Source organism: Pseudophryne corroboree, chromosome 7 (assembly GCF_028390025.1).
Source record: "Pseudophryne corroboree isolate aPseCor3 chromosome 7, aPseCor3.hap2, whole genome shotgun sequence".
Taxonomy (NCBI): domain Eukaryota; kingdom Metazoa; phylum Chordata; class Amphibia; order Anura; family Myobatrachidae; genus Pseudophryne; species Pseudophryne corroboree.
Genome location: NC_086450.1, coordinates 395,328,279 through 395,472,457, shown reverse-complemented (window position 1 = coordinate 395,472,457; position 144,179 = coordinate 395,328,279). Strand labels below are relative to the sequence as shown.

Sequence of the window (144,179 nt, the reverse complement as noted above, 5' to 3'; positions counted from 1 at the left end):
GATTTACTAATTTTGGGGAGCATTAGGAGTACTCAGTAGTGTACAGTGCAGAGTTTTGCTGATAGTGACCAGTGACCACCACTTTTATTTATAATCCGTTCTCTGCCTGAAAAAAGCGATACACAGCACACAGTGACTCAGTCACATACCATATCTGTGTGCACTGCTCAGGCTCAGGCCAGTGTGCTGCATCATCTATATATATTATATATCTGTCTGACTGCTCAGCTCACACAGCTTATAATTGTGGGGGAGACTGGGGAGCACTACTGCAGTGCCAGTTATAGGTTATAGCAGGAGCCAGGAGTACATAATATTATATTAAAATTAAACAGTGCACACTTTTGCTGCAGGAGTGCCACTGCCAGTGTGACTAGTGACCAGTGACCTGACCACCAGTATATAATATTAGTAGTATACTATCTCTTTATCAACCAGTCTATATTAGCAGCAGACACAGTACAGTGCGGTAGTTCACGGCTGTGGCTACCTCTGTGTCGGCACTCGGCAGCCCGTCCATAATTGTATATACCAGTGACCTAACCGTGGTTTTTTTTTCTTTCTTTATACATACATACTAGTTACGAGTATACTATCTCTTTATCAACCAGTCTATATATTAGCAGCAGACACAGTACAGTGCGGTAGTTCACGGCTGTGGCTACCTCTGTGTCGGCACTCGGCAGCCCGTCCATAATTGTATATACCACCTAACCGTGGTTTTTTTTTCTTTCTTTATACATACATACTAGTTACGAGTATACTATCTCTTTATCAACCAGTCTATATATTAGCAGCAGACACAGTACAGTGCGGTAGTTCACGGCTGTGGCTACCTCTGTGTCGGCACTCGGCAGCCCGTCCATAATTGTATATACCACCTAACCGTGGTTTTTTTTTCTTTCTTTATACATACATACTAGTTACGAGTATACTATCTCTTTATCAACCAGTCTATATATTAGCAGCAGACACAGTACAGTGCGGTAGTTCACGGCTGTGGCTACCTCTGTGTCGGCACTCGGCAGCCCGTTCATAATTGTATATACCACCTAACCGTGTTTTTTTTTTCTTTCTTTATACATACATACTAGTTACGAGTATACTATCTCTTTATCAACCAGTCTATATATTAGCAGCAGACACAGTACAGTGCGGTAGTTCACGGCTGTGGCTACCTCTGTGTCGGCACTCGGCAGCCCGTCCATAATTGTATATACCACCTAACCGTGGTTTTTTTTTCTTTCTTTATACATACATACTAGTTACGAGTATACTATCTCTTTATCAACCAGTCTATATATTAGCAGCAGACACAGTACAGTGCGGTAGTTCACGGCTGTGGCTACCTCTGTGTCGGCACTCGGCAGCCCGTCCATAATTGTATACTAGTATCCAATCCATCCATCTCCATTGTTTACCTGAGGTGCCTTTTAGTTGTGCCTATTAAAATATGGAGAACAAAAATGCCACTCCTAGATGGGCCCGGTGTTTGTGTCGGCCACTAGGGTCGCTAATCTTACTCACACAGCTACCTCATTGCGCCTCTTTTTTTCTTTGCGTCATGTGCTGTTTGGGGAGGGTTTTTTGGAAGGGACATCCTGCGTGACACTGCAGTGCCACTCCTAGATGGGCCCGGTGTCTGTGTCGGCCACTAGGGTCGCTTATCTTACTCACACAGCGACCTCGGTGCAAATTTTAGGACTAAAAATAATATTGTGAGGTGTGAGGTATTCAGAATAGACTGAAAATGAGTGTAAATTATGGTTTTTGAGGTTAATAATACTTTGGTATCAAAATGACCCCCAAATTCTATGATTTAAGCTGTTTTTTAGTGTTTTTGGAAAAAAACACCCGAATCCAAAACACACCCGAATCCGACAAAAAAAATTTGGTGAGGTTTTGCCAAAACGCGTTCGAACCCAAAACACGGCCGCGGAACCGAACCCAAAACCAAAACACAAAACCCGAAAAATTTCAGGCGCTCATCTCTAGTGCCCATGTCTCCTGCGGAGTTCGTCTATCCCCATGGTCCTTACGGAGTCCCCAGCTTCCTCTAGAACGTTCGAGAAATTTCTAGTTACGCCACTGCCTGATGTACAGTTGTGCGTCTGTGACTATATACTAATACCAGTATCAGCCCTTCCCCAAGGGGCACCAAAATCTATATTCGCTTACTAAAAAAAAATCAAGCTCGGGCCAGCCGTGCTAATCGCTACTGCGCCTCTGTCCATATACACCGTGGGATGCATGCGCTGTACAACCTTTTAGTGACTTAGACGAATGCGCAATTGAAAAACATAAACCACTTGTCCGAATATTGGTATCGTGTGCAACTTTATGTCTGCACACTTGATTTTCCACACCTGTATTTGAGTTGCACATATTTTACAATGAACAATTTTAAATCTAGATTTCAAGATTTGTGTAATTTTAAATAAAATTGATCTGAAAAGGGCGTTCGTTGGGGGTCATTCCGACCCGATCGCTCGCTGCAGTTTATCGCAGTGCAGCGAACGGGTTGGAATTGTGCATGCGCTGGCACCGCAGTGCGCCGGCGCATGCCGGACGACCGAAGGCCGTTGTTTCCCTGTGATCGCCTCTGCCTGATTGACAGGCAGAGACGGTCGCTGGGTGGGAGGGGGTGGCAAGGCGGCGTTTGGCCGCCCTTATGGGGGTGCGGTCCGGCCAATGCAGGTGTGGCCGGACCGTGTGGGGGGCGGGCCGCAGCGGCTGCGTGACGTCACACGCAGCCGCTGCGGGCAGTGGAGTGACGAGTAGCTCCCGGCCAGCACGCTAAAGCTGCGCTGGAAGGGAGCTACTCCTAAAGTGCAAAAGCATCGCCCTATGCTGGGCGTCCCCCCGCATGTCTGAGTGCCTGATCGTAGCTACGATCAACTCGGAACGACCCCCTTTGTGTCTTGTGTGTTTTGTGTTTAGCTTGCATTCTACACTTACACAAGTGCAATACACATATTTAATATGGACGACAGCTGTCAAAATGCAGAGTGTGTCATATTTGCACCAAGACACTTTACAATGCACATATATGCAACTCTAAACCAGGGACAGCGGTCATTGTAGGCATTGTTTAAGTGTGTCGGTTAATTCGCAATAATGTTATTGTAAAAACAAGCCCATGAAATGGAACACTTAAATAGGAATTACCAAATCACACTAAGGGGGTGATTCATTAAGGATCGCTTATGCATATATGCAGAATATGGGGGTCATTCCGAGTTGATCGCTCGCTATCTACATTTAGCAGCCGTGCAAACGCATAGTCGCCGCAAGTATGCAATCGCATGTGCAGCCGAGCGGGCCGAAAACGTTTTTTGCAGTTTCTGAGTAGCTCTGGACTTACTCAGCCCTTGCGATCAGTTCAGTCTTTTTGGTCCCGGAATTGATGTCAGACACCCGCCCAGCAAACACTTGGGCACGCCTGGGTTTTTCCAAACACTCCCAGAAAACGGTCAGTTGAGACCTACAAACGCCCTCTTCCTGTCAATCTCCTTGCGATCGGCTGTGTGAATGGATTCTTCGTTAAATCCATTGCCCAGCAACGAACCGCTTTGTACCTGTACGACGCGGGTGCGCATTGCGGTGCATACGCATGCGCAGTAGTAACTTGTTCGCTGTGCTGCGAAAAACAGCAACGAGCGATCAACTCGGAATGACCCCCCATGTCTTGCAATGGCATTGCAGGGATGCGTACAACTCTGCCTGATTGACAGGCAGAGGCGTTCGCAGGGAGGTACGTAGGCGTGTCGCCCCTGTTTTCTGGGAGTGGCAAGGCCAAGGACTCTATCGCAAGATGCAGGTTCCTTGGCCTCACAAGCAGGCCCGGCGCTACCCGCTCAGCGAAGGGATGCAGTGCAGGGAGGCGCTGGGACGGAGAGGCGCTCCCCCTGCTCTGCATTCCTTCCCTGCTGCGCCGTCCTGTGCCCCCTGCTGCTGCTGTGCCTGTCACTGTATGACAGGCACTGGCTGCGGCACCTGCAGCATGAAAATCCTCCTCCCTCCCCTCCCCTGTGTGACAGGACAGCGCTGTGCACGGTACAGAAGGGGGCGGAGCTAAGCGGGACGGAAGGGGCGGGGCTAAATGGGACAGAAGGGGGCGGAGCTACACGGACCAGGCTGCTGCAGCTGTAGTGTAGGGAGACTGGCTTAGGTAAGTGAAGTGTGAGAGGGAAATGTGTGTGTGTGTGTGTGTGTGTGTGTGTGCGCGTTTATGTGTGCTTTAAGGACGCTACAACTACAGGGGGGGCATTACGTGTAACGACGCTACTAATGGGGGCCATTGCGTGTAACGACGCTACTACTGGGGGGTCATTACGTATAAGGATGCTACTACTGGGGGGGGGGCATTATGCATAAGGATGCTACTCCTACTGGGGGGGCATTATGCATAAGGATGCTACTACTACTGGGGGGCATTATGCATAAGGATGCTACTACTACTGGGGGGCATTATGCATAAGGATGCTACTACTACTGGGGGGCATTATGCATAAGGATGCTACTCCTACTGGGGGGGCATTATGCATAAGGATGCTACTACTACTGGGGGGGCATTATGCATAAGGATGCTACTACTACTGGGGGGCATTATGCATAAGGATGCTACTCCTACTGGGGGTGCATTATGCATAAGGATGCTACTACTACTGGGGGGGCATTATGCATAAGGATGCTACTACTACTGGGGGGCATTATGCATAAGGATGCTACTACTACTGAGGGGCATTATGCATAAGGATGCTACTACTACTGGGGGGGCATTATGCATAAGGATGCTACTACTACTGAGGGGGCATTATGCATAAGGATGCTACTACTACTGGGGGGCATTATGCATAAGGATGCTACTACTACTGGGGGGCATTATGCATAAGGATGCTACTACTACTGAGGGGGCATTATGCATAAGGATGCTACTACTACTGGGGGGCATTATGCATAAGGATGCTACTACTACTGGGGGGGCATTATGCATAAGGATGCTACTACTACTGGGGGGCATTATGCATAAGGATGCTACTACTACTGAGGGGGCATTATGCATAAGGATGCTACTACTACTGGGGGTGCACTATGTATAAGGACGCTACTACTACTGGGGGGGCATTACATATAAGGACGCTACTACTACTGGGGGGCATTATGCATAAGGATGCTACTACTACTGGGGGGCATTATGCATAAGGATGCTACTACTACTGGGGGTGCATTATGTATAAGGATGCTACTACTACTGGGGGTGCATTATGTATAAGGATGCTACTACTACTGGGGGGCATTATGCATAAGAATGCTACTACTACTGGGGGTGCACTATGTATAAGGACGCTACTACTACTGGGGGGCATTACATATAAGGACGCTACTACTACTGGGAGGCATTACGTATAAGATGAATAAGATTGTGCTACATTGTGGCGTAATTTTGAATGGGGGTACTATTGTGTGGCTATGCCCCTTACTTGTGAGACTACACCCCTTTTCCCGGCGCGCGCCAAAGGAATATGGGAGGGCGCAAATTTATAGTTTGCAGGGGGGCGCCGAACACCCTAGCACCGGCCCTGCTCACAAGTCACCCTGCGATGCCACCTCCTCCTGCATTTGCATTGCTAAGGATTGCAATTGCAAAGAGCTTTGTAATTGCAAGTCTTTGTGACTTAGGTGGTCATTCCGAGATGATCGCAGCCAGCAACTTTTTGTTGCTGCTGCGATCAAATAGTCCACGTCTGTGGGGGAGTGTATTTTAGCTTAGCAGGGCTGCGATCGCTTGTGCTGACCTGCTAAGCTAATGAAATCTCAAGCAAAAGAAGACTAGCCCTCGACATACTTACCCTGTGCGACGTTCTCTGCGATGCTGGGGCCGGCTTTGACGTCAGACATCCACCCTCCGTTCTGCTCCACTCCCCGAAGACGGTCTCCAACGGTCCGGATGCGCCCAGGTACGCCTTCTTTCTGTCAATCTTCTTTGCGGTCGGCTCTGCGACCGCTTCCTTCGTAGGACGTGACGTAACGGCAACATCGCGCACGCGCAGTGCGACCGCCGTGCATGCGCATTCCGGACATGTTCACACCGTAGCGACAAACCGCTGCGTGCGAACGGGTTGGAATGACCCCCTTAAAATCACAATAGTGGCAGCAATGCAATAGCTTAAATTAACATACAGTACTATTCATAAAGTAATATACCTGACAAACTAGTAACCTAGTCTCTCTCTTAACGCTTACACTTAGATGTGTATGAGGGGTGTCGGGATTCCGGCGTCAGGATCCCGACAGCCGGCATCTTGACCGCATCCCATGCACAAATGTATAAACTTTTATTTGCAGGACACCAACACAGTATAACTGAGAAATAGAAATAAAATGATACAGGGCATGCAAAGCGACTTATCAGCCCATCAAGACAATAACTGCACAGTGTGTGGCCGAAGCCAAGCACTAATTATCTTTTAGATGGGCAAGAAAAATGCTTCTGCGTGCACAAGTGTGATAATTTGTGCTTGAATATCCTCGCCGTCAGACCAACGTTCTTACAGTGTACGGCAATTTTATATAATTTCCTGTCTGTCTGATGGTCAGTATGAGCTAACAGTATATGGCCGGCATTAGTTGTTTGCTGTCCACAAATGTTTTCTGTCTTCCATTTCCCACAATCCCCACTTCTCTATCCTACTCCTCTCTATATATATATATTTTATGCATTTTAGGGGACATACATTTTTGTACCATTAAGCCAGTGCTCAGTTATGTGCTTAGCTCCTAAAGGGGTGTACAGTGGTGAGATTCAGGGTAACCCCGATTCTCACTATGCGACAGGGGCTAGGTCGGTATCGCAAGCGTATAATGACTGTGCTTGCGATACTGACTATGGGGGTAATTCCGAGTTGATCGTAGCTGTGCTAAATTTAGCACAGCTACGATCTTCTTCCCTGCATGTCAGTCCGGTCCCCCCTCGCAGAAGATGCCTTTGCACTTCAAGAGTAGCTCCCGGCTAGCGCAGCTTTAGCGTGCTGGCCGGGAGCTACTCATCGCTCCCCGGCCCGCAGCGGCTGCGCGTGACGTCACGCAGCCGCTGCGGCCCGCCCCCCGTTCGGTCCGGCAGCGCCTGCATTGGCCAGACCAAACCCACGAAACGGCGGTCAAACGCCGCCGTTCCGCCCACCTCCCGCCCAGCAATCGCCTCTGCCTGTCAATCAGGCAGAGACGATCGCATCCCTGCTATGGCCTTCGGCCGTCTGGCATGCGTCGGCGCACTATGGCGCCGGCGCATGCGTAGCAGGGACCCGTTCGCTCTGCTGCGTTAAAACGCAGCGAGCGAACGGGTCAGAATGACCCCCTATGTGCGATTTTGGCTAAGTGTCAATTTTGACTATCTTTACTACGAGATAGTCAAAGTTGACTTGCCTGCACAGTCTATCTAGGGTAGGGTACCACTGGGGATGGATAGGGTTAAGGCCACATCTTGTTTATTCCATGTTATGTGTCAGTATAAACATAGACCCTTGCGGCCTGGCTCCGTTCACCACGCTTTGGGCAAGGTGCCTCGCACTGCTACCGCTGCACTCGCCGCAGATACTATTCCCAATCGTATTCCATGTGGATAGTAAATCAAGGAAATGTTGGTAAAACATGTGAAAACACAAAAAAGTGAAGACCATTCTCATGTTGACCTTTTGAACCTGTCAGTCTAATGTTGACCACATGGTGTTGACCTATTGACTGTCTGCCTAGACATTGTAGATCTATCATCCGGATACCGTTTATTTTACATCCGCAACATCAAGGGGGATTATTCGGCATTATTTGTAGCTGGCACAGTATCATCTTCTACCTGTCTAATATCTATTGCTGATGTTAAAAATATACTGTATTGTATACAGCCTTCGTTCCCAAACTTTCTTGAATCATGGCGCCCTAGAGTATCACCATTTTTATCACAGCACCCCTAGGCCGATATATTCTTATTAAGAAACTCAGCAAAGATGATTAAATTAAGTAAATTGTGCTAAATTGTCATCCAGTTATCTGGTAGTGGACGGGACTGCGCTACTGTTTGTCCATATATTTTATGATAGGCAAAAGCAGTGCTGCTGGCTGCCAATCACACTGACCATGAATTTGATTTGGTCCTGGACCACCAACCTGTGGCACCCCTGCGAGTTCCCTGCGGCACCCCAGGGTGCCACAGCACCCAGTTGGGAACCACTTGTATATGTGTGTGTATTATGGACACCATGTAACTTTAGTCTAGCAGGCTGCTTTTTTTTCAGGATGGTAAATAGAACATATTCTTCTTGCCGATGCTTTGCATCTAGCTAACACAGTATGGTCCTGGTGACAATTGCCACGCCCATGGGAAACTGTACCTTTTTAAAAGTTAAGCTCCACCCCAGCTCTATTCTAATTGGCTGATATTAAAACCATGTTTTCCAATTCCTGAGGCTACAGTCCCCTGCTTCTCTATATAGAGCTGATTACCCAAAGTGCTTTGTGTGGCTTGTGTGCCGGCTGCTGAACTCTGCCGACTGCTAACAACAAATAGGACTGAGAGCCTGATTCACAAATGAGGCAGGAGGTGTCTAGAGTAAATAAATGCCTTCTGCATGCGTATGTGATCAGCTGAGGGATCTGGTGTGCTGAGTGTATTTGGCGCCATGCAGCATCTGGGAATCAGCATAAGGTTGCACACACTCGTAAGGCTGCCCAGATGCTTGTAAAATTAGCCAATGGGAGTCTGGGGCCGGGTTTAGAAGGAGTGTGTAAAGCCTTATGCTGATTCCTGGGAAAGCGCTTAATCCTGCTTCTGCGCACTGAGCTGGATATTGTAAAAGTACATTTAATTTTGTGCGGCTCTAGTCTCTATGCCTCGATTACAATGTGTTGCCACACAATGACAGGCTGTGATAGAAGAACAGCAGGAAAGTCTGAATCAGGCAATTAATTAAGTAATTATTATAGTGGAATCTGATTGGCACTTAGAAGTTTAAATAAGGACCAAATGTGAACTCCCTTATAAACAGACAACACATAAACGGCCTGACACTGTAACTCGGTGCATGTTTAAAACAATCAATGACTGTGATAACTTAAAGTGTGCAAGAGGAGTTATACATTCGTTGAGGTTCATTATATTTAACTTCAGCACATTAGTGTGAGGTGAAAAGGGTGATGGTCATATATGTAAGGATGATTATATGATATTGATTTTAATCTAATTTATTTTGAATGCATACCTCCCAACATGACCCTTTCCAGTAGGGACACAATGCTGTTTTCCAGGACTTCCCTCTTAATTTATTGTCAAAAGCAGGTGAGGGCAATCCTAAATTAAAAGGAAAGTCCAGGAACAGAGCATTTTGTCCCTCCTGGAAAGGATCATGGGCCTAATGCTGAGTTGATCGCAGCAGCAAATTTGTTAGCAATTGGGCAAATACATGTGCACTGCAGGTGGGGCAGATATAACATGTGCAGAGAGAGTTAGATTTGGGTGGGTTATAGTGTTTCTGTGCAGGGTAAATACTGGCTGCTTTATTTTTACACTGCAGTTTAGATTTCAGTTTGAATAGACCCCACCCAAATCGAACGCTCTCTGCACATGTTATATCTGCCCCCCCTGCAGTGCACATGGTTTTGCCTAATTGCTAACAAACTTGCTGCTGCGATCAACTCAGAATTACCCCCCATGTTGGGAGGTATGTGAATGTGATATTGATTAAATTGAATAGAGGCTGTTTAATCTTAATAATAATAATGTGGTTGATGAATTAATGGTTTATACACCCCCAGTGGTGATATTACTCACACTCGATCTTTATCTGGAGAATGCCTGTCGCTGCTACTATTCCTGTACTTATACCTACTGGCCATTACAGATCACCACAATTCATGCTGCTGCGGGAGGTGTGCTGCTGCAATCTGTATCTATATTATTTATTGATGCTGCTGTATGCCTGTAAGCAGGGAGCTGTGATCTCCTACATTTATCTATCGATCTATTTACAAGTGTTTCAGTAATTTATTGTAGTTTCATGAACTTTCACTAGAAAACATCTGTGGGGTTAGTCAGATATGGAAGCAAAGCAAAAAAACAAGCAGCTGGGCAAAACCATGTGTCATTGCAGGTTGGGCAGATGTAATATGTGCAGAGACAGATTTGAGTGGGGTGTGTTCAAACTGAAATCTAAATTGCAGTGCAAAAATAAAGCTGTCTAACATTTGTGCGCAATAAGCCGGGTTGGATTCAGCGGCTGCGAGGGGCCTGAGGCAGGTCGCGCCCTGGAAGCTCCTGTGTCATGCAACTGGGTGGGACCTGCTATGTTAGATCTAAAAGGGGTATTAGCAGTGCCGTAACTAGACATTTCAGCGATGTGTGCAAGAAACTGCATCGGCGCACCCCCCAAACCCTCCCCACCACCACTCCCCAGGTTGGCCTAGCCTTACAAGACAGAGGTATGCAGTAGAGATGAGCGCCTGAAATTTTTCGGGTTTTGTGTTTTGGTTTTGGGTTCGGATCCGCGGCCGTGTTTTGGGTTCGAACGCGTTTTGGCAAAACCTCACCGAATTTTTTTTGTCGGATTCGGGTGTGTTTTGGATTCGGGTGTTTTTTTTCAAAAAACACTAAAAAACAGCTTAAATCATAGAATTTGGGGGTCATTTTGATCCCAAAGTATTATTAACCTCAAAAACCATAATTTACACTCATTTTCAGTCTATTCTGAATACCTCACACCTCACAATATTATTTTTAGTCCTAAAATTTGCACCGAGGTCGCTGTGTGAGTAAGATAAGCGACCCCAGTGGCCGACACAAACACCGGGCCCATCTAGGAGTGGCACTGCAGTGTCACGCAGGATGTCCCTTCCAAAAAACCCTCCCCAAACAGCACATGACGCAAAGAAAAAAAGAGGCGCAATGAGGTAGCTGTGTGAGTAAGATTAGCGACCCTAGTGGCCGACACAAACACCGGGCCCATCTAGGAGTGGCACTGCAGTGTCACGCAGGATGGCCCTTCCAAAAAACCCTCCCCAAACAGCACATGACGCAAAGAAAAAAAGAGGCGCAATGAGGTAGCTGTGTGAGTAAGATTAGCGACCCTAGTGGCCGACACAAACACCGGGCCCATCTAGGAGTGGCACTGCAGTGTCACGCAGGATGTCCCTTCCAAAAAACCCTCCCCAAACAGCACATGACGCAAAGAAAAAAGAGGCGCAATGAGGTAGCTGTGTGAGTATGATTAGCGACCCTAGTGGCCGACACAAACACCGGGCCCATCTAGGAGTGGCACTGCAGTGTCACGCAGGATGTCCCTTCCAAAAAACCCTCCCCAATCAGCACATGATGCAAAGAAAAAGAAAAGAAAAAAGAGGTGCAAGATGGAATTGTCCTTGGGCCCTCCCACCCACCCTTATGTTGTATAAACAAAACAGGACATGCACACTTTAACCAACCCATCATTTCAGTGACAGGGTCTGCCACACGACTGTGACTGATATGACGGGTTGGTTTGGACCCCCCCAAAAAAAGAAGCAATTAATCTCTCCTTGCACAAACTGGCTCTACAGAGGCAAGATGTCCACCTCATCTTCACCCTCCGATATATCACCGTGTACATCCCCCTCCTCACAGATTATCAATTCGTCCCCACTGGAATCCACCATCTCAGCTCCCTGTGTACTTTGTGGAGGCAATTGCTGCTGGTCAATGTCTCCGCGGAGGAATTGATTATAATTCATTTTAATGAACATCATCTTCTCCACATTTTCTGGATGTAACCTCGTACGCCGATTGCTGACAAGGTGAGCGGCGGCACTAAACACTCTTTCGGAGTACACACTTGTGGGAGGGCAACTTAGGTAGAATAAAGCCAGTTTGTGCAAGGGCCTCCAAATTGCCTCTTTTTCCTGCCAGTATAAGTACGGACTGTGTGACGTGCCTACTTGGATGCGGTCACTCATATAATCCTCCACCATTCTATCAATGTTGAGAGAATCATATGCAGTGACAGTAGACGACATGTCCGTAATCGTTGTCAGGTCCTTCAGTCCGGACCAGATGTCAGCATCAGCAGTCGCTCCAGACTGCCCTGCATCACCGCCAGCGGGTGGGCTCGGAATTCTGAGCCTTTTCCTCGCACCCCCAGTTGCGGGAGAATGTGAAGGAGGAGATGTTGACAGGTCGCGTTCCGCTTGACTTGACAATTTTGTCACCAGCAGGTCTTTCAACCCCAGCAGACCTGTGTCTGCCGGAAAGAGAGATCCAAGGTAGGCTTTAAATCTAGGATCGAGCACGGTGGCCAAAATGTAGTGCTCTGATTTCAACAGATTGACCACCCGTGAATCCTTGTTAAGCGAATTAAGGGCTGCATCCACAAGTCCCACATGCCTAGCGGAATCGCTCCCTTTTAGCTCCTTCTTCAATGCCTCCAGCTTCTTCTGCAAAAGCCTGATGAGGGGAATGACCTGACTCAGGCTGGCAGTGTCTGAACTGACTTCACGTGTGGCAAGTTCAAAGGGCATCAGAACCTTGCACAACGTTGAAATCATTCTCCACTGCACTTGAGACAGGTGCATTCCACCTCCTATATCGTGCTCAATTGTATAGGCTTGAATGGCCTTTTGCTGCTCCTCCAACCTCTGAAGCATATAGAGGGTTGAATTCCACCTCGTTACCACTTCTTGCTTCAGATGATGGCAGGGCAGGTTCAGTAGTTTTTGGTGGTGCTCCAGTCTTCTGTACGTGGTGCCTGTACGCCGAAAGTGTCCCGCAATTTTTCTGGCCACCGACAGCATCTCTTGCACGCCCCTGTCGTTTTTTAAAAAATTCTGCACCACCAAATTCAAGGTATGTGCAAAACATGGGACGTGCTGGAATTTGCCCATATTTAATGCACACACAATATTGCTGGCGTTGTCCGATGCCACAAATCCACAGGAGAGTCCAATTGGGGTAAGCCATTCCGCGATGATCTTCCTCAGTTGCCGTAAGAGGTTTTCAGCTGTGTGCGTATTCTGGAAAGCGGTGATACAAAGCGTAGCCTGCCTAGGAAAGAGTTGGCGTTTGCGAGATGCTGCTACTGGTGCCGCCGCTGCTGTTCTTGCGGCGGGAGTCCATACATCTACCCAGTGGGCTGTCACAGTCATATAGTCCTGACCCTGCCCTGCTCCACTTGTCCACATGTCCGTGGTTAAGTGGACATTGGGTACAACTGCATTTTTTAGGACACTGGTGAGTCTTTTTCTGACGTCCGTGTACATTCTCGGTATCGCCTGCCTAGAGAAGTGGAACCTAGATGGTATTTGGTAACGGGGGCACACTGCCTCAATAAATTGTCTAGTTCCCTGTGAACTAACGGCGGATACCGGACGCACGTCTAACACCAACATAGTTGTCAAGGACTCAGTTATCCGCTTTGCAGTAGGATGACTGCTGTGATATTTCATCATCCTCGCAAAGGACTGTTGAACAGTCAATTGCTTACTGGAAGTAGTACAAGTGGGCTTACGACTTCCCCTCTGGGAAGACCATCGACTCCCAGCGGCAACAACAGCAGCGCCAGCAGCAGTAGGCGTTACACGCAAGGATGCATCGGAGGAATCCCAGGCAGGAGAGGACTCGTCAGAATTGCCAGTGACATGGCCTGCAGGACTATTGGCATTCCTGGGGAAGGAGGAAATTGACACTGAGGGAGTTGGTGGGGTGGTTTGCGTGAGCTTGGTTACAAGAGGAAGGGATTTACTGGTCAGTGGACTGCTTCCGCTGTCACCCAAAGTTTTTGAACTTGTCACTGACTTATTATGAATGCGCTGCAGGTGACGTATAAGGGAGGATGTTCCGAGGTGGTTAACGTCCTTACCCCTACTTATTACAGCTTGACAAAGGGAACACACGGCTTGACACCTGTTGTCCGCATTTCTGGTGAAATACCTCCACACCGAAGAGCTGATTTTTTTGGTATTTTCACCTGGCATGTCAACGGCCATATTCCTCCCACGGACAACAGGTGTCTCCCCGGGTGCCTGACTTAAACAAACCACCTCACCATCAGAATCCTCCTGGTCAATTTCCTCCCCAGCGCCAGCAACACCCATATCCTCCTCATCCTGGTGTACTTCAACACTGACATCTTCAATCTGACTATCAGGAACTGGACTGCGGGTGCTCCTTCCAGCACTTGCAGGGGGCGTGCAAATGGTGGAAGGCGCATGCTCTTCACGTCCAGTGTTGGGAAGGTCAGGCATCGCAACCGACACAATTGGACTCTCCTTGTGGATTTGGGATTTCGAAGAATGCACAGTTCTTTGCTGTGCTGCTTTTGCCAGCTTGAGTCTTTTCATTTTTCTAGCGAGAGGCTGAGTGCTTCCATCCTCATGTGAAGCTGAACCACTAGCCATGAACATAGGCCAGGGCCTCAGCCGTTCCTTGCCACTCCGTGTGGTAAATGGCATATTGGCAAGTTTACGCTTCTCCTCCGACAATTTTATTTTAGGTTTTGGAGTCCTTTTTTTACTGATATTTGGTGTTTTGGATTTGACATGCTCTGTACTATGACATTGGGCATCGGCCTTGGCAGACGACGTTGCTGGCATTTCATCGTCTCGGCCATGACTAGTGGCAGCAGCTTCAGCACGAGGTGGAAGTGGATCTTGATCTTTCCCTAATTTTGGAACCTCAACATTTTTGTTCTCCATATTTTAATAGGCACAACTAAAAGGCACCTCAGGTAAACAATGGAGATGGATGGATTGGATACTAGTATACAATTATGGACGGGCTGCCGAGTGCCGACACAGAGGTAGCCACAGCCGTGAACTACCGCACTGTACTGTGTCTGCTGCTAATATATAGACTGGTTGATAAAGAGATAGTATACTCGTAACTAGTATGTATGTATAAAGAAAGAAAAAAAAAACACGGTTAGGTGGTATATACAATTATGGACGGGCTGCCGAGTGCCGACACAGAGGTAGCCACAGCCGTGAACTACCGCACTGTACTGTGTCTGCTGCTAATATATAGACTGGTTGATAAAGAGATAGTATACTCGTAACTAGTATGTATGTATAAAGAAAGAAAAAAAAACCACGGTTAGGTGGTATATACAATTATGGACGGGCTGCCGAGTGCCGACACAGAGGTAGCCACAGCCGTGAACTACCGCACTGTACTGTGTCTGCTGCTAATATATAGACTGGTTGATAAAGAGATAGTATACTCGTAACTAGTATGTATGTATAAAGAAAGAAAAAAAAAACCACGGTTAGGTGGTATATACAATTATGGACGGGCTGCCGAGTGCCGACACAGAGGTAGCCACAGCCGTGAACTACCGCACTGTACTGTGTCTGCTGCTAATATATAGACTGGTTGATAAAGAGATAGTATACTCGTAACTAGTATGTATGTATAAAGAAAGAAAAAAAAACCACGGTTAGGTGGTATATACAATTATGGACGGGCTGCCGAGTGCCGACACAGAGGTAGCCACAGCCGTGAACTACCGCACTGTACTGTGTCTGCTGCTAATATATAGACTGGTTGATAAAGAGATAGTATACTCGTAACTAGTATGTATGTATAAAGAAAGAAAAAAAAACCACGGTTAGGTGGTATATACAATTATGGACGGGCTGCCGAGTGCCGACACAGAGGTAGCCACAGCCGTGAACTACCGCACTGTACGGTGTCTGCTGCTAATATAGACTGGTTGATAAAGAGATAGTATACTCGTAACTAGTATGTATGTATAAAGAAAGAAAAAAAAACCACGGTTAGGTGGTATATGCAATTATGGACGGGCTGCCGAGTGCCGACACAGAGGTAGCCACAGCCGTGAACTACCGCACTGTACTGTGTCTGCTGCTAATATAGACTGGTTGTTGATAAAGAGATAGTATACTACTAATATTATATATACTGGTGGTCAGGTCACTGGTCACTAGTCACACTGGCAGTGGCACTCCTGCAGCAAAAGTGTGCACTGTTTAATTTTAATATAATATTATGTACTCCTGGCTCCTGCTATAACCTATAACTGGCACTGCAGTAGTGCTCCCCAGTCTCCCCCACAATTATAAGCTGTGTGAGCTGAGCAGTCAGACAGATATATAATATATATAGATGATGCAGCACACTGGCCTGAGCCTGAGCAGTGCACACAGATATGGTATGTGACTGACTGAGTCACTGTGTGTATCGCTTTTTTCAGGCAGAGAACGGATATATTAAATAAACTGCACTGTGTGTCTGGTGGTCACTCACTATATAATATATTATGTACTCCTGGCTCCTGCTATAACCTATAACTGGCACTGCAGTAGTGCTCCCCAGTCTCCCCCACAATTATAAGCTGTGTGAGCTGAGCAGTCAGACAGATATATATAATATTATATATAGATAATAGATGATGCAGCACACTGGCCTGAGCCTGAGCAGTGCACACAGATATGGTATGTGACTGAGTCACTGTGTGCTGTGTATCGCTTTTTTCAGGCAGAGAACGGATTATAAAGTAAACTGCACTGTCCTCACTAGTAAACTCTCTCCACTCAGTCTCTACACTTCTACAGTAACAGTACTCCTCCTAGTCAGCTCCAGTAAATCTCTCTCAGTCTCTTATAATCTAAATGGAGAGGACGCCAGCCACGTCCTCTCCCTATCAATCTCAATGCACGTGTGAAAATGGCGGCGACGCGCGGCTCCTTATATAGAATCCGAGTCTCGCGATAGAATCCGAGCCTCGCGAGAATCCGACAGCGTCATGATGACGTTCGGGCGCGCTCGGGTTAACCGAGCAAGGCGGGAAGATCCGAGTCGCTCGGACCCGTGAAAAAAAACATGAAGTTCTGGCGGGTTCGGATTCAGAGAAACCGAACCCGCTCATCTCTAGTATGCAGTGGAAGGGCATCAGAAAACAAAAAAAAACTACGTTTCTCACCACTCTGCGTTGCTGCTCTTCTGCCACTCCGAATTCCTGAGCAGGCCCGGGATGTATAACACTGCATCGCGCTGATCTTGCCTTGCAGAGGGTCCTTGCAGATCCTATCTGGCAGCTGGCTCGACTCCTCCGGTTCCGACTCCCACCGGAGTGCTCCTGTCGCCCTCTCTACAGGGTCCTCTGTAAGGGGTTCTCCAGGCCGAGTCCTCACTGTTTGGGTTCTTCCGCGAGTCCTGACGGGTCTTGAAGCCGGTGGGGGTTGTCATCTGTGGTGCCTGTACGCCCTTGGTCTCCACTGCCAGGTCTTCTGTGGCCACAAGAAAAAGGGGGACTTCTCCACCATTTTGTTCCCCTGATGCCACGGCTCCTGATCGGCTTGATCCTTCCCGCGGTCTCCTCCTGTATGACATTCTTCTGCGCAGGCACTTCCGAGGACACTCCGGCTCCTGGGTTCTCAGCGCTGCTGCCACTCCAACGTGCCGGTTGTAATCTGGAAAGTGCAGACTCCACTCACTGGCTCCCAAACTCCCACTGCCAGCGGTTCCTTTCTGCTTGGATGGCGGTTGGGGAAGGCAGCTCCATGGATGCTCTGATCCTCTTGAGGTGATCACGACCTTCACACGGTCCTGGCACCACTTTTTCTTCCACCTACGAACTCGGCAGCGCTGTCTTCAGCAAACAGCGCTGCAATACAAATAGGGCTGTCAATCGGGGTCAGTGTGCACAATGCACCTTCAGCTAAAGTGCGCTATGTGAAAAGCACACTTCGCACACACGTAGTTATGGCCCTGGTGTGGTGTAGTCTTAGACACAGTGTGTGTGTGTGGTGTAGCCTTAGACACAGTGTGAGAGTGTACAAATATACGTATAAAATGGAGAGTAACACTTAACCAGCGCTTGTGTATAGACGTTCAAGGTCTGACGTATTTCTTATCTATTCGTCCTCATGGTAAATCATGTAAAGGAAAAAGATGTATATAGCATATCACCCTTTTAATTGACATACATGATAATAAACAAGTAAAAACAAGTAAAACAATTGTAGTGGATAGCACAAATCCTGGAGTGTTAGTAGGTGCAGTGGGTAATTACCAGATGTTCTAGAACTGCGGTTAAACAGTTCTAAATAGGCATAGAGATTTAACTGCAAGGATTCCGGATTTCCCCCAGTGTTCGGTCTTGTCAGCAAACGATGGGTTCACATTAAAATGGAATAGGATACTGAAAACGTGTTCCATATCCTTGATGAATTTGATTATTAATGATAGAAAACAAGAACTTAGCAAACTAGAGGAGGATATAGAAAATTACCGTACCCTGGTTAACCCTTTCAAAGAACTTAAAGAATATCAGGATTTGGAAAAAAGGATAGAAAATAGTTTAAAGAAAAATGAGAAACTCCTGATAGATAAGAAAGTGAGGAAGTTTAATAGGGATAGAAAATGGGAATCCTCAAGCAAACAGAAAGATACTGACGAGGATGAATTAGACCATAGGGAAATAGAGACATGCATTCATTCTCCTGAGAAGTCTCCAGTACAGAATAAGAACAGAAGGATTCTAACCTATCCTGATAACGGAAAAAGAATGTATCAAGGAACAAGACCCTATAGACCCAATGCCCAGAGATATATTAAGAATAGATCAAGACCACCACAATCCAGAAGTAGTCCAGGACCCAGGGAATATAGGGAGGATGAGAGGGAATGGCGCCTTAGGGACCAGAGAATAACCAGATTCAGAACCGATCAGACGATTAGGAATAGGCATGGAAATACACGGTATGACGATAGAAGATGGGAAAGAGATCACTCTCCTAATAAAGGATGGAGAGATAACAGATTTAGACCGTTGGAAGAATGCACTCAATCCCCCTCTTTTTTAGGCAGGGGGAGGAGACAAGGGTATATAAGATGAGTAAGAGAGGAACCCGGGGTGGAAAGAGACAGGGGAAGGGTAGACAGAGTAAAGAGAAAGGCAAGGAGAAATCCATCTAAGCCGGCCCCTCAGCCTAAAGAATCAGGGCAGTCAGAAATGAAGATCTTCAACTTAAGCAACCATATTTTGGCTAAAGAAGAAATTTCCCTCTTGGAGAAGGGTCTTAAGTATGCACCAGCACTTCCCCTCAACAAATTCACCACTTTTGTAGATTTGCACAAATTTATAAGAAAGATTAGTATTAAGAAATTTTTTATCATGAAGGGAGATGAAAATTCTGGTAATTCAGCTACCCTTGACACCCCTTTTAAACCCAAATCAACTTTTAACCCCACTTTTGTACGGGGGAATTTTATTGAAACTTTTTTAAAACTTGTGTCTGACGATATACAAGAAATGGCAACGAAGGTTTCCAAACCAAACCTTACATTTAAAGAATGGGAAGCATTAAAGACCTTGAGGGATAATGATGATCTCGTCATAAAACCGGCAGACAAGGGGGGAGGTGTAGTCATAATGACAAGGGATGATTACGAAAGAGAAGTCTTACGACAACTTGAAGAGGGCCAAACATATAAGAAGCTGAGGTCGGACCCTACAAACAATATAAAGAAAGCACTGTTTAAAATGGTGGAGGATTCCACCACAAAAGGCATCCTCACAGAAAGAGAGCAAAAATTTTTATGCATAGAGGAACCTATTATTACAGTCCTATATATTTTACCCAAGGTTCATAAAGACCCGGTGAAACCTCCGGGCCGCCCTATTGTATCAGGAATAGGCTCCATCACCTCCAATCTTTCGGAGTTTATCGATTTTTATCTACAGCCCTTGGTTTTTAAAAACAGAGCACATTTGAAAGATACTAAAGACTTTCTAAATGTGATTGCAGGAATACAGTGGGAAGAGGGGCTTATGTTAGTAACGGCTGACGTGAGGTCCCTCTACACTATTATAGAACACCATGCAGGCATGGAAGCCTTGACAATAGCCTTAGGAAAAAGCGAACTGGATAAAGGATTACAGGATTTAATTCAGAAGGGTGTTTTATTTATTCTAGAGAATAATTATTTCTCTTTTAACAATTTATTCTATCTGCAAAACATCGGGACGGCGATGGGCACCAGGTTCGCCCCAAGTTATGCCAACTTGTTCATGGGGCAGTGGGAGGAGGATAATATCTGGACCCACTGTCCCTTTGGGGCGAACCTGGTGACCTGGAAAAGATATATAGACGATGTCTTTTTTATTTGGAGAGGGGGAGAGGAACTTTTAGATCATTTTTTTACATATCTGAATACCAACAGTCTGAACATTTCCTTCACATTTGAGAAAAATGAGACTAGGATTAACTTCCTAGATATTACTGTATTCATAGAGAATGGTAAAGTACAAACCATGAATTTTAGGAAACCTACAGACTCTGGTATGTACATAGGAGCCACGAGCTGCCACCATCCGGACTGGCTGGGTTCAATCCCAGAAGGCCAGTTCCGATGGTTAAAACGTAACTGTACAGAGATACAGACGTATGAAACACAAGCAAAAGTTATGGCAGCAAGTTTTACAGCATCAGGATACTCGAAGGAGAAGATTGACAATGTGAAGAGTAAGGTAGCTCTTATTGAAAGGGATCAATTACTCACAACGAAAGAGAAGGTGAAAGGAGGAACGGATTATGACTGGGCATTCGTCACATCTTTTACGAGTCAATATAGGAATGTTGAAAGATCATTAAAAAAACATTGGGAGATATTAAGAAAGGATCCTATTATTGGAGGAGAGATCCCGTCTAAACCAAAATGTATTTTCAAAAAGGCGCCCAATTTAAAAACCAGCCTTGTGAGAAGTGCCCAGCCCCCGAAGAAGGCAATGTGTACAATTAAATCGAAGGTTTTTTTTCGGTGCGGGTTATGTCTGGGATGTCGTGGGGTACCAAACACGAGTAGTAAACTGACAGAATTATCTATTAATGGCCATGAATGCAAAATAGATGATTTTGTAACCTGCAACACTTCCAACGTTGTTTATGCCATCAAATGTATATGCGGTCTATGGTACATTGGCCGCACCTCGAGACCCCTTAAAATCCGTGTTAGCGAGCATTTGAGAAATATCAGAAATGGGCTCACGACCCATGCTTTATCTGAACACTTCAGAGTACAACACCAGAGTAATATCTCTGGTATAAAACAATTCTGCGGTCTCAAACATGTCAAAGGGCACTGGAGACGAAAAGATATTGCGTCCCAGCTAGCCAAGGCTGAAATGAAAGCCATTTACAATTTAGGCACGTTAAAGCCAGGGGGTCTAAATCAGGACTTTGAGGTTAAGTGGTTTTTATAGTTTTAATTATAGGCCCTATACCTCTGGTCTTTTTACATATTTTTTACATATCTATATCCTTTAAATTCCTATTTCTCTATATTTATATTTTTATACATTTATTTTTGTATAAGGGTAATCTGAATGTATATGTTCAGATAAGGCACTGCACTGGATAACACTAATATATACTGGAATCACGTGCATTGTAAAATGATGTCTTAATCCCATAGATATATTCGAGCCCGGCATGGATATATACTGACAGACTAAAGACTTATATCACTATGGCAACCAGGAGGTTTGGCCGACGCATGAGAGCGGGGTGACGTACACCGCTTTGAGACATACTTCCGGATCGGAAGTACGGGTTTCTACGGCAACAGGGACGCGGTCAGACGCAGGAGTTATACAAACCGACGGGTTACCAGGACAACGGCGGAAGTGACGTACAGGTCCAGCAGAGGACCACGGAACTGTAGATGATTAATGTATAGGGTCCAGCTGGACCTGCTGGACAATGATTGGTGGATGGTTTTGTTAAATATCTGGAGTTAGAAGGAGAGTGACATTGCACTATTTACACCTTGAAAAAGACCCCAGCCCGGGGTGGAAACGCGTTGGTGAGATCCAGGGAGGCGTTTACGGGTTTGCAGTGGAGCGGAGACACGGTTGTAACATCACGAGACCGAACACTGGGGGAAATCCGGAATCCTTGCAGTTAAATCTCTATGCCTATTTAGAACTGTTTAACCGCAGTTCTAGAACATCTGGTAATTACCCACTGCACCTACTAACACTCCAGGATTTGTGCTATCCACTACAATTGTTTTACTTGTTTTTACTTGTTTATTATCATGTATGTCAATTAAAAGGGTGTTATGCTATATACATCTTTTTCCTTTACATGATTTACCATGAGGACGAATAGATAAGAAATACGTCAGACCTTGAACGTCTATACACAAGCGCTGGTTAAGTGTTACTCTCCATTTTATACGTATATTTGTGCACTTTTTGGTGAGGGGTTGGAGGAAACCTCACAGGAGTTTAAACATTACTAGCAGCTTTTGCGCACGGGACACTTTCACCCCTTTTTTTGTTACAGTGTGAGAGTGTGTGTGTGGTGTAGCCTTAGACACAGTGTGAGTGTACAGTATGTGTGTGTGTGTGTGTGTGTGTGTGTGTGTGTGTGTTCAGGTGATGGAAAAGCACCAATATCTACTACTGTCAGTGTGCCATTACCGCAGAGCGAAGACAGCTGCTCTCACCCAAGCAGAGCCAGCACTAGCCAGTTTGATGCCCTAGGCAAGATTTTGGCTGGTGCCCCCCAGCATCGACGCTAGTTCTGCATTTGACCCAGCATTTTGTCGCCCTTCACCAAGCAATACAGATCACAGCAGCAGCCAGCAACACCCATTACCTCTCGGAAAGGGGGAGAGAGTGATAGAGAAAGAGCGGGGTGAAAGAGTGAGAGAGAAAGAGAGTGGGGGGAGAGAAAGAGAGAGGGGGTAGAAAGAGAGAGAGCGAGACAGACAGCAGAGTAGAGAAAGCAGGATGAGAGAGAGGAAAGAGGAGAGAGAGAGGAAAGAGGAGAGAGAGAGAGAGGGGGGGGGGGGAGAGAGAGGGTTGAGAGAGAGGGGGAGCAGGATGTAAGAGAGAGAGGAGAGGGAAAGAGAGAGAGAGAAAGAGGTGAGACAGGGGCGAGAGAAAGGGTTGAAAGTGGGAGAGGGGGCGGGGTAGAGAGAGCAGGGCAGAGAGAGATAAGGCGTGAGAGAAAGCATGAAAGAAAGAGAGCAAAAGAAAGGGAGGTGAGAGGGGGTGAGAGAGAGGGAGCTGGGGAGAGCGGGCGGGGAGATAGGCGGGGGAGACAGAAAAGAAAGAAAGAAGGGGGTGAGAGGGTTGAGAGAGAGATGGGGTGGGCAGGGGGTGAGAGAGAGGGAGGGGCAAAAAAGAAAGAGTTGAGACAGAATGGGAGTGAGAGTGAAAGAGAGAGGAGAGAGAGAAAGAAGAGAGAGAGAGAGAGGGTGAGATTGACAGCAAGGAAGAGAAAGCAGTGTGAGAGAAGAGAGAGATAGAGAGGCACGAGGGAGGGAGGGAGGGAGGGAGGGAGGGAGGGAGAGAAAGATAGAAAGGAGGAGAGAGAGAAAATATAAAAAGAGAGGGGGAGTGAAAGAGATGGTTGATAGAATGGGGGAGCAGAGTGAGTGAGATGAGAGAGAGTGAGGGAGATGATAGAGGGAAAGAAAACGAAGAAGAGAGTGCAAAAGAAAGAGAGAGACGGGGAGAAAGGATTTGAGAGAGAGAGAAATAAAGAAAGAGAAGTGAGACAGAGTGAGAGAGTTGAGAGAGAGGTAGGGAGAGATAGAGAGAGCTAGAGAGAGAGAGAGAGAGGTGAGACAGAGAGTGAGAATGAGAGATAAGGTTCAGTGAGAGGGGGTGAGAGAGAGGGTTGAAAGAGGGAAAAGGGAGCAAGAGAAAAGAGAGAGGGGAGAGAGAGGGGCTTGAGGGGAGAGAGAGAGACCAGGGGAGAGAAAGAGGGAGAGAGGTGAAAAAGAGGAGTGAGAGAGAGAGAGGGTCGGGGTAGAGTGAGGGGGGGATACATGTTGCATTATGTACCTCGCTCTGTCCCCCTAACCCCGATACAAGTGTCACTGTGTGTCGTCGTCCCCTTAAGTACAAGCGGCACTGTGTACCTCGGGCTGTGGCGGGTCCCCCTTCTCATCAGTGTCGGTAGCAACGAGTCCTCTTCTCAGCCGGCAGCAGCAGGTCCGCTCTTCTGGTTTTTGTGGGATCGTGTCATTGGGCAACAGCGGTATAGAGAGGAAGTAAAGGTGAGAGGAGGGGCTGGACTGGCTGGACCACCTCCTCCAGCTAGTACTGCGCTGACAGTGCTGCTGCATGCCCCTTCATTACACCACACTACCGCAGGTACCTGCTTAAAGAAAAAAAAAGTGGCAGAAACAACGTGGGGTGAGAACGTTCCCGTGTGCCTCCAGTCACCACACACTTACACACAGCCTGTTCCCCCCATTAAAAACATACACACACACAGCCTGGCATCTCCAATCACTATACGCACACACACACACACACACACACACACACACACACACACCCTGTTACCCCTCAGTCACCACACAGACACAGCCTGTTACCCCCCCAGTCACCACACACACGCACACACATAGCCTGTCCCTTACAGTCACCGCACACACACACAGCCTGTTACCCCCCGGTCACCACACACACGCATAGCCTGTTACTCCCCAGTCACCACACACACGCACAGCCTGTTACCCCCCAGTCACTACACACATACAGCCTGTTACCACACAGTCACCACACACACACAGCCTGTTACCTCCCAGTCACCACACACACAGCCTGTCCTCTACAGTCACCACACACGCAGCCTGTGGCCCCCAGTCACCACACAAACAGTCTGTCCCCAAGTCACCACACACACAGCCTGTGACCCCCAGTCACCACACACACACACCCACCCACACACACGCACAGCCTGTTACCTCGCCAGTCACTACACACACATACATACAGCCTGTTACCACAGTCACCACACACACACATTCTGTCCTCTATAGTCAACACACACACACACACACACACACACACAGCCTGTCCCCTACAGTCACCACACACACATACAGCCTGTTACCCCCAGTCACCACACACACACACACACACACACACACACACACACACACACACACAGCCTGTCCCCTACAGTCACCACACACACATACAGCCTGTTACCCCTAGTCACCATACACACACACACACACACACACACACACACAGCCTGTCCCCTATAGTCAACACACACACACACACACACACACACACACACACACACACACACACACACAGCCTGTCCCCTACAGTCACCACACACACATACAGCCTGTTACCCCTAGTCACCATACACACACACACACACACACACACACAGCCTGTCCCCTATAGTCAACACACACACACACACACACACACACACACACACACACCCTGTCCCCTACAGTCACCACACACACACACACACACACACACACACACACACCCTGTTACCCCCCCAGTCACCACACACACACAGCCTGTTAGCACACAGTCAACACACACACACACACACACACACACACGTTCCTCCAGGTCCCACATAGGTAGCAGGCAGGGCTGGGCCACACACAAACAACTACAGCAGCCCAGGCAAAGTCGGAGGCGGGGCCTAACCAGGGACCTCCGTGGACACGCCCCTTTCATAAAAACAAAACACTAGCATGCAGCAGGGTAGTCATGGGCAAAGTGATTCACTGAACTGAGTTGAGACACATGACTCAGTTCAGTGAAGTGTCTCGAGTCAGTGTCTCGGCACATGAGTCATGACTCATTTGTATTTTAATGTATTGCAGAGACTGCACATGAATCAGTGAGTTGCCAGTGCTGGCAGATCAGTGCTGGACTCATGGAGGGAGTTATTCAGCTGCAGTGATTGTGCAGTGTATCTGGGGGAGGCAGCTGCTTATGCACTGATTGTTAATAATAAATTAACATAGATTCACTGTTATGTTGATATATTATTATTATTAACCACTTATTGCATACTAGTTACAGAATATGCACATTACTTCTGGTTGAGGAGAGAAAGCTTAACAGCCATGAAACACATCATTCAGTCTGTAACTAAACCAAATAAAAATTTAATTTTTTATTTTGCATTCTTTGCTAATTGGATGATTTTAGGTGGGCTTGGATTTATTATATTATCCACTATCTAGCCTCCAGGGAGTTTGCCACCCACAATCACACTGAGCAGGATCAGTGAGCACTGAGCTGAGAGCCCTGTACCACAGGGGCTCCACCTCCTGCAGGCTTATGATGCATGAATCAGATCCATCCACTGAGTCTACACAGTGTACAACTGTTTCAACTCACTGGCAGACTCAGGATGAATCATGATTCATGACATGACTCAGGCACAGCACTCACTGACTGGTGAGTTGTGACTGCTCCCTACCCCCTCCCACTGGGTGTCACCTGGTATAGCCTCTGGGCAATCACAGATAAAGACACTCAGCAGAAGACACTGACTGAAGGACACACTGAGTTTCCTCCCTCTGGCTGAGAGAGGCTACTGCTGCAGCTGTCTCGACTCATTAAACAGTGAGTGACTCGAATCATTCACACTTCCTGATGATTCGAGTCACTGTGTTGAGACAGTGAATCAGTAGCCATCTCCACAGCAGGGGCACCTGGGCTGGAGGCGGAGGCTGATCTGTCTCGGCTCGGGAGATGAGGAGGCATTGGAGTCAGGATCTGCTGCCCAGCACCAGCGGGCTCTACTCCTAAGCTCCGCTGCTGTGGTGCTGCATGTCTGGCTGTCTGCCTGTGAGCATGGACGGCCTGGGTGCAGACCGAGGAGGGGAGGGAGCAGATACTTACTGCAGCCTGGAGGCGGGGTTATTACACTTTACAGTGAAGTCTGTGGCTGTGTGCCGCACAAGCCACGCCCAGTCCTGCTTAACCATTAGTTTCCGGTTTCTGTATCCCGGCCGTTACCGGGATGTGCGTGTGTGTATGAATCAGTGTACCCGCGTAAAGCACAAACACCATGTAGCCCCTTAATATAAGGGCTACTGAGGAGATATAGTGAGGGTCACTCTTCCCTGACTACTCTATTAAAGTATATACTAAATGCATAATGTCTGTATAAATATATGATATAGATTCCCCCTGTGTACTGTAATATCTGTATAGTATATAAAAGCTGGGTGATGGTGGTGAATTTATACTGTGAATAGTCGACTATGGTAAGGAGTAATGTGGCACATTGTCACGAGCGGGGCTAAGAGAGACTCTTCCAGAAGCCCTCGTGCTGAGGAGGGGGTGCCCGTATGGAGAGGACCGTTGAGGGGAGCGCGAGCGAGTGAGAGCGGCGGGAGACGGAGCGGAGGAGAAGCAGGCTGGAGACGGGGCCGGAGCTGACGAGAGGTAGACGGGAGAGGAGTGTGACAGAAGTGCTCGGTGTACATGGAGATGGTGCCCCGGGATGTGACCTCGCTCTGATACATCCGCCCCGCTGGTGTAAAGCTGATGACCGGAGGATAAGTTACGATGCTCGGTCCTCTCTGATGCCCACACTGCGCCCTGAGATAGCTATGCTGGCGGTGCGGTAAGAGACCGACCTAGTTACTCACGGTAGGCAGGGAAGGCCAGTAGACTGTAACCGATTATTCTGCCGTGGAAGAGGAGAGCTGGAACCGCGGTCAGGCTGTATTTCCCCCCTCCTCAGGTTATATACACAAAGGCAGCTGCCTGAGGTAATTGGGGGAGTGACTATTTGGACAGCATCCATACTGATCCGTTAGCCCTGAGCTGGGGGAGGAGTGCCAGTCGTGAGTGACAGACGCAATAAAGGAAGGAGAATAGAGCATCTAAAGAGACTAAGGGTCCCTTTGATTAATTGTGGACTACTGTGGTGGCCAAGAACCACAGAAATACATTATTACACCAGTAGTGTGGTGGGATACCTTACCTAGAGGAGGATACCCGGTCACCTCCTGAAGTATTCATGGTAGTGTAGACTACCAGTGTGAACTCCGCAAGAGGGATGAGGTACTATACTATATTACTCACAGTGGACTGAGATATTGTTACATGGGTTGTACCTTTATTGTTATCTCTGGCCCCTCGGACATTAAGTAACCTAATTAGTCCATAATAGAGAACTATTTAAGCGGTGTATACTTATAAAAAGGGGAGGAGATTCGAGTACGATACATATTCTAATACAGGGACGGATGGAAACTCCTAATCCGCAGGGATACCAAGGATTGTTATAGAAGCAACAAGAGACCGGCACCCTGCTCATCTGATTTATCATCGAAGTACCCAAAAGCATCAGACGTCTGCTCGAGCAGTTACCATTGGATATATCGCACCGAACATCCGACGACTTTGGATTGTGTAAAACAGAGGAGGTAACTATATATATACCCTTCTTGGGTTGGAACACTATTCGGTATTCATTCATCCTAATATAACGAGTACTACGGGAGTAACTAAAGTATATTGGGCCCCAACTGTGCACCAACGCTAACCAAATGGTATACCTTACAAGTTAAAGGTAGACTGCAGTGGGACACATAAGGTTATTGTAGCTACATTTATAACTTATCATATAAACCCATTACTAATAAGTGTTATGGTATTGCATGCAAGGTAACAATTTATGTATAGTATAATACTTGTTCATAGTGTTATACTCGTTCTGATTACAGTGTACGTTCCTAAAGAAGTGTATTTGGTAAATATATGCTATTACTCTCACCTTTGTACCTCTTAAGTATGCTCTCTCTTATTTTAGCAAGGAGATGATGTTCATAAATATACAGCTAATAGAAGTACGGGATTAAAACATATTTTTCGGTTTATTTTATGACAACAGCGTGTAAATATACCCTTCAGTATTGCTTACCACAAGACTTAGAAATATTACAATTAAGTAGTTCAGAGTTTGCATCACAATATCATTGCGTAAAGGAAATAAAATTAAGTTTTTTTTTATTTTACAGCAACAGTCGATCTCCGCAGAACTCCATCCTAATCAGGAAGAATATTTGGATTAGTGACAACACAAATATCAACATTTAATAATCCTTATAAATAGCAATATTGTAATCAACAAAACCTCACAGTGGTTCCAGCTGTATATACTGTAGTCTTGAGTCTAAATCACCCCATATGACTGGTCTCTTAAATATCTATACTGTGTAGTACCTAATGGCCATAACGTTGGTGCACATGAAGTCTCTTGTTGATTAGGCATTGAAGAAGGAGACGCAATTAGCAACAATTTCTTGTTTCTTGTAAGACTATTCCCAATCCGAGTTTTGCAATCCTCCGTCACAATCTCTCTCACTCGTAACTTCTGTAATTTCTCCCTCTCTAATTAGAAATGAATGAGTGCCAACAAATAAATAAGACAAGCATGTCAACTGAAACGTAGTCCAGATTAATTGGCTTGTAACTTTCTCCTAATAGCTGTACTTTGTCTGACTCCATTTAACACTCTGACTCCTCCATAGATGAAACTCGAGAAGAAATGTAAAATAAACTTTTATTTATTTTAGTTGGTCACCACTGGTGAGAGAAGTTTCTGGGAGTAGATAATAGGAAAATCTGACCGGAGAGATTCTGCATCTGGTTACTAATCTCTGTGCTGACCCTGAGTCATTGGTAAGTGTTTCTCAGTGTATGGATAAAGTATTAATCTTTGCTGACTGAATTCTATTTAGGATGGGAGTGTAGGATCCAGAACTGACAGTCAATTGCAGTATAACTATACCTTAAATGTCACTTTATGTTGCTCACTTATAGGAACCTGACGTATAGCACTGGAACATAGTCCCTTCAGTGTAAAGCCCTTGCTATTAGGAAAGCCCTTTTATAGCATTTCCTATTGGGGTATTCCTTCTAATTCCCCTTCAGCCTGAAGCCGTCTCATTAACAGATTCTTAGGAGCAACCCCTTGTCTTATATGGGGTGTCGGTAGCCCCTTCCTCTCTCACTGATCCTGCCTCCCTGCTGCTCTGGTCGGGTTGGTTGTCAGGTTGATGCTGCCACCCAGAAGGCGTAGCTGGGGCTAAGTCTCTTCCTATCTGTCCTCCCTTTCTGCTGCCACTCTTACCTCATGGACCGCCTTCTCCGGCCGAGTCACCGAAAACCGGAGCCTCACAATGCCGCCCTGAGTCACCGGAGCCAGCGTCTAGTAAGTCCGTGTATCCTCCTCCGCTTCGCTCAGCGGTCAGGGCTCCTTTTTCTCTCACTCAGATCCCGTCCGATTAGTGCATCAGCCCACTCCGTGGCAGCTCCTCCGCGTCCCGGGGTTACCTCAGCATAACCTGTGAGGGTAACATAACCTTTTAATGAATTTATTACAATACATTTTAGTTACATTAAAATTGTCATTAACTTCTCAAATTACCTTACTAAAACAACAGGGTATTACACGTTTCCCCTCTGGAACTATGCGTGTCCACACGCATCCTATAATTTGTACTCGGATCAATTCATGTATACCTTTACAAGCACAGTAATTACCAGTATATCCCAAAGTATCTTAATCACGATACCTTAGAGGTATTATACCTTTAGTACTTCGTTTCGACCTTCTATTTGCTGGGGTAGGTACCCCATTCTTGACATGACCATCCTCAACACAAGAAGAAGTCATTGCCTTCAAGCAATTTCTCTACCCTGGTTTCTGGGGCCATACTTCTTACTGAGCTCTGCGGACCGGTGCCGCCCATGAACAACAGGAGCTCTATGGGGTCATGTAGTGGAATATTCCCTGGGGTTGGCGTTTCGGCTGTCAAAACCACGTCTTCTTTCACCCTCGTGACTTCCATTGTGCAGGGTTTTAGTTGATCTCTGGATACAACTCTGACTGGTCCTTTTTGACCACAACGAATTCGATAGGTGTAGATATTACCGGCTGGAACACTAACCACGACGTATGGAACGTTTTCCCACATGGCATCAAGTTTGCTAGAGCGATGGTTCTTTTTCAACCAAACCTTGTCTCCTTCATGTAAAGGAAGAGGCCGAGTATTGGCGTTATAAGCTCTCTCCTGCCGTTGGTGAGCTGCCTCCATCCTTTGTTCCACAATACGTCTGGCTGTTTCATTTCGCTGCTGGTGTTCCCGTACCCAATCAACTCGGGGATCTACAGGGTCGATCACAACGGGGTTCAATTCCAAATCTCGAGTCAGCTTGCCCTGCCTGCCGAACATTAGGTAGCAGGGTGTGAACCCAGTAGAACAGTGTTCGGTGTTATTATATAAGTAGGTAAGTTCAGGGAGAAGAGTAGGCCATTGAGTACGCTTCTCTGCAGATAGACTTCGGAGCATTCCAATGATGGTTCGATTTGCTCTTTCACATAACCCATTCCCCTGTGGGTGATAGGCTGTTGTCCTTACTTTTAGACAGCCGTATAGAGTACACAGTTCATTGAACAGCTGTGATTTGAAGGCTGGGTCCTGATCGGTCAGTATTCGGTCAGGGTACCCATAGGGTCTTACAAAATGTTTTAAAAAGAGCTCGGCCATGGTTCTTGCAGTTAAGTCTCTTGTTGGAACGACAATAAGGAACTTGCTGTAATGATCCGTCATGGTTAACGCATACTGATACCCAGTGTTGCTGGATTCAAATTTCACATGATCTAGGGCGACGATCTCCAGGGGACGCCGGCTTTTAATAGAATGCAGAAGGTCTTTTTGACTGTTGTCCGGATGCCTTTTGATATTGCAAGGTACACAGTCACGGCACCATTTCTCAATATCTTCCCTCATCCCGATCCAGAAGTACCTTTTTCGCAATATTGTCTCGGTTTTCTGGGTACCAAAATGTCCAGACCTATCGTGATAGGCCTCGAGCAGAAGAGTAGCCTGACGTTTTGGAACTACTACTTGCGTAATAGTTTGATGTGTGTTGGGGTCAAGGCTGCTACGTATTATCAGCCCTTGCTTTACCCGGATGCGATCTCGATGTCTTAATAATGTAATTAATTCTGGATCAGCTTTGGCTCGCTGTATTTTGTTCAGGGAGCGCTTCTGCTGAATAAGACTCATCAGTTCATTCAAAACTGGGCTCTCTCGTTGAATTTTTGTCCATTCCCCTGCAGATAAAACCAGATGAGGACTTTTGGATTGCGCAGGGGCATCAGCAGAGACTGGATCCGACGTCACAACCCATACTTTATCCCCGAGATGGAACACCGGGGTCTCTACCTCCTCCATGTCGTCTTTCTCCACTACAGGAAGGTCGGCAATGGGTAGGCGGGATAAGGCATCGGCATTCCCATTCATCTTTCCGCTCCGGTAGTCGACTGTGTATTGAAAGTTGGCCAGGCGAGATACCCAATGTTGCTCGAGTGCTCCCAACTGTGCATTGGACAGGTGAGCCAACGGATTATTGTCGGTCATAATAATGACGGGAGAAGCAGCCAGATAGTTCTTGAACTTTTCGGTGATGGCCCATACGAGAGCAAGTAACTCTAACTTAAACGTACTGTAATTCTCGTTGTTGCGCTCTGTTTTGCGAAGGCCTCTACTGGCATATGCTATTACCCTTTCACGGCCATCCTGCATCTGTGATAGCACAGCTCCTGACCCCCGGTGACTTGCATCTGTATAAACTTGGAAAGGTTTTTCATAATCTGGATAGGCGAGTAGAGGAGCAGTGACCATAGATGTCTTAAGCAGTTCAAAGGCACGTTGCTGATCTTCACCCCAGGTAATTAACGATGAACTCCTCCTTTCCTGTCCAGACTTGCCACGCAGTAATTCCTGTAGCGGAGCTGCCAGTTTAGCAAAACCTTGTACGAACCGCCTGTAATAACCCACAAAACCCAGAAAGCTCCGGACATCCTTCACTGTCTTTGGGATAGGCCACTCTTGTATGACACATATCTTCCCTGGGTCTGGCTTGACACCCTCAGCGCTGACTATATGTCCCAAATATTGGACCTCTGGTTTGAGTAGATGACATTTTGCTGGCTTAAGCTTCAACCCTGATTTGATGAGTTCCTTGAACACCTCCTCTAGATGTTTGAGATGCTCTTCATAACTCTTTGAAAAGATGATAACGTCATCCAGGTACAGCAGGACCATTTCAAAGTTATGATGTCCCAGACAGTGCTCCATCACACGTTGGAAGGTATCCGGCGCATTGCAAAGTCCGAAGGGCATTCTATTAAATTCAAATAATCCCATTGGCGTGGTGAAGGCAGTTTTTTCCCGGTCCTCCGGTGCCATCGGGATTTGCCAATATCCGCTAGTGAGGTCTAGAGTAGAAAAGTAGGCCGCTGTCTTCAAGGCCGTCAATGACTCCTCTATTCTTGGTAACGGATAGGCATCTTTATGGGTCACAGTATTCAGTTTGCGATAATCCACGCAAAACCGGAGACTTCCATCCTTCTTCTTGACGATAACTAAAGGAGCTGCCCATGGACTGTAACTCTCACTGATGACACCTGCGGCACTCATATCTGAAATCATTTTTCGCACGGGTTGATACATGGCGGGTGGTAGGGGTCGGTGTCTCTCCTTGATGGGTGGATTACTTCCTGTGTGAATAGCATGATACACCCCTTCAGCCATTCCAAAGTCGGAGGGGTTCTGACTAAAAGCCACTGAATTCTTTCGTACCAGTTGTAGCACCCCTTCTTGCTGCTCCTCGGGGGTGTTCAAGTCACCTATCTGGATTTCATTCCACCAAAAATCCTCACTTTCGGCGGCAGAGAAGTTTTTGGTCGTGGCTCCTTGATGCGCCGATGGTATGCTTTCCTCCAATACATCTTGGAAATTGACTTGGGACACCCTTGCTACCATGCAGTGTCGAAAGAGTCGTATAGGGTAGTTTTGAGGATTCAAGATGCGAACAGGTACTCGACCTTGCTCTACTCTCGCCAATGTCCTGACTACTTCAAATGGCTGCTGACCGTCTGAGTCACAAGATTCTCTGAGGGCATCATAGCCTTGTCCGCCAGGGCCAATCCGAGCTTTGCACCAAACTACGTGTTCCGAGTTGGACATTAACATTACAGGCCGTCGGTCGGCAATTCGTGCCTTTCCAACCTCCCCCCTGTCATTTGCGAATTTCATCTGGCCCTCCAGTAGCCGAACAGTCTGTTGAAGTGTCCTCCGTTCCCGCGGGGCGGCTGTCTTCATTTCCATGCGCAGGGCTTCGACTAATTCGTCGGGACAGTTTCTGAGGACATTCATCCCGAGAATGACTGGGGGCAGAAAGTCATTTGGAACCGTCGTCACTAAACATCCCTGTCTGGTTAAGTTTGCTCGACCCACTTTCATGTCGGCTTCCCAGTAGCCACGGTATGTGATAGGTTGTCCGTTACTGGCTATTAGATGTAACCAGGTAGTTGGTGGGGTGACTATGGTTTGCTCCTCCCAATGTTGGAGGAATTCATGAAGCCGAATGGTCGAAACTTGAGATCCTGTATCCAGGAGAGCAGCCATCTCCACACCATTGATCTGAATGTTCAGGTGAGGACACTCACCGACATACCTTGGCCACCACTTCTGCGATGTCGGACCTATCGGTACATTTCCTCCCGAGGGTCGGTCCCCTGCCTCGGGGTCTCCTCGTTTAAAGCTTCATTGGGGCAATTTCTCTCAATGTGGCCACTTTGCCTACAACCCCTGCATATAGGCTGTCCCTGAGCGTCAAATTGGTCGGTGGAACGTCTGCCTGTTCCCCTTGGTGTATCCCATCGAGAACGATTCCTGGCACCCCTATCTTGCCGCCATTCCCGACGTCGTCCGATGTTTTGGCCTTGACTCAACTCCTCGAGTTTCTGATCCATCCTAGCTAGGTGCAAGGTAAGTTCCGTCATTTTAGAGTTTAGGGTCCCAATTGGATCCTGACTAGATGGAGCTTGTGCCTGTTGAGTGACTGCCTTAAGCAATGCAACCTCAGTTTTGGTGTGAGATCTTATTTCCTTTACCCCTTCGTCTGACTCAGCTGACACCTCATACTCAGAATCCTCACAGGAATTTAGTCCAAGAATTTGAAGAATTTCTTCTTTGAACTCAGAAAAGGAGCACTTTGGCTGTTGACGCCGCACCATTCTCATTTGGGCCTGAATGGCTTCCCCTTGAGCCCCTTCGATGAAGAGATTAATTAATGTCTCATCAGCCTGCTGTACTTCGCGTGGGTCCAAGGCTTGAACTGCCCTCATGGCTTCCTGCAATCCCAATGCAAAGTCCCGTAGAGTTTCGCCGCCTCTTTGTTTTCTAGAGTATAGTCGACTTTTTAAATTGGAAATTGTTTTTAGGGCGAAGATGCACCCCAATTTTTCCAAGATGCCTTCCGCGGTCTCCTTCTCTTCTTCCATCCATGCCTCTGACTCACGCAGCGCAGAACCTTTTAACTGTCCCAATACGATCTCCACTTTCTGTACCTCGCTCAGCGGGTACAACCTGAACATGGAACGCATCTTATTCCTAAACTCCTTAAGCTGACTGGTTCCTGGGTTACGCACGTCTCCAGAGTAGGTAGGAAGCCATGAAGCGCCAAAGTAATATGGCATCGTAATAGGTGATGCTATCCCTTGGTTCTGACCTGCCGGAGATTGACCAGGTGACGCGGGCAATCTCCTGCGGGTGGATGTTGATGCCGGAGTCTGATGTTCCGGTGATTGCAACATTCTATCCTGTTCGTGGACGCCACAAATTTCTATGTTATAGTCGTTCTGATTACAGTGTACGTTCCTAAAGAAGTGTATTTGGTAAATATATGCTATTACTCTCACCTTTGTACCTCTTAAGTATGCTCTCTCTTATTTTAGCAAGGAGATGATGTTCATAAATATACAGCTAATAGAAGTACGGGATTAAAACATATTTTTCGGTTTATTTTATGACAACAGCGTGTAAATATACCCTTCAGTATTGCTTACCACAAGACTTAGAAATATTACAATTAAGTAGTTCAGAGTTTGCATCACAATATCATTGCGTAAAGGAAATAAAATTAAGTTTTTTTTATTTTACAGCAACAGTCGATCTCCGCAGAACTCCATCCTAATCAAGAAGAATATTTGGATTATTGACAACACAAATATCAACATTTAATAATCCTTATAAATACAACTATGGTAAGCAACTTAAATACCAGCAATATTGTAATCAACAAAACCTCACAGTGGTTCCAGCTGTATAAACTGTAGTCTTGAGTCTAAATCACCGCATATGACTGGTCTCTTAAATATCTATACTGTGTAGTACCTAATGGCCATAACGTTGGTGCACATGAAGTCTCTTGTTGATTATGCTTTGAAGAAGGAGACGCAATTAGCAACAATTTCTTGTTTCTTGTAGGACTAATCCCAATCCGAGTTTTGCAATCCTCCGTCACAATCTCTCTCACTCGTAACTTCTGTAATTTCTCCCTCTCTAATTAGAAATGAATGAGTGCCAACAAATAAATAAGACAAGCATGTCAACTGAAACGTAGTCCAGATTAATTGGCTTGTAACTTTCTCCTAATATCTGTACTTTGTCTGACTCCATTTAACACTCTGACTCCTCCATAGATGAAACTCGAGAAGAAATGTAAAATAAACTTTTATTTATTTTAGTTGGTCACCACTGGTGAGAGAAGTTTCTGGGAGTAGATAATAGGAAAATCTGACCGGAGAGATTCTGCATCTGGTTACTAATCTCTGTGCTGACCCTGAGTCATTGGTAAGTGTTTCTCAGTGTATGGATAAAGTATTAATCTTTGCTGACTGAATGCTATTTAGGATGGGAGTGTAGGATCCAGTACTGACAGTCAATTGCAGTATAACTATACCTTAAATGTCACTTTATGTTGCTCACTTATAGGAACCTGACGTATAGCACTGGAACATAGTCCCTTCAGTGTAAAGCCCTTGCTTTTAGGAAAGCCCTTTTATAGCATTTCCTATTGGGGTATTCCTTCTAATTCCCCTTCAGCCTGAAGCCGTCTCATTAACAGATTCTTAGGAGCAACCCCTTGCCTTATATGGGGTGTCGGTAGCCCCTTCCTCTCTCACTGATCCTGCCTCCCTGCTGCTCTGGTCGGGTTGGTTGTCAGGTTGACGCTGCCACCCAGAAGGCGTAGCTGCGGCTAAGTCTCTTCCTATCTGACCTCCCTTTCTGCTGCCACTCTCACCTCACGGACCGCCTTCTCCGGCCGAGTCACCGAAAACCGGAGCCTCACGATGCCGCCCTGAGTCACCGGAGCCAGCGTCTAGTAAGTCCGTATATCCTCCTCCGCTTCGCTCAGCGGTCGGAGCTCCTTTTTCTCTCACTCAGATCCCGTCCGATTAGTGCATCAGCCCGCTCCGTGGCAGCTCCTCCGTGTCCCGGGGTTACCTCAGATAACCTAACGGTCCTCCTGTGCTTCCCTTAAATAAGCTCCGAGGTTAGTGCCCGGATCAGTCCCGCCGTTTTCTCTCTGCACGCGCCGGCTTTTTCTAGGCTTATAGGGGACCAGAGCTCCCCTTCAGTGGTGATTAAGCAGTTCTTGGGGTCGCGAGCCCGTCCAACTCCTGGGCCGCCAACTGTTCTGCCTGTCCCATTTACCCTCCATGAGGGTTATAAAACTGCTTCGCAAGTCTTTTGCCCTCTGTGAGGGTAACATAACCTTTTAATGAATTTATTACAATACATTTTAGTTACATTAAAATTGTCATTAACTTCTCAAATTACCTTACTAAAACAACAGGGTATTACAATAGTATAACATGATGTGGTGTATGGACTTGCAATAAATCTATGAATCTAGGCTATGCAGTGTATATAAGGTAAGGGAGTGTTCATTCTGTTATTACCATGACCTATGTACGTATAAATGTCATAATAATAAATACTTACCGTTGAAGTGGACAAAGTCGCTCAGTCATCTAAACATCCGAATCTGAAAAACACAAGAGGAAAACAAGGTAAACCAAAACATTTAAATCCCAACCTACCTGTGAATCAGTATATATAACCCTACTGGCCACAGCTTTCCCAAGCAAGCCCAGGTTGGTATAAAGACTGCTTGGGTGGAGGCACTCGGTCATATGGAAATCGTAACCTCGGTATTGCATAAATAGGGAGCAACTAAGGGTTACAGCCACCTGGGAGAATAATAAAAAGACAGCCGTGCACCACGGTGCCTGCACTGTTGAACAGCTCAGCATCTGCCAGGGCGGCCAATCGGGACACACAGCGCACAATGCGCCCCCACCGCAAGTGCGCTGTGTGCAAGGCACACTCAGCACACACCTAGTTACAGCACTGGGTATTAGATACCTCCTTAACCATTGTGTCTCTGCTTTACCTTAAGGCAAACATGTCAAACTTGTGGCCTGCAGGCCGCATGTGGCCCACAACACATACTTTTGCGGCCCAAGTTTACTTTTCGTAAAAACAATGGAATGTGGCCCGTCACCGCCCGATGAGTCACTGTTAGCCTGTCTGCCATGATCGAAGCTTAGCTCCGATCTAGCAGCATTTACTGTTCTGACATGCACAAGAAGGTAGTGATAGAGATGGGGAAATGTCCACGGTGGGAGCTGCTGCACATGCCCAGCTGCCTTTGCAGAGCTCTGCCCCCCGCCGCTTCACTGAAGTCCTCACACCCTGTAGGTGTGTGTACCCAGCTGCCCTACTTGCAGGAAGATTCTTCTGAAATCTGGATAGAAAAATGTATCTCAACGTAGATGGTACATTGGAGAGAGCTGGCACAGGGGTTGGAGGCTGGAGGGGACTTAACGGAGCAAGAGGGGCAGTGTCGGACTGGGGCATGAAGGGCCCACCGGGGAATGCAGTGGGATGGGCCCATGTTTAGGGGTGGGGTCAGTCTCCAGAGGGGGAGTGGTCAGCTGCTACATTGGATTGCCTAACCATTAGTGAGTGCATGACAAATATATAAATACTGCTACTGCTTGCATGATAATGTACCAGATAAATATTGGCAATGCACTGTCGAGAATACATCATAGTCCTGTGCAGTATAAGGTAACATATTGTTACGTTCACTGTACTTGGTACTCCTCAAACTGGGCAGATGAGCCCCAAGTACAGGAACGTAATGCTGGAGTGGGAACGGAGTTCAGCAGTTACCCCTAAGAAGCCCTGACTCCGTTGTCTCACCCTCCTGGTCAGTCTACGCCTGTGAGACTATGTTTGCTTGGGCCCACAGCAGCCACGTTTGAAGGGTGGATTAAGTCTGCCCAACTCCGATGCCCCCTTGGTCTTAGTTGGAGACAAGGCGTAAACTGAGACGGGGCGATAACAAGGGGAACCTCTAACTAAAACCTGAAACAGAGTTAGGGGCAACTCCAGAACTCTAACAAAAGTATGTGCGGCTCAGCCGCCAAGACAAATAACAACAAAGGCAATGCTGTCCATACGCCGACACAATACTGTGGTGCAGTGTCGGACTGAAGCATGAAGGGCCCACCGGGGGTATGCAGTGTTAGGGGCCCATGATTAGAGGTGTGGCCAGCCTCCAAATGGGGTGTGGCCAGCCACCACAGAGGTTTGGCTAACCATTATAGAGTACCTGGTCTGGACTCCTTGATAATTTATATAATAATTAATGCTAGTGCATGTATGATAATGTGCCAGATTAATGACAGCAATGTACTGTAGAGAATACATCATAATCCTGTGCAGTATAAGGTAACATATGTATAATATATAATTCAAGTGCACAGTCTAGAACCTAATCCCTAGAGGAGGAGGGCCCCCCAGGCAGTGGGGCCTACCGGTGGTTTCCCCTGTACCCCTGTGGGCCAGTCCGAGCCTGCTGTGGTGTACCGGCGAGGACAGCATACGCAGAACCCTCTGCAGAAAATCCAAAGCAAATATAACAAGAAGCTACGGCCAAGGCCGTAAGATGCCGCAAAGCAGCTACTCACGAAACCGGTGTGAATACAGGCGGACAGACAAGAACCCCCAAAGCCGCAGACACAGGCTCACAGAACTGGAGGGCAGGCAGGATTCCGACAACAGACCAGAGGACACCAAGACACATGTATCCCCGCTTCAGTCCGACCCTGAAGAGGGGATACATGTGGCTGAACTGGAGGGATAGAGGGTGCTGAAAGTCACACATTTTACTAGCTCACACTTATATGTATTATAGAGGAGAGGAGACAGCACAGTGCTATATGAGGGGGAATAACACAGCTCCCAACTCACACTATGTGGTATTATTATTATATAGGGGAGAGGGGACCGTACAGTGATATGAGGGGAAATAACACAGCTCCCAGCTCACACTGATATGTGGTATTATTAATACTGTTATAGAGGAGAGGGGACTGCACAGTGATATATGAGGGGGAATAACACAGCTCCCAGCTCACACAGATATGTGGTATTATTATTATATAGGGGAGAGGGGACCGTACAGTGATATGAGGGGAAATAACACAGCTCCCAGCTCACACTGATATGTGGTATTATTAATACTGTTATAGAGGAGAGGGGACTGCACAGTGATATATGAGGGGGAATAACACAGCTCCCAGCTCACACAGATATGTGGTATTATTATTATATAGGGGAGAGGGGACCGTACAGTGATATGAGGGGAAATAACACAGCTCCCAGCTCACACTGATATGTGGTATTATTAATACTGTTATAGAGGAGAGGGGACTGCACAGTGATATATGAGATGGAATAACACAGCTCCCAGCTCACACAGATATGTGGTATTATTATTATATAGGGGAGAGGGGACCGTACAGTGATATGAGGGGAAATAACACAGCTCCCAGCTCACACTGATATGTGGTATTATTAATAGAGGAGAGGGCACAGCACAGTGATATATGAGGGGGAATACCAGCTCCTAGCTCACACTATTAAAGTTGTTTTCTTCCCGATACTTCACATCTCTTTGATTATACTTTATTGTTGATTTTTCTAGTAAACCTTTCAAAATTGCATATTAGCCTTTTTTTTCTTCTTGCGGCCCACACAAGACTTAGACCTCGATTTGTTTGGCCCAGTTATGATTTTGAGTTTGACATGCCTGCCTTAAGGGTTTTGACAGGAAGCTGTTCTCTCAGAATTGCGCTAAAAAAGTCATGCAGCACCAGGATCATTGTTGCTGGATGTTGGAAGGTAACAGATATTCCTGAAAGCATATTTTTCGCCATGAGAAGCTGACCCACATACCCTCCAACTGTACCTTTTTAGCAGGTACAGTACCTTTTTTTAAGGTCTGTACCGATTTTTGGCTCTCCAAACTTTCATTGAAAGTATAGAAAAAAGGGACATGACCACGCCCCTTTACCCGCGACCACGCCCCCTTTCTAATTTGTACCAATTTTTATGTGTAAAATGTTGGAGGGTATGCACCCGTGGGTTATGCTGGCATAACACGTTAACAGCTGAGCCTGGAAGTATAGAGATGATATGGAATACAGCGTGAGGGAGCTCTGAGTTAAGCTTGTCTGAATGATCCCTAAACATGATCTTCTAGTTAACATTCTTTTAGTGGTTGTAATTAACATTACCTTGGTAACAACAGTAAATGTATTCTGTGCAAAGCTGTTTATTTATGTATGAGAAACTCTCCAAGATTGCCTAATTAGTTTTCAATTATTTTAATTGTTTTTCAACATGAATACTGATACTGTACATCATATTTGGATTGAAATATAGATACTGGCATAACCAAGTCTGAGGAATCGGGCATTGCATCCATGAAATGTGTAAGCTCTACTTCACCTTGGCTACTCCTGAGAGAACCATGCAATGGGTTGACCAGCTTAAAGCCATGACACTTTGCAGGCAGTGGCATCACAACGGGGGTGTGGGCCGCACCCGGGTGTCACCCACTGAGGGGTGACACCAATGTGCCAGCTCCTGCTCAGTGACCGGAGCCGGGTGCTGCCCTGTGACATTATGTGCAGCAACCTGGCTCCTGTCACTCTGTAGAAGCCAGCACTGCAGGTACGCCAGTCTCTGGGGGCATCTCCCGGATCCCGGAGTGACGAAAACGGGGTCGGGACGCTTAGCCGCACCCCCACCAGTGAAGTCATGCCCCCGCCCATGAAGCCACGACCCTTTTGCTGCTGCTGCTGCATCGGGGGTGGTTAAGGCGAGTGACGCCTATGCTTGCAGGGCCTATTGATTGCTCTTCATGGTGGGGAATTCAATTGCAGGCGAAACCATTTCCCTTACTGAATCAGTTTATCAATAGCAGCACTGTATGGCTGCCCGATCTCGCACAGCCATTTGGCCGGGCGAAGGGTATGAGTTGGGGTGCCATTGCCAGCGTAAAAAGGCCTCACCCTTCACCCGGAATTAAATTCCCACCTACTACTGTATATTTGTTCATCTGTGCAATGATGAATACCTTTAGTTAAGTGGTATTTTATAGAGTTTCTTATATAATTTTACATTTAGCATGCCCTAATACAGTATGTGCCAATTGCCTCTTCTAGAATATAGCTGAATTCCTTTTTGATTTACACTGTGACTCTAAATCCCAGTCAGGCCAGCTGTACATGATCACCCGTCTCAGCACTTGTCTTAATGACCTGCTTTGTGTGCCATAGAACAAGCTTCTGGATACATCATTGCTTGGATACATAGTTCCCAAGCTGAATACTGAAAATACATCATAAAAGGACATAGGTTTCCTTTCAAGCCATTCCTGGTTACATCTTTGATGTGTTCTGGGCTCTAACTTTTTTTAAAGATGTATCAAGGCAATTAATTCAGCAGGAAAAGGCAAGTAGACTATTAATAATACTATGTGGCAACTGCCACCCTTCACTACAGATAGCGCCAGCACAGATGAAAGGAAAAGACGGGTATAAAAGATAATATTATGGATCTTGACAGTTTGTTTTACCATCGTTTTGTATTTGATTGCTATATCTATTTATACTTAGTATGCAGCGTCTCCCCAGAGAAGCAGTAAGTACTATATAATAGCAGATGCAATTGTGCTCTGCAGTGTCGGACTGGAGTATGAAGGGCCCATTGGAGGAATGCAGTGATAGGGGTTCATACTTAGGGGTGTGACCAGCCTACAAAGGGGGTGTGGCCAGCCTCCACAGAGGCTTGAAATGCACAATAGCCTTGTGTAGTGTAATGCAACATATCTACCATGTATAATACAAGTGCACAGTCTGGTACCTGATCCCTAGAGGAAGGAGTGGGCACTCAGGCAGTGGGGCCCACCGGTGGTTTCCCCTGTACCCCTGTGGGCCAGTCCGACCCTGGTGCTCTGCATTAAAGGCTGTCCGAGCAAGGCGCTTGCTGTAGTCCCTCAATTTAGTGGCTTGAGCCAAGTGTAGTTCTGTAACTTGAAGCCTTATTGTGTTAACACACGAGGCCCAATTCAGTAAGGATTGCAAATTCTGGTAAATAGCAGAATTTGCAATCCTTGTGAATGCATGCTGACTAACGCCCCCCCCTCTCCCCCCCTTGAACAATCAGAAATTGTGATCGCACCGCAATTTCTGCTTGATTGCAGAAATTAGTGTTGCCTCCTGCTGGTGCAGCCATCTTTCTGGCCATGGTGGCTGTGTGTGACATCATGCAGCTGCCCTGCTCATGCCCCACCATGCACCATTCGCCGCCCCCTGTTTAGAAGCTACGCCCCTGCAATGGAGTGTTGCCGCCCCCCCACCCGCGAACGCCTCTGCCCGATTGACAGGTAGAGGCGTTCACATTTTCTGCGCCCCCCCGTAATTTTTGTGGTTGGATCTCGTTTTGCAATCTAACACATTTTGCATGTATTTCCCTAGATCAGTGAGTCACAAACTGTGTACCTAGGCACCCTGGGGTGCAGCAAGGCTCTTGCAGGGGTGCCTCAGGTTGGTGGTCCAGAACCAAATCAAATTATTTATTGTGAAAGTGATAGGCAAAACCAGTGCTGGTGGCTGTCAATCATAACACATGTGGACAATCAGAAGCACAACTGTACACCACCACATACCTGACCCTAAAGGGGGGTACTCACGGAGCGATATTCTAAGCAATCTGACTAGATTGCTTAGAATTTGAGCATTATCGCTCCGTGTGTACCCCCTACAGCGATAGCGATGCGCAGCCCCGCGCATTGCTATCGCTGGTGCTAGATTGGCCAATCTAGCGGTTCGCTCACTTCACCCGCTGGGTGAAGTGAGCGGCCCCCCCGTCTCCCCCTGCACGCTCAGCACAGATTGCGCTGTGCTGAGCGGCGGGAGAGATGTGTGCTGAGCGGTTTGCCGCATCGGCCCGTTTGCATGGGCCTTAAGGATGACAGGTAAGCACAAATTACTTAATGTAATATTTTTTCCACATTTATCAATAAAAACTTTTATCCTAGGGGTACTTTAAAAAAAATGCTGATACTCTAGGGCGCCACGATACAACAAAAGTTTGCAAACCATTTCCCTAAATGATAGCACTCTTATTAGTTATACAGTATGAAGCGAAAACAAAGTGGCTTTTACTTTCCAAATTAGTATTCCCTAATACATATAAGTGGCTGCATAAGTGAACATGGTATGAAATCAGATTGTCAACACCAGAATGCTGACATGTTTTGAATGTCAACAGTCATAATGCTGACAATGACCTCCCAACATCCTCAGATGACTGATCGGAACTCTTGTGCATGGTTCATGGTCTTGCTAGGGTTGGCATAGCCTCTAATCGAGGGGGCATGGCCTCACGGGAAATACCACACACAGTTGGGACAGTGCTGAAAAATTGGGACAACTGGGAGGTATGGAGCTGGATGTAATGACACCCGAGTTCAGCGGCCACGCAGAATGCCGCATGAACTCAGACTTTTTTTTTAAAGGGGCAGTCATTTACAAGGCAAAACCATGCCTTGTACCTGATTACCCTTTGATTAAAACATCCAAGTTTGGCCTGCATCCTGCACGGTCGCCGAAATCGGGTGTCATTACATCCGACCCATGGTGCATGTTACGCCAACATGTTCTTAATGTTGAAATTATGCATGTCAACAGTCACAATGTCGACAGTACATTTTAGTGCTAGATTTAGGGTCAGGGTTAGGCTAACATAGAAATAAATGTTATGTAAACATTCTGACTGTCAGCATGCTGTTAGGATCTGCAGGTAAAGGATCATTTTGTTGGCAGGTCCAGGTTATTTGTTGCCACGGGTTATGGTTTCAAACATTGGAAGTGATAAAGCAGTGATAAGTGCAAGGTGATAAACGCACCAGCCAATCAGCTCCTAACTGTTAATTTACATATTGGAGCTGATTGGCTTATGCGTTTATCACTTTGCACTTATCACTGGTTTATCACTTCCTTATGCCTTCTCCAGGTTAATAAATCTGCCCCATAGTTCTGTGTTCCTACAGCTTAGCTGGTCTTTCCTGCCTCCCTGTGTGTTCACATCATGTGTTCACTAAGTAATTAGTTGTCTGTCTACAGAGCAGGTACACACATGCCTTTGATTTAGAATTACTCTCCAGGAGCTGTCTGATTGGACCCTGGCTTCTTTAAGTTACTGCCAGCCCTGTACTCAGTGCTGGTTATACTGTCTCTAAGGTCAGACTTTCCAGAGGATTTTTGGCCTGAAAGTTCCAATGAGATTATTGCTTATTTCTTCCAGTAGTCAGCTCTGCTGGAGTGCCACCTTTTTTTGGTGAAACCTTATACTTCACCTGCAGTGAGCTCCACCTCGTTTCCTCCAGATTGTGTACCTGCATCTTCCAGATCTGCCTGGCAGTCGTATGGATCCTGCATTTCCAGCCTCCAGTCGCAACTTCAGCAAACAAACTACAATATCGGCTTACTAGCTGCAACATTGGTACAATCGCTGCACCTTCAGCTAATAAACTACAATTTTGGCTCACTAGCCACAACAGCGGCGCAATCGTCGCACCTTCAGCAAACAAACGACAATATTGGCTCACTAGCCACAACATTGGTGCAATCGCTGCACCTTCAACTAACAGACTACAATATTGGCTCATTAGCCGCAACATCGGTGCAATCTCCGCACCTTCTGCAAACTCCTAAATCGTCTCACTAGCTGCAATTTCGGCAGAACTGCCACACTGTTTGATTACTAACTATTATACTGGCTACCTTGCACAACTCAATAGTCACTATACATTTCATTTATAATCACCGGCGTTCAGCCGCATCATCGGCGTTCAGCCTTCTCTCCTGCTTTGAACTCTGAGTGACTATCAGCTGCATCATCGGCGTTCAGCCGTCTCTCCTGCTTAAGACTCTGAGTGTTTATTACTTGTGTCCAGGTTCTTTTGTGACAATAAAGTCACCATTTCTTACTTTAGAATCACCTTGCCCATGTCTCTCTCCATACAGGTAACTTTGGTCGTCTGGTTACTGACAACCGTAACACATGCTCAATGCCGACATAATGAACATGTCAGCATTTCTGTATATCAACATGTCACATGCCTACCTAATGCCCACATCAATGTTTTGGCTGTCGGCATTCTGGTGTTGACATTCTAAATGTTGACATAATATACCACACCCCATTGAATATTTCTTTATTGTTTGAAAATGAATTAATTGGGAGAGGTACATCACCACTACAATCCATTCTGAATCCTGTGAGGCTAATCTTCCTCACTAGATGTTTATCGGCTGCAGATCCACTCTGTCAGTCCCTACATTGGTTACCTGTATTCTACCGTATTCAATATAAAACACTTTTACTCACACACAAGGCTATTAACCAAACTACACCAATGTACATCTCTTTGCTTATCTCAAAATATCTCCCAACCCGACCTCTTCGCTCTTCACAAGATCTATGTCTCTCATCCACACTCATTACTCGCTACCATACACGATTGCAGTATTTTCTTCCGACTGCACCTACTCTGTGGAATGCCCTACCACGCACAATAAGACTCTCCTCTAGTCTCCAAACCTTCAAGCATTCCCTGAAAACTCACCTCTTCAGGCAAGCGTATCAAATTCCAGAACAGCTCACTCAACCTTCATAGGCTTTCCAATTGTATCCCCACTGTACAGTCCACACAAATCCTCTACATATTTTCTCTTTTTTCACTTTCCCTTCCTTCTGACCCTGTTTTATCATTGCTGTGATGTTATATCATGCAGCCCACCTAGACCCTTTGCAGTCCAGTGGACAACTAAGCTTGCTACCTTCCTACCTCTATGACTGTTTTGTTATTACCCAGTTTTGTTTTATCATTGACGTTTCCAATTGTAAAGCACAACGAAATTTGCTGCGCTATATATGAAACAGTTAATAATAAATAAATACATAATTAATTTCCACACTCCAAGGCACAATAAGATGATCATTATTTATAACTACTCTGCTTATTCTGGGTGCAAGAATAAACCAACAGAACACAAGTCAGCCTTAATTGCGCCCTAATTGCTTGCACTGAACAAAATGCATACTGTATATTCACCTACATATATGAAGAGTTATATGTATCTCTGTGGCTGGACTGCCGCGGCTAAGTTTGATACTCGTCACCTATACATGGTGCATATGATAAGTCTGGATACAAGTATATTAAGGCGTTTGGCCAGCTCTGCATAGCCTGCAATTCTGTGGACATGACTAGGTGAGAATGCCGCATTAAAAGTAGAGATGAGCGGGTTCGGTTTCTCTGAATCCGAACCCGCCCGAACTTCATGGTTTTTTTCACGGGTCCGAGCAGACTCGGATCCTCCCGCCTTGCTCGGTTAACCCGAGCGCGCCCGAACGTCATCATGACGCTGTCGGATTCTCGCGAGACTCGGATTCTATATAAGGAGCCGCGCGTCGCCGCCATTTTCACACGTGCATTGAGATTGATAGGGAGAGGACGTGGCTGGCGTCCTCTCCATTTAGATTATAAGAGAGAGAGATTTACTGGAGCTTAGGACTAGGAGGAGTACTGTAGAAGTGTAGAGAGTGCAGAGAGTTTACTAGTGAGTGACCACCAGACAGTGCAGTTTATTTAATATATCCGTTCTCTGCCTGAAAAAAGCGATACACACAGTGACTCAGTCACATACCATATCTGTGTGCACTGCTCAGGCTCAGCCCAGTGTGCTGCATCATCTATATATATTATATATCTGTCTGACTGCTCAGCTCACACAGCTTATAATTGTGGGGGAGACTGGGGAGCACTGCAGTGCCAGTTATAGGTTATAGCAGGAGCCAGGAGTACATAATATTATATAGTGAGTGACCACCAGACAGTGCAGTTTATTTAATATATCCGTTCTCTGCCTGAAAAAAGCGATACACACAGTGACTCAGTCACATACCATATCTGTGTGCACTGCTCAGGCTCTGCCCAGTGTGCTGCATCATCTATATATATTATATATCTGTCTGACTGCTCAGCTCACACAGCTTATAATTGTGGGGGAGACTGGGGAGCACTGCAGTGCCAGTTATAGGTTATAGCAGGAGCCAGGAGTACATAATATTATATTATAATTAAACAGTGCACACTTTTGCTGCAGGAGTGCCACTGCCAGTGTGACTGACCAGTGACCTGACCACACTGACCACCAGTATAGTTAGTAGTATACTTATATTGTGATTGCCTGAAAAAGTTAAACACTCGTCGTGTGACTTCACTTGTGTGTTGTTGTTTTTTTTATTCTATAAAAATAAAACTCATTCTGCTGACAGACAGTGTCCAGCAGGTCCGTCATTATATAATATATAATATATACCTGTCCGGCTGCAGTAGTGATATATATATATTTTTTATATCATTTATCATCCAGTCGCAGCAGACACAGTACGGTAGTTCACGGCTGTGGCTACCTCTGTGTCTGCACTCGGCAGGCAGTCCGTCCATAATTGTATACCACCTAACCGTGGTTTTTTTTTCTTCTTTATACATACATACTACTACGACATCTCTTTATCAACCAGTCTATATTAGCAGCAGACACAGTACAGTACGGTAGTTCACGGCTGTGGCTACCTCTGTGTCTGCACTCGGCAGGCAGTCCGTCCATAATTGTATACCACCTAACCGTGTTTTTTTTTTCTTTCTTCTTTATACATACATAGTTACATAGACATCTCTTTATCAACCAGTCTATATTAGCAGCAGACACAGTACAGTACGGTAGTTCACGGCTGTGGCTACCTCTGTGTCTGCACTCGGCAGGCAGTCCGTCCATAATTGTATACCACCTAACCGTGGTTTTTTTTTCTTTCTTCTTTATACATACATAGTTACATAGACATCTCTTTATCAACCAGTCTATATTAGCAGCAGACACAGTACAGTACGGTAGTTCACGGCTGTGGCTACCTCTGTGTCTGCACTCGGCAGGCAGTCCGTCCATAATTGTATACCACCTAACCGTGGTTTTTTTTTCTTTCTTCTTTATACATACATAGTTACATAGACATCTCTTTATCAACCAGTCTATATTAGCAGCAGACACAGTACAGTACGGTAGTTCACGGCTGTGGCTACCTCTGTGTCTGCACTCGGCAGGCAGTCCGTCCATAATTGTATACCACCTAACTGTGGTTTTTTTTTCTTTCTTCTTTATACATACATAGTTACATAGACATCTCTTTATCAACCAGTCTATATTAGCAGCAGACACAGTACAGTACGGTAGTTCACGGCTGTGGCTACCTCTGTGTCTGCACTCGGCAGGCAGTCCGTCCATAATTGTATACCACCTAACCGTGGTTTTTTTTTCTTTCTTCTTTATACATACATACTACTACGACATCTCTTTATCAACCAGTCTATATTATTAGCAGCAGACACAGTACAGTACGGTAGTTCACGGCTGTGGCTACCTCTGTGTCTGCACTCGGCAGGCAGTCCGTCCATAATTGTATACCACCTAACCGTGGTTTTTTTTTTCTTTCTTCTTTATACATACATAGTTACATAGACATCTCTTTATCAACCAGTCTATATTAGCAGCAGACACAGTACAGTACGGTAGTTCACGGCTGTGGCTACCTCTGTGTCTGCACTCGGCAGGCAGTCCATAATTGTATACTAGTATCCATCTCCATTGTTTACCTGAGGTGCCTTTTAGTTGTGCCTATTAAAATATGGAGAACAAAAATGTTGAGGTTCCAAAATTAGGGAAAGATCAAGATCCACTTCCACCTCGTGCTGAAGCTGCTGCCACTAGTCATGGCCGAGACGATGAAATGCCAGCAACGTCGTCTGCCAAGGCCGATGCCCAATGTCATAGTACAGAGCATGTCAAATCCAAAACACCAAATATCAGAAAAAAAAGGACTCCAAAACCTAAAATAAAATTGTCGGAGGAGAAGCGTAAACTTGCCAATATGCCATTTACGACACGGAGTGGCAAGGAACGGCTGAGGCCCTGGCCTATGTTCATGGCTAGTGGTTCAGCTTCACATGAGGATGGAAGCACTCAGCCTCTCGCTAGAAAAATGAAAAGACTCAAGCTGGCAAAAGCAGCACAGCAAAGAACTGTGCATTCTTCGAAATCCCAAATCCACAAGGAGAGTCCAATTGTGTCGGTTGCGATGCCTGACCTTCCCAACACTGGACGTGAAGAGCATGCGCCTTCCACCATTTGCACGCCCCCTGCAAGTGCTGGAAGGAGCACCCGCAGTCCAGTTCCTGATAGTCAGATTGAAGATGTCAGTGTTGAAGTACACCAGGATGAGGAGGATATGGGTGTTGCTGGCGCTGGGGAGGAAATTGACCAGGAGGATTCTGATGGTGAGGTGGTTTGTTTAAGTCAGGCACCCGGGGAGACACCTGTTGTCCGTGGGAGGAATATGGCCGTTGACATGCCAGGTGAAAATACCAAAAAAATCAGCTCTTCGGTGTGGAGGTATTTCACCAGAAATGCGGACAACAGGTGTCAAGCCGTGTGTTCCCTTTGTCAAGCTGTAATAAGTAGGGGTAAGGACGTTAACCACCTCGGAACATCCTCCCTTATACGTCACCTGCAGCGCATTCATAATAAGTCAGTGACAAGTTCAAAAACTTTGGGTGACAGCGGAAGCAGTCCACTGACCAGTAAATCCCTTCCTCTTGTAACCAAGCTCACGCAAACCACCCCACCAACTCCCTCAGTGTCAATTTCCTCCTTCCCCAGGAATGCCAATAGTCCTGCAGGCCATGTCACTGGCAATTCTGACGATTCCTCTCCTGCCTGGGATTCCTCCGATGCATCCTTGCGTGTAACGCCTACTGCTGCTGGCGCTGCTGTTGTTGCTGCTGGGAGTCGATGGTCATCCCAGAGGGGAAGTCGTAAGCCCACTTGTACTACTTCCAGTAAGCAATTGACTGTTTAACAGTCCTTTGCGAGGAAGATGAAATATCACAGCAGTCATCCTGCTGCAAAGCGGATAACTGAGGCCTTGACAACTATGTTGGTGTTAGACGTGCGTCCGGTATCCGCCGTTAGTTCACAGGGAACTAGACAATTTATTGAGGCAGTGTGCCCCCGTTACCAAATACCATCTAGGTTCCACTTCTCTAGGCAGGCGATACCGAGAATGTACACGGACGTCAGAAAAAGACTCACCAGTGTCCTAAAAAATGCAGTTGTACCCAATGTCCACTTAACCACGGACATGTGGACAAGTGGAGCAGGGCAGGGTCAGGACTATATGACTGTGACAGCCCACTGGGTAGATGTATGGACTCCCGCCGCAAGAACAGCAGCGGCGGCACCAGTAGCAGCATCTCGCGAACGCCAACTCTTTCCTAGGCAGGCTACGCTTTGTATCACCGCTTTCCAGAATACGCACACAGCTGAAAACCTCTTACGGCAACTGAGGAAGATCATCGCGGAATGGCTTACCCCAATTGGACTCTCCTGTGGATTTGTGGCATCGGACAACGCCAGCAATATTGTGTGTGCATTAAATATGGGCAAATTCCAGCACGTCCCATGTTTTGCACATACCTTGAATTTGGTGGTGCAGAATTTTTTAAAAAACGACAGGGGCGTGCAAGAGATGCTGTCGGTGGCCAGAAGAATTGCGGGACACTTTCGGCGTACAGGCACCACGTACAGAAGACTGGAGCACCACCAAAAACTACTGAACCTGCCCTGCTATCATCTGAAGCAAGAAGTGGTAACGAGGTGGAATTCAACCCTCTATATGCTTCAGAGGTTGGAGGAGCAGCAAAAGGCCATTCAAGCCTATACAATTGAGCACGATATAGTAGGTGGAATGCACCTGTCTCAAGCGCAGTGGAGAATGATTTCAACGTTGTGCAAGGTTCTGATGCCCTTTGAACTTGCCACACGTGAAGTCAGTTCAGACACTGCCAGCCTGAGTCAGGTCATTCCCCTCATCAGGCTTTTGCAGAATAAGCTGGAGACATTGAAGGAGGAGCTAACACGGAGCGATTCCGCTAGGCATGTGGGACTTGTGGATGGAGCCCTTAATTCGCTTAACAAGGATTCACGGGTGGTCAATCTGTTGAAATCAGAGCACTACATTTTGGCCACCGTGCTCGATCCTAGATTTAAAGCCTACCTTGGATCTCTCTTTCCGGCAGACACAAGTCTGCTGGGGTTGAAAGACCTGCTGGTGACAAAATTGTCAAGTCAAGCGGAACGCGACCTGTCAACATCTCCTCCTTCACATTCTCCCGCAACTGGGGGTGCGAGGAAAAGGCTCAGAATTCCGAGCCCTACCCGCTGGCGGTGATGCAGGGCAGTCTGGAGCGACTGCTGATGCTGACATCTGGTCCGGACTGAAGGACCTGACAACGATTACGGACATGTCGTCTACTGTCACTGCATATGATTCTCTCAACATTGATAGAATGGTGGAGGATTATATGAGTGACCGCATCCAAGTAGGCACGTCACACTGTCCGTACTTATACTGGCAGGAAAAAGAGGCAATTTGGAGGCCCTTGCACAAACTGGCTTTATTCTACCTAAGTTGCCCTCCCACAAGTGTGTACTCCGAAAGAGTGTTTAGTGCCGCCGCTCACCTTGTCAGCAATCGGCGTACGAGGTTACATCCAGAAAATGTGGAGAAGATGATGTTCATTAAAATGAATTATAATCAATTCCTCCGCGGAGACATTGACCAGCAGCAATTGCCTCCACAAAGTACACAGGGAGCTGAGATGGTGGATTCCAGTGGGGACGAATTGATAATCTGTGAGGAGGGGGATGTACACGGTGATATATCGGAGGGTGATGATGAGGTGGACATCTTGCCTCTGTAGAGCCAGTTTGTGCAAGGAGAGATTAATTGCTTCTTTTTTGGGGGGGGTCCAAACCAACCCGTCATATCAGTCACAGTCGTGTGGCAGACCCTGTCACTGAAATGATGGGTTGGTTAAAGTGTGCATGTCCTGTTTTGTTTATACAACATAAGGGTGGGTGGGAGGGCCCAAGGACAATTCCATCTTGCACCTCTTTTTTCTTTTCTTTTTCTTTGCATCATGTGCTGATTGGGGAGGGTTTTTTGGAAGGGACATCCTGCGTGACACTGCAGTGCCACTCCTAAATGGGCCCGGTGTTTGTGTCGGCCACTAGGGTCGCTAATCTTACTCACACAGTCAGCTACCTCATTGCGCCTCTTTTTTTCTTTGCGTCATGTGCTGTTTGGGGAGGGTTTTTTGGAAGGGACATCCTGCGTGACACTGCAGTGCCACTCCTAGATGGGCCCGGTGTTTGTGTCGGCCACTAGGGTCGCTAATCTTACTCACACAGCTACCTCATTGCGCCTCTTTTTTTCTTTGCGTCATGTGCTGTTTGGGGAGGGTTTTTTGGAAGGGACATCCTGCGTGACACTGCAGTGCCACTCCTAGATGGGCCCGGTGTTTGTGTCGGCCACTAGGGTCGCTAATCTTACTCACACAGCTACCTCATTGCGCCTCTTTTTTTCTTTGCGTCATGTGCTGTTTGGGGAGGGTTTTTTGGAAGGGCCATCCTGCGTGACACTGCAGTGCCACTCCTAGATGGGCCCGGTGTTTGTGTCGGCCACTAGGGTCGCTAATCTTACTCACACAGCTACCTCATTGCGCCTCTTTTTTTCTTTGCGTCATGTGCTGTTTGGGGAGGGTTTTTTGGAAGGGACATCCTGCGTGACACTGCAGTGCCACTCCTAGATGGGCCCGGTGTTTGTGTCGGCCACTAGGGTCGCTTATCTTACTCACACAGCGACCTCGGTGCAAATTTTAGGACTAAAAATAATATTGTGAGGTGTGAGGTATTCAGAATAGACTGAAAATGAGTGTAAATTATGGTTTTTGAGGTTAATAATACTTTGGGATCAAAATGACCCCCAAATTCTATGATTTAAGCTGTTTTTTAGTGTTTTTGGAAAAAAACACCCGAATCCAAAACACACCCGAATCCGACAAAAAAAATTCGGTGAGGTTTTGCCAAAACGCGTTCGAACCCAAAACACGGCCGCGGAACCGAACCCAAAACCAAAACACAAAACCCGAAAAATTTCAGGCGCTCATCTCTAATTAAAAGCCAGTTAAATCTTCAGCTGCAAGTGGAGATGTGACTGAGCTTCGTTTTACATTTTAATCACCCGTAGATGCTCACTTTTGGCTCTGGAACATGCCCAGTGCGAAACCAGGCAAGTCTGCAAAACTGGCTTGCCTTCAACTCTCCTGCCCCATAATTTGTAACACATCTATGCGTGAGCTTGCAATTTCAAGCATTGGGGTCAATTCTATTCAGCGACAGTTGAATAGCGCCGGGAGTTAGCTCCCATCGCTATTCAATTCAGCTCATGTTAAGTCGGCGAAGGCCCGTTCTCGCCGATTTAACAGGTTGAATTGTCGGGAGAACGGGCATTCGCCGACTTAACTCCCCGCCGCGATGCTGATTCCCGACAGAATCAGCCTCGCGCCGGCCGCACGGCAGCACTTTTGACGGATTTCCTTTCTCACCCCCCGGGGGTGAGAGAAGAATTCCCGACAACTGGTGTCACTTGGCGCTGTATTGAATAGTGCCGGTAGCTAACTCCCGGCGCTATTTAACTGTCGCTGAATAGAATTGACCCCAATGTGTTTAAATAACCTCTTGTAATCAATCTAGTAATCTGGGATTTCAGTACAGATGGTGTAATGGTTAGCATTACTGCCTCACAGCACTGAGGTCAAGGGTTCAAATCCCACCATGGCCCCAACTGTGTGGAGTTTGTATATTCTCCCTGTGCTTACGTGGGTATCCTTCGGCTACTCCGGTTTCCTCCCACAATCCAAAAATATATTGGTAAATTGACTGGCTCACAACAACAAAAAAATTAACCCTAGCGTGAATGTGTATGCATGGATTGTAAACTCCACGGGGGCAGCAACTGATGTGAATGGACAAATGTTCTTTGTAAAGTGCTATGGAATATGTGTACGCTATATAAATAATAGAGATGAGCGCCTGAAATTTTTCGGGTTTTGTGTTTTGGTTTTGGGTTCGGTTCCGCGGCCGTGTTTTGGGTTCGAACGCGTTTTGGCAAAACCTCACCGAATTTTTTTTGTCGGATTCGGGTGTGTTTTGGATTCGGGTGTTTTTTTCCAAAAACACTAAAAAACAGCTTAAATCATAGAATTTGGGGGTCATTTTGATCCCAAAGTATTATTAACCTCAAAAACCATAATTTACACTCATTTTCAGTCTATTCTGAATACCTCACACCTCACAATATTATTTTTAGTCCTAAAATTTGCACCGAGGTCGCTGTGTGAGTAAGATAAGCGACCCTAGTGGCCGACACAAACACCGGGCCCATCTAGGAGTGGCACTGCAGTGTCACGCAGGATGTCCCTTCCAAAAAACCCTCCCCAAACAGCACATGACGCAAAGAAAAAAAGAGGCGCAATGAGGTAGCTGTGTGAGTAAGATTAGCGACCCTAGTGGCCGACACAAACACCGGGCCCATCTAGGAGTGGCACTGCAGTGTCACGCAGGATGGCCCTTCCAAAAAACCCTCCCCAAACAGCACATGACGCAAAGAAAAAAAGAGGCGCAATGAGGTAGCTGACTGTGTGAGTAAGATTAGCGACCCTAGTGGCCGACACAAACACCGGGCACATCTAGGAGTGGCACTGCAGTGTCACGCAGGATGTCCCTTCCAAAAAACCCTCCCCAAACAGCACATGACGCAAAGAAAAAAAGAGGCGCAATGAGGTAGCTGTGTGAGTAAGATTAGCGACCCTAGTGGCCGACACAAACACCGGGCACATCTAGGAGTGGCACTGCAGTGTCACGCAGGATGTCCCTTCCAAAAAACCCTCCCCAAACAGCACATGACGCAAAGAAAAAAAGAGGCGCAATGAGGTAGCTGTGTGAGTAAGATTAGCGACCCTAGTGGCCGACACAAACACCGGGCCCATCTAGGAGTGGCACTGCAGTGTCACGCAGGATGTCCCTTCCAAAAAACCCTCCCCAATCAGCACATGATGCAAAGAAAAAGAAAAGAAAAAAGAGGTGCAAGATGGAATTATCCTTGGGCCCTCCCACCCACCCTTATGTTGTATAAACAAAACAGGACATGCACACTTTAACCAACCCATCATTTCAGTGACAGGGTCTGCCACACGACTGTGACTGATATGACGGGTTGGTTTGGACCCCCCCCAAAAAAGAAGCAATTAATCTCTCCTTGCACAAACTGGCTCTACAGAGGCAAGATGTCCACCTCATCTTCACCCTCCGATATATCACCGTGTACATCCCCCTCCTCACAGATTATCAATTCGTCCCCACTGGAATCCACCATCTCAGCTCCCTGTGTACTTTGTGGAGGCAATTGCTGCTGGTCAATGTCTCCGCGGAGGAATTGATTATAATTCATTTTAATGAACATCATCTTCTCCACATTTTCTGGATGTAACCTCGTACGCCGATTGCTGACAAGGTGAGCGGCGGCACTAAACACTCTTTCGGAGTACACACTTGTGGGAGGGCAACTTAGGTAGAATAAAGCCAGTTTGTGCAAGGGCCTCCAAATTGCCTCTTTTTCCTGCCAGTATAAGTACGGACTGTGTGACGTGCCTACTTGGATGCGGTCACTCATATAATCCTCCACCATTCTATCAATGTTGAGAGAATCATATGCAGTGACAGTAGACGACATGTCCGTAATCGTTGTCAGGTCCTTCAGTCCGGACCAGATGTCAGCATCAGCAGTCGCTCCAGACTGCCCTGCATCACCGCCAGCGGGTGGGCTCGGAATTCTGAGCCTTTTCCTCGCACCCCCAGTTGCGGGAGAATGTGAAGGAGGAGATGTTGACAGGTCGCGTTCCGCTTGACTTGACAATTTTGTCACCAGCAGGTCTTTCAACCCCAGCAGACCTGTGTCTGCCGGAAAGAGAGATCCAAGGTAGGCTTTAAATCTAGGATCGAGCACGGTGGCCAAAATGTAGTGCTCTGATTTCAACAGATTGACCACCCGTGAATCCTTGTTAAGCGAATTAAGGGCTGCATCCACAAGTCCCACATGCCTAGCGGAATCGCTCCGTGTTAGCTCCTTCTTCAATGCCTCCAGCTTCTTCTGCAAAAGCCTGATGAGGGGAATGACCTGACTCAGGCTGGCAGTGTCTGAACTGACTTCACGTGTGGCAAGTTCAAAGGGCATCAGAACCTTGCACAACGTTGAAATCATTCTCCACTGCACTTGAGACAGGTGCATTCCATCTCCTATATCGTGCTCAATTGTATAGGCTTGAATGGCCTTTTGCTGCTCCTCCAACCTCTGAAGCATATAGAGGGTTGAATTCCACCTCGTTACCACTTCTTGCTTCAGATGATGGCAGGGCAGGTTCAGTAGTTTTTGGTGGTGCTCCAGTCTTCTGTACGTGGTGCCTGTACGCCGAAAGTGTCCCGCAATTTTTCTGGCCACCGACAGCATCTCTTGCACGCCCCTGTCGTTTTTTAAAAAATTCTGCACCACCAAATTCAAGGTATGTGCAAAACATGGGACGTGCTGGAATTTGCCCATATTTAATGCACACACAATATTGCTGGCGTTGTCCGATGCCACAAATCCACAGGAGAGTCCAATTGGGGTAAGCCATTCCGCGATGATCTTCCTCAGTTGCCGTAAGAGGTTTTCAGCTGTGTGCGTATTCTGGAAAGCGGTTATACAAAGCGTAGCCTGCCTAGGAAAGAGTTGGCGTTTGCGAGATGCTGCTACTGGTGCCGCCGCTGCTGTTCTTGCGGCGGGAGTCCATACATCTACCCAGTGGGCTGTCACAGTCATATAGTCCTGACCCTGCCCTGCTCCACTTGTCCACATGTCCGTGGTTAAGTGGACATTGGGTACAACTGCATTTTTTAGGACACTGGTGAGTCTTTTTCTGACGTCCGTGTACATTCTCGGTATCGCCTGCCTAGAGAAGTGGAACCTAGATGGTATTTGGTAACGGGGGCACACTGCCTCAATAAATTGTCTAGTTCCCTGTGAACTAACGACGGATACCGGACGCACGTCTAACACCAACATAGTTGTCAAGGACTCAGTTATCCGCTTTGCAGTAGGATGACTGCTGTGATATTTCATCTTCCTCGCAAAGGACTGTTGAACAGTCAATTGCTTACTGGAAGTAGTACAAGTGGGCTTACGACTTCCCCTCTGGGATGACCATCGACTCCCAGCGGCAACAACAGCAGCGCCAGCAGCAGTAGGCGTTACACGCAAGGATGCATCGGAGGAATCCCAGGCAGGAGAGGACTCGTCAGACTTGCCAGTGACATGGCCTGCAGGACTATTGGCATTCCTGGGGAAGGAGGAAATTGACACTGAGGGAGTTGGTGGGGTGGTTTGCGTGAGCTTGGTTACAAGAGGAAGGGATTTACTGGTCAGTGGACTGCTTCCGCTGTCACCCAAAGTTTTTGAACTTGTCACTGACTTATTATGAATGCGCTGCAGGTGACGTATAAGGGAGGATGTTCCGAGGTGGTTAACGTCCTTACCCCTACTTATTACAGCTTGACAAAGGGAACACACGGCTTGACACCTGTTGTCCGCATTTCTGGTGAAATACCTCCACACCGAAGAGCTGATTTTTTTGGTATTTTCACCTGGCATGTCAACGGCCATATTCCTCCCACGGACAACAGGTGTCTCCCCGGGTGCCTGACTTAAACAAACCACCTCACCATCAGAATCCTCCTGGTCAATTTCCTCCCCAGCGCCAGCAACACCCATATCCTCCTCATCCTGGTGTACTTCAACACTGACATCTTCAATCTGACTATCAGGAACTGGACTGCGGGTGCTCCTTCCAGCACTTGCAGGGGGCGTGCAAATGGTGGAAGGCGCATGCTCTTCACGTCCAGTGTTGGGAAGGTCAGGCATCGCAACCGACACAATTGGACTCTCCTTGTGGATTTGGGATTTCAAAGAACGCACAGTTCTTTGCGGTGCTTTTGCCAGCTTGAGTCTTTTCAGTTTTCTAGCGAGAGGCTGAGTGCTTCCATCCTCATGTGAAGCTGAACCACTAGCCATGAACATAGGCCAGGGCCTCAGCCGTTCCTTGCCACTCCGTGTGGTAAATGGCATATTGGCAAGTTTACGCTTCTCCTCCGACAATTTTATTTTAGGTTTTGGAGTCCTTTTTTTTCTGATATTTGGTGTTTTGGATTTGACATGCTCTGTACTATGACATTGGGCATCGGCCTTGGCAGACGACGTTGCTGGCATTTCATCGTCTCGGCCATGACTAGTGGCAGCAGCTTCAGCACGAGGTGGAAGTGGATCTTGATCTTTCCCTAATTTTGGAACCTCAACTTTTTTGTTCTCCATATTTTATAGGCAGAACTAAAAGGCACCTCAGGTAAACAATGGAGATGGATGGATTGGATACTAGTATACAATTATGGACGGACTGCCACGGTTAGGTGGTATAAAAAAACCACGGTTAGGTGGTATATAATACAATTATGGATGGACGGACTGCCTGCCGAGTGCCGACACAGAGGTAGCCACAGCCGTGAACTACCGCACTGTACACTGGTTGATAAAGAGATAGTAGTATACTCGTAACAACTAGTATGACGACGGTATAAAGAATGAAAAAAAAACCACGGTTAGGTGGTATATATTATAATACAATTATGGTTGGACGGACTGCCTGCCGAGTGCCGACACAGAGGTAGCCACAGCCGTGAACTACCGCACTGTACACTGGTTGATAAAGAGATAGTAGTATACTCGTAACAACTAGTATGACGACGGTATAAAGAATGAAAAAAAAACCACGGTTAGGTGGTATATATTATAATACAATTATGGTTGGACGGACGGCCTGCCGAGTGCCGACACAGAGGTAGCCACAGCCGTGAACTACCGCACTGTACACTGGTTGATAAAGAGATAGTAGTATACTCGTAACAACTAGTATGACGACGGTATAAAGAATGAAAAAAAAACCACGGTTAGGTGGTATATATTATAATACAATTATGGATGGACGGACTGCCTGCCGAGTGCCGACACAGAGGTAGCCACAGCCGTGAACTACCGCACTGTACACTGGTTGATAAAGAGATAGTAGTATACTCGTAACAACTAGTATGACGACGGTATAAAGAATGAAAAAAAAACCACGGTTAGGTGGTATATATTATAATACAATTATGGTTGGACGGACTGCCTGCCGAGTGCCGACACAGAGGTAGCCACAGCCGTGAACTACCGCACTGTACACTGGTTGATAAAGAGATAGTAGTATACTCGTAACAACTAGTATGACGACGGTATAAAGAATAAAAAAAAAACCACGGTTAGGTGGTATATATTATAATACAATTATGGTTGGACGGACTGCCTGCCGAGTGCCGACACAGAGGTAGCCACAGCCGTGAACTACCGCACTGTACACTGGTTGATAAAGAGATAGTAGTATACTCGTAACAACTAGTATGACGACGGTATAAAGAATGAAAAAAAAACCACGGTTAGGTGGTATATATTATAATACAATTATGGATGGACGGACTGCCTGCCGAGTGCCGACACAGAGGTAGCCACAGCCGTGAACTACCGCACTGTACACTGGTTGATAAAGAGATAGTAGTATACTCGTAACAACTAGTATGACGACGGTATAAAGAATGAAAAAAAAACCACGGTTAGGTGGTATATATTATAATACAATTATGGTTGGACGGACTGCCTGCCGAGTGCCGACACAGAGGTAGCCACAGCCGTGAACTACCGCACTGTACACTGGTTGATAAAGAGATAGTAGTATACTCGTAACAACTAGTATGACGACGGTATAAAGAATGAAAAAAAAACCACGGTTAGGTGGTATATATTATAATACAATTATGGTTGGACGGACTGCCTGCCGAGTGCCGACACAGAGGTAGCCACAGCCGTGAACTACCGCACTGTACACTGGTTGATAAAGAGATAGTAGTATACTCGTAACAACTAGTATGACGACGGTATAAAGAATGAAAAAAAAACCACGGTTAGGTGGTATATATTATAATACAATTATGGATGGACGGACTGCCTGCCGAGTGCCGACACAGAGGTAGCCACAGCCGTGAACTACCGCACTGTACACTGGTTGATAAAGAGATAGTAGTATACTCGTAACAACTAGTATGACGACGGTATAAAGAATGAAAAAAAAACCACGGTTAGGTGGTATATATTATAATACAATTATGGTTGGACGGACTGCCTGCCGAGTGCCGACACAGAGGTAGCCACAGCCGTGAACTACCGCACTGTACACTGGTTGATAAAGAGATAGTAGTATACTCGTAACAACTAGTATGACGACGGTATAAAGAATGAAAAAAAAACCACGGTTAGGTGGTATATAATACAATTATGGTTGGACGGACTGCCTGCCGAGTGCCGACACAGAGGTAGCCACAGCCGTGAACTACCGCACTGTACACTGGTTGATAAAGAGATAGTAGTATACTTGTAACAACTAGTATGACGACGGTATAAAGAATGAAAAAAAAACCACGGTTAGGTGGTATATATTATAATACAATTATGGTTGGACGGACTGCCTGCCGAGTGCCGACACAGAGGTAGCCACAGCCGTGAACTACCGCACTGTACACTGGTTGATAAAGAGATAGTAGTATACTCGTAACAACTAGTATGACGACGGTATAAAGAATGAAAAAAAAACCACGGTTAGGTGGTATATATTATAATACAATTATGGATGGACGGACTGCCTGCCGAGTGCCGACACAGAGGTAGCCACAGCCGTGAACTACCGCACTGTACACTGGTTGATAAAGAGATAGTAGTATACTCGTAACAACTAGTATGACGACGGTATAAAGAATGAAAAAAAAACCACGGTTAGGTGGTATATATTATAATACAATTATGGTTGGACGGACTGCCTGCCGAGTGCCGACACAGAGGTAGCCACAGCCGTGAACTACCGCACTGTACACTGGTTGATAAAGAGATAGTAGTATACTCGTAACAACTAGTATGACGACGGTATAAAGAATGAAAAAAAAACCACGGTTAGGTGGTATATATTATAATACAATTATGGATGGACGGACTGCCTGCCGAGTGCCGACACAGAGGTAGCCACAGCCGTGAACTACCGCACTGTACTGTGTCTGCTGCTAATATAGACTGGTTGATAAAGAGATAGTATACAATACTACTAATATACTGGTGGTCAGGCACTGGTCACCACTAGTCACACTGGCAGTGGCACTCCTGCAGCAAAAGTGTTCACTGTTTAATTTTAATATAATATTATTTATCATGTACTCCTGGCTCCTGCTATAACAACCTGCAGTGCTCCCCAGTCTCCCCCACAATTATAAGCTTTATATACAATACATTGATGTGCAGCACACTGGGCTGAGCAGTGCACACAGACTGAGTCACTGTGTGACTGTGTATCGTTTTTTTCAGGCAGAGAACGGATATATTAAATAAAACAAACAACTGCACTGTCTCTGGTGGTCACTGGTCACTGTGGTCGTCAGTCACTAAACTCTGTCTGCACTCTCTTCTAATCTACAGTATCACAGCAATCTCTCTCTCTCTCTCTCTTCTAAATCTAATCTAAATGGAGAGGACGCCAGCCACGTCCTCTCCCTATCAATCTCAATGCACGTGTGAAAATGGCGGCGACGCGCGGCTCCTTATATAGAATCCGAGTCTCGCGAGAATCCGACAGCGTCATGATGACGTTCGGGCGCGCTCGGGTTAACCGAGCAAGGCGGGAAGATCCGAGTCGCTCGGACCCGTGAAAAAAAAAGTGAAGTTCGTGCGGGTTCGGATTCAAAGAAACCGAACCCGCTCATCTCTAATAAATAACTGACCATAAATAAATATCCTATTCTCATAACTGTTCTGTAGAGTTTCCTTATTTTTGCTATAACAATGTTGGTGCTCTGAATGTCGTCATTCTGGTGTCAACATTCTGAATGTAGCATACCACAGCCAACGAACACAAGCAAAATCTTCAACATCAGTTTTTCTACCGTAAAGTCTCGTAGATAATATCCAGGAACGTCTATGGCGACCTGGGGCCAATTAAGAGAAAAGGTCACAGACAGGACTTGTTTACAGATTTCTTGAGCTATGAAAGTCGGTGACAGAGTGTGAAGCACTAGATATATATATTGGCTGGTTTAATTAGAGTCTTCAGATTATATCTATCTGATGGATGTAACTAAAGGGAGAGAGCATCTACACAAGTCCCAGGGAAGGCAGAGAACATACCCAAAGATGATGCACAGTAGTGAATATTAGTATACCCAAACTGTGGTCAAACTCACAGGCTGGTATAAAAGAGATGCGGTCAATTTACCTATAATCAAAATGCTGACAGTCAAAAAACCGACAATTATTGACCGGCGGTCGAAATCCTGACCTGGTCAAAATCCCAACATGGCCATAATACCGACATTTAAAATGTCAACAGGTCAAAAAGTCGACATGAGTTTGTCAGGATTTTTCCACTGAAGCCGACTTGTTGATACTTTACCATCTCAGTGGACCTGGAGGGGAATAAAATAGTGCCCGAAGAATGGCGAGCGCACGCGGTACACTTATACGTTGTGCATGTCGACCTATGTCGACATACACAACACAAAACAATTAAAATCTCTTGTCGACCTTTTGACCTGTAGACAATTTAAATGTTGGTATTTTGACCTTGTCAGTATTTTGACCATGTCGGGATTTTGACCGTCAGTCAGTTGTTGTCAGGATTTTGATTGTAGGTATTTCATACTGATCCCGTATAAAAGGTGTGGTGTAAATAATTGCATAACTTTAGAAAGAGGAGCAATAAGATATGTTCCCAACATTTTCATGTAAACTGCACAGATGAGTATGCTCTTGCTCACGAACAATATAATCCCTGGTATTATCCTAAAGCTGCGCTTAAAACACTATATCAAGATAAATTTGCCTCATGCTCCGAATTGTTCTTGAACAACAAAGGCTATTGACATTGCCATTAATGATACAATTGCTCCCGCAGAGAGCTCGCAAATTGTGTTTCTTGTCTAAAAATTTCATTTTCTGATTGAGAGTCTGCTGAGCCTCGGACTTCACCTCCCAGCTACTCGCTGACTGAATAACAGAATGAACGGTTTTAAAAGAGATCAGGCAACAGATTGGATTCTGACTTAAGGAATATTAGAAAGCCAGCCAAGCATAATGTAGCAATGTGTAACAGTAAAGGATACGTGTGACCTGTCTACTTTATGAGTTAAATTGCTATCTCTGTGTTTTCTAAGTAGGGAAACTGCTAAACTTTTACGCTTCTACCACCCATTTTTTCATTTGGAAAAATAGTGTAGCTTCAGTACTGTATGTGAGACACGGCTTTCTGTTTATTCCTCCATAGAGAATGATTTGTAGTGTATGAATTTACTGTTTATTTCCAGGAGTATGGATAAAACAATGCACTATTCTTACTGAAGACATCCATTATATCTACTTGTCCATACAAGCCTGCGCTGTGCTCTAGGAAGCCAGTGGGTAAAGCATTTCCTCAGGGGGTTGCCATGCAAATTGCTTTTTCTAAATGTCTGTTCCAAAGGGAGTTGTGATTTTGCTAGTTAGTAACCACTGAAAAACTGTTACTCTGCATTAATTACTCCATCCTCTACCTACTGTGCACTTGTCCTGTCTTCAGTCTCCTTACTCACAGCTTATCAGGTTAAGGAGCCCATTAATCAATTATTAGAGTCAATAATTAAATTGTATTAAAAAAAAAATCACATCTGGGGACAGGAACTCCGATAGTCTCTGTGATGTGTAATCGCATCAGCGATCACTTTACTTTATGCTGGAGCACCACGGACGGCCTACTGCACAAGCACGCATTGCGTCCTCGTGACCCCGCCTCCTGATTCACAATGCTGGTAATATTGGAAATGTGCAGAGGGGGCAGGGCCACAATAACGTGATGCCGCTATCATACCCCAGCCCCACCCCCATTCGGCACAACCATCCCATGAGCCCTCCGCTACGCCCCCTTATGCTGCACCATGCCCCCCCCACAATGACGACCTGTCTCCTTCCAGAGGAAGGAGGCAGAGTCTACCAGAGATCTGCGGCGGACGGTGCTGCAGACAGAATTCACCTGGAAAATGACGTGGGCACCAATTTCCCAGTTGTGGGCGCAGTAGAGATGTCCCCAAGAATGGAGTGACATATCGGGTACATTGTCTAGTGTGTACCCATGTTATGCGCACTCCCGCAGGTTGCTAGCCTAATCCCCCATTAGCCCTACACCTGGGCCAACAGCGGGTGTTGCTAGCGGTGCTGCAGCATGTCATGTGCCCCCCCCTCCCCATCAGACTCGGCATCAGTAAGTGTGTATGCACTTGTCACATGCGGGGTCCCATCAGAAGTGATGTGGGGCTGGGTACACATCGCTGAGTATGTATCCAGCCCCACACCACTTCTGATGGGACCCTGATTGGGGGTGGAGGCCGAGGACCACGTGACTTGCTTTCTGAAGCATGTCATCGCTAGCAACATCAGCTGTTGACCCTGCAGGGCCATTGGGGGATGTGGCTAGCCACCTGCGGAAGTGCGCATATCATGGGTACACACTACACGATGTACCCGATATGTCGCTCTCATCCACGGGATCAGATAACATATCATCTAGTATGTACCAAGCTTTATTCTCAGGGACATCTCTACTGCACATATCACTGAGAAATTGGCCGCCACGTCATTTTCCAGGTGATTTTTGTCTGCAGTACTCTGTAGGAGTAAGTATAATATAAAGGGTGCATTATACATGCCAATGCCCAGGGGTATGACACTATATCCTGACATCAAAATAAGGATTTTTCCCTACTTTCTCTGGAGGTGCACACTAAAAGCTGCATTAACACGGATTTCTTATTTCATAGAAAAAAAGTCATTTCCGCAGCTTTCCCCCACAGTAAAAAGTCAAGTTTCCAATTGAGGCCTTCATTCCGAGTTGATCGCTCGCTGCCATTTTTCGCAGCGCAGCGATCAGGTTACTACTGCGCATGCACCGCAATGTGCATGCGCGTCATACGGGTACAAACAGCATCGTTGCTGGGCAATGCTCCTAGCGACGAATCCTTTCGCACAACCGATCGCAAGGAGATTGACAGGAAGAGGGCGTTTATGGGGGTCAACTGACCGTTCTCTGGGAGTGGTAGGGAAAATGCAGGCGTGTCCAGGCGTTTGCAGGGCGGGTGTCTGACTTCACTTCCGGGACCGGACAGGCTGAAGTGATCGCAAGGGCTGAGTAAGTTCAGACCTACTCAGAAACTGCACAAACTGTTTTTGTACCGCTCAGCTGCAAAGGCGTTCGCACACTTGCAATGCGAAAATTCACTCCCCCATAGTAGGCGACTATCTGATTGCAGCGCTGCAAAAAGTTGGTAGTGAGCGATCAACTCGGAATGACCCCCTGTGTGCATTGCAGGTGTGGCAGATATAACATGTGCAGAGAGAGTTAGATTTGGGTGGGTTATTTTGTTTCTGTGCAGGGTAAATACTGGCTGCTTTATTTTTATACTGCAATTTAGATTTCAGTTTTAACACACCCCACCCACTAACTCTCTCTGCACATGCTATGTCTGCCCCACCTGCAGTGCCAGGGCCACCATAACGGGGGTGCTAGGGGTACATCTGTCTCGGGCCCAGCCTCTTTGACAGAGAGAGGAGGGCCCGGGATGCTCATGCAGCCACCTTCCCGACTGCCGCCATCCGCGCCGTTACGCGGTCGTCCCCGCTGTTCTGCCGCTGTCCTTCCGACCCTCCAGCAGCTGTATTGAAAACTTCCCTCACAAAATGGCCACCGCCACAGAGGAGACAGTTATTTAAGATACTAGAGGAGCCCTCTAGTATCTTGAATAACTGTCTCCTCTGAGGCAGCGGCCATTTTGGGAAGTACGTTTTCAATACAACTGCACTGCAGGAGGATGGAGGAGAGCAGCAGAACAGCAGGGATGGAGGCGGACAGGCAGCGGCATCAGCATCCCGGGCCATCCCGACAGTGACACGTTTGTTTGTATGTATGTATGTATGTATGCATGTGTGTGTATATAATACACACACACACACACACACACACACACACACACACACACACACACACACACACACACATTCATTCATTCATTAACTGGTGCATTTCTAAAGCTGACTCCTCCACAGTGTGAAAAGGGGTGCTGGGGGGGAGGGGGGACGGACCCTGGGGGGACCCTGCCTATTTTGTCAGTCCTGGGCCCGGCAATTTCTGATGGCAGCCCTGTGCAGTGCACATGGTTTTACCAATTAGAGAAATAATTTGCTGCTGCAATCAGGTCTGAATGGGGGGTCATTCCGAGTTGATCGCTAGCTGCCATTGTTCGCAGCGCAGCGATCAGGCTCGAAATGGGCATTTCTGCGCATGCGTATGGGCCGCAATGCGCACGCACGTCATACGGGTACAAAGCCCGTTGTGGTTGTGCACAAGTTGTAGCGAAGTTTTCAGTTGCACTGACGGCCGTAAGAAGATTGACAGGAAGGGGGCGTTTCTGGGTGTCAACTGACCATTTTCAGGGAGGGTCTGCAAAAAGGCAGGCGTGTCTGAAAAAACGCAGGCGTGGCTACTCTGAAACTGCACAAACTTTTTTTGCAGAGCTCAGCTGCACAAGCGTTCGCACTTCTGCTAAGCTAAAATACACTCCCCAGTGGGCAGCGGCATAGCGTTTGCACGGCTGCTAAAACTAGCTAGCGAGCGATCAACTCGGAATGACCCCAATGTTCGCAAGCACGCTTGTGCCTCCAATACCCAGGCCCTGTTCAGCTCTTGGCAACCCTGGTGACCTCACCACTGACCAAACTGCACCAGCTCTTATATCTGCTTGGGTAGAGGGGGAAGTTGTGCCATAAACAGTGTCAGGCCAAACTAATCGGTGCTATTTTGGAAAAACTTTGGATTTTTTGGGGGTTATCAACATTTACAAAAGTCCAAGTAAAGAACTAGTGGAATTGCATTATACTCTCAAAGTTCTGTGGGATTGGGGGAGCAGAAATATTGGATAAAAATTAACTTTTCCATGGTCTATTAACTTGTTTTTATAACATTGCCCCAAAAGGTTACATACCTGGTATCCTTTCATTCTTAATAGTTTCCTTTTGCTAAAAAAATTACCTTTATGTTATTATAATAATTTGAAATGTCTTGTGACTTCTTTTGGAGACATGACCTTTGAAGACCAGAAAGTTTATAAAACTGGATACAGCAAATAGTTTAATCTTTGTTGAGGCTAGAGCGCAAATAATTTTCAGCACCGTACCTTTCTGTCTGGCATGACTGGGTATTTTGTAAAAAGAAACACATCATGCTTCAGTTTAAGAAAGAAATATTTAAGCACTTCCCGATTTAATCACTTCATGTGTATTGCAGAAGGAGTAGAAGCAAGCAAGCAAGCCCCTGCTGTCCTTGTATTTACATGTCACAACACCCTATTGCAGTGGTGGCTAAGGTTAATCACAGTGGATGTCCAGTAGCCAGCAGGATAATTCTGATTGGCTATTGCATTGAAATCACTGCAGCCAGAAGGTGTGGGTAGCTGAAGCAGTGGCTGTCATGTTTATGTCCGTAGTTAGGCAAGGCTATCTTAAGAGCAGGAGAACGAATTGACAGAATAGGAGAGGAGTGGGTTAAACCTCAGCTAGTCTGGGGGCAGGACGGTAAGGCATTATGGGAGTATTATTGTTAGCTAATAGGAATGAATGTTGGGGGTAGGTGGAATGGGTTCTTAAGCCTGAGAAAGGGGCTGGGTCAGTCTCTTCTGCTTTTGTCGTCCCACCCTCCCTCCCTACTTGTGGTGTTTGATTTTGTTGTTGCGTTGGCTATTTTCGTGCTGTGGGTTGTCATGGTTTGGGTTGTGGCGGGAAAGAACGGCAAGTTAACATTTGTTGGATTAAAGAGTGAATTGGAGGTCATTTGGTTGTTGATTTTAGGTGCGCTCTCCTTCGCTGACTGGTTTTACATCTGCTGGACCGCCTTCTCGGGTGGCAGCCTCATCACCTTCACGGGTGGGTAGTCAGGATGGAGGTTGAGCGGATACCTATTTGTGTGTTGGAAGGTTTACGTAAGTTCTGTTTTATAAAATAGTTATCTATGGGATAGGGTTGTTTAGCCGTTCTTTCTGGCCACCATACTTTAGTTTAATTATTCACAGTTAATAGTTCACTTAAATAAATAGCTAACAATTTCTGCCAAATTCAAGTCTCCGTGTCTTTATTTATTATAGTTAAGTGTTAAGATGTTATGGTTTATGTTACGGACAATCCTCAGACTATATAAGGTTTATTGTACTGTAGGCTCTGGGCAAAGCAATGCACTGGGGCTCCTACCATAATGTATCCCTCCTGCAGTCCTGCACCCTCTCCACATGCTTCCATACAGTGAATGGCAGTCAACATTATGATTAGTGAATAATTCCAGCCATCCTCCAATCAGCATGCTGACAGCCATTCACTGTCTGCCTCCCAAGAAGCTCTGGTGGCACAAACCTGAGGAAGCAGATGCTCAAAGGCCACTAGAATTGGTGGGCCCTGGGCAGCTGCCCAGTGTGCCCAAACGTTAACATGGCTCTGTGTCTCAGCAGTAACCAATAAGAATCAGTGTGATTCTTATTTCTTATTAGTTGCTGCGCCAAATGCCCTGCTTAATGACCACGGCTAGGTTAAGTCATTGCTGGGGCAATTTAATGAATATTTTATTTCTCCTACGTCCTAGAGGATGCAGGGGACACTTCAAGAACCATGGGGTATAGACGGGATCCGCAGGAGACATGGGCACTTTAAGACTTTAAAAGGGGTGTGAACTGGCTCCTCCCTCTATGCCCCTCCTCCAGACTCCAGTTTAGAATCTGTGCCCAGTGAGACTGGATGCACACTGAGGAGCTCTCCTGAGTTTCTCTGAAAAGAGACTTTTGTTAGGTTTATTATTTTCAGGGAGACCTGCTGGCAACAGGCTCCCTGCATCGTGGGACTTAGGGGAGAGAAGCAGACCTACTTCTGTGAGTTTCAAGGCTCTGCTTCTTAGGCTACAGGACACCATTAGCTCCTGAGGGTCTGAACGCTAGGTACGCCTAGATGCTCGTTCCCGGAGCCCGCCGTCACCCCCCTTACAGAGCTAGAAGTCAGAAGACGGGTGAGTAGAAGAAGATCAGAAGGCTTCAGTGACGGCTTTGAGGTAACGCACAGTGGCCACGCTGCGCGCCATGCTCCCACACACACAGCGGCACTACAGGGTGCAGGGCGCGGGGGGGGAGGGGGTGCCCTGGGCAGCATAAAATCCTCATTTTGAGACTGGCTATGTGGTATTTAAGTGCCTAGGCACTAAATCCGGACCCCCGCCAGTATAAATAATTAAAAAAATTGCGGGGCTGAAAGACGCCATTAAGGGGGCGTGGCTTAGCTCTCACAGCTCTCATCAGCGTCATTTTCTCTTCACAGAGCTGCAGAGACGCTGGTCCTTCCTCAACACTGCTGTATCAAGTAACAGGGTGCAAAACAGGGGGGGGGGGGGGGGGGCGGCACAGTTAATTTAGTGCTGGATTAATGATATAAAAGCGCTAACAGGTCTGAGTCATTATATAAAAAGTTTCAGAACCGGGATAGGCGCTGGGTTGTGAGCTGGCACACTCCCTCTGTGTTTCTCTGACAGGCTTTACTGTGGGTCTGTCCCCTATATGCCCAGTGTGTTTGTGGTGTCGGTACACGTGTGTCGGCATGTCTGAGGCTGAGTGCTCTTCCCAGGAGGAGACTGGAGTAGGGAAAGAAACGACTGTGGGAGTGAGCCTGTCAGCACCGCCGACGCCTGATTGGGTAAATGTTTTGAGTGCTTTGAATGCGAATGTGGCTCTATTAAATAAGAGATTGGATAAGTCTGAGTCTCGGACCCAGGCATGGAAGACCCTCTGGGTCACAAAAGCGTTGTCACAACTGAGGGTTTTGGCTGACAGGAGAAAGCCTCAGTTGTAGGGGCTGAGAGAAACTTAAACCGGGGAGGTTTAATCAGACCCCTGGACATGTAAGTGTTAAAAGGAAACCCGAAGGTGTGACCATGACAACCAGGTCAAAGTCAAAATAAAAGTTTATTAACAGACTCCGTGTAAACAAACAGCATTCAAGGTAAATAATGGCAACGATAAATAATATGATTCCTGGAGCACTCTGACCATGAAATGGTTACACAGGACACTGGTAGGTAAGAACAGCTGTTACAGTCCTTAGATGGAATAACCTTACCAGGCCTGGCTGTAGTAGTGAAGATATCCAAGGAACATGCCAGTAGATGGAACAGATGAAGTTGGTAACTTGAATCAGCTGTTGTAATTGCTGGATGGAACCAGCCAGGTGGTAAGACACGGAGTGGATGCGGAATGGAATCAGCCAGATGATAAAGTCACTGAATGAATGCTGGGTGGAACCAGCCAGGTGATGAAACACGGAGTGAATATAGTAAGATGCTAGGGAGCGTGGAAACAGAGGAATTGAAGGATGATTACCGGTGGTAGTGGATACTGCTGGAAGCAGGTGAAATAGCTGGAAGCTGGAAACTGGATCAGCCACGGAGGACTGCAGAGTCAGGCTGCACCGCAGGATGGTAGGCAGGTGCGGGTCTCTTTGGTGGATGCTGGAGACAGGAGCTGGAACCTGGAAACACAACCACAGGAGAGAGACTGGAACAAGGTATGACAAACAAAGCACTGACCATTTGCTGGCCCAGGCACAGGATACTTATACCTGCAGCAATGCAGGTATTGGTGTTAGGGTCTCCTGCCCTGTGCTGCCACGTCGTCATGGCAACCGGGAGACAAGTGCTAGCGGAGTAACCTGAGCGCAGCTGATACTCCGGTTCGGGTCTTTTGCTGTGCAGTGGTTACAGGCTCTGTGCACGGCAGGGGATCCGGTGCTGGTTTTTGTGCTCACAGTCTGTAAGGTCTGAGTGGGGCGTGGACAGCACCTGCTTTATAAGGCCTCTTCTCAGGTTAAGCAGATGCTGCTGAATCTTTGTTGGTTAGTCAGTTCCTGAAAGTTAGCCAGTACTGTGTAGCTTTGTATTTATTGTTGCTCACTGCAAATAGGCCTGGGGATTTGGTACTACACTCTGCCAATCCAGACCTAGCAGTAAGACTGGAGTCAGTCATTTAGCTTGCTGGGGTTCTTTTACTACTCTGTGAACTTAGCAAGTTTGCGGCTGTATTCTAAGACTTGCCTGCCTAAATCCTGTCTCACTGTGCAAGGTGTCAGGTGTCAGTTTAGTGGCAGTAAGCTGAACCTGTGCACTGCAAGTGAGAATTAGGATTGTGGAGACTCTCCTTGTGTCTATCATTCCATCTCTGACCAAGGAGTTTACTGCCACACCCGTTGGTAACCCTTTAGGGTTTTGCTGTTGCCCTTAGCAACAGCATTTCGGGTTCTCTACGTATTAAAACACAACATCTTGCTTTTCCCATCTGAGCATTACTAATACTAGGGAGACACCCAGTTCCTTAGCCTCTGGGCTTCTCTGTTCACTTTGTGTGTATTTTGTTACCCTATCACCTTCTGTGTACGTAATGTCATATTCCCCAGTCTGTCTGTGAGTTCATTTGTTTTGCATACCTATCCGTTCAGACACCAGTACATTCCTGCAGGCACTGGTGTGCATAACAGTTCAAACACCAGTACATTCCTGCAGGCACTGGAGTGCATAACAGTTCTGACACCAGTACATTCCTGCAGGCACTGGTGTGCATAACATATTCAGCAGCCAAATACTCCTGTTGAAATTTTGTGGGAATATGGAGCATATCCCTCAAAATAAGTTGCAACAGGTGGTCGATCAGGTGCAGGTCCTGACTCGACAATTTAATGATTTGTCCATTAAAATGCACACCTCCCAGGCCGCTGGCGGAGCTCCCGCAGCAGCAGCACCTTCAGGGGTTAAGGAGCCGAAAGTAAATCTCCCGGACCGTTTTTCTGGAGATCGCTCGCAGTTCTTTTGTTTCAAGGAGAGCTGCAAGCTATACTTCCGGCTTAGGCCTCAGTCTTCTGGGTCGGAGATTCAGCGGGTGGGCATAGTGATTTCCTTGCTACAAGGAGACCCACAGGTCTGGGCATATGGGTTGCAGCCTGACTGTCCGTCGCTTAAAAGTGTTGATGCTTTTTTTACGGCACTGGGCATGTTGTATGATGACCCTGACAAGACGGCCTCAGCTGAGGCTCAGATTTCGATCCTTAAGCAAGGGCGAAGGCCAGTTGAGGTTTACTGTACGGAGTTTCGGAGGTTGGCCCATGATACCCAGTGGAATGACCCAGCCCTGAGACACCAGTACCGAAGAGGTCTTTCTAACCAGATAAAGGACCAACTGGTACAATATCCCTTGCCTGATAGCTTGGATCAGCTCATGCAGTTATCCATCCGGGTGGATAGACGGCTGAGAGAGCGTAGGCTTGAAAGGGAGACTGAGGTTTCCTTCTTTCCCAAGGGAACCTCAGACTCGGAGGAATTTTCCGAGGAGCCTATGCAGATTGGGGCTACCCGCCTCTCCTCGCGTGAGAAGACGCGGAGGAGACAGCAGGGGTTGTGTTTGTACTGTGGGAATAAAGGTCATGTGGTAGTATCATGCCCAGAAAAGCCGGAAAACTTCAGGGCCTGAGGGTGATGGGAAATATCCTGTCAGGCCAGAAGTCAGAATTTCCCAAGAAGACTTTTATCATTCCGGTGACCTAGAAGATCCTCGGTTAAACTGTCAAGACTGAGGCCTTTGTGGACAGTGGGGCCGACGGGGTTTTTATGGACCACCAATTCGCCCTGAAACACTCTGTTCCCTTAGTACCCTTGGCATCGGAAATTGAGATTTGTGGGTTAAACGGGGAACCATTATCCCAAGGTAAAATTACCTCTTGCACTAGCCAGATTTCTTTGTTTATTGGAGCCACACACTCTGAAAAATTGTCCTTTTATGTGACTGTCTGTACTTTTGCCCCATTGGTGTTGGGGTTACCCTGGTTAAGGGCCCACAATCCTCAATTTGACTGGGTCTCTGGGGAGATTCTTAGTTGGGGTACTGATTGTTTCAGGAGTTGCTTGAGCCTTCCAGTCAGGCTCTCGCAGCTAAGTTTGCCAGGATTGCCAGGGTGTTATGCAGATTTTGCGGACGTGTTCTCCAAAAAAGTTGCAGAGGTACTACCTCCCCATCGCCCCTATGACTGTGCCATTGATTTGTTGCCAAATGCTAAGCTTCCCAAGAGCAGGTTGTACTCCCTGTCACGTCCTGAGACTCAGGCTATGGCAGAGTACATTCAGGAGAACTTGGCTAAGGGATTTATCAGACCTTCACAGTCTCCAGTTGGGTCGGGGTTCTTCTTCGTGGGTAAAAAGGACGGTTCGTTGCGACCCTTCATCGACTTCAGGGAATTGAACCGTATCACGATTAAAAACTCATACCCACTGCCTCTCATTTCGGTCTTGTTTGACCAGCTTCGTACTGCCACCATTTTTTCTAAGATTGACCTACGCGGTGCGTACAATCTAATCCGAATAAGAGAGGGGGATGAATGGAAGACTGCCTTTAATACCCACTCAGGGCATTATGAATATTTGGTGATGCCTTTTGGGCTCTGTAATACCCCGGCAGTCTTCCAGGATTTCATGAATGATGTGCTCAGGGAATATTTGGATAGATTCTTAGTTGTATACTTAGATGACATCCTAATCTTCTCCCATTCCCTGGAGGAACATCGGAAGCATGTACGCTTAGTCCTCCAGAAACTCAGAGACCACCGGCTTGGGGCGAAGCTGGAGAAGTGCGAATTTGAAGTTCAGCAAATCGCATTTCTAGGATATATTATCTCCCCAGAAGGTTTCCAAATGGAGGGTTCCAAGGTACAGGCAGTCCTGGATTGGGTGCAGCCCACTAGTTTGAAGGCGCTTCAGCGTTTCCTGGGCTTTGCGAATTTTTATAGACGATTTATCGCTGGATTTTCGTCTATAGTGGCGCCCTTGGTGGCACTCACTAAGAAAGGGGCGGATGTTGCTCACTGGTCTTGTGAGGCTAAAGCGGCTTTTGCCCGTCTCAAAAGGGCATTTGTATCGGCCAAGGTGCTGCGACACCCAGATCCAGAGCGTCCTTTTGTGGTGGAGGTGGATGCCTCTGAGATGGGTATTGGGGCAGTGCTTTCTCAGATGGGAGTGTCTGATAATCGCCTTCATCCCTGTGCTTACTTTTCCCGTAAATTTTCGCCTGCCGAGATGAATTATGACGTGGGTAACCGGGAATTGTTGGCTTTTAAGGATGCACTCGAGGAGTGGAGACACTGGCTTGAGGGGGCTAAGTTTGTGGTCTCAATTCTCACCGACCATAAGAATCTGGCATATTTAGAGTCAGCGAAGCGTCTCAATGCCAGGCAGGCACGATGGGCTTTGTTTTTTGCTCGCTTTAATTTTTTGATAACATATCGCCCTGGGTCAAAAAACATCAAGGCTGATGCGCTCTCGCGGAGTTTTGCTCCAATCCAGGAGACCACCGAGGAGCCGTTGCCCATTGTGTCCCCATCATATAATAAAGTGGGCATTACCCAGGACCTCTTATCATTAGTCCTTAGAGCACAGGAGCAGGCTCCTCCAGACCTTCCGGTAGGTCTTTTGTTTGTGCCTCCTAGGTTAAGACAGCGAGTGTTCCTGGAATTCCATGCCAAGAAGTCGGCAGGTCACCCGGGTATTGCCAGAACTCGGGAGTTGCTATCTAGGGCGGTGTGGTGGCCCTCGGTGGCTAAGGATGTGGATCAGTGGGTTCGGGCATGTGACATCTGTGCCCGAAATAAGACTCCTAGAGGGGTTCCTGTTGGCCCATTACATCCACTCTCTATCCCATCTAAGCCATGGACCCACATTTCAATGGATTTTGTGGTGGACTTGCCCAAATCCTCGGGGATGACAGCCATCTGGGTTGTCGTTGACAGGTTTTCGAAGATGGCGCACTTCGTTCCACTGGTTGGGCTGCCATCGGCCAGACGCCTGTCTGAATTATTTATGCTGCATGTTGTGCTTCTCCATGGGTTGCCACTTGATGTGGTCTCTGACCGCGGATCCCAGTTTGTGACCAAATTCTGGAGGGCATTTTGTTCCGATCTCCAGATTTCTGTCAGCTTTTCGTCAGGTTACCATCCGCAGTCTAATGGGCAGACTGAAAGGGTGAACCAGTCCTTGGAGCAGTTCCTCAGGTGTTATGTCTCCAAGTGTCAGACTGACTGGGTTGCTCATCTGTCCATGGCGGAGTTTGCCTATAACAACGCGGCTCACTCTGCTACAGGGATCTTTCCCTTCCTTTGTGTGTATGGGCATCATCCTAAGGCCAATTCTTTTGACCCCCTGGACTCCACGCCTGGTGGTTCCTCTGTGGTTTCGGTCCTTAGAGGTATTTGGCGGAAAGTGAAGAAAGCCCTTGTGTCTGTGTCATTAGTGACCAAAAGGGTTTTTGATAAGCGGAAAAGACCCTGCAGCTTCAAATTAGGAGACTTCGTCTGGTTGTCTACCAAGAATTTGAAGTTGAGACAGCCATCTCATAAGTTAGGCCCCCGGTTCATCGGCCCTTATAAGATCACCAGGGTTATCAATCCGGTGGCATTTCAGTTAGATCTGCCCCGTTCTTTGGGTATCAATAAAACATTTCATTGTTCCCTTTTAAAACGGGCGATTAGTAATCCTTCTTCCAGTGGAAGACCTTCCCCTCTTCTGATACGTGGCCAGAGGGAGTTTGTTGTTGAAAGGATTCTTGACTCCAAGATGGTTCGGGGTCGGCTGTCATTTTTGGTGCACTGGAAGGGGTATGGCCCGGAGGAGCGGTCGTGGGTGCGCAGTTGTGATCTTCATGCCCCCAGACTGATACGCTCTTTCTTCTCGCAGTTCCCCGATAAACCCGGTGGTAGGGGTTCTTTGACCCCTCGTCAGAGGGGGGGTACTGTTAGGGTCTCCTGTGCTGCCACGTCGTCATGGCAACCGGGAGACAAGTGCTAGCGGAGTAACCTGAGCGCAGCTGATACTCCGGTTCGGGTCTTTTGCTGTGCAGTGGTTACAGGCTCTGTGCACGGCAGGGGATCCGGTGCTGGTTTTTGTGCTTACAGTCTGTGAGGTCTGAGTGGGGCGTGGACAGCACCTGCTTTATAAGGCCTCTTCTCAGGTTAAGCAGATGCTGCTGAATCTTTGTTGGTTAGTCAGTTCCTGAAAGTTAGCCAGTACTGTGTAGCTTTGTATTTATTGTTGCTTGCTGCAAATAGGCCTGGGGATTTGGTACTACACTCTGCCAATCCAGACCTAGCAGTAAGACTGGAGTCAGTCGTTTAGCTTGCTGGGGTTCTTTTACTACTCTGTGAACTTAGCAAGTTTGCGGCTGTATTCTAAGACTTGCCTGCCTAAATCCTGTCTCACTGTGCAAGGTGTCAGGTGTCAGTTTAGTGGCAGTAAGCTGAACCTGTGCACTGCAAGTGAGAATTAGGATTGTGGAGACTCTCCTTGTGTCTATCATTCCATCTCTGACCAAGGAGTTTACTGCCACACCCGTTGGTAACCCTTTAGGGTTTTGCTGTTGCCCTTAGCAACAGCATTTCGGGTTCTCTACGTATTAAAACACAACATCTTGCTTTTCCCATCTGAGCATTACTAATACTAGGGAGACACCCAGTTCCTTAGCCTCTGGGCTTCTCTGTTCACTTTGTGTGTATTTTGTTACCCTATCACCTTCTGTGTACGTAATGTCATATTCCCCAGTCTGTCTGTGAGTTCATTTGTTTTGCATACCTATCCGTTCAGACACCAGTACATTCCTGCAGGCACTGGTGTGCATAACAGTTCAAACACCAGTACATTCCTGCAGGCACTGGAGTGCATAACAGTTCTGACACCAGTACATTCCTGCAGGCACTGGTGTGCATAACAATTGGCTGGGCAATTATGCAGATTTCCAGGCAGTGGATTGGAGGAACTGAAGCATGTGATTGAATCCAACATGGCTGCGCCCATGTTAGAACTTGGAGGGAAAACTGGTTTAGGAAACCATGTGGAAACATAACTGCAATGGCGGCGCCGGCCGCAGAGGACAGGAGACACCAGACTGAGAAATGTATGCTGATACTCGTGGATGACAACGGAGGCCGCGGCAGGCATGAAACACCACACTGACAACCTGCACCTATAACACAGGAGCGGCGGCGGAGGCCGCGGAGAACGGGAGACGCCATGCAGGATTCAAACATGGCGCCGCTGTGACAGCATCTCAGCGTGACAGGAGGAATGTGCAGTATGTGGACACAGATGAGATCCGGCCTTGGAACGCTGAGCGAGCCTCAGGAGACATCTGAAAGGCAGGTAATGGTGTCCAGATACCCGGATCGTGACAGCACCCCTCCCTTTAGGAGTGGCCCCAGTACGCTTTTTAGGCTTTAGAGGAAACTTCAAGTGGAAATTCCGGACCAAGGGAGGAGCATCGACATCAGACGCATTGGTCCAAGAGCGTTCTTCAGGACCATAGCCCTTCCAGTCAATAAGATACTGCAACTGACCGTAACGGAAACGTGAGTCCAGAATCTTGGCCACCTCATACTCGGTTCCCCGTTGAGTCTGAACTTTAGGAGTTGGAGGAAGTGCAGACTGAAACCGATTCAGGATTAGCGGTTTCAACAGGGAAACATGGAATGTCCTGGGTATTTTCAAGAAGGGAGGTAACTGGAGTCTGAAAGCAACAGGATTGATGACTTGTTCAATTTTAAAAGGACCGATGTAACGAGGAGCAAATTTCATGCTGGGAACTCTCAACCTCAAATTCTTCGTGGACAACCATACTCGATCACCCACCTTGAGAGCAGGAACCACTCTACGCTTCCTATCGGCAAACTTCTTGTACCTAAATGAGGCTTTAAGCAGGGCTGCGCGGACATTCTTCCAGTTGTTTGAAAACTGACGCAAGGTGACATCCACTGCTGGAACAGAAGTTGGAATTCGGGAACCTTAGGGTGAAATCCATAGTTGATGAAGAATGGTGTTGAGGAGGATGAGGAATGGTATTGATTGTTGTGGCTAAACTCGGCCCAAGGAAGGAGTTGAACCCAGTCATCTTGGGAGGAAGACACATAAATGCGGAGGAAGGCCTCCAAGTCCTGATTCACCCTCTCGGTTTGACCATTGGTCTGAGGATGGTAAGCTGTAGAAAATTTTAACTTGACTTGGAGGGCTTGACACAAACTTCGCCAAAATTTGGCTACAAATTGTACTCCACGATCGGAGATGATCTCTTCAGAAAGACCGTGAAGTCGGAAGATCTCTTGGATAAACACTTGGGCCAACTTGGAAGCTGACGGGAGACCGGTGAGGGGTATGAAATGTGCCATCTTGGTGAACCGGTCAACTACCACCCAGATGGTATTAAACTTATTGCATATAGGTAGATCTGTAACAAAGTCCATCGACAAATGAGTCCACGGTCGACTGGGAACAGATAATGGAACCAGTTGCCCCGCAGGAGACTGGCAGGGAACTTTGTGTTGGGCACACTTTGGGCAAGAGGCAATAAAGTCCTTGACGTCCTTCTTCAGAGTTGGCCACCAGTAGGACCTAGAGATAAACTCAAGGGTTTTCTGAATGCCTGTATGTCTGGCAAAACGGGAAGCATGGGCCCAATGCATGAGCTTCTTCCTTAACACCGGCTTCACAAAACTTTTCCCTGGTGGGGGCGTAGAGTCCATCCCTACCGTGGAGAATGCCAACTGATTAATAATAGGATGCTTGTCTGAAGACTCTGACTCGTTTTCTTGCTCCCAAGAGCGGGAAAGGGCATCGGCCTTGCGATTCTGAGAGCCCGGACAGAACTGGAGTTTAAAGTCGAACCTGGAAAAGAAAAGTGCCCATCTGGCCTGACGGGGGTTAAGACATTGTGCGCCTTTCAGGTATAAAAGATTCTTGTGGTCGGTAAGTATCGTGATTGAATGAGAAGCTCCCTTCAACAGATATCTCCACTCCTCAAGAGCAAGCTTGATGGCTAGCAACTCCTGGTCGCCAATGGCATAGTTGCGCTCAGCTGGGGAGAACTTCTGGGAGAAGAAACTGCAGGGATGTAGATGGCCATCTTTAGCCCTCTGGGATAACACCGCTCCTACTCCAACGGAGGAGGCATCCACCTCTAAGATGAAAGGAGAGTCGGTGTCGGGCTGTTTCAGAACTGGTGCAGAGATGAAACGTTGTTTTAGAAGATGAAAAGCTTGCGTAGCTTCTTCAGACCACTTGGACGGATTAGCACCCTTCTTGGTTAATGCAGTGATAGGCGCCACAATAGTGGAAAAGTCTCGTATGAACTTTCTGTAATAATTGGCGAACCCTAAGAACCTCTGGACCCCTTTGAGGGTTAAGGGTATCGGCCAATTCTGGATTGCTTGTAGTTTCTCAGGATCCATCTCTAGTCCGGAACCGGACACAATGTAACCTAGGAACGGAATGGATTTAACTTCAAAGACACATTTCTCCAATTTGCAATAGAGATGATTGACACGGAGATGGGACAGAACCTCCTTTACCCAGAAACGATGTTCCTCTAGATTATTGGCAAAGATGAGGATATCATCTAGATAAACCACGACATGGCGGTATAAGATGTCTCTGAAGATCTCATTCACGAAATGCTGGAAGACAGCTGGAGCGTTGCTCAATCCGAAGGGCATGACGAGGTACTCATAATGTCCATCACGGGTGTTAAAAGCGGTCTTCCACTCGTCACCCTCACGGATCCGGATGAGATTGTAGGCACCCCTCAAATCCAACTTTGTAAAGATGGTTGCTCCGCTGACTCTATCGAAGAGCTCTGTAATCAAAGGTAAAGGATACCAGTTCTTGACGGTAATGTCGTTCAGACCTCTGTAATCGATGCATGGTCGCAGACCACCGTCCTTCTTCTTAACGAAGAAGAAGCCTGCGCCAGCTGGAGAAGAAGGTCGGATAAACCTTTCGCCAGGTTCTCTTTGATGTACTCCTCCATGGAGTGCGTCTCAGGCAGAGACAACGGGTAAGTTCGGCCTCGAGGTGGAACCTTCCCTGGATTGAGATCAATTGGGCAGTCCCATTCTCTATGAGGAGGAAGGATATCAGCAGAAGCCTTACTGAACACGTCCGTGTAGTCTTAATATGGAGGAGGTGGAACATCAGACGACCTGGGGAAAGAAGAACAAACAGGAAGCACTTTGGACAAACAAGTCTTAGCACAGGAGGGACCCCATGCTAGTATTTGCGTAGTCGTCCAGTTAATCGACGGATTGTGGAGACGGAGCCATGGAAGGCCCAAAACCACTGGATGTGTGGCTCTTGGAATCACTAGGAAGGAAATAAATTCTGCATGAAGAACTCCCACTCTCAGACGAACTGGTAGAGTCCTTAGAGAAATAACTGCGTCAAAAATCTTGCTGCCATCTACTGCAGTTAAGGAGATGGACGAAGGAAGTCTCTCGGTGGGTAGGGACCACCGTTTAACATAAGCTTCGGTTATGAAATTCCCAGCTGCTCTGGAATCAAGGAGGGCAATGACGTTCCTGTAACGCTGAGCAATTTGGAGCGAGACTGGGAGATTACAATCATGAGGAGATGGAGAGGAGATCATTACTCCTAGCCGGCCCTATCCTTGGCGAGCTAGGATTTGGAGTTTCCCGGACGTTTGGGACAGGCATTGATAATGTGAGACGAAGCTGCACAATAGAGACAGAGAGACTCAGAGAGGCGTCTTCGGCGCTCAGCGGGAGATAGACGGGAACGACCAATTTGCATAGGCTCATCCTTGGATGGAGACGGTTGACGAAGAGGAGGAGCAGAGGATTTTGGAGCAGACGATCTTCCTCGCTCGGTTGCTCTCTCTCTGAAACGTAGATCAACCTTCGTGCAAGGAGAAATTAGCTCATCCAACTTAGAGGGCAAGTCTCTGGTAGCTAACTCATCCTTGATGCGTTCTGATAAGCCATGCCAGAATGCAGCATACAGGGCCTCGTCGTTCCATGCCAGTTCGGATGCCAGGATTTTGAACTGTATGAGATACTGTCCCACAGTACGTGTTCCCTGGCGTAAACGGAGAATCTCAGATGAAGCAGAGGTTACCCGGCCTGGCTCGTCGAAGATGCGCCTGAATGTTGCCACAAAGTCTGTATAGGAGGACAGCAGGGGATCAGACTTCTCCCATAAAGGTGATGCCCAGTCAAGGGCTGAGCCGCTGAGAAGGGAAATTATATAGGCAATTTTAGTACGGTCGCTGGGGAAATTGCCAGGCTGAAGCTCAAAGTGGATTTCGCATTGGTTAAGAAATCCCCTGCAGAACCTTGGAGATCCGTCAAACTTTGCTGGCGTTGGGAGATGAAGACATGGAATGGAAATGGGTAAGGTGGGTGGGGTTACAGCTGGTGTCACTGTAGTGGACGCACCGGACGTGCCAGGTCCACGGAGGGTCGTTTGAATCCCATCCAGCCGCGTAGAGAGATCCTGGAGACAGCGGATGAGGTGGCCTTGTGCAGCCTCCTGATGTTCGAGTCTGGCTGCCAGTTCTTGCATCGGCCTAGCCGCTTGATCCTGGTCTCCGGCTGGATTCATATGGTCAGGGCTTACTGTCACAACTGAGGGTTTTGGCTGACAGGAGAAAGCCTCAGTTGTAGGGGCTGAGAGGAACTTAAACCGGGGAGGTTTAATCAGACCCCTGGACATGTAAGTGTTAAAAGGAAACCTGAAGGTGTGACCATGACAACCAGGTAAAAGTCAAAATAAAAGTTTATTAACAGACTCCGTGTAAACAAACAGCATTCAAGGTAAATAATGGCAATGATAAATAATATGATTCCTGGAGCACTCTGACCATGAAATGGTTACACAGGACACTGGTAGGTAAGAACAGCTGTTACAGTCCTTAGATGGAATAACCTTACCAGGCCTGGCTGTAGTAGTGAAGATATCCAAGGAACATGCCAGTAGATGGAACAGATGAAGTTGGTAACTTGAATCAGCTGTTGTAATTGCTGGATGGAACCAGCCAGGTGGTAAGACATGGAGTGGATGCGGAATGGAATCAGCCAGATGATAAAGTCACTGAATGAATGCTGGGTGGAACCAGCCAGGTGATGAAACACGGAGTGAATATAGTAAGATGCTAGGGAGCGTGGAAACAGAGGAATTGAAGGATGATTACCGGTGGTAGTGGATACTGCTGGAAGCAGATGAAATAGCTGGAAGCTGGAAACTGGATCAGCCACGGAGGACTGCAGAGTCAGGCTGCACCGCAGGATGGTAGGCAGGTACGGGTCTCTTTGGTGGATGCTGGAGACAGGAGCTGGAACCTGGAAACACAACCACAGGAGAGAGACTGGAACAAGGTATGACAAACAAAGCACTGACCATTTGCTGGCCCAGGCACAGGATACTTATACCTGCAGCAATGCAGGTATTGGCTGGGCAATTATGCAGATTTCCAGGCAGTGGGTTGGAGGAACTGAAGCATGTGATTGAATCCAACATGGCTGCGCCCATGTTAGAACTTGGAGGGAAAACTGGTTTAGGAAACCATGTGGAAACATAACTGCAATGGCGGCGCCGGCCACAGAGGACAGGAGACGCCAGACTGAGAAATGTATGCTAATACTCGTGGATGACAACGGAGGCCGCGGCAGGCATGAAACACCACACTGACAACCTGCACCTATAACACAGGAGCGGCGGCGGAGGCCGCGGAGAACGGGAGACGCCATGCAGGATTCAAACATGGTGCCGCTGTGACAGCATCTCAGCGTGACAGGAGGAATGTGCAGTATGTGGACACAGATGAGATCCGGCCTTGGAACGCTGAGCGAGCCTCAGGAGACATCTGAAAGGCAGGTAATGGCGTCCAGATACCCGGATGGTGACAAGCGTTCTTTTACCCAGATAGCAGATACAGATACTGACACGGACTCTGACTCCAGTGTCGACTGTAGTGATGCCATATTAAATCCAAAACTGGCTAAAAGCATTCAGTACATGATTGTGGCGATAAAAGACGTGTTACATATCACGGAGGACCCTGCTCTTCCTGATACAAGGGTCTGTATGTTTTAAGGAAAGAAACCTGAGGTAATGTTCCCTCCCTCTCATGAACTGAACGCTCTATATGAAAAGGTTTGGGAAAATCCTGACAAGAAGTTTCAGATTCCCAAGAGAATTCCGGTGGCATATCCGTTCCCCTCTGGGGATAGGGAAAAGTTGGAGTCACCCCCCACTGTGGACAAAGCTCAATCACGACTGTCCAAAAAGTTGGCGCTTCCGTCTCCTGACACGGCAGCCCTAAAGGAACCTGCGGATCGTAAGCAGGAAAATACATTGAAATCCATTTATGTCACTACAGGTACGCTACTCAGACCTGCAGTTGCTTTGGTGTGGGTGAGTAGCGCTATTGAAAAGTGGGCAGATAACTTGTCATCTGAATTAGATACCCTGGATAGGGATAGCATTCTTTTGACACTGTGTCATTTCAGGGATGCTGCAGCCTACCTTAAGGAAGCTGCGAGGGACATTGGCCTTTTGGGATCAAGGGCCAATGCTATGGCAGTCTCAGCTAGGAGAGCATTGTGGATTCATCAATGGAATGCTGATGCTGACTCTAAGAAGGCTATGGAGTCTCTGCCTTATAAAGGTGGTGTCTTGTTTGGTGACGGTCTCGCTGACCTGGTATCTACGGCTACCGTGGGTAAGTCATACTTTTTACCTTATGTTCCTGCACAACAAAAGAAAACGCACCACTATCAGATGCAGTCCTTTCAGCCCAATAAATACAAAAGAGGACGAGGGTCTTCCTTCCTTGCTTCTAGAGGAAGAGGAAAGGGAAAAAGGTCACCAGCTGTGGCAGGTTCCCAAGAGCAGAAGTCCTCTCCGGCTTCTACCAAATCCACCGCATGACGCTGGGACTCCTCTGCGGGAGTCCGCACCAGTGGGGGCACGTCTCCGACTCTTCAGTTATTTCTGGGTTCGTTCGGCCCTAGACCCATGGGTATTACAAATAGTGTCCCAAGGGTACAAGCTGGAATTTCAAGAAGTGCCCCCTTGACGATTTTTCAAATCAGCCTTACCAGTTTCTCTTCAGGACAGGGAGGTGGTATGTGGTGCTATACAAAAGCTATGTCAAAATCAAGTCATTGTCACGGTACCCCCGTCACAACAGGGAGAAGGCTTTTATTTGCGCCTGTTTGTGGTCCCGAAGCCGGACGGCTCGGTCAGACCAATTCTGAACTTAAAATCCCTCAATTTCTATCTAAGAAAATTCAAATTCAAGATGGAGTCTCTCCGAGCAGTGATCTCCAGTCTGGAGGAAGGGGATTTTATGGTGTCGGTCGACATAAAGGTTGCCTACTTACACGTCCCCATATATCCTCCACATCAGGCTTACCTGAGGTTGGCCGTTCAGGATTGTCATTACCAATTTCAGACGTTGCCGTTTGGCCTGTCCATGGCTCCGAGGGTTTTCACCAAAGTTATGGCGGAAATAATGGTTCTCCTGTGCAAGCAAGGAGTCACAATTATCCCGTACTTGGACGATCTCCTGATAAAAGCGAGGTCCAAGGAACAATTACTGCAGAGCATGACGCTCTCCCTGACAATTCTGCAACAACATGGTTGGCTCCTAAACTTGCCAAAATCACAGTTGATTCCGACGACAAGGCTGTCATTCTTGGGTATGATTCTGGACACAGAATTACAGAGAGTTTTTCTTCCAGTGAAAAGGCTCTGGAAATTCAGAGCCTGGTCAAACAGATTCTGAAGCCAGCAAGAGTGTTGATTCATCAATGCACTCGGTTGCTAGGGAAGATGGTGGCGGCCTACGAGGCCATTCAGTTTGGCAGATTCCATGCCAGAGTGTTTCAGTGGGACCTGTTGGACAAATGGTCCGGATCCCATCTGCACATGTACCGACAGATAATCCTGTCTTCCAAGACCAGAATCTCACTCCTGTGGTGGCTCCACAGCTCTCACCTCCTAGAGGGACGTAGATTCGGGATCCAGTACTGGATCCTGGTGACCACGGATGCGAGTCTCCGAGGCTGTGGTGCAGTCACACAGGGGGAAAATTTCCAGGGAAAATGGTCAAGCCAGGAAGCTTGAGGAGATGATGTGTCCTTCATATGACAACTTAGGGGTTTTTCTGATTTGTACTTCCTCCTCTCGTAGAAGCATACAGTGATCCCGATGTTCATAAAAAACAAAAGGAAAGGAAAGATGTGTAGAACAGTTTTACACCAATTGGGTTATTTCCACAGCTCAGGAAATAAAAGGGCGTACCCCACTCACACAGAAACAAGTGAGTGGAAACCCATAAAAGGTATCTTTCAATCAAATAAATTTCTTTAAAGTGTTGAAGTCTAGATTTCAGGAGCGTACCCAAGACTCACAATGGTGAAATGATGATAAATCACATAAAGGTATCTTTAAAAATATTTAGGTCTGTCAGATGCGTACCCCAACTTACACAATTTGCAGTTGGAACATATACATAAAGGTATCTTTTGAGTTTTCTACCACCAAGAAAAATGCGTACCACAACTCACTGGATATGGAGATATTTAACTCCTATCATGGTATCTTTATCCACGGTCACAGGAAATTATTCCACACAGGATACACGAAGAAAACAGGAAAGGATTCCTCTTTGTTTAATTAAAACGGAGGAAATTATTAGCAAAGTACTGTGAGTAGCCTTGGACGACCAGAATTGGATCCATTTTTATTTTGCTATTTTTATTCTGCTACCTATTTTTTTAAGAAAAATGTTTTGATTTTTGGATGTATTTGGGAAATAAATCCTCCGTTTTAATTAAACAAAGCGGAATCCTTTCCTGTTTTCTTCGTGTATCCTGTGTGGAATAATTTCCTGTGACCGTGGATAAAGATACCATGATAGGAGTTAAATATCTCCATATCCAGTGAGTTGTGGTACGCATTTTTCTTGGTGGTAGAAAACTCAAAAGATACCTTTATGTATATGTTCCAACTGCAAATTGTGTAAGTTGGGGTACGCATCTGACAGACCTAAAGATTTTAAAGATACCTTTATGCGATTTATCATCATTTCACCATTGTGAGTCTTGGGTACGCTCCTGAAATCTAGACTTCAACACTTTAAAGAAATTTATTTGATTGAAAGATACCTTTATGGGTTTCCACTCACTTGTTTCTGTGTGAGTGGGGTACGCCCTTTTATTTCCTGAGCTGTGGAAATAACCGAATTGGTATAAAACTGTTCTACACATCTTTCCTTTACTTTTGTTTTTTATGAACATCGGGATCACTGTATGGTTCTACGAGAGGAGGAAGAACAAATCAGAGAAACCCCTAAGTTGTCATATGAAGGACACATCGTCTCCTCAATAACAAAAGGGATGTATTCTATGTAATAAATACCTCATATGCGCCCTGTACATAGACAGATACCACCCCATATTTTGTATTGTATACTGCTCTTGTAAAATTGGTGATTTTTACTTTGGTATTTGTAGTGGACGGGCTGCATTGCGCCACATGGGCGAACGGTTCAGAACAAACCTTCTCTTTTAAGCCAGGAAGCTTGTCTGCACATAAACATTCTGGAATTAAGGGCTATTTACAACGGCCTTCTATAAGCGGAACATCTTCTTCGCGATCACCCCGCCTTGATTCAGTCGGACAACATAACAGCAGTGGCGTACGTAAACCGCCAGGGCGGAACGAAGAGCAGAGAGGCAATGGCAGAAGCCACAAAAGTTCTCAGCTGGGCGGAAAGGCATGTAAGCGCTCTGCTAGCGGTCTTTATTCCAGGTGTGGACAACTGGGAAGCAGACTTCCTCAGCAGACACGATCTCCATCAGCAGACACAATCTCCATCCAGGAGAGTGGGGTCTTCATCAAGAGGTCTTTGCAGAAGTGACAAATCGTTGGGGAATTCCTCAAATAGACATGATGGCGTCTCGCCTCAACAAGAAACTGCCGAGATATTGTTCCAGGTCGAGGGACCCTCAAGCAATAGCGGTGGAAGCCCTAGTGACACCGTGGGTGTTTCAGTCAGTATATGTGTTCCCTCCGACTCCACTCATTCCAAAAGTGATAAAGATCATAAGAAGAACAAGGGTTCATGCAATCCTCATTGTTCCAGATTGGCCAAGGAGGGTCTGGTATCCAGATCTTCAGGAATTGCTCATAGGAGATCCCTGGCCTCTTCCTCTACGAGAGGATCTGTTACAGCAGGGGCCGTGCGTGTACCAAGACTTACCGCGGCTTCGTTTGACGGCTTGGAGGTTGAACGCAAGATCCTAGCCCGAAACGGTATTCCCGGTGAAGTAATATCCACACTGCTTCAGGCTAGAAAATAGGTAACGGCGAAACATTATCACCGTATTTGGAGAAAATATGTGTCTTGGTGTGAATCCAAGGAATTTCCTACGGAAGAATTTCAGCTGGGCCGTTTTCTCCATTTTCTGCAAGCAGGGGTGGATGCGGGCCTAAAATTAGGCTCAATTAAAGTACAAATTTCGGCCTTATCAATTTTCTTTCAAAAAGAATTGGCTTCCCTTCCGGAAGTTCAGACTTTCGTGAAAGGCGTGCTGCACATCCAACCTCCCTTTGTGCCCCCCGGTGGCACCATGGGATCTTGGTGTTGCAGTTTCTGCAATCTCATTGGTTTGAACCTTTACGTAAGGTAGAGTTGAAATTCGATGCACAAATATTGGAAAGCTGCTCAATCAGATGTAATATCACTCAGGTGCTAAAAGGGAGGGGTAATTCTGTGTAAGAAAAAACAATTTGTGTTCCCTAATGCACACTGAGTGAGTAATAATACTACATAATAATCAGATAATACGGAGATCTTAGTTGCGTATATCTGCACATATAGGGTTAAGCCCCCAGGCCGATCGACAAGGCTTCTCCGTCACTGGGGGTCCCTAATACTAGGTGTGGATCCGGGGTGCAGGACCCCATCATGCCGGCACAGGCCGGCTACCCCAGGTCAGCACACAGGTGAAAATTAATAAGGGTTAATAAGAAGCACAGAAGTGCTATGTAAGTGGTGTAATTAAAATACAAAAATATATACAAAGTGATAGGGAAAATCATGAGTGTTAATAAAGTGTTAGGGTGTGCCGACCTGAAGCCGCCCAGCCATACCGACACAGGGGCCACCGCACCCCACACCCACCCCATAAATAATTACAAATATGTCTGGGTCTAATAGCCCAGTGTAAGGCCACATGATAATGGCTCCTACAGCATCTGAGAGCCAGCTTACCTGGGGATACCCCTGGCTTCTCCAATGGCACTCTGGAGTCAGCAATCCCTCCTAATGCTGACCCATCCATGTCTCTCTAAATATAATACACATATGATGGTAAGCTGCTCAATCAGATTGTAATTTCACTCAGGTGCTAAACGGGAGGGGTAATTCTGTGGAAGAAAAAACAATTTGTGGTCCCTAATGCACACTGAGTGAAAAATAATAATACTACATAATAATCAGATAATACGGAGATCTTAGTTGCGTATATCTGCAGATATAGGGTTAAGCCCCCAGGCAGATCGACAAGGCTTCTCCGTCACTGGGGGTCCCTAATACTAGGTGTGGGTCCGGGGTGCAGGACCCCATCATGCCGGCACAGGCCGGCTACCCCAGGTCAGCATACAGGTGAAAATGAATAAGGGTTAATAAAATTAGGCTCAAATAAAGTACAAATTTCGGCCTTATCAATTTTCTTTCAAAAAGAATTGGCTTCCCTTCCGGAAGTTCAGACTTTCGTGAAAGGCGTGCTGCACATCCAACCTCCCTTTGTGCCCCCGGTGGCACCATGGGATCTTAACGTGGTGTTGCAGTTCCTGCAATCTCATTGGTTTGAACCTTTACATAAGGTAGAGTTGAAATTCGTCACTTGGAAAGTGATCATGCTGTTGGCCTTGGCCTCTGCAAGACGGGTGTCTGAATTGGCGGCGTTGTCTCACAAGAGCCCCTATTTGATCTTCCATGAAGATAGAGCGGAGTTGAGAACTCGTCAGCAATTTCTGCCAAAAGTGGTGTCATCGTTTCACATGAACCAACCTATTGTGGTGCCAGTGGCTACTGACGCCTTAGAGGAATCGAAGTCTCTAGATGTGGTCAGAGCTTTGAAAATTTATGTAGCCAGAACGGCTCAGATTAGGAAAACGGAGGCTCTGTTTGTCCTGTATGATCCCAACAAGATTGGGGCTCCTGCTTCCAAGCAGACTATTGCACGCTGGATCTGTAATACGATTCGGCAGGCTCATTCTACGGCTGGATTGCCGTTACCAAAATCAGTGAAAGCCCATTCTACCAGAAAGGTGGGCTCATCCTGGGCGGCTGCCCGGGGGGTATCGGCATTACAGCTTTGCCGAGCAGCTACTTGGTCGGTTTCAAACACTTTTGCAAAGTTTTACAAGTTTGATACCCTGGCTAAGGAAGACCTCTTGTTTGGTCAATCGGTGCTGCAGAGTCATCAGCACTCTCCCGCCCATTCTTGAGCTTTAGTATAAACCCCATAGTTCTTGAAGTGTCCCCAGCATCCTCTAGGACGTAGGAGAAAATAGGATTTTAATACCTACCAGTAAATCCTTTTCTCTTAGTCCGTAGAGGATGCTGGGCGCCCGTCCCTGTGCATACTGTATCTGCAGTTATTGGTTATGGTTACACACGTGTTGTGTTGCGTTTTAGGCAGCCTGTTGCTGTCATTATTCATGCCGTTGCATGCGTTGGGTTGAATGCCATATTGTACGGCATGCTTGAGGTGTAAGCTGGTATGTATCTCACCTTAGTTTTAATCAAAATAAATCCTTTTTCCTCTAAATGTCCGTCTCCCTGGGCACAGTTCCTATAACTGGAGTCTGGAGGAGGGGCATAGAGGGAGGAGCCAGTTCACACCCCTTTTAAAGTCTTAAAGTGCCCATGTCTCCTGCGGATCCCGTCTATACCCCATGGTTCTTGAAGTGTCCCCAGCATCCTCTACGGACTAAGAGAAAAGGATTTATCAGTAGGTATTAAAATCCTATTTTTTTCTGAGGGGAACAATTTTTTTATTTTTTCCTGTGGAGTAGAATGTGTTTGTTTGTTTTTCTGTGGGGGACAATATGAGTTGTTGTTTTTTTCTTCCTGTGGGGGACAATGTGTTTGGGCTTTTTTGTGGGGTACAATGTGTTTTTTTTTTTCCTATAGGGACTATTGTGGTTTTTTTCCCTGTGGAGGCCAATGTCTGACTTCCCTTGTCGCAAGGCCACACCCCCTTTCTGGCATGACCCATCTACTTCAACAGGCCTGCTTAGTAGAGAAAGAGATTTTCAGCTTTTGGAGTAAATCACCGAATCCAAAAGTCTGGCCACCCCTGCCTTATTGGATAATAATAATAATAATAATAATAATAATAATAATAATAATAATAATAATCTTTTTTTATCTATAAATTGGGTTTACATTTGCGGGAAATAAATCATATTACAAAGGAAGCAGTCACCTTGGGGATACTACCATGGTTACAGTAGTTGAATACAAAATCTAAATTACCAAGTACAAGGTATGAGCAGAATGATCAGTTCCATGCGTTCCCACCCTTTAAAGTATAGGGAGAGATAGGCATCCTGGCTGCCCTACATAAGTTACAATGGGTTGGATAAGCTATATATGGAGACATGGTTACACATTGGGGAGATACAATGGACAAAGTATAATACAGTGCATCCGGAAAGTATTCACAGCACTTCACTTTTTCCATATTTTGTTAAGTTACAGCCTTATTCCAAAATGGAATACATTCATTTTTTCCCTCAAAATTCTACACACAATATCCTATAATGACAACGTGAAAAAATATTTTTTTGATATTTTTACAAATTTATTAAAAATAAAAAGCTAAGAAATCACATGTATATAAGTATTCACAGCCTTTGCCATGAAGCTCAAAATTGAACTCAGGTGCATCCTGTTTCCACTGATCATCCTTGAGATGTTCCTATAACTTAATTAGAGTCCACCTGTGGTAAATTCAGTTGATTGGACATGATTTGGAAAGGCACACACCTGTCTATATAAGGTCCCACACTTGACAGTGCATGTCTGAGCACAAACCAAGCATGAAGTCAAAGGAATTGTCTGTAGACCTCTGAGACAGGATTGTCTCGAGCCACAAATCTAGGGAAGGGTACAGAAAAATATCTGCTGCTTTGAAGGTCACAATGAGCACCGTGGCCTCCATCATCTCTGTAAATGGAAGAAGCTCGGAACCACCAGGACTCTTCCTAGAGCTGGCTGGCCATCTAAATAGAGCAATCGGAGGAGAAGGGCCCTAGTCAGGGAGGTGACCAATAACCCGATGGTTACTCTGTCAGAGCTACAGCATTACTTTGTGGAGAGAGGAGAACCTTCCAGAAGGACAACCATCTCTGCAGCAATCCACTAATCAGGCCTGTATAGTAGAGTGGCCAGACGGAAGACACTGCTTAGTAAAAAGCATATGACAGCCTGCCAGGAGTTTGCCAAAATGCACCTGAAGGACTCTTAGACCATGAGAATCAAAATTTACTGGTCTGATGAGACAAAGGGGATAATTCTGAGTTGATCGCAGCAGGAACTTTGTTAGCAGTTGGGCAAAACCATGTGCACTGCGGGGGAGGCAGATATAACATGTGCAGAGAGAGTTAGATTTGGGTGCCGTGTATTCAAACTGAAATCTTAATTGCAGTGTAAAAATAAAGCAGGCAGTATTTACCCTGCACAGAAATAAAATAACCCACCCAAATCTCTCTCTTTCTGCACATGTTACATCTGCCCCCCTGCAGTACACATGGTTTTGCCCAATTGCTAACAAACTTGCTGCTGCGATCAACTCAGAATTACCCCCAAAGATTGAACTCTTTGGTGTGAATGCCAAGTGTCATGTTGGAAGAAACCAGGCACCGCTCATCACCAGGCCAATACCATCCCTAAGGTGAAGCATGGTGGCGGCAGCATCATGCTGAGGGGATGTTTTTCAGCGGCAGGAACTGGAAGACTAGTCAGGATAGAGGGAAAGATGAATGCAGCAATGTACAGAGACATCCTCGATGAAAACTTGCTCTAGAGCGCTCTTGACCTCAGACTGGGGCGACGGTTCATCTTCTGCAGGACAACGACCCTAAGCACACAGCCAACATATCAAAGGAGTGGCTTCAGGACAACTCTGTGAATGTCCTTGAGTGGCCCAGTCAGAGGCCAGACTTGAATCCGATTGAACATCTTTGGAGAGATCTGAAAATGGCTGTGCACAAACGCTCCCCTTCTAACCTGATGGAGCTTGAGAGGTGCTACTAAGAGGAATGGGCAAAGCTGTCCAAAGATAGGTGTGCCAAGCTTATGGCATCATATTCAAAAAGACTTAGGAAGCACTGAGCAAAGGCTATGAATACTTATGTCATGTGATTTCTTAGTTGCTATTTCTAATAAATTTGTAAAAATCTAAAAAAAAACATTTTTCACATTGTCATTATGGGGTATCGTGTGTAGAATTTATAGGGAAAAATGAATTTATGATATTTTGGAATAAGCCTGTAACATAACAAAACGTGGAAAAAATGAAGCGCTGAGAATACTTTCTGGATGCACTGTATATGCAGGCCCGGCGCTGACCGCTCAGCAAGGTCCTGCAAAGCAGGGAGGCACTGGGTCAGAGAGGCGCTATCCCCGCTCTGCGACCTTGCTCCGATGTGCGCTGTTTTGCCGACTGCCAGCGCCTGTCACTCTGACAGGAATCTGCGCCGCCAGCAGCATGAACAGCGGCTCCCCTCTCCCTGCCTCCTCACTGATGGAGCCGCACTGTCCCGTCTGTTGCTGCCGGCTGCCGCTGCTGACAGCACCTGTAACACCATAGGCAGCAGCGGCAGCATGAAGTGATGTGCTGCAGATATATGACATGCGCCGCCCACTTGCCCTGGAAGACCACCGCACGCAGGGATGATTGGGGGGGTGTACCCAGAACCCCCCCCCCAGGCCTGGCCCTATGAATACGAGACTGATGAGGGCGCGCCGTGCTGCAGTCAGTAGTCTCCCACTGATCTCCCAGCAGCCGGACTCCACGCCTGCCCCTGCCCTACACCGCTGCCGGACCCTGCTGCTTCCTCTCCCGTGGCACACTGCTGTGAGAGAAGTAAGTTTGGGTTAGAGGTGCCGGGCTGTGAGCATGGGAGAGGGGAGGGGGAAGGTGAATGTCAGGTCCCCCTGTCAGGGAGGCACCACAGGTCACAGAGTCACTGATTGGCGCTAACTCTGTCTCTGAGCGACATTACCGCTCTCGGCTTGCTCCACTCTGTCCCGCTGCAGCAGCAATGTCCCGTTGTACAGCTAGGAGCGGTGGCTGGCTGACCCATTACCCTATGCACTAACACATAAGGGCAGAGTGGGAGAAGGGACCTTCTGACGTCACTAGGGGAGGAGACATGTCACCAGGGGGAGGAGCTACAGCCGAACAGGGTACCCGAAAAGTACCCTCGGGGGCTCGCTTCGCTCACCACGCTTCGGGCTCAGTGGCTCGCTCCACTCGCCACCTGATTACTGAAGGTAATAGTTGGTGGCGTGGATAGTAGAAGAACTATCCCGCTGGCCTAGCTCCTCCCCCTTGTGTCGTGGCCCCTCCCCCTGACGTAAAAGGTCCCTTAGGCCACTTGAATCTAGCATCAACCATAAGGGCTGTTACGCCATTGTGTTACGAGTTGGTTTGTAATAGATCAGCGTGCCACCATTTCCATTTGCTGCTACATGTCCCCGCAGATACCAGATACCTTGCTGGTATCTACGGAGGGCACCCAGCGAGAGAGATCCACTGAGCGCTCGCCCTAGCTACTTACATAAAAATATACACACAAACTCATACAGAACCCACCCCCCCATGAAAATCCTGTGTTTGCCCCTGCAAAGCTCCGCCTCCCCTGTGGGCTGCTCTGAATCAAAGGGATAGCCGCGGCGCGCAGAATCCCACATGTGACAGGCTGCTGCCTCTTCCTGAACAAGAGAGGAGGCACTGCTTATACTGCACATATCTGGTAGGTGAGAGTAGGGGGGCTCTCCATAACTTATAGTCTGTATATGTACAGTATGTTTAATCCACACTTGAATTTAAAGTATTTTATTTATTCTAATAAAGCTATTTTTTTAGGCCCCTGCCCTCACTCTCCCTGTAACTCCACCCTGAGTACCACTGCCCTCACCCTCTCTGTAACACCCCGTCAGCATCCCTGCCCTCACCCTCTCTGTAACTCCCCCTCAGCATCCCTGCCTTCACTATCCCTGTAACCAGTGCCAGATTAAGGTCCACTTGGGCCTGGAGCTGAAATTTATGAAGGGCCTATTAGGTGCTGCCGCAAGGGGTGTGTCCAGCACACCAAGAGTGTGACTAGTGATGTGGGGGTGTAACTAGTGTTGTGGGGGTGTGGTCTGCACAGGGGGTGTTGCCTGTACATATCGTGTGACTAGCGCCTACCTTCAAAAATCTCCATTTCCCCTGCTCTCCACTTACATGAACAGTGCAATGTGAGAGTCTATGAATGAACAAACCCCTTGTTAATGTGACTGTAATACAGATGTAGCCATGCTCATCGTGGCTACATCTGCACCGAACAAGCACTCTCGGCGCAGCTAGCACAGAACTTGACAGTACAAGTTCCTTCCAACGTGGCATCCTCTGCTTGTTCATACCGAGCTTACACCTGCCCCCTTCTTTGCAGCTCTTTGTGTGGCAGCGACCCCTCCTGACTATTATTTATTTATTACCAGGTATTTATATAGCGCACACATATTCCGCAGCGCTTTACAGAGAATATTCAGCTATTCACATCAGTCCCTGTTCCAGTGGAGCTTACACTCTATGGCCCTCATTCCGAGTTGTTCGCTCGCTAACTGCTTTTAGCAGCATTGCACACACTAGGCCGCCGCCCTCTGGGAGTGTATCTTAGCATAGCAGAATTGTGAACGAAAGATTAGCAGAACTGCTACTAAATAATTTTTTGCCGTTTCTGAGTAGCTCCAGACCTACTCACGAATTGCGATCAGCTCAGTCCGTTTAGTTCCTGGTTTGACGTCACAAACACGCCCTGTGTTCGGCCAGCCACTCCCCCGTTTCTCCAGCCACTCCCGCGTTTTTCCCTGACAGCCTGCGTTTTTTTCGCAAACACCGGGAAAACGCTGAGTTGCCGCCCAGAAATGCCCCTTTCCTGTCAATCATTTACCGAACACCAGTGCGACTGAAAAGCGCCACTGAAGCCACAGCAAAACTGCTAAGTTTTGTGTTAAATAACTAAGCGCATGCGCCCTGCGTACCATGCGCATGCGCAGTTAGCAACAAATCGCAGCATAGCGAAAATCGGCAACGAGCGAACAACTCGGAATGACCCCCTATATTTCCTATCACATGTACACAAACACACACATTCACGCTAGGGTTACTTTTTGTTGGGAGCCAATTAACCTACCAGTATATATTTTTGGATTGTGGGAGGAAACCGGAGTACCCGGAGGAAACCCACGCAAGTACGGGGAGAATATACAAACTCCACACAGTTAAGGCCATGGCGGGAATCAAATCCATGACCTCAGTGCTGTGAGGCAGTAATGCTAACCATTACACCATCCGTGCTGACTACAGCAGTGTGGCTCTGTGTCATTTACAATGAGCGGGGTATATATTGGAGGCGCACAGGCAACAGAATAACCCCTCTAAAACCAGGTGTCCTGTGTCTGCAATAGCGGTGAAACATCAGCAGGGCTATGTATGGCAATCATAGAAACAAACACCTTGAAACATAGTAACTACCGGCAGAAACAAAATAACAACATATAGAAACAAAATAGCAACATAGTGGTGTGCAGTCCTACAAAGGAAGATAATGTACAGTAAATTACGACAGCACAGAGGATGTCAGTATGTGGTATCAATAGGGAATCTATTGGAGAAGACTGACAACATACAGGACAGCATGCAGGCTATAAACAAAAGGACATATGTGGGAGAACTATAACAATGCAATAACAGCACAGAGGGTATCACCGATAGGATGCGTCATACGGCAAGTAATAGTATAATATCCCACAGCACATGGCATAGCAGTAATAGAACAAACAGCAAGGCGGCTAATAAAATACATAATACACAAATATTGCAGAATGTGAAATACAAAGGGACCAAATAATGATGAAAATAGAAAATAAAAAGTAACAAATAAAAAAAAAAGAAAATATAAATAAATAAAATTAAAATAAAATACACATACAAAATAAACATAATCCACAAGGGGTTGGGTATGGCTTTCCGGCGCTGGGGATCCCAACAGTCAGCATATCGACCGCGCGTTCCCGGCAGCAGAATGGCAGAGGAGGCGAGCGAAACGAAGCCCCTTGCCGGCTCACTGCCTTTGCCACTCTACAGGCTAGGTGGTGAGCTGCTCTCGCCACAGGTTCTATTCCCACTGTATGGTAATAGTCCCTGCTAATCGGCATGCCAACTGTCAGGATTTAGAGGGGGATGGAATGTAGCCGTCAGTAATGTGACCTTCCCTCTACAAGATGACAAATGTGATAAATAAGCACATACAGCAGTGCCATGTCAAATAAATACGCCCAACCCCCGGTGTAATGTCACACAATGACCCAGACCTCAAAGTGGGCTAATAGGGGCTCCAAAGGTGGACAATACCAAAACTCAGAGCACACACCGATGCAGTAACTAGCGGATACAAAGGGGCAAAACCTAGTAAAGGGCCCAGCATACACAACAGTGGCCAAATATATAAAGAGCAAAATAAATTAAATGGCCTGGTAAGGGTCTAAGTCTATCCATAGAGATAGTGATGTGCACGCAGCGGTACCATAAATCGCATAAACATCACATATATAGGTTGCAGTCAATTTACCAGCTGTCGGGATCCTGTCATTCAGGATACTAATGCTGGGATCCTGACACCCAGAGAAAAGCCGGTGGTCGGAATCCCGGACGAGGCATGGAATTCCCATTCGGATGGAGGTCCACTCTACCACTCGAGGGCAAACAGAAAAGTGTGGCGAGCGAGGGGACTCACTGCGCTCCCTGACGGCATTCCGCCTGACGGGATACCAGCGTCAGTCTCCTGACTGCTGGGATCCCGAACGGCGGTAAAGCATACCGAACCCATATATACGTTGGCATTAAAACACCATTTTGTTTCACTACATTGGAGTCTCCTGAGTGTCGCTTTACTGGAATATGGTGTGTGTGTGTGTGTGTGTGTGTGTGTGTGTGTGTGTGTGAGTGTAATATATATATGTGCATGATGTCTGTCACTCCACCGATAAGATCACAACTTGTTCAGGTGCCATTCGAAGTCAACAGAACCACATATACAGTAATAAGGTCCCTGAAAAGTTGACCGCAATCTAGACTATGTCTGGAATATTTCATTGGGTGATATATATATAGATATATATATATATATTTATTTAGGATCTGGTTAGCATACCGCCGTTCGGGATGCTGGCAGTTGAAATACTGACGCTGGAATCCCAACACTGGCCAGTAGATTGACGCTGGGATCCCGACATTGAACACAATGCCGGCACCAGAACTCCAACTGGCATCTCGATCGTAAGTATGGCGGGAAGGGTTAGGATATGCTTGACGGGGGAAGGAAGGTAGGTTCACTACACTACAGGAAGGGTTAAGTGGGGGGGAGGCTAGGGTTAGGCTGTGGGGAGGGATGGTTATGGTTAGGCTGCGGGTACGGGTAGGGAGGGTTAGAAAGGTAGAAGGGGAGGGTTAGAATACTTACCTAGCAGGTGTAGGGATTCTGCGGTTTAAGATGCCGCTGTTGGTCTTCTTTGAGCACTGCATTACAAGCGCAAGGATCCCAATGCCATCCCATATATATATATATATTATATATATATATATATATATATATATATAGAGAGAGAGAGAGAGAGAGAGAGAGAGAGATACATGTGAGATGGGACAGCTGAGGAAAGGTTGAGTGGCCGCCAGGGTAAGTATGGGAGTGTGGAAGGGGGATGGGTGAGGAATTTGTGTCTATACCATGATGGGGGAGGGGGAGGGGAAGAAATTGGGATGAATGTGTGGGACCCACCTGGGATGGATTGGGAAGGAGGCACGATGGGAGGAAGGAGAGGGATTTGAGCAACAAAAGGGAAGGGAAAGGGTTTGGGTAAATAGCAGAGAGAGGGTGGAGCCAAGCAGGGGCAGGCACTGACTGAGGTGACCTGTCTTAAACTAGTACATACTTACAAACAAAGAGATATATACAGTTTCAAGTCACCAAATATAATTGCTAACATCTTCATTGTGGCGGTGCATACCTTTCTATACAGCACTGCACTACAGCCCTTCCGCCATCAGCAGCAGCAGCCACATACCACAGCTCAGTCAGGATCATCAAGCCTTACTTCACGGACCTGAGCTCGGCTACTCCAGCTGTGCTACAGGGCAGCACATGTTCCAGTCACTCTGCAGGATGTGCGCCATGATATCATGGAGCGGCAGTGCGGGAGAGGTCCAGGGGCAGAAACCGAAAGTGAAGCACCTGCTGCACCGCTATTACCGCCTTCTCAAGCTCTTCCTGCGCTTCACTTTCAATATTCCCGGTTTTTCTTCCCCCCGGGCGGGAATAGGGGGAAGCGTGTGATGTGTGAGTGTACGAGACCTTATGCGGCCATAGGAAATGCTGTGGGCCTTTTTTGATGGGGGGCCTGGAGCTGTAGCTTCATCCGCCCCATTATTAATCCGGCTCTGACACACACACACACACACACACACACACACACACACACCTCCACCACATATACACACACACACCACATATACACACCACCACATAAACACACAGTACACACTATACACACACCCACCACCACATATACACACACAGTACACACTATGCACATTTAGGACACACGCACACCACACAAACTGTTTACACACACATTAATCAAGAAGCTATTAATTTAACCTTGCCAGGCCTCTTGTAGCAGCAGCTGAGCTCCCCGTGCAGTCTGGGGGGGGGGGAGCTTAGGCCTGTGAGTCACTCACAGCAGGACCCCAGAGAAGGAGAGGGAGGGGCAGCCAGCACACTGCCTGCACAGCTCCTGCTCCGTGACATCTCAGGTGAGAGTGCTGGAGCCGGAGGAGGGGGCATGGGAGAGAGGAGGCCGCTGGCAGTCTGTGACAGGAAAAAGTTTTTTCCTGTCAATGCTGCCAGTTTTCTGTGGGCCTATTTTCAATGGGGGGCCTGGAGCTGCAGCTCCATCCGCCCCATTGTTAATCCGGCCCTGCCTGTAACCACCCTTCAGCGTCCCTGCCCTCACCCTCCCTGTAACTCCCTGTCACTGCCCCTGCCTTTACTCTTCTTGTAACTCACTGTCAGTGCCCCTGCCGTCATTCTCCCTGTAAATCCCCGTCAGCGTCCCTGCCCTCATCCTCCCTGTAACTTCCCCTCTTTTGTGGCGCACGCTGACCCTTTATGAGTTAAGGGAGGGAGGGAGGGAGGGCGCAATTTTATAGTTTGCAGGAGGGCGCCGAACACCTTAGCACCGGCCCTGTGTATGTGAACTGTTAAGTATTACACTACCCACAAAAGTAACAGGCGAGGCAGTACTTGTATGAGTACTGCATAGTTTACAGTGGTTGGCATAAGCAATAACTGGAGATGTGATACCCTTTGGGGAACTACAGAATACAGAAAGTGAGATGATAAAGAAAATAAAAGTGTCAGTAGCCTCCCTGGACCCACTGCAGCCCACACTGTGTGCCTGGCTGGGGAGATAAACTGTACCAGCTGACAGGGGAGGCAGTTGACCAAGAACCCCGATGGGCCTCTTTAACAAGCAAGGGGGTCTGGGTAATTTGTACCCACTCCCCCACCTTCTTGGCGCACCTGGCTGGGTGTGCATACACACCTGCTAATGCTGGGTCCGATGGTGGGGAGATGAGTAAGCGACATCCCCTGTAAGCCCTGCTGAAGGGCCAACAGGGGATGTCACTAGTGACTTTCAGGAGAGCGCATATCATGGGTACACACTGTACAATGTACCCAATATGTCATTCCAATTTGTGGGATCAGGCAACATATCATCTAATATGCACCCAGCTTTAGCTCAGCTTTTGTCTGCACTGACTTTGGGTTGCACCAAACTCCTAGTCTGGCATTTGGACTATGGCCCGAAGTCATGTTTGTAGGGATTGGCCGATGTTCGTGCAAGTGAGCAGTTATCGGCAGACTGAGCATGTGCCGCAATTGCACTGGTATGCATCATGGAGCTGCTGCGATGCTGCTTGCAATGAGTATTTCATGGAGAAGTGAATGACAGATGTGACCGTTTGGATGTGTTAACGGGGTGTGGTTGAAAAAAACATATGTCATGGCCGTTTTGGAGGTGTGTATATGCCAAGATCTGCAATCATGTACGTATAAAAACATGGTGCCAGCGTCGCCACTGCCGTGCCCAGTCTGCATGGCCATAGGTCTACCCTAACAGTCGATGTTTCTTGCATGTAGGCTGCACATGTGAACACAGTTGCGAATGAGTTTGTGATAGCTCCGGTGGGCGTCTCTCTCATTTCTAGGTGGCAGCATCACTTGCTAACAATAGCAGCTCCGTAGCCTAGAAAATTGCAATTGCATCTGTGTACAAACATGAATTAGGCCCAACGTCTCTGATACCAGTCTTACCAGATCTGTTACACAGGGATTGTAAGCGGAGAGCTCGGCAGAGAAGGAGCCAAGCGCACCTCTACATACAGGACAGTGGGCAGCGCTGCAGCTAATGGCATGCGGCAAGATGCGGCAGTAGAATACGACCGTGGCGGTGGGGAGCGTCCATGCGGGTGCTGCAGGATGGTGCATCAACAGTACACATATGCTGTGGGCAAGGCACCACTGGCACACTGGTTGTTGCGACTTTCCTCCAGGCAATGCTGCAGTTGCTGCCACTAAAGGCCCCACCCTGTCTATGATGTCACCCCTGGGGCGATAGCCACACCTCCTTAGTGATGCTATTGTTCAGGGGGTGTGGCACAAGGCGGAATCAACCCTGTTACAGCACTGATTCTGTGCATACCAGATTTATCACAAGCACCCCAGAACGCACCAATTTCCCATTATTGTTTTTACAGAAGAAACCTCCTGTTGCATTACCATAGCTTCTCAGATCTGCTGTTACCAAAGATGTAGCTCCGACACCAATTGCATCCACCTCCACCTGGTTCTTAGTAATAGTGTTTTGGCGCGGCTAAGTTTGAGCATAGGTGCATGTTGACACATCTGTATGTCCAATTTGCACCCTACTCATCGCCTGATTCAGAGGAGAATGGTCAGGGCTGCGTCTTCTGTATCCTCGGATCTGAGTGCATGTGCAAATGGCGGAGGTGGCGTCTTTTGCAAACAGGTGCCCCCTACCGGCTTCTCAGATCCACTGCCTGCGTCCACAGACTCAGCTTCTAGTTAGCATTGCGCACAAGGCTGTGACCATTGGGCAGCTGAGCAACCCTCAGGTTGTGCCCTGGGCTGACTCAGGCCCTCTATGTGCAATTGTTTTAATTGTCACACACATCAGTCACAGTCAGATAATTTTCCAATTTCATAAAAACAGAAAAGAGGCTTTTTTTATACCAGACGTAACTGCCTACATTTTACTTTTTTACCCCAGGGCCATAAGATTGTTCAAAGGTCCGTTGATCCGACGGATGTTTCCGATCATCCAATGCTGTGTCTTCAGAAGGCTCCTGCGGCATTTACATGTCTTCTCAGATCGTTGCTACCAAAGACGCAGCACAGACCTGATTTGCGCCCACTTGTGAATCAGGCCCAGGGTCTGAACATACTGACCTTTAACTAATTCCAAGTGGAATCTCATAGTTAGGTTTAGCAGAATGATCACATTGTTTCTACTAATTATCTGCAGATTATTGTTTTTTGCTTTTGCTGTTGTGTATTGCTAGAGGAAGGAGACTGAGGTTCCTTGGTGGATAAAAATGACCACAGGGTACTTGGCCAATGTGGGGATTTAATAAACAAAATACATGGTCACAATAGACAGAGCCAATATAAGCTTTATTAAATCAGCATAGCTGTGATCAGCATGGGACTCTCAATATTGTGTTCTCAGATGGATGTCAGCCGCCCGGCAATGATCAGTAGAGTAAACATGGTGCGCTGTCAGACGTGATTTTACTCCAATACAATTTGTCACAGATAATGCAGTTGTTTCTTTCCCACACACTAAAAGCAGAACACAATTACACAAACATAAATATAGCAAAGTGGGAATCATCCTTAAGTGGATCCATAACGTGATGAACACTTTGGGGGAGATGTATCAAGCTTTGAAAAGGGATAAGGTGGAGAAGTTGCCCTAATCAACCAAGCAGCTGATAGCTGTCATTTATCTCTCAGAAGCTGATAGGCTGCTTTGAGCAACTTCTCCACTTTATCTGTCTCCAAGGCTTGTTACGTTTCACCCTTTGACTGTCAAAACATTCAACTTAAAACTAGAATCGGATATGGTGGTAAAATCTGTAAATATAAAGAGAGGCTGATCTAGAACACATATACTAGCAGGAGGACTCAGAGCCGGCCCTAACCAATGTAATGCCCTAGGGAAGATTTTGGCTGGTGCCCCTTCCACCTCTGACCCAGCACCCCTTTCCCAGCACCATCACCCCTCACCCATAGCAGTCCTCATTTTAGTGCTCCTACCCCCTATATTTTAAATAGGAACAGTGTGCACAAAAGGGACGTGTTTTTGCTGGGAAGGGGCATGGCCACACAACAGTACCCACAATTGGGATGTAGTTATGTGACCGGCCGTCACAATACCGACGACTACATCCCGCCCCCTCACAATCTCGTCAGTCGGCATTCCAACTAGCAGGGACTATTCCAACTAGTGGGAATAGAACCTGTGGCGGGCACAGTTGAGTCTGCAGTGTGGCGAGCGCAAGGGGCTTCGTTGCGCTCCCCACCCCCCACTTGCATTATAAACCCCGGGATCCCAGCGTCGGTCACCCATACCCACCCACCCCCAATTTAAATTACACCACACAGTAGTGCAACTTTATTCACATGCAATAGTGCACCTTATTCACGTTACATCATACTGTAGTACCACTTTACCTTATGTACGTTACTCCTCACAGTAGTGCCCCATTATTCACATTACATCACACTGAATTGTCCCTTGTTCACATTACACCACACCACACTTTATTCACATTAGACCACACAGTAGTTCCCTTTCTATACATTATGCCACACAGTAGAGCACCTTATAAACATAATGCCACACATTAGTAATGCCTTTATACACCTAATACCACACAGTAATGGCCTTACACATATGAAACACATTATTAATGTCCTTATAATCATACTGCGCCTTACACATTTGCCAACCTTTATTAATGCCCTTATACACATAATGTCCCTTACACATACACCACACATCATTAATCCCCTTATGCACAAAATGAAGCAGATATGCCGCACATTATTAATGTCCTTATACACATAATGACACACATAGTGCCCCTTACACATATGCCACACATTATTAATGCATTTATACACATGACATACAGTACATAATGGTGGTCATTCCGAGTTGTTCGCTCGCTGCCGTTTTTAGCAGAATTGAGCAGAAAGGCTAAAAACTGGCAATTCTGCGCATGCGTATGGGCTGCAGGGCGCACGCGCAAAGTACTTTCACACAAAACTATGCAATTTTACACAGGGCCGAGCGACGCTTTTCAGTCGCTCTGCTGATCGGTGAGTGATTGACAGGAAGTGGGTGTTTCTGGGTGGTAACTGAGCGTTTTCCGGGAGTGTGCTAAAAACGTAGGCGTGCCAGACGAAAACGAAGGAGTGGCTGTGGAAACGGGGGAGTGGCTGGCCAAACGCAGGGCGTGTTTGTGACGTCAAACCAGGAACCAAACAGTCTGCAGTGATCGCAATCTAGGAGTAGGTCTGGAGCTACTCAGAAACTGCAGGGAAATATTTAATAGCAGAATTGCTAACCTTTTGTTAGCAATTCTGCTAAGCTAAGATACACTCCCAGAGGGCGGCGGCCTAGCGTTTGCAATGCAACTAAAAGAAGCTAGCGAGCGAACAACTCAAAATTAGGGCCAATGGCCCTCATTCCGAGTTGTTCGCTCTGTATTTTTCATCGCATCGCAGTGAAAATCCGCTTAGTACGCATGCGCAATGTTCGCACTGCGACTGCGCCAAGTAACTTTACTATGAAGAAAGTATTTTTACTCACGGCTTTTTCTTCGCTCCGGCGATCGTAATGTGATTGACAGGAAATGGGTGTTAGTGGGCGGAAACACGGCGTTTCAGGGGCGTGTGGCTGAAAACGCTACCGTTTCCGGAAAAAACGCAGGAGTGGCCGGAGAAACGGTGGGAGTGCCTGGGCGAACGCTGGGTGTGTTTGTGACGTCAACCAGGAACGACAAGCACTGAACTGATCGCACAGGCAGAGTAAGTCTGGAGCTACTCTGAAACTGCTAAGTAGTTAGTAATCGCAATATTGCGAATACATCGTTCGCAATTTTAAGAAGCTAAGATTCACTCCCAGTAGGCGGCGGCTTAGCGTGTGTAACTCTGCTAAATTCGCCTTGCGACCGATCAACTCGGAATGAGGGCCAATGTCCCTTACACATATGCTGAACATTATTGCACAATCAATCCACCTTCGCACAGCACTCACACAGCCGCTAACACTGTGACCTCTGCCTCTGCTTGGATGAATATGTGTCCTCATACATCTTGCCTCAATACGCCATGCAGCAGGAGATACATGGCATGAGTCAGCTGGCAGCTCCTGGCCAGCTCTGCTAATGTTGGGAGCCTTTTTTGCTTTTAAATGCATCTTATTAGCATTTGCTATATGACTAGGATGCACAAGCAGCTTCTGCTGATTAAAATGATTTGTGGCATGTCTATATTCTGTGTGCGGTTGTGGCTGTATCTTTTACGAAATGCTACTTTATAAAGATTTCCAGGAATACACTGTAAAGTAGCATTTCGTATGCAGATACAGCTGCAGTTGCACACAGAATATATGCATGCCGCATATACAGTAATTTTAATCAGCAGAAGCTGCTTGTGCCCCTAGGCATTTGCTTACTTTGCCTATGCCTAGGACCGGTTCTGGGAGGACTTAATAATACAATACAATAAAACTTCACAATTCATTGGTATACATTAGAAAAACATATAATAAGACCTGAAACACCTCCAGACACCATAGAATATGTTGGAAATCTACTGGTCAGCACATCTCTTCATATGAGCTTAATGTGCAGATGCCCAAAGGCAGCACGATAATAGGGGCCCGGGCCATTTCGGTCGGTACCCCCTCCCTTGTACCTTGTAGCCATGGACGGTAACATATAATCCCTCCTCCTCCCCCCGCAGCTATGGCTGGTAAGAAATACCCCCATAGCTTGCAGCCTTAGCCTCTTCATGCACAGCTCTGCCTAGGCAGTTCTCATGAGGCTTTGAGAGCTGGCTGGCTGTGGGACATACACCCTCCTGCATCCCAAATCCCAAAAGCCACAGGTAAGGCAGCACTTTCCTGCCCTTCATTCTCATTTAAAGTGAAATAAACAGAACCCTGAAGCCTGTGGGTGAGGTTAGCAACAGCTTTGCACATAGGTTTAGGGGGTCATTCTGACCTGATCGCACGCTGCCGTTTTTCGCAGCACAGCGATCAGGTCACTACTGCGCATGCGTATGCACCGCAATGCGTATGCACCGCAATGTGCAGGCGCGTCGTACAGGTACAAAGCGGATAGTTGCTGTGCGATGGATTTAACGAAGAATCCATTCGCACAGCAGATCGCAAGAAGACTGACAGGAAGAAGGTGTTTATGGGTGTCAACTGACCGTTTTCAGGGAGTGGTTGGAAAAACGCAGGTGTGTCCAAGCGTTTGCAGGGCGGGTGTCTGATGTCAATTCCGGGACCGGACAGGCTGAAGTGATCGCAGCAGCTGAGTAAGTTCAGACCTACTCAGAAACTGCACAAACTGTTTTTGTACTGCTCGGCTACACAGGCGTTCACACACTTGCAATGCTAAAATACACTCCCCAGTGGGCGGCGACTATGCGTTTTCACGGCTGTAAAAAGTAGCAAGCGAGCGATCAACTCGGAATGACCCTTATAGTTGGGAGGAGCAGCAGCCATGCACATAGGGGGTCATTCCGAGTTGTTCGCTCGCAAGCTGCTTTTAGTAGCTTTGCACACGCTAAGCCGCCGCCTACTGGGAGTGAATCTTAGCTTATCAAAATTGCGAACGAAAGATTAGCAAAATTGCGAATAGACACTTCTTAGCAGTTTCTGAGTAGCTCCAGACTTACTCGGCAACTGCGATCAGTTCAGTCAGTTTCGTTCCTGGTTTGACGTCACAAACACACCCAGCGTTCGCCCAGACACTCCTCCGTTTCTCCAGCCACTCCCGTGTTTTTCCCAGAAACGGTAGCGTTTTTTCGCACACACCCATAAAACGGCCAGTTTCCGCCCAGAAACACCCACTTCCTGTCAATCACATTACGATCACCAGAACGAAGAAACAACCTCGTTATGCCGTGAGTAAAATACTTAACTGCATAGCAAATTTACTTGGCGCAGTCGCACTGCGGACATTGCGCATGCGCATTAGCGACTAATCGCTCCGTTTCGAGAAAAATATAACGAACGAACAACTCGGAATGACCCCCATAGTCAGGAGTGTGTGTGTGTGGGGGGGGGGGGCAGCCATGCACACAGTTGAGGGGGTCAGCTGGCATGCACACAAGGCACCCTTACAGTCCAGGTTTTAAGGATATCAATGGCTGAGCACAGATGGTTGAATCCAACCCAATTTCACCCCGAGTGTCCCGTCTACACGTATCCTCACCATGGCTGCAACTGGGGCACTCTACCACTCATTGAGCCCACTCCATGCCGCCCTTATTGAAATCTACCGGAGCTCAATAGCAGAGGAGCTGAGATTGAGAGACACATCTTACTCATGGTAAGCTCATGTGGAGGCAGTAAAATGTTCTAATGTTATTGTGAGGAATGGGGTCTGTAGTGTAGTAGAGATGAGCGGGTTCGGTTTCTCTGAATCCGAACCCGCACGAACTTCATGTTTTTTTTCACGGGTCCGAGCGACTCGGATCTTCCCGCCTTGCTCGGTTAACCCGAGCGCGCCCGAACGTCATCATGACGCTGTCGGATTCTCGCGAGACTCGGATTCTATATAAGGAGCCGCGCGTCGCCGCCATTTTCACACGTGCATTGAGATTGATAGGGAGAGGACGTGGCTGGCGTCCTCTCCATTTAGATTAGGAGAGAGAGAGAGAGATTGACCTGAGGCTGATACTGTAGAAGAGAGTGCAGAGTTTAGTGACTGACCACAGTGACCACCAGCAGTGCAGTTGTTTTATTTAATATATCCGTTCTCTGCCTGAAAAAAACGGTACACACAGTGACTCAGTCACATACCATATCTGTGTGCACTGCTCAGCCCAGTGTGCTGCATGCCTGCATCATCTATGTATATATTATATATCTGACTGTGCTCAGCTCACACAGCTTATAATTGTGGGGGAGACTGGGGAGCACTGCAGTGCCAGTTATAGGTTATAGCAGGAGCCAGGAGTACAAGACAGTCACATACCATATCTGTGTGCACTGCTCAGCCCAGTGTGCTGCATCATCTATGTATATATTATATATCTGACTGTGCTCAGCTCACACAGCTTATAATTGTGGGGGAGACTGGGGAGCACTGCAGTGCCAGTTATAGGTTATAGCAGGAGCCAGGAGTACATATTATATTAAAATTAAACAGTGCACACTTTTGCTGCAGGAGTGCCACTGCCAGTGTGACTGACCAGTGACCTGACCACACTGACCACCAGTATAGTTAGTAGTATACTATATTGTGATTGCCTGAAAAAGTTAAACACTCGTCGTGTGACTTCACTTGTGTGGTGTGTTTTTTTTTATTCTATAAAAAACTCATTCTGCTGACAGACAGTGTCCAGCAGGTCCGTCATTATATAATATATATACCTGTCCGGCTGCAGTAGTGATATATATATATTTTTTATATCATTATTTATCATCCAGTCGCAGCAGACACAGTACGGTAGTTCACGGCTGTAGCTACCTCTGTGTCGGCACTCGGCAGTCCATCCATAATTGTATACCACCTACCCGTGGTTTTTTTTTCTTTCTTCTTTATACATACATACTACTACATCTCTTTATCAACCAGTCTATATTAGCAGCAGACACAGTACAGTATGGTAGTTTACGGCTGTGGCTACCTCTGTGTCGGCACTCGGCAGTCCGTCCATAATTGTATACCACCTAACCGTGGTTTTTTTTTCTTTCTTCTTTATACATACATACTACGACATCTCTTTATCAACCAGTCTATATTAGCAGCAGACACAGTACAGTACGGTAGTTCACGGCTGTGGCTACCTCTGTGTCGGCACTCGGCAGTCCGTCCATAATTGTATACCACCTAACCGTGGTTTTTTTTTCTTTCTTCTTCATACATACATACTACGGCATCTCTTTATCAACCAGTCTATATTAGCAGCAGACACAGTACAGTACGGTAGTTCACGGCTGTGGCTACCTCTGTGTCGGCACTCGGCAGTCCGTCCATAATTGTATACCACCTAACCGTGGTTTTTTTTTCTTTCTTCTTTATACATACATACTACGACATCTCTTTATCAACCAGTCTATATTAGCAGCAGACACAGTACAGTACGGTAGTTCACGGCTGTGGCTACCTCTGTGTCGGCACTCGGCAGTCCGTCCATAATTGTATACCACCTAACCGTGGTTTTTTTTTCTTTCTTCTTCATACATACATACTACGACATCTCTTTATCAACCAGTCTATATTAGCAGCAGACACAGTACAGTACGGTAGTTCACGGCTGTGGCTACCTCTGTGTCGGCACTCGGCAGTCCGTCCATAATTGTATACCACCTAACCGTGGGTTTTTTTTCTTTCTTCTTTATACATACATACTACGACATCTCTTTATCAACCAGTCTATATTAGCAGCAGACACAGTACAGTACGGTAGTTCACGGCTGTGGCTACCTCTGTGTCGGCACTCGGCAGTCCGTCCATAATTGTATACCACCTACCCGTGGTTTTTTTTTCTTTCTTCTTTATACATACATACTACTACATCTCTTTATCAACCAGTCTATATTAGCAGCAGACACAGTACAGTACGGTAGTTCACGGCTGTGGCTACCTCTGTGTCGGCACTCGGCAGTCCGTCCATAATTGTATACTAGTATCCATCCATCTCCATTGTTTACCTGAGGTGCTTTTTAGTTGTGCCTATTAAAATATGGAGAACAAAAATGTTGAGGTTCCAAAATTAGGGAAAGATCAAGATCCACTTCCACCTCGTGCTGAAGCTGCTGCCACTAGTCATGGCCGAGACGATGAAATGCCAGCAATAAATACCGATGAAATACCGGTGTTTGTGTCGGCCACTAGGGTCGCTTATCTTACTCACACAGTCAGCTACCTCATTGCGCCTCTTTTTTTCTTTGCGTCATGTGCTGATTGGGGAGGGTTTTTTGGAAGGGACATCCTGCGTGACACTGCAGTGCCACTCCTAGATGGGCCAGGTGTTTGTGTCGGCCACTAGTGTCGCTTAGCTTAGTCATCCAGCGACCTTGGTGCAAATTTTAGGACTAAAAATAATATTGTGAGGTGTGAGGTATTCAGAATAGACTGAAAATGAGTGGAAATTATGGTTTTTGAGGTTAATAATATGGGATCAAAATGACCCCCAAATTCTATGATTTAAGCTGTTTTTTAGTGTTTTTTGAAAAAAACACCCGAATCCAAAACACACCCGAATCCGACAAAAAAAATTCGGTGAGGTTTTGCCAAAACGCGGTCGAACCCAAAACACGGCCGCGGAACCGAACCCAAAACCAAAACACAAAACCCGAAAAATTTCAGGCGCTCATCTCTATAGTGTAGTTATGTAGTGTATCATATAGGGTATGTAGTGCAGTTTATAGGAACATGTAGTGTAGTGATGTAGTGCAGCGTATAGGGGGTTATAGTGTAATAATGTAGTGCCTGCAAATAGGGGGATGTAGTGTAGTGGGATGTAGTTAATATCCTGGAGGTCGGATCCGGCGGTCAGAACACCGACACCGGGACCCCAACCGATGAGAATGCCGACAGTTGACCCACTTGTGAGTGTCCACTACACCCATAGAGTGGAAACTGAACCAAGATTGCACCGTGGCGAGCGCAGCAAGCCCACAAGGGTCTTTCTAGCGCTCGCCCTGCTGCCAGCATTCTAACGGCCAGGATTCTGGTGTTGGTATACTGACCTCTGGGATCCTGGCCGCCAGCATATAGGATGATGTAGTGTAGGGATGTAGAGCTGTGTAGCGTCTAAGGAGATGTTTAGTGATGTAGTGCAGCGTATTGGGGAATGTAGTGTAGTGATGAAGTGTAATGATACAGTGCAGTGATGTAGTGCAATGTAGGGGGATACACAGGGGACAAGTAGTGGAACACACTGGTGGGGGGGGGCCATATGACAGAAGTTAAGCACATCTGGGGCACATAGGGGACATGTGGGGAACACGCAGCTGGGGGCCATGTGACAGATATTTGGGGCACATGGGGGCAATATTGTCCTTTAGTATATGCTTTTTTCTAAAAATATGATCATTTTAGTGTGGTGATAATAGGGGGGCGCACCAAATTGCTGCCTTGCCCCAAGTGACGAAAATCCTAGTTTTGGCCCCATCTTCAGATATTTTCTCTCATCACTTTCACATTCTACTGACCACTGGTAAACATTGTTGTGTGGCCATATACAGGAGCGATTCTTGGTGCGGGCAAGTAGGGCCTGCGTCCAGGGTGTTGCGGCCTGGGGGCGCGGCCGCAGTCACCCCGCAGGCACCGCTGCCTACCCGCACCCCGCTCCCTGCTCCCTGGCTGCAGTAGACGCCGTGGGCTATGTGGGTGTCCGCTGCAGCCGGCTCCAGTGACAGACACTAGAGGTCATTATTGACCTCTAGTGTCTGTGGGGCGCTGCTATGGGAGAGACGTCATGACGTCTCTCCCATAGAGAGGAGCCGCGGTAGGCCAGACGGAGCAGCAGCAGCGGTCGGGAAGCAGGAGCGGGACAGTGGTAAGTATTGTTTTTTTTATTTTTGTGTGTGTTTGTAAGCGGCTACTAAGGGGCACAGCGACAGGGGGTACAACTACTGGGGGCAAAGCAACAGGGGGCACAGCAACAGAGGGCACAACTACTGGGGGCCAAGCAACAGGGGGCACAACTACTGGGGCAAATCTACTGGGGGCATAGCTACAGGGGGCACAACTACTGGGGGTAAAGCAACAGGGGGCACAGCGACGGGGCACAAGTACTGGGGGCATAGCTATAGGGGGCACAACTACTGGGGCAAATCTACTGGGGGGCAGAGCTACAGGCGGTACAGCTACTGGGGGCACAGCTACGGGGGCAAATCAACTGGGGGGCACAACTACTTGGGGCAAATCTGGGGGCACAGCTACTGGGGGCATAACTGTGGCCACGCCAATCCCCTATGAAGCCACGTCGCTATTTTTTGCCGTGTGCCTCCGGCGCGCACTAACTGTTTTACCGCGGGGGGCGGGGCAAAGTGGAAACTTTCACAATGGGCGCCACAAGGTGTAGAACCGGCCCTGGCCATATAATACAGCTCACCAAGAACCTTTGCAATCTGGTGGACCATTATGCAATAGATAACACCTATCCTTGGGTATCATTGCCTATTTCAGTATAGATTGTAAGCTTCCGAGCAGGGCCTTCCTACCTCTATGACTGTCTGTTTCCAGTTGTAAAGTGCAACAGAATTTGCTGCGCTATATATATAAAAAAAGGCGTGGTCTCATGGGAAAGGGGTGTGGTCACACAAAAGTATCAATACTATGCCAACGGGGGACAATACCAGATCTGGCAAGGGGGGTTCCTGGAAAGGGCCAACCATTCTACCTAGCGCCACCTCAGCCTCCACCTTCTGGCGGAGCACGTCCGGAAATTCCCTGGCTGAGCGCAGGTTCGTACCCGCCCCGGGACCCACCCACCCATGTATAGGCAAGGGGAAGCCCGACGCGAATCCAGAGTGTAAGAATTGGGCGTCCGCCGGCCGCGGGTACCGTCGCAGCCAGGGAAGGAGTGCCCGAAGTCTAATTGGGGTGGGGGCTGTGGCCAACGCCAGAGGCCACGGGAGCGCGACTCTGCCGGGTCTGCGGTCCGGAAGTCCCTCCGGCCCCAGGACTGGGACAGTCCTTAATCCCGTGGCCCCCACCACATCGGATATAGGAGTGACGAAAATGACAGCGGCCGCCTAAGTCGCATTGGGCATTATTAAAAGCGAAGTATTTTCCATGTCCCGCGCGCCCTGAACCGCCGCGAAAGCCGGCAGAACGAGAGGCAGGACGCTTAGCCCACCTCCTCGTCATGCCGCTTTCCTCAGCGCCGGCCGAACCCTGGGTCAGTTCCGAGCACAATTCCACATCTTTCTTACCGAAGTTATAGATCTGCCGCCCGTGTTGTTTTCGCCGAAAATCCTCATCATAACGACGCCAGGCCGACCCTTTATACTTATGGTACAGAACATGTATGAGGAATTGATATCGCACTATGTTCATATGTTCGTCCGGGCGGGTCTCTAGGTAACATGCAGCAAAGATCAACATGCATCGTACCCAATTCGGGTAGGAGCGCAAAACGTCCTCGCTGCCCTGCCCCTTTTTCTTAGCTGAAAGTAAGGCTTTCCGATCGTCACTAGTAAGAGCGAAAATATTCACATATTGGCCCTTACGGATCCGGTCCCGGACCCGGGGCCTAAGACCACGTTGCACCGCCGTATTAGCGCAGTGCACGGTGTCCGATTCCACCGAGACTTGGGAGGCGGACGAGGTTGAATACCGACGATCGCGCCGTCTGCGACACTTAACCCTGTGCAAGCCGCCGTCAGAGGAGGACAGGCCCCCCGAAGACGGGGAGGCAAGGGAAGAGTCCATGTACCGACGCCTGCGGCTGCACCTGCGGCTGCGCCTGCTGCGCCTGCTGCGCTTGCTAGAAACCCTACGCACACTGCTGCCGATGCTAGAGGAGCTGGAGGAAGTACCCGATCCCAAGCCGCTACGGGGTGTAACCGCGCTCACCCGGGACCAGTCGGGGTCCGATGAAGACTCACCTGCACGAGAGGGAACACCGTCCGTCCCAACGGCCACCGGACGACTCGCGGATGCACCGACAGACTCCATTTCTGACCAGACATCCGCGGCTGGGGAGACAAAAGAGACATGGTTCCCCTGCTCCCCCACCGGGCTCGCCGCAGCCGGGAGCGGTGCAGGCGGGGGAACCGTCGCGCCAGAGGACAGAAGCGGGGCAAGAGCATGCGCAATGCTATCCGCCACAGAAGCAGCGGGCCGACCAAGTCCCCCGGGTACGGAGGATAACAAGGGCGCCACCGCCGACACAACAGCTGCACAAATGGCGGACAGAACGGTGGTGTCCACCAAGGGTGCAGCCGACGTGGCGGGCGTAGGAAAATCAGAGCCGCCACGCGAGTCATGCTCTCCACGGGAGGATCGTAAACTCCCCGTTGGGAGCAAGGACCCGGATGATCCCTCACTGTCGGGCGTCAGGGTATCGCCGTCCCGCTGCGATAAATCCCGCGCCAACCGCCTACGCCGCGATCTCCTCCGATCCCGAGCATTGGCCACAGGATGAGAAACCGAAGAGTCGTCGCTACTGGAAGGAGGAGGCGCAACGTTGGAATGTGACCCGTCCGCTGCAACATTGGCAGGAGACGACCGGACACGGGGAGGGGCGGAACGGACGCCCCCCGACGGCGCACCCCGCCCCCTGATGGGGTGAGTGACACCGGTCGGAGCCGCATGGCCATGGGCAGCGGCAGCAGCGCCATGCGCCAGGCGAGGTACCCTGGAAGGGGGGGGTGCTCCGGGGAGAGGCCCGGTGGGCCGCACAACCGCGGGCGGACGCAGAACGCCCCCGCCGGACGGGCCCCGCCCTATCAGAGACAGGTAAAGGGGGACGCGCAGTAGAGTGGCGGGGGCGACGCCCCGCCCTGTCGGGGGAGGGCGCAGGCCGGACCTGACTGGGTGAAGGGGAGGGCCGAACAGAGGGGCCAGGCCTCATCTGGGACCCCCAAGTGACAGGGTCAACTGTGCCACGCGCGCGCTGCCTGGACTGTACAGGTCTGGCAGCCGCACGACCCCCCTCCCGCCCACCAACATCAGCAGAGTCCCCCTCCAGGAGAGGATCAGGCCGCTGATCCGCGGGCCGGGAGCTTCGTCCCGGCCCCACGTGATCAGAGCAGCCGTGGGTAGCGAGCGGCGGGCTCAGAGACGGCAGGACACCATCCCTGGCTGTGCGCCGCGTACGTCCCCGGCCACCCAGCGCTCCGTTCCCCGCCGCGGCTAGCAGCGGGAATGAAGAGCGCAAGCGCGGGGGAGCCCGGGCGGGCGGCCGAGCCCGGCCGCGCGCGCCCCGGGTCTCCCGTACGGCAGCCGCAGCATTCCTTCCCCGTGCCGGCTGGACATCAGACGCGTCCAGGAGCCGGGCGGGGAGGCCAGCGGCGTGGCTGGGACGAATTCTAGCGGCCATAAGGCGGGTCTAAGTAGGCGCAAGAGATCAGTTTAAGAACAAGAGAAGCAAGGATAGGAAAGGGGTGAATATAAGAAAAGAGTAGAGGGGATACAAAGGGTAAAGCACAGAGGAAAGGGAGAGAAAAAAGTTAAATGGGATGTGAGCAGGATGAATAAGGAGAAATATAACGAAATAGGAGCAATACTTGCAGTTCTCACGAAAAGAGCTGGAAGAGAGGCAGGAAGTATCCTGTCAGCTGCATATATGCATGACAGGCCAGCCCCCTCTCCATGATCCAGCCAATAGACCCCCGGCCCTCTCTCTACGTTCCTCCCAGCAAAAAACATTAACCCCTCACAGGCCAAGGTGATGCCTTGAGCGGCGCTGCGGAGGCCCAGACGGTGCGTTTATGCCGCTATGGTCACATTATGTTCCCTTCGCGGTCTTTCTAATCATTTTTATAGCAAAACACTGGAGTAAAAAGTCTATGGTAGGTGAAGCAGTGCCTCACCTGGTTAACTTTTTCGCACATCTCTGATCAAAACTCACCAAATTTCCAGGAGTTTATACTGCTGTACCTGTGTATAATGCCCAGATGTACCCTTTGGCTCATATATTGCATTTAAATCTGGCTCTGGGGCTAGCCAGTGCCTCCTGAGCCATTTAGCTCACCGCACGTCCCTGAGTAGCAGTGCCCCTTACATTATGCCCACAGTAGTAGTGCTCCTTACACATTATGTCCATAGTAGCAGTGTCCCTTGCACGTTATGCCCACAGTAGTAATGCTCCTAACTAGAAATGTGCGGTGGACACTTTTCAGGTTTTGGGTTTGTGTTTTAGATCTGGATCTCCGCTCGTGTTTTGGATCTGGATTGGTTTTGCCAAAATCACCCTTTCAGGTTTTGGTTTTGGATCTGGTTATTTTTTGAAGAAAACATAAAAACTGCTAAAATCACAGAATTTGGGGGTAATTTTGATCCTACAGTATTATTATCCTCAGTAACATTAATTTCCACTCACTTCCAGTCTATTCTGAACACCTCACACCTCATAATATTTGGGGTCATTCTGAGTTGATCTCTAGCTGCCGTTCACAGCGTAGCGATCAGGCTAAAAAGCGGCACTTCTGCGCATGTGTATGGGACGAAATGCGCACGCGTGACGTACTTTCTCAACAAACAATGCAGTTTCACACAAGGTCTAGCAATGCTTTTCAGTCGCACTGCTGGCCGCAGAGTGATTGACAGGAAAGGGGCGTTTCGGGGAGGTAACTGACCGTTTTCAGGGAGTGTGTGTAAAAACGCAGGCGTGTCAGATACAAACGCAGGCGTGCCTGGGAAAACGCGGGCATGACTGGCCGAATGCAGGGCGTGTTTGTGACGTCAAATCAGGAACTAAATAGTCTGAACTTTGATCGCAGGCTAGGAGTAGGTCTGGAGCTACTCAGAAACTGCTCGAAAAATTTTTGGTGCCATTCTGCGATCCTTTCGTTCACACTTCTGCTAAGCTAAGATACACTCCCAGAGGTCGGCGGCTTAGCGTTTGCACGGCTGCTAAAAGCAGCTAGCGAGCGAACAACTCAGAATTGTTTTTAGGCCAAAAGGTTGCACTGAGGTAGCTGGATGACTAAGCTAAGCGACACAAGTGGGTGGCACAAACACCTGGCCCATCTAGGAGTGGCACTGCAGTGGCAGACAGGATGGCAGTTTTAAAAACTAGGCCCCAAAAAGCACATAATGCAAAGAAAAAAAAGAGGTGCAAGATGGATTGTCTTGGGCCCTCCCATCCACCCATATGTTGTTTAAACAGGACATGCACAGTTTAATAAACCCATCATTTCAGCGACAGGTGGTCCCCATGGAAAAAGCTTGCCAAGTTCTCAGAATCATAGCTAGCTACAAACATATCACCTCCTTCTTTGATGACTTTTCACATTATGAGAAGAGGCAGGAAGAAGAGGACAGTGTCAAGAAGGCGATTAAAAATTAGAGAGTCACACGCAATCAGGAACAACGCACAGGCTTTCACTCCACTCCTATATTGGTGTGGAACAGAGAGGACATCAACCAAGCAAATATATAATTACCACATTACTGGACAAACTGAAAAATAAGGGGCCAAAGCCTCCAAATTTATACCCCCTTGTCCATTTTCAGGAATTAAGATAATCTCGGATTTAATGCTGGGATGCAAATAAACTGGTGTATACCACAGGATCAAGATTGGATATTTTCCCCTCCGCGGAGTCTGGAGACTTATTTTGAAAATCTCATGGGTGTCTTTTTTTCCATTTTTTTTATTGCATTTTTATTTACATATTTTGTGGCAGATACCTTATTTTTTTTCCACAGCTTCCAGTTACTCGCATGTGAGCATATCTGTGTGTCCCAGTTACACGCATGTGAGCATACATGTGTGTCTTGTTTATTTTTTTCATATTTAATTTTTAAATAAAGCAGCCCCTTAAATATTTTAGCAGCCCCTCCTGAGCCCCCACAGTTCGGGTGGGTTCAGTACAGTACTAAGCAGGACTGTACTGTACTGCTTAGTAGTAAGCAGGACTGTGCAGTGAATTTTTTGTTATTGAGCCCCTGCCCTAGTTGAGCTTACCACTCTACAGTCCAAAATCATTTCATACTATAAGTAGGACTGTGGGAGGAAGCAATGCTAACCTTTGTGCCCACAGCATGCCTCAGTCTGGTAAACTAGACATCTTTCTGGCTGTAAGCCACCATGAGACTCCATACTGGGCCTTATTCAGTAACTGTTTGTGCCTCACAGGAGCTCCTGGCCCATCTAGTGCTGCATTGCAATGGAAAGCTGATGCAATGCAAGACCACTAAAACTCTATTCTTCTAACACTGCGAGGTCTTGCGATAACCCTACGCAGCCCTTAGGAAAAGAACCCTGTACAACAAATGTGCATCTTGTGAACAAATAATCCCAAAATGTGGAACATCAATAACAAATCAAAATTAAGGTTGACTAATTGGAGCCATTCGAGTGAGTCCCTAACATTAAATAATTCCACCTTTGCGGCTATGTTTTCACAAATCTGTTTGTGATGTTGAAGCTTGTTTCATATTCTGCTCTAGGCTTTAATTTACACCTAGGAACAAGTACAGCAGCACCCCTCGAATTATACGGCAGCACTTTTATTTTAACAGCAGCACCCCTGTATTTTTACAGCATACAGGACCATTGTACTTTTATTTTAACAGTAGCACCCCTGTATTTTTACAGCATACAAGACAGGGCCAGTGTACTTTTATTTTCAAACATAAACAAAAAATTGAGAAAACCACTTAACCACTTATTTTCACAGCGCCCCTGTATTTTTACAGCCAGCACCCCTGTATTTTCACTGCATACAGGAGGACAGTGCCCCTGCCCATGTACAACACAGTGACAGCCAGGACAGCAATACCGATGTACAGCTGCAGCACCCCTAACAGCTCATGAAACACCACAGTGACAGGAACAGCACCCCTACAGAGTGCACACTGACCTCACCTGACGCCACCACCCACGGAGAGAGACAGAGGTCCGTCTCCCTTACTCTCCAAGTCCAGAGTGAAAATGGCGTCGACGCGCGGCTCCTTATATGGAATCCAAAACCTGCAAGAATCCGACAGAAGGATGATCACGTTTTGCCTCATTCTGGTTTCCGAGTCTGGCGCGAAGTCCCAAGCCCGACTCGGATTCTGGCTTAGAACGTGATGTTCTGGAAGAGGGGTTTCAGTTCTCTGAGAACCGAACCTGCTCATCTCTACTCCTAACCAAAGGGCACAAAGAGACCTGGGTCTAATGCTCAAAGTCACTTTTACTTGTGGCACGGACTCTCTACCTGCCTGACATGCCCCACAGACCTGAAGTCTGGTTGCACCTACGGGCCTAATGCCACACACCTGGTGATCTAGGGAGGGGGTAAATCACAGGTGGCCAAAGCCACTGGGATAGGCTGCAATGGGGAGCTTTGTTTAGCTCTTTGCTTCCCACCACTTTTAGCACTCTCCGGTCCTCATCTTCTTTCTATTGCCGCTGGCGCAGCCTAACTATTGACGCCGTCTTCTGGCTTCTTTCTCTGGAGCTCTTCAGTCTTTACCTGAACTGTGAACTGAATTTAGCTTTGCTCAATCGGCGTCTGTCATGACACTGATGTGGCTGTTTTTGATTGGCTCACGACTGGCACCTAGTTCAAATTGCCCTTATTGCCCTATTGCCCTATTGGCACTCGGTCCACTAGCCGTGATTGGCTCCCAATTGGTACCAAATTTAAACACTTGCTTGCCCAGTGCTCTGAAAATAGAGACAGAGGTGGCGGCTGACATCATCCCCTCTGTTATGGCCCTGCGATTGAATTATGGCCCTGTGGATGAGTACAATTTTATGGTCAGAACGTTCATGGAAAATGCAGGCCGCAACCCAACTTATGCAATACATCAGTCAATTATGATGAAATATTCCTCTCCTTTCAAGCAGCCAAGAGAGACTGTAAAGGTCTCCAAATGCTTTTTAGTCTCAGAGATTTCAGTGAATATCCCTCGGCACAATTCCGGAAAATAGAAAGGAAGAAACAATATAGTGTAACATGCTTCAGATCATCAAGATAAATTGCCAATTTTCCAAATTGTAACCTTAATTGGGTTTTTTCTATCTTTTGTGTACTGCAGCCACTCCACCTATCCTACAAAGCAGTCATTTCAATGGGTAGCTTAGTACAGCAATTTTAAAAGCCCATCAGAGACTTCAGTTAGTGTAATAGTATTATTTAATTTAGAAAGAAGTAGTTTAGTAGTGTGATATTGAAACATTTAAAATATTATAATAAAAAGAGGTGCATTTACAGGATAAACATGGATATCAGGGTTGTAGTGATAAAGTTATAATCTGATTTGTGATATCAGAAGTAGTAGAAAGATGTTTTTGGTGTTTTCTCCTGAGGTACCCTTCTTACAATTGAAGCCAATTGATACGCTTTTCATGAACAGCTGTTTACTTCATCACACATGTTGAAACAGGAGTACGCTACTGTGCTTACTCCAGGCTTCCTGTTCTCCAGGGAGGCTTCATGCCCTATCCCAAGATGGTCACAGAGATCTCTACTCAAAATTTGTCTTTTACTGTGTAATGCTGGGTACACCTACAGATATAACTGCAGATCAATTAATCTGCAGATATATCTAAAGCCGGATCGGGCAGTGTGCTTGTCACAATCCTGATTAAAATCATAACATTTGGTGACTTACCTCTGCCATCTGTCCTATATCTTGCATGTTTTCTGCTCACTGGGAATACAGCTCTCCAGTACCATGAATTGCCTGAGTGCTGAGTTCTCTGCCTGGGAACTGAGACTTGCTAACAAGCTACATCTGTGCTGATTAACCTTCTGTGTGAATACTGAATTCAGCAAGTCTCTCCATGCTGTGCCTACACAGCATTGTCCATGTTATCATTATATTACATGCCTTCCTGACTACAGTGGTCACCAGATACAGTCTCCGCTGACTCTGCGTCCATTACTACTTCCATATGGTCCCACAAAGTTCCCTCCAAAAGTATCCAATCAGCTGATCTTCCAGGAGCCAATCCGGATTCGCTTTCGCATCATGTGAGCCGTTTATCCACTCAGCTGTAAGCGCTGGGTATAAGTTCCAGGTCTCAGCACGAACAAGCTGTCAGTGCTTTGGTGTCAATCAGCCTGGAGTGAGCTCCAGTATCTCCTGCTGGTAATAGACTCAGTGAAGGTATCATCTATTGCACTTCCTGACTCCCTGGATGATTTAAAGGGCCATCGCTGCCACTATATCCCGGCAGCTCCAGATTCACTTGAAGTCCTCCAGTGATCCATAGGGACTATCCCATATCCCTAGTGGCATCTGCAATTGTCATCTCACGCACTTCCTGACGCCCTGGATGATTTAAAGGGCCATCGCTGCCACTATATCCCAGCAGCTCCAGATTCACTGGAAGTCCTCCAGTGATCCAGAGGAACTATCCTATATCCCTAGTGGCATTTGCAATTGTCATCTCACGCACTTCCTGACTCCCTGGATGATTTAAAGGGCCATCGCTGCCACTATATCCCGGCAGCTCCAGATTCACTGGAAGTCCTCCAGTGATCCAGAGGAACTATCCTATATCCCTAGTGGCATTTGCAATTGTCATCTCACGCACTTCCTGACTCCCTGGATGATTTAAAGGGCCATCGCTGCCACTACATCCTGGCATCTCCAGATTCACTGGAAGTCCTCCAGTGATCCAGAGGGACTATCCTATATCCCTAGAGGCATTAGAGACTCTGCTGGTTCTTGCCATTTTCCAGTTCACCGCTGCACAAGGTAGCGCACCATAGTATCCAGAAAACCTGCCATTGCTGTCTACAACATTGCAGTATCCATTGTGCAGAACCACCGCATCACAGCTACTAGGAAACCAGCAGTGCCGAACACTGCACAGCATACGGAATCCCCATTGCACTACCTCAGCTGCCAGCATCTGGAAACCAGTGTTGCCGACATCCTCAGCTTCATCTGCAAGCATTACAGTCATTCTCTGTGTCGTGTACAAGTATTGCTGACATCCTCAGCTTCGTCTTCAAGTATTGCTGATGTCCTCAGCTTCATCCACAGTCATTGCTGACATCCTCAGCTTCATCTACAAGTATTGCTGACATCCTCAGGTTCGTCTACAAGTATTGCTGACATCCGACCTCAGCTTCATCTACAAGTACTGCCGAAATTCTCAGCTTCCTCTACAGTCATTGCTGATGTCCTCAGCTACGTCTACAGTGACTGTTGATGCACTTAGCTTCGTCTACAGTCATTGCCGTTCTCTTCAGCCTCATCAACAGCTATCATGTTGGTTCCAGCCAGTGATCTGTGACTTTCCTGCATTGCTGATCCTCCCAGCATTCCGTTAACTCACCAGTTCTCATATGACTCTCCATTAGGTGACTACCCAGCTACCCATTGCAATGGTGGCTTCCACCACCAGCGTTCCAGTACCCATAGCTGCTCACCTTTCCTCATAGAGTATACTAAAATAAATAAAAAATGTTGTCTGGGCTTATGTAAAAGCAGCTGAGATAAAAATTATGATTATAGGTTAAAAAACGAGCGCTAAATTATGTGTGTGGAAAGCGAGTGTGGCACCTGTAAAAAAAAGAGTAATGATTAATACTTAGAAACTTCTGTTTACAGCTCTTTTGAGAAATGGTTAGGTTGGTGGTATCCAGATATAGATGTAAAAGTCCGGAATCTAACTGTCCCTAACTTACCCACGGGGATTCCTCAGCTGGACGCAGCGGTGAGAGCCGCAACTCACAAAGCCGGCCACGGACAGCCCTCATAGCGATACCAACGGCTGAGGAATCCCCGTGGGTAAGTTAGGGACAGTTAGATTCCGGACTTTTACATCTATATCTGGATACCACCAACCTAACCATTTCTCAAAAGAGCTGTAAACAGAAGTTTCTAAGTATTAATCATTACTCTTTTTTTACAGGTGCCACACTCACTTTCCACACACATAATTTAGCGCTCGTTTTTTAACCTATAATCATAGAGTATACTGCCTGACTGCCACGTCTGGATGAGCAGATCATTCATTAAGCCAGCGCGATTCTGTCCACTGCGCTCAAGACCGAACCCAGTGTCCAGTACTAGTCCGGGTTCACAAACAAACTCAGCCGTGACAGTGCTGTGCATACACACTGCCCGATCCATTGGGGATTGACCTCATGAACTGGGCGGGCATTTACACACATCCGCCCAGTTCAGCTGACAGTCACCACCGGCTGCTGCAGCTTGTGTACGGGCGGTCGGCTGACTGTCCGCACACACACCAACATGACAATATATCTAATGATATATTGGCCGTCGGCTGTGCAGCAGGGCCGATGCGATATGTCTGTGAACTACGGAGAGAACGCGCAATATATCGGCCAGTGTGTACACACCTTGATACTGTGTAGTGTGACATGGCGGGAGACAGAAGTCTCCTATTTAGCCCTTATGAGAGATGTGGTTATTTACCTGCTATAAACCTTTTTTAGCATCCCTGCGCCACTACCTGTTTGCAGCATACACTCACCGACTAAGGGGGTCATTCCGAGTTGATCGCTCGCTAGCAGTTTTTAGTAGCCGTGCAAACGCATAGTCGCTGCCCACGAGGGAGTGTATTTTTGCGTTGCAGGAGTGTGAACGCCTGTGCAGCAGAGCGCCTGCAAACACATTTTGTGCAAAACAAGACCAGCCCTATAGTTACTTATTCTGTGCGATGATTGTTGCGACAAGTGACACAGTAATGATGTCAGATACCCACCCAGCAAACGCCCGGCCACGCCTGCATTTTTCCAAACACTCCCAGAAAACGGTCAGTTGACACCCAGAAACTCCCACTTCCTGTCAATCTCCTTGCGTTCGGCTGGGCGATTGGAATCGTCACTAGAACCAGTGCAAAACCACAAAGGACTTCGTACCCGTACAATGCGTGTGTGCATTGCGGTGCATACGCATGCGCAGATTAGCCATTTATTTCACTGATCACTATGCAGCGAACAACAGCAGCTAGCGATCAACTTGGAATGACCCCCTTAATCCCCACTCCGCTCAGATTCCACTCCTTCACCAGTGTACATGTAACTGTGAGTACCTGCTATCAATCAATAAATCAACACCAATGATTAAGTAGCAGATCATAGTTTGAGCCATCCTTTAGTATGTGCCTATATAACTCTGCAATATCAACACCTGCACACACAACATTTCCAAGAACACAATATCAGTATTATTAGTGGATTTTATAGTGGTTGACTTGAATTGATTTCTACATCAAAGTTGTCAGTAATACAGCAAAGCTGTTATACATATAATACAGCATATTAAAAGAGCGCAACATTCAAAAATGGTTAATTGAAACATAGACAAAAGTTCCATTTAATGCATTTTGTTTATAAGTGGGTGGCCAATCTGTACTATTCTATGTAAAGGGCCCTACTCACTGGCCGACCCGCCGCCGAGCTGCCCGACGGCAGATACGGTCGACGAGCGACCCGGCGGCGGGGGGGCAGTGACGGGGGGAGTGAAGTTTCTTCACTCCCCCCGTCACGCGGCTGCATTGAAGTGCAGGCAAATATGGACGAGATCGTCCATATTGGCCTGCATGCACAGCCGACGGGAGACCAGCGATGAACGAGCGCAGGGACGCGCATCGTTCATCGCAGGAGTCTCCACACTGAAAGATATGAACGAGTTCTTGTTCATTTATGAACGAGATCGTTCATATCTTTCCAAAAATCGCCCAGTGTGTAGGGCCTATAACTAAACTCTTCATAATTATTCGCCTAAACACTTCAAATAGTGATAATTAATATAAATCGAACATACTTCATATTCCCTCTGATTCAGTTATTATTGTACAACATTTTTCTATAACATTTGTAAGGGTGTTGGTATTCTTCTGGGGAAGCAATTAACAGTCCAGTAATGAGCGCAGCTGCAACTCACATTCAGATTAACGCTGGAGCTGACACTTTGCTAAATTAGAGAACATGGAAAAGATTTAAGAAAAGCAGAGGTGATATGATGCTGTAATAATTATGGTGTATTTATTTGCAGCAGCTTTGCATCTGTAGTCCTTAGCAATGCAAATGCAGGAATAGGTGCATACCAACTCCTACCTACATTTGCGATCGCTTCTCAGATGATAATCGCAAACCATCAGCTTTCTCAGCCTTGCTGTCGCAGTGTGGCTTCCGAGGCCCCCGTTTTCCCCAAAGCGATCCTTCTGAATTAGCCTCCTTGTCCCTAGGTTTTATCCCCTAATCGTTGGTATGTCTCTTAATAGCCAATAATAACTGCATAGAAGGGATGGACAATCAGAGCTCCCAGAATATTAATTTAGAATACAATTAAGGGGGAAGTAAATTACCACGTGAGACAGCATGTACATGCTCTACAGTAGTGATTGTGCCACGACTCCCTTGCTGGTGCCCCCCTGCTAGTGGCTTAACCAGAACTTGTGGGTCCCATAGCAACATATTGAAAGAGCCCCTGTACAGTGATTCTTGAGAGACACCTCTCTGCAGCAGTAATTGATTGTATGCCTCATACTAGTGCCCTAGTTCATTTTCTGAACCATAGTAGTGCCCTAGTTAAAACAGTATTATGCCAAATATTAGTGCCCTAATTTATTTTATGAACCATTGTAGTTCCCTTGTTTACATGATGTCACATTGTAGGGCTGCCAGTACACACTTTGTCACATAGTATCCCCAATTCACATTATGACATACAGTGTCCCAAGTTCATATTATGCCCCATTACATCAGTATTTAGCATGCGGCCCTCCAACCTCTGTGGAACTATACATTCCGACATGCCCTAGCACGGTTTTGCCCGTAGGGCATGCTAAACCTGTAGCAGGGCATGCTGGGATGTATAGTTCCACAGCAGCTGGATTGCTGCATAAGGTATATCCCTGTTCTAAATTGTTCTTATGGACTTTTGTTTTTAAAAACCACTATTAATTATTTCATTCTTTGATGAATTTTCTGTGTGTTCTTATATGATTGATTTTATAGATATTAAAACTATCTTACAATTATTATATTGAGTTTATTCATGTCTTGTTGCCTCTAATTAAGTTTATTAGCGCAATGGGTTATTTAGTTTGTTCACTTTTGTTTTATTTACGATTATTGCAGGTGCAGTAGACAATCTTGGTATGCACCTGTTTGAAATGTGTAATAGTTTTTAGTGTGTCTTCACCACACAATCCAGAATTGCCTCTCTTTCTGAGTCTGTTGTGGCTGTGAATCTAAGATTCCTATTATGACGGGATCTTTAAATCCAGTTTTCATTCCTATTGATGCAGTTTAAAAAAAAAAAAGTTCAATGATTCACAGTTAACTCTCCAGTTGAATAAAACACATAATCTATATGCTGGTGCCACAGGGCCAAGCCTGCACCATGGGTGGTTGAGTTAAATGGAATTTTGTTCGACAAATCTCATGAATAAATTTGTATAACTTGGTGCAAGCTTGGTCCTCATGGCAGTGCTTTGAATTTGTAAATAAAACTGATCTAAAATATAAGAAAATGTTTTCAAAATCGTATTTAGTATATTACAATAAAACTCTGAGCAGACCAAATCATCCTTTGTTTATCCCCGGCATACGAGCGCTAATGCTTATTCTACTTGTGGGGGTTGGGTGGAACACATCAGGTCTGTAATTTATGTATTTCTTACTTCTCTATAATCATACCCATGTACATCTCTGCTGCTTTGGACACAGCTGATTAACCCCTTATTCTGCACAGTATTGATTCCATTAGTTTACAGGACAAGTTATTTTCTGGTTGAATTCTTAAATACAAAACTGCTTCGTTATAGTCCATACCTCTGTTACATTCCCCTCTCCTCTCCCACTGTGTGTTGGGGTCCCACAAGGATGTTTTTTTTAATTTCCTCACTGTACACCTCTTGACTTAGGGAATTCATTCACATATTTGGCCTCTAGTATCACATATACTCTGACAACACCCAATTGTGCCTCTCTGCTGAATTCTCCCCTACTGAACTATTTTGTGTAAACAATTTAAAGACTAAGGGATATATTTACTAAAAGTCAATTTTGGTTGTTTTTTGATCGATTTTGTATTTCAGGGTCTAAATCACACATCTACTAACAGATGATTTCGACACTGTTTAAAAAAAAAAATATGTTAGTAAATGTGGGATTTAGACCCTGAAACAGAAACATTTATCAATATCAATCCAGAATGACCTTAAGTAAATATACTACCAAATGGATGATTTTTGACATATTTCTTTAAAAGGATGTCAAAAAACATCTGTCAGTAAATGTGTGATTTAGGGGCCTATTTATCACCATCCACATGTGATGATGCGGATGTGGTGTGATAAACTCAACCAAACTCGCGCTACGATAATTGAGTACATGTATCAATTATCGCATGTAGGAACAGAGCTTGCAAGCAAGCTCTGGCCCTGCGATGCCCCTCTGCAGCATCACCGGGGTATTTTTTATACAGAATACCCTGAAGTCCTGCTGCGCATGCACTGCCAGTATCCCCCCCCCCCCCCATCGCGACTACCCTGCGCTGGAATAAGCGCCCCCACCCCCAGATTTATACTTACCAGTCCCAGGAGCTGGTGTCCGCTGCTCCAGGAGACTGCCGCTAGCCGGATCCTGCTTCTGTGCTGTGACCCCCAGTGCTGTAAAGTGAGCAGCACATGGAAGACCCGGCGCCCGGCAGCATTCACCGGAGTACCGATCTCCGGCTCCTAGGACTGGTAAGTATGATTTTTTTGTTTTAACTTTTTGTTGTTGTTTTTTTTTTAAAGTGATTAGCTTGTGTGTCCATCGGACACACAGAGCTGAACACTGGCTGCATACCACACAGCTTTCTCTGCCAAGGGCAGTGAAAGCTAGGCAAAAGGCAGCATATCGCAGTCCTGCCCTGTGATCTTGCCAACCTGAGATGCTGTTAATATCACAATGCACACTGCAGAGTTTTTACACATTTTTTTTTTTTAGTAAATTTGGCCACATCGCATTTCCCATTATCAGTATAGGGAATGCGATGTGGATTACTAAAAAAATGACAATTAAAAGGTTTGCATCACCCTTTTTCACATTATTTTAGTAAAAATAATGTCAAAAAATAGGCCCCTTAAACCACAAAATCGATAAAAAATAATAATAATAATAATGGATCCGTCACTGAACAAAAATTGATCAACCTGGACCCAAATCGACTTTTAGTAAATACACCCCTAAAACTCAAATTCCAGTGCTAAATGCACAGTTACAAATAGATGAAATGTATACGAATATGGAGGTACTGTATGTGAGATAGCCCAAAAACAAACTCTGTCTACATTTGCAAATTTTAGAAACAAAAATCTCAAGCATTGGGCAGCGCTGCTCACTAGATGACCGTCAGAAGTTGTTAATAACAATAATATAGGGCCAGATGTATCAAAAGATATATAATATAATAAATATTCACAAAACAAAATATTCACATAAACTATTAAAATATGCAAACATAAGTATGATCTAAATAGTCTGGTCAATTAACTTCCAATATCCAAATGTCCGCACCAAGTGATGCCTAAAGTGAATATTACCATCTGTATAAATGTAGGTTGTCAATTCCTCAGTATTTTCTTATCCAAATGCACACATCTTTTGCCATTTCTTTTATCCACACTTTTGCCATTTCTAGTCATCTCCTGCATTGTGTACCGCAACATCCTGCTATGTGCCATTCCCCTCACCCACCTGAATGTGCTTCAATTCATCTTAAGGGGCCTATTTATCACCATCCGCATCTTGGATGCGGATGTCATGTGATAAAATCGCCAAAACTCGCACTGCGATAACTGATTACATTGCAGGGATGTATCAATTATCGCATGCAGGGACAGAGCTTGTGGTCAAGCTGTGTCTCTGCGATGACACTCCGCAGCATCATCGGGGTATTTTTCTAAAAAATACCGCAATGTCCTGCTGCGCATGTGCCGCCCCCGCCGACATCGCCGCCTGGTCAACCCCCCTCCGTCGCGACTACCCACGCGTGCCGCGGACTCCCCCAGCAGGATAATATACTCACCTGTCTAGGGAGCCAGTCCGAGCTGCTTCTGCTGAGCTGCCGGGCGCCGGATCCTGTGTGCTGCGGTGAGCCACGGTGTTGTAAAGTGCACTGCCGCTTTTCAGTGTCACTTTACTGCACTCGGGTCACATTGCAGCATATGGGGGACCCGGCAGCCGGCAGCGCTCAGCGGAGCAGCGGACACCGGCTCCCTGGACAGGTGAGTATGGGGGTTTTTTTAGTTTTTTTTTTACTTTTTCTTCTTTTTTTAACACTTTGATCAGCTTGTGTGTCCATCGGACACACATAGCTGATTACTGGAGCCCTGGTCCCGCTCGGCTTTCTCTGCCAGAGGCAGAGAAAGCTGGGCAAATGCCTCCCTATCGCAGTGCTGCTCTGTGATCTTGCAAGCCAGAGCTGGCGAGATTATCATAGGGCACACTGCGGTACTTTTTCACATTTTATTTTTAGTAAATCTGGCCAGATCGTATTTCCCATTATAAGTATGGGGCTCACTAAAAAAAAGTGAATTAAAGGGTTTGGAGCAATTTTTTTATGAAAGCTGCTCCAAATGCCCTTTAATACATTCAGGTAATACTAAAATAATGTGAAAAGGGTGTGAAAACACCCTTTTTCACATTATTTTAGTAAAAATAATGTTAATAAATAGACCTCTAAATGTCTCTGTAAAGGTGGGTACACACGGTGTGTTCCCTTCCCTCCTGGGCCGTCTGACATTGTGCATACACACTGTACGATACCGCAAACGATATCGCTCAGTGACGTCACACCGCGGCCGGCCCGTACATGCAGTTTTTGCCGACATAGCCAAAATTGAGCTGCATGTACGGCCGACAGAGGGAGCCGTTAATGACCCCCAATCCCCAGTTACACACAATGGCCGTCTTTTGCGGCATACACACTGCGCAATATTTTAGTCAATATTGCTCAGAAGGGGGGAAATTAGTGATATTGACTGAAATATCGCACAGTGTGTATGCACCTTAAGACTAATTTACCTGTCTCACTGCTACACATCCAGGGGCGGATCCAGAACAAAACGACAGGGGGGGCACCACGATAGGGAAAGGCGGGTGGGGGTGGGAGGGGGGGTAGGTCTTTTGTGCGAACTCCTGGGATGGTGGGTGTGGCCTCACAGGGAATTCTGTACTCACAAGCCACAACCTTATTTCATCACGCTGGGGGCATGGAGTACAGGCTTCTCCATGTCACTGTGCCAGCAGAGCCGGATTAAGACCATGGGGGGCCCGGGGCAGTTAAGACAGTATGGCCCCTAATAAAGAGGTGTATATATATATATATATATATATATATATATATATATATATATATATATATATATATATATACACATACATATATATATATATATATATATATATATATATATATATACATATATACACACACACACATATATATATATATATATATATATATATATATATATATACATACATATACATATATATATATATATATATATACTAGGTGCTTCATCGCGCCCTCTGGGCGCTCTTCACACCGTCGTAAGGGGCTACGCCCCCTTAACCTATGCGTCGGATGGTGAAGGGGCGTAGGGCCTTGCGATGGTGTGAACAGCGGCTGCAGGGCACACTGTACAGAATGCAGTGGGTGTGGGGGGACCGTGGATGGGGGAAGGGATCGGGAGGGGCTGCGGGTGAGGATGTGTGGGGGAGTGGTATACAGAGGCGTTATGGGTTATGGGTGGGGGAGGGGCGGGGGTTGCGCGGGTAGGGGAGGGGCAGGTACAGGGATTTAGCGGATGGGGGGTGCAGTGGGGCCGCGGGTCAGGAGATTCTGCGGGTGGGGAAGGTGCAAGTGCGCTGCAGGTGGGGTAGGGGGTCCGGAAGCAGCGCGCGTGGGGGAGGGGCAGGTGCGGTGGTGTGGCAGATGGGGAGGGGGTCCGGAGGCGGTGCGGGTGCAGTGGGGCCGCGGGTGGGGTAGGGGGTCAGGAGTTGCTGTGGGTGGGGAAAGGGCGATTGCGGGGGATGACTGCGGATGGGGTAGGGTGTCTGTAGATGCTGTGGGTGGAGGGGGGGTCTGTGGTTGGGAGGTTCGGTGGATGAGGGAGGGGCAGGGGAGTGAGGTCCGTGGGTGGGGGAGGGGTGGCGGAATGGCGTGTGGTGGAGAGGCAGGTGCGGGGGTTGCGTGATCCGCTCTGCCAGACATCCCCCAGGCAGCCGGGGAGCCCAGCAGTGTGCGGTGTCCGTGCTCCTGGGTGAGCCCCTGTGCCTGACATTTGCCCCCCACAGCCGCCCCACATGCAGCGGTCCAAACTGGTCACATCAGGCACCTACTGGGAGCACCGGGCGGAGCGCTGTGAGAGGGCTGCAGCGGCAATAGGAGCGCAGTGCATGGTAGTCTCTGTCCTCGCTGGGGCAGGCCGTTGTATAGGCTGCTGTGACAGGCGGTAGAGGAAAGGCACCGGGGCTCAGACGGGGAGCGGGAGTGAGAGCCACTCGGCGTCAGACGGAGAGTCGCCTCCGGGCATCACATCACCGCCGCGGGCCCGGGGTTACGATGGATGCCTCTAGACCGGACCTTGGTCAGAAGACTGGGGACATGTGAGAAGGCGCGTGGTGTGTGGCAGAGCTTCTCCTCATTGTCAGCCGTCACTCATCTGCATAGATTAGCCCACATCTGTGACTCCACCCAGCGTTAGAGGGCCAGGCACAGAGTCACAGGGCTGATATATAGGAGATATTGTGGAAGGGGTACATAGATAGTGGGTGTTGTATAGAAAAGGGTGTGTGTGTGGGGCTGGGCTGAGTGAAGGTGGACGGTGTATGTGGTCTGGGCAGGGTATGAGTTGGCTTAGGGGTGAGGGGTGGGTGAGGGGTTAGGAGGTGTAGTAGTTGGTGGAGTTGTATGTGTGTGTTGTTGGGTGTGTTTGTTGGAAGGTGTCATGGGTGTGGCTTTTCTGCATAGGGTGGGTTGTGTAGGGTATTGTGGTGTGTGGATGGGAGGTTGGAGGGGGGGGGAGTAGGAGTTGGCATGTGTGTGGTTGTGAGACGGGTACAGTTGTGGGGTAATTGTTGTGGTTATGGTTTGACAGATTCCATGGGCTGCTTAGAGAGGGAGGTGGGTGTGCAATAGGGGTAGCGTTGTGTTGTGCGGGATTGTGGAGGGTGTGGAAGGGAATGTGGGTGCTGGAGTGTTATTTTGGAGGTGTAAGTGTGTGTGTGTGTGGGTGAAGTAAAAGTTTTGGGTAGTGATGTATGGTGCTTGCAGAATAGGGTGGGGGTGGGTGCCTGTAAATGTATTGGTGTAGGGGTGAGGGTTGGGGGTGGTGACAGGGTGTGCAGTGTGTGATGGAGTTGTGGTTGTGGGTGTTAGGGGGATGGAGTTGGAGGTATGCATGGTGTGTTGATATGTGCTGGATTGGTGGAGGGTGGTGGGGTTATTTTTGTTGGGGGGTAGGAATGTGTGCATGGAGGGTGTGGCCATTAGGTGAAGGTTTGATGTATGTTTTTTTGTGTGGGGAGAAGCTGGATGGGTGTTGTTTTTGTGGTGTGTGGTTGGCAGGTATTGGGTTATGGTGGGTGTGGGATGTCCTTACGGTGTGTGTGGTGTTTAGGAGAGGGGTGTGGTTGGGTGTGAGTGTGTGTGTAAGAAAGTGTGTTGGCTGTGTGTGTGATTTGTGTATGTAAATGTGGCATACCTCCCAACCTGTAACTGGAGTGAAGAGGGACACTTTAGATATGTGCGGGGGCAGCGTGTGGGGTTGGTCGTGAAAGTGGGCGTGGGCTTGTAAAAAGTGGGGTGGCTTTGTGGTGGTGCAGAGATTGCAGATCATGGCCCCGGTATTTCGTCACAGAGGGGGCATGTTGAGCGCTCTGTGAGCTGCTGGCATGCCCCCTCTCCTCTGTCTCTATGTGCACAGCGTCTATTCAACGCTGCTGTGTTAGGCAGAGCAGTGATTGACAGGTGGCTGCCAACGTCCCAGCCCCCACAATGCGGGACACTGCGATCCGCGGGTGGGACAGCAGGACAGACCCTAAAAAAGGGGACTGTACTGCGGAAATTGGGACAGTTAGGAGGTATGTGTGGTATGATGGTGATAGGGGCAGGTGTGAAAGTGGGTGGGTGATGGGGGTGTAAACATGGTGAAAGTGTAATGTGTATTTTTTTTTGGGGGGGGTGTAGGGTGCGTGCGTGTTGGTAGCAGTGTGCGTGTGTGGTATATGTGGGTTAAGAGGCAGTAGCAGCAGCTGTGGGCTGCTGCCCCCCCGTCCCCCCCCCTCCTCCCCAACCCTGAGATGAGTGGGCTGTGAGGGGAGCCGTGTGCATAAGGGAGGCATGCTCACGGATGGCCATAGGGGGATGGGTGTTGGGGGGTGGGATGGCTGATATGTCGGTGGGGTGGCATCTATGAATGTGTGGCTTATGAGTTGACGCCTGGGGGGGCGGTGTATGGTGCTGGGAGGGGAGGGGTTTTGTGTATGTGGCGGGGGGGGGGGGTTAGGAGTGGCGAGAGGCCTGCCACCGGCAGACAGACAGGCGGGGGTGAGGGAGGGGGCTGTGGTAGTGTCGTTGTTTGCGGCGGTGTGGTGAGGGGGGCTGCCGGAACACTGTGTGGCGGGGTTGGGAGACTGTGTCGGGGTTGTGGTGAGGGGGGGTTGTTATCGGCGCTGTGGTGAGGGGGGCTGACGGAACACTGTGTGCCGGGGTAGGGAGACAGTTTGTGCTGGGGTTGTGGGGAGGGGGGTTGTTATCGGGGGTGAGGTGAGGGGGGCTGATGGAACACTGTGTGCCGGGGTAGGGAGACAGTTTGTGCTGGGGTTGTGGGAAGGGGGGTTGTTATCGGGGGTGTGGTGTGGGGGGTTGATGGAACACTGTGTGCCGGGGTCGGGAGACTGTGCTGGGGTTGTGGGAAGGTGGGGGTTGTTATCGGGGGTGTGGTGAGGGGGGCTGGCGGAACACTGTGTGGCGGGGTAGGGACACAGTTTGAGCTGGGGTTGTGGGGAGGGTGAGTGCACTCTGTCTGGCCGAGGCGTGCATGGGGTGCTGCGGGACCATGCGTCCGCGGGGCGCCTGCAATGTGTCAGATGGTGGAGGGGGTGGGGTGAGTTATGGGCGGTGTGGTGAGGGGGGCTGATGAAACACTGTGTGCGGGGGTAGGGAGACAGCTTGAGCTGGGGTTGTGGGGGGGGGGGGAGTGCGCTCTGTCTGGCCGTGGCGTGCATGGGATGCTGCGGGACCATGTGTCCGCGGGGTGCCTGCAATGTGTCAGAAGGTGGAGGGGGGGGAATGTATCGGCGGTGTGGTGAGGGGGGCTGGCGGAACACTGCGTGGCTGGGTCAGGAGACAGTCTGAGCTGGGGTTGTGGGGAGGGCGGGTGCGCTCTCTGCGGCTGTAGTGTGGATGGGGTGCTGCGGGACTATATGCCCGCGGAACGGCTGCAATGTGTCAGATGGTGCAGGGGTTGTGCGGGGGGGTAGGAGTTATCGGTGGTGTGGTGAGTGGGGCTGGCTGTACAGTGTGTGGCGGGGTCGGGAGACAGTTTGAGCTGGGGTTGTGGGGAGGGGGGGTTGGCTCTGTGCGGCTGTGCTGTGGACGGCATGCTGCGGGACTATGTTCCAGGGGCACGCCTGCAGTGTGTAAGATGGTGCAGGGATTGTGGGGGGGTAATTATTAACGGTGTGGTGAGGGGGTCCGGCAGGACACTGTGTGCCTGGACGGGAGTCAGTTTGTGGTGGGCTTGTGGGGAGGGTGGGCTCTGTGTGGCCGCGACGCGTTTTTAGTGTGTCCGATAGTGGTGGGGGGGGGTCTGCGGTGTGGTGAGGGGGGCCGGCGGGACTCTGTGTGTGGGCGTGCTGTTGCTGGCGTGCTGCGGGCTGTATGCCCGCGGCGTGTCTGTAGTGTGTCAGATGTTGGGGTGGGGTGGGATGGGGGGGGGGAGAGTTATCGGCGGTGTGGTGAGGGGGGCCGGCGGGACTCTATGTGCCGGGACGGGAGACAGTTTGTGTCGGGCTTGTGTGAAGGGTGGGCTCTGTGCGGCCGTGCTGCGGAACTATGTGTCCGCGGCGCGCCTGTGGTGTGTCCGATGTTGCGGGGGGTGGGGGTGGGTGGGAGATTTATCTGTGGTGTGGTGAGGGGGCCCGGCGGGACTCTGTGTGCCTGGACGGGAGACAGGTTGTGGAGGGCCTGTCGGGACGGTGGGCTGTGTGCGGCCGTGCTGTGGACTCAGTGCGGGCGTGCTGTTGGTGGCGTGCTGCGGGGCTGTATGCCCGCGGCGTGTCTGTAGTGTGTCAGATGCTGGGGTGGGATGGGGGGGGGAGAGTTATCGGCGGTGTGGTGAGGGGGGCCGGCGGGACTCTATGTGCCGGGACGGGAGACAGTTTGTGTCGGGCTTGTGTGAAGGGTGGGCTCTGTGCGGCCGTGCTGCGGAACTATGTGTCCGCGGCGCGCCTGTAGTGTGTCCGATGTTGCGGGGGGGGGGGGAGATTTATCTGTGGTGTGGGGAGGGGGTCCGGCGGGACACAGTATGCAGGGACGGGAGACAGCTTGTGGGGAGGGTGGGCTATGTGCGGCCGTGCTGTGGTCTGTGCGTGCGTGCTGCGGCGCGCCTGTAGTGTGTCCGATGGTGCGGGGAAAAAGATTTATCTGCAGTGTGGGGAGGGGGGCCGGCGGGACACAGTGTGCAGGGAAGGGAGACAGCTTGTCCCTCCAACGGCGGCACTCCGAACGTATTAATAAAGCTCAGAAAAACTGCATGACTGTGCAACGTTTCAGCTCATTCATTGAGCTTTTTTCAAGCAGGTAACATGATATAAAATAACTCACCTCGTTTAAATACCCTCCACCAATGCACTAATAGGACGCCGGTCCCTGTTTCCAATCAAACCATACAGCAGCTTAATAAAACTGAAACTTCCTCCCCAAGTAGCACACGCGGACCTCCTGCCCTGCACTCCCGTCCCCACTGCAGCACAGCGGCCACACAGACAGGACAGCTGAGCTGAGCGACGGCTCAGCTGTCCAATAATGTATGAATGAAGCAGCCTGCCGCTCAGTCATTGGCTGGGCACGGAGGCTGCTTCATTCATACATTATTGGACAGCTGAGCCGTCGCTCAGCTCAGCTGTCCTGTCTGTGCGGCTCCCGCTGTAGTGGGGACGGGAGCCGGGGAGCGCAGCACCTCAGATCGGTTCGTAAGAGAGATCCGATCTGTGGTGTGGCAGGGGGAATCGGCGTACATAGTGATCCTAAATGACAGGGGGGGCACGTGCCTGGGTGCCCCCCCCCTGAATCCGCCACTGTACACATCTGATGTTCCATCTCTCACCCTCATATAGACTTCTCTACCGTGTCCAATCAGACCTTGCAAAGCCTTTAAATCTACAGTGTATGAATAATTTCTGAAAACAAAACTTTTTATTACAGTTTATCCTGCTTCAACCTATATTACCCACACTAATGCCTCTTCACAACTTTTGAAAACTTCTGAACAAACAAAAAGGGATTGGCACTGCGCTAACAGAAAGGTGCACTTACTTTACTATAAATGCTGCTCAGGAAAGGAAATGCGGAATCACTACCTAATTCCGCTGTTCAAACTAGAAATACAAGTTGGTTTATTCCCAGCGCAAAATCAGTAAAGATGAGTGACACGTGTATAATAAAAGATAGTGACTTTATTCTAGAAGAAAATTTCATAAGTATATATATCTTATAATATTTAGTATAGGTGCAAGAGTCCTCTGTAATTATCTATGAATAATATACAATGAAAAGCACCATATGGCAGGAACTGTATATGAAATATAAGAATTATAAATGTCAATAAAACACCTATTACCGGTAAACACACAGACAGACTACATAAAACACATACTTATGAAATTTTCTTCTAGAATAAAGTAACTATCTTTTATTATACACGTGTCACTCATCTTTACTGATTTTGCGCTGGGAATAAACCTACTTGTTGAAAACTTCTCTCTGAACATTGGCCCTCATTCCGAGTCGTTCGCTCGGTATTTTTCATCGCATCGCAGTGAAATTCCGCTTAGTGCGCATGCGCAATATTCGCACTGCGACTGCGCCAAGTATCTTTGCTATGAAGATAGTATTTTTACTCACGGCTTTTTCATCGCTTCGGCGATCGTAATGTGATTGACAGGAAATGGGTGTTACTGGGCGGAAACATGGCGTTTTATGGGCGTGTGGCTGAAAACGCTACCGTTTCCGGAAAAAACGCAGGAGTGGCCGGAGAAACGGGGGAGTGGTTGGGCGAACGCTGGGTGTGTTTGTGACGTCAAACCAGGAACGACAAGCACTGAACTGATCGCACAGGCAGAGTAAGTGTGGAGCTACTCTAAAACTGCTAAGTAGTTTGTGATCGCAATATTGCGAATACATCGGTCGCAATTTTAAGATGCTAAGATACACTCCCAGTAGGCGGCGGCTTAGCGTGTGTAACTCTGCTAAATTCGCCTTGCGACCGATCAACTCGGAATGAGGGCCATTGTTCCAATTAGATCGTAAGCTCTCTCCTGAACAGGTCTTTCCCTACCCTTTGTTTTCAAGTCAGCCTTTATTTTGTCTACCTTGCATGTTCCTGTTTTACAGTATGTATGTCTTGTTCTTCGCTACTTTACAGCAATAAATATGAAAATAAATAGATCAATAAACACAATGTACAGGGCAATAAAATAATTAGATCACAAGTTGTATTAATCTACTTAAAGTCATAGAAATTGGTTACTGTTAGATATCAAATGTTGAGCGCGCTAATAAATACAATCATATATACATAATTTAATCAAGGCTGCTGATTTGATAAAAAATATATACCTTTATTTGACTGTTAAAAAACAAAAGTAACCCATAAAACTATCATAGTACCAAAACAATCAAGACTGAAAGGCAATTAATGGATATATGTATAAGCTCTCGCCAATTGGGCTTTGATGTCAATACAAAGCATGCATACCGGTATATTAATTTGTTAGACACAGCACAGTCTTTTCATACAGTCCTGCTGGTTAGTAAAGCTGTTATCTCTCTCCAGGGGATTTGTTAGTAACTGTATTATTGTTGTTAAGTAAGCATAGCTGATGCCATATTAGAAAGTTCACAGTCCCACACTGGTTAAATGTTAGAAATATTTGTTTGACTTTAAGAAACCGCCATCCACCAAAGGCGGAGAAACGCGTCAGTTGATCGTGATACGTCAGGTGGAACGCAGGTGGAACGCATCGGAAGCCGGAAGCTCCGTCAAACCCGGAAGTCGCGGTCCCCTGCTACCCACTGTCTCTCCGTCCCCCACTGACTCTCCCTGTCACCCACTACCTCCCCCTGTCACCTACTACCTTCCCCTGTCACCCACTGCCATGTGGCATATTGTAAAGTTGGGTTGGGGTGGAGTAGGGCGGGGCAAATTATATTTTTGCACCTGAGCTCACCACTCACAAGTTCTGCCACTGGAACAATTACTACATACTGTACATATGTTGAGAAACAGAGGGCCACAGAAACTTTTGAGGATAGTATTGTTTTTATGTCAGTTCAATCAGTGATGTGCAGGCAGGGGAGGCAGCGCCTCCCCTGTCATAATGATTAAAATAATAAAAAGAAGATATTTATAACAGAGTCTGTGATAAATATCTTCATTTATTATTTTAATAATGTCCCCCCCCCCGTGAAAATGTTAGGCTTGAAGGCAGCGGGAAGTCCAGGCAGTGGAGGGCGGGCAGGGGGCGGGGCGCAGCATTGGGCTGTGAAAGCCCATTGAAAAAGAATGGGGAAGCGGCACCTTTACTGGTGCCTCAATGACAGGAATGCACGCCCCTGTCAGTCCCCCAGATGTGATTGGCCCACTGGATCCAGTGCTGGATCCGCTGTCCAATCAGTAGCGAGCCCCCTTCCCCGCTGCAGCAGGCGCCGTGGGCTGTGTGGGGCGCCCGCTGCAGCCGGCGCCGCTGACTGACACTAGTGGTCATAATTGACCACTAGTGTCTGAGCGGTGCTACTATGGGAGAGACGTCATGAGTCATGACGTCTCTCCCATAGTAGAGAGGAGCCGGCGGGCGGAGACGGAGGACAGCGCAGCAGGAGCGGTAAGTATGTGTGTGTATATATATTTTTTTTATGTGTTTGTGTTTGAGGCACTGGCACAGCTAGGAGGCACAGCTACAGGGGGCACAACTACAAGGGGCACAGATAGAGGGGTCACAATTTCAAGGGGCACAGCTACAGGGGCACAACTACAAGGGGCACAGCTACAGGGGGCACAGCAACTGAGGGCACAACTGCAAGGGGCACAGCAACTGGTGGCACAACTACAAGGGGCACAGCTACAGGGGGCACAACTACAAGGGGCACAGCTACAGGGGGCACATCTACAAGGGGCACAATTACAGGGGTCACAACTACTGGGGGCACAGCCACAAGGGGCACAGCTACTGGGGGCACAATTACAGGGGTCATGACTACTGGGGGCACAGCCACAAGGGGCACAGCTACTGGGGGCACAGCGACTGGGGGCGCAACTACAGGGGTCACAACTACTGGGGGCACAGCTACTGGGGGCACAACTACAAGGGGCACAGCTACAGGGGGCACAGCGACTGGGGGCACAACTACAAGGGGCACAGCTACAAGGGGCACAATTACAGGGGTCACAACTACTGGGGGCACAGCCACAAGGGGCACAGCTACTGGGGGCACAATTACAGGGGTCACGACTACTGGGGGCACAGCCACAAGGGGCACAGCTACTGGGGGCACAGCGACTGGGGGTGCAACTACAGGGGTCACAACTACTGGGGGCACAGCTACTGGGGGCACAGCTACAGGGGAAAAGCTGCAGGGGGCACAGCTACAGGGGGCACAACTATAGGGGTCACAACTACTCGGGGCACAGCAACTGGGGGCACAATTACAGGGGTCACAACTACTGGGGGCACAGCCACAAGGGGCACTGCTACTGGGGGCAAAGCTACAGGGGGCACAACTACTGGGAGCACTGCTACTGTGGGCACAGCGACAGGGGGCACAGCTACAGGGGTCACAACTACTCGGGGCACTGCTACAAGGGGCACAGCTAGGGGGCAAAGCTACAGGGGGCACAGCTACAAAAGGCACAGCGACTGGGGGCACAACTACAGGGGGTCACAACTACTGGGGGCACAGCTACTGGGGGCACAGCGACTGGGGGCAAAGCTACAGGGGCCACAGTGACTGGGGGCACAACTACTCAGGGCACTGCTACAAGGGTCACAACTACTGGGGGCACAGCCACAAGGGGCACAGCTACTGGGGGAAAAGCTACAGGGGGCACAGCTACAAGGGGCACAGCGACTGGGGGCACAACTACTCGGGGCACTGCTACTGGGGGCACTGCTACAGGGGGCACAGCTAGAGGCGTCACAACTACTGGGGGCACAGCTACTGGGCTCACAACTATTGGGGGCGCCTGCTCCATCCTCCCAGCCAGCAGCAGTCTTCCCGCATCAGCGAGTGCATAATATTCATTCATTTCTCTCTCTCTCTCTCTCTCTCCTCCTGTGGATTACTTTATTTGTAAGTATAATTTTCATTTTTACAGGTACCGGCCCTATTGGATTCTACTGGACAAGTGGACGTGATCGACGTGGGATGTAGGTATGTAATCTCTCTCTCATTTTTACAGGAACCACCTATTGGATTCTACATGGACAAGTGGACGTGACCAGCGTGGGATGTAGGTAAGTATGTGTGAGTGTGTAAGTGTGTTTTAATACATTTTTACTTTCACAGTGTGTGTGTTGTGTTTTTATTTGGGTATTTTTTGTTGTTGTAGAACTACAGGTACCAGCGGGTCCATTATTTCCCCGCATGCTGGTACTTGAGGTTCTCCAAGTACCAGCAAGCGGGGGAGGCTTGCTGGGCCTTGTAGTTCCACAACAAAAAACAATATTCTTTTCCCCCCCACACTTATGGCTATCAGCCCGGCACCCACCGCCCAGGGGTGCTGGGGACAGCCTCATGCTTCACCCCTGGCCCTTGGGTGCCTGGAGGGTGGGGGGAGACCCCTTGATTTAAGAGGTCCCCACTCCTTCAGGGAACCCCGGCCAGGGGTGACTAGTTGGGGGGGTAATGCCACGGCCGCAGGGACCTACATAAATGTGTCCCCTGGCTGTGGCATTATGTCCCTGGCTAGTGGAGCCCGGTGCTGGTTTTAAAAATACGAGGGACCCCTACATCTTTTGTCCCCCATATTTTTGGAACCAGGACCGGTCTAAGAGCCGATGCTGGTTGTCTAAATGCGGGGAACCCCTGTCCAATTTTTCCCCAGTATTTAAACAACCAGGACCGGCTCAAAGAGCCCGAGGCTGGTAATACTTAGGAGGGGGGACCTCATGCATTTTTTTTTACATTTTTGAACCCATTCAGACCCTTCTCCATTAAGTTAATCGAAGCCCTGGATAACAAAATTGCATTCATGTCCTCCTCCCACTCCCTTCCCAAACACTAATTTTTATTTTTTTTCTGGAAAAATGTACAATATATCACAAGTATGATGAGCAGGCAGGCAGCGGGCATTGGCGGCATCGGACTGAGATGCAAATTAGTGGCGGAGGTGGGTGGCAGCAGGCATAGGCTCAGAGGCAGTAGCGGGCATTGGCTCGGCGGCGGTAGGGGTCATCGGCAGGATCCTGCGGACATTATGGCTGTAGTGCCTCACCAGCCACTGACCTCACCGCATGCCACTGAGTTTAATATAGCCACACTGCACATTTCTAAACTACCTTTTGCTTTCATGTGCTTCTTCAAACAGTTTATGCTTATTTTTTTCTGATGATCCTATTCCTGGAATCAAAATAAACATGCATTTTATCTTTGCGGAACGCTAGCGTCTAGCTTGTTCTGTGCTGGGGATTTTTAGAAGTCTGGATGAATAGTACTAGGAGTATTCCTGGCACCCCTTAGATATTGGCTGCCAGATTTATATTGGAATATTATTTTGCTATATGTTTTTAACTGTCTGTAGTGTTTCCCAAACAGTGACCTCATAAACTGCCCATTACTCAGACTCTTTTGCAAAATTAAGCAATGAAGGCTTCAGCTTATGCAGAGTAGCATATAAATCAGTCCAGAAGCAATTTCCTAAAGTGACCAATTAAACCGTGTCAATGATGTCTGAGAAATAGAGTTCATTATATCATATCGTCAATTTACTGATGACGTGCGCATTGCTATTAGACCCCAGGGATCTAAACCATCACATCACAATTGGCCTGATTCTTAGTCGGGAATAAAGCAAGTAACTGTGAGCCAGGATCAGAGATGTATGCTAATCTCATCGCTGCTGCAGTATCAATCCAAAAATGTACTAATGCTGCAGGAGGTGTCCGAGCGCAAAAGACACTGCATGACATAATTTGCAATCCGAGTGCTGTGTCCCAAGATGTCCCAGGATGCAGCATTAGATTACCATTGTGACCAGCCTCAGCTTACTCAAAATGACAGGTGGAACTGCACCCCCCCTTCTCCTATTTGTAGAACAGTCCTTGCAGAGCCGGCCATGGGCATAGGCAAACTAGGCAATTGCCTAGGGCATTTAATATGCCTATGGGCATCAGCAGCTTCTGCTGATTAAAATGATATGCGGCATGATTATATTCTGTGTGTAGCATTTCACATGCAGATACAGCCACAGTCTCATACAGTATATAGGCATGCTGCATATCATTTTAATCAGCAGAAGCTGGTTGTACATCGTAGCCATACAGAAATGCAAATAAGATGCATTTTCATACAAATAAAAAAAAGGTGCCCGACGTTACAGCATTGAGACAAGATTTATGAGGACACATCTGTATCCAAACAGAGGAAGAGGTGACAGTGTTAGTGGCAGTGTGAGTGCTGTGTGCATGTGAGTGTGTTGGTTGTGCAGTAGTGTTCGGAATATGTGTAAGGAGCATTATGTGTGTCATGTAAAAATGTATTAATAATGTGCAACATATGTGTAAGGGGCACTATGTGCGTCATTATGTGTATAAGGGCATTAATAATGTGCAGCATATGTGTAACAGGGTACTACTGTGTGTGTGTCATTATGTGTATAAGGGCATTAATAATGTGCGGCATATGCGTAAGGGACATTATGTGTAAAAGGGCATTAATAAAGGTTGTCATAATGTGTAAGACGCATTATGTTTATAAGGACATTAATAATGTGTCTCATATGTGTAAGGGGCATTACTGTGTGGATTTATGTGTATAAATGCATTACTAATGTGTGGCATTATGTGTATAAGGTACCCTACTATGTGGTGTTGCGTATAGAAAGGGCACTACTGTGTTGTCTAATGTGAATAAGGAGCAATAGGGTGTGCTGTAATGTGAATAAGGAGCAATTCAGTGTGATGTAATGTGAATAAGGGGCACAACTGTGAGGAGAAACATATATAAGGTAAAGTGATACTACTGTGTGATGTAATATGAATTATGGACACCATCAAATGTGAAGAAAGTTGCAGTACTGTGTGGCGTAATTGGAATTGGGGTTACTATTGTGTGGCCATGCCCCTTACCAGCAAAAACACACCTCTGTTTGGGCTGTGCGCCA

At 47.6% G+C, this 144,179-nt stretch overlaps 1 long non-coding RNA gene across 2 annotated transcripts; it reads right to left on the bottom strand.

Annotated features, from left to right (window-relative positions):
* Nucleotides 1-28,640: 28,640 nt before the first annotated feature.
* Nucleotides 28,641-136,600, bottom strand: LOC134943773 (uncharacterized). Of its 2 annotated transcripts, XR_010181744.1 has the most exons (4): nucleotides 136,406-136,600; nucleotides 37,658-37,700; nucleotides 29,926-30,139; nucleotides 28,641-29,183 (listed from the first exon to the last, which is right to left on the bottom strand). It is a non-coding gene; the product is annotated as an uncharacterized LOC134943773 (long non-coding RNA). The 2 variants fall into 2 exon arrangements; XR_010181743.1 differs by having other exon boundaries at nucleotides 28,641-30,139.
* Between the last annotated feature and the right edge of the window lie 7,579 nt (nucleotides 136,601-144,179).